General features: G+C 43.3%; 1 protein-coding gene across 1 annotated transcript; it reads right to left on the reverse strand.

Annotated features, from left to right (window-relative positions):
• Positions 1–9,979: 9,979 nt before the first annotated feature.
• On the reverse strand, positions 9,980–12,063 carry LOC147707381 (uncharacterized). The gene is made up of 2 exons (XM_086925207.1): positions 11,445–12,063; positions 9,980–11,169 (listed from the first exon to the last, which is right to left on the reverse strand). Exons 1-2 carry the CDS (start codon positions 11,863–11,865, stop codon positions 10,151–10,153), a joined length of 1,440 nt encoding a protein of 479 aa, XP_086781333.1. The 5' UTR covers positions 11,866–12,063; the 3' UTR covers positions 9,980–10,150.
• Positions 12,064–144,179: the final 132,116 nt, after the last annotated feature.

The raw sequence follows: 144,179 nt of genomic DNA on the forward strand, positions 1-144,179 counted from the left end.
TATGTTCAATACTTTATATTTAGGACTAACATTGATTTTACCGGTAATTTATAAGGTACAGCTTACACCTTGTCAAGTGCAATTTCTACATCATGTTACATTGCAGTTATGTGTTGCATATGTTTTTAATGTGACAATTTTCAAAATTTATCAAAACACACCTGCTTGGTGACTTTTTGATTTTTTATTTGATATCCTTTTTTGTGCAAGTGACCATTTTCTTTAAGGCAGCATGCATCAATTTTATACATGCAATGTGTTCATATAGATGTTTTTCTTTACATTTCATGAATGTCAACATTACAGACATATGCATTGCACATTGGTATGCTATTGCTTGTGAGACAGATTTAAAAATGCATAAGTCCAGTTCAAATGTTAACAGACAAGACAAAAGACTGTGTTAATTGTGTTCATCATCAAACAGCAGCAGCAGGAATTGGATTAAATTTCATGAATGTCAACATTACAGACATATGCATTGTACATTGGTATGCTATTGCGTGTAAGGCAGATTTAAAAATGCATAAGTCCAGTGCAAATGTTAACATACAAGACAAAAGATGTTGTTAATTGTGTTCATGATCAAGCAGCAGCAGCTGGATTGGGAAATTCTGGTCCATGGTGGAAAAGGAAGTGGGAAAAGGTGAGTTTATGCCATATATCAGTTCCAATCTGCCAATACAGGTGTGGAGGTTTTACTGCCACAGTCACATCAGTGGGAAGGCACATCGTGTGGCCCGACAGACAATCTGGCGGTCCTTCCTCTAACAGCTGCTTTTGCCCATTGCGTCATCAAAATGAGTGAACATACCTGGTAGAGTCGGCAGCACTCCGACGGTCTTCCGTCTCTTGGACCACCAGCATCTAAATAGAGCGGTAGATTGTCTAGTAGGCAGTTGGAACAACAGGCAAAAAAGTGTCAGCGGACCAGGTCCTACAAGATCTAAATCAGGCCCTTAGTTTCTTTCTTGGAGCTTGAATTCCTCCAACAGGGAAATGCTCAGAATGTATACAGCAAGGGCTCCATGAGGCTGGATTCCTTCTCAGGGAGGTCCCCCTGCATCAGATCTGCTGCTGCAGAAAAGCTCCAACTGGCGGAAACCTGTTCTTTCAACCCACTGGCAAGGTGTCTTGTATGAATCGGTTGGGCAGGGGTTTGTCACAGTCCTCAAGAGGTCTTCAATTTTACAAAGGGTCTAAATCCCAAGTTTCCAGGAATGTTGGGAGAAGTCCAGTTAGACACAGCCAAGGGGTCCACGATCTCAGATACAGCACTTTGGGGTCAAAAGCACTCCAGCAGAGTCTACCAGAATTTGCCAGGTCGGTCCAGGTAGTAGTGGTAATCTAGGTTCTTCAGTAAAATGCCTCTTGCAGCTTGTTGTGGCCCTTTACCTTAAATAGGAGGGAAAACAACTGAACCTTGGCGTCCACTTCTATCTCATGAGCACATGTCACAGTAGGTCTAGCCCTTCAGGTATGAGTACAGGTCTCCATCAGCAGTTGCAGTCATTCTGCTCTTCCTCATGGCCAATTGTGGTTTGAAAAAAGTATCTTGTGGTGGTACATTTATGATTTATACTAGCCTGTGGGTGGAGGTGACTGCTGACCTCTGACCAACCAATAGGTTAAAAGTTTCACCAGGTAACATTTCTCACTTTTGCAATAGTTCATGTGTGCTCTACGGCAAACAATCCCTCATTGCCTCTCATTCACTGAATTCAAGATGGAGAAACCTGTGTCTCCTTGTGCAGAGCCTGTGTGGCCACACATAAGTGTAGCCAGGGTAATGAGCAGTCCCCTTCTCCTTGGTCACTCAAAACCATTTCTGGACGCATTTTTCCCTCCACTGTGTTTGGTGCCTGCCCAATTGATAGAACAAAAATGAGGCCCTGTTCAAGAACTTCATTTGTGCATGATCGTTAAGGCTGCTTTAAAGTGAATTAAGAGCCAAATGTAAAAAGTTGTTTTGTGTTCATAAAAGGTCTGATCACAGAATCATGCCATTTCTTACCGCAAAAAGGCTTTTGGTATGCAATAAGAACACATTCTTATTCAGTAACATGGTACTAAATCGCAATTTGTATTTGAAATAAAACACGAATTTGGAAGGGGCATGTTTAGGGAGTTCCTATCAAATACTTACATCTGGTCACAAAACATCAATGCTTTACCTACTACATAAATATGGCAGTAAGTCATTTGCAAACCAGAAGTGGTTCTAATGGGATTCCTTTGCCTTTGAGAATGTTGAAAAAATATTTTCAAGAGTAGACAGCGGTCTGAGTCCACTGCTTACTTAAAAAAAATTGTAGTTACAATTATTATTTTCTTTACAAAATGCATCCAGTTTCATTTAAGGGAAACGAGTTATATCAGAAAAAAATGCTTTATTTAAAAGCAATCACAGACACAGTGGGCTATTGACCTTAGCAAGCAACAATCCCTGTGATGGCTGTGTTTCATACTAAGTTGCAATTTTTTACCTTCCTCGTTAATATTCATGAGGTAGGTCAAATTGCTACCCACTACAAATTGGAGTTTTGTGAACACACCTATTAGTAAATTGGTCATATAATGGATTCAGTAAAATTCAGTGCACAATTTGCAACCACAAATCCATTCTTAGCACTTCTGGTCCCTAAGTTCATGGTCACTGCCCAACTGGTGTTCCTGCCAGAAAAACAACTCACCTTTCATCACCTAGGCCATTGTCTTGGCTCTGGGAGCACTTTTGACACCTCATCAGGGCCGTTCTCCAGTTCGGTTCAGGCAGGGAAAAGGTAAGTTTCCAAAGTCCTTTTTCTTAGTGTATATTACCATATTATCACCACTCAGTTGGGCTTTTAATAAATATTAAGATAAAGTCCTTGAATTATTTTTTTAGCTTGCCCATAACAAAATTCATAAATATTATTGCTTCCCAGTGTTTCTCTGTGGGCCAGCTAGATCTCTCCTACAGTGGGAATAGCTATTGGGGGCTAGTCCCCTTGAGGACATGCTAACTTTACATTTCCACATCTCCTTCTGTAAAATACAATGTGCCCTGCCTTGTAGGCTACAAAGGGTGCCTTAATAATATTTAAAAGGGAGGTATTCTCTTGTCAAAAGGGCTTACTTTGACAAGCTCATTTGCAGCTTTCAAACTGCAGCAGCTATGCTACAACAGTAGCCTGGAGTCATGTTTGTCTTGTCCCACTAGTGGTTGAAACAGTAGTACTATAATTCATAGGTGATATTTAAGTTTGCATGGCATGACTGTATTTTGGGACATCATAAACTATGGATCTGTAAGAATTTAAATATGCCAATTATGGTTTAGTCAATTTTGACATGTTTAAGGGACCAGAGATTTGCTCTGTGGCCTGATTAACAGTGTTCCAGTGCCCAGAATCAAAACAACCAGCAGCTTTTGTCCACAAATAAATTGTGTCAATGGGGAAGGAGCTGTACTATTTGCTACAATGTGGCATTTAATAGCACGTTTCCCCGTGATTAAAGTTGTGTATTAGTGCATCGATGATCAGCAGTCTCATGGGTGTCATTTGTTGACTTGGGCCTGATTCACAGAGGTTAACTTTTGTATATGGCTATGATTGTTTGGTATTCACAAAGGTATTTTACTGGTAGTACATTTACGACTGTGGAGTCTACGCACATAAGAAGATAGGACTGTCCTATCTTTTTATGTGCAGAAACTCTGCAGTTGTAAAGATACTACTAATAAAATACCTTTGTGAATAGCAAAAAAGTGTAAACATACACAAAAGTAGGCCCTTTGTGTCTCAGACAGTGTAAACACTATTTGTTTTTACATGTTAGACTTATGCTGATGTCACAGGCTTTATTCATCCTCTATACCACTATTTTATCTCATCTGACCCCTAGGAAAAGACATCATCAACCACAATGAAGCAGAAAATGGCTAGTGTACTCTTGCCCTTAACCATAAGGATTATCTTAAACTCAAACCGCTGAACCCAATTCCACCCATATCACTGTGCTCTGCATTTAAACCATCAACCTGGCTGCAAAAGCTGTTTTATTGGTGGTTTCCTTATATATATAACCCAATCAATCAAACAGGATTTGTAAAGCACAGCCAATAAGGCTCTGTTAACCCAGCAGAGGAGAGGGATTCAGTTGAATAGCCAGGCCATTAATCCTTTTCTGTAATACAGCAGCGAGGATGAGGTTCAGAGGAGAAGGGGGAGGTAATTCCAGGACTTGAAAGTGAGGTCGGAGAAGGAGTGACCTCCAATTTTGCTTCTGCAGACACGAGGGTGTAAACGAGGAAGAGGGAGGTGGAGTGCATGTGTCTGGTAGGTTGATGGAAGTTCATGAGGTGGTTGATGTATGCTGGTCCTTAGTTGTGCTGGGCTTTTTGTGGATCAGCACCTCGAATTGCCATCTCTTCTGAATTGGCAGCCAGTATATCTTCCTGAGGTGGGTGGTGATGTGGGTTCATATGGGGAGGTCGAGGATGAGACTGGCAGCTTTCATTCTTAATGATCTGCAGTCTTTTCAGGAGGTGTGCTGTGATTAAAGAACTGATCTCATCATCTCATCTTGTGGTTAGAGTGACTTGGAAGATTTAAGTCTCCACTGCAGTAAAGAGGAAGCCAGCTTCATATCCTTCCACTAGCCATTCATTTCATATCTACTCCAAATTGTTTCTACGTATAAACATTAAGGGTTCTACCTCAAACCTGATTTTTATAAAAGAATATGACCTAGAATCGCTAATTCTTCCAAATGGGATTGGTCAGACCAATGTTTCACTCCTTTCTAAATCCTGATTTCAACACATTTTTCCGTTCTAAACTAAAGACAAAAACTGTTAAACCTATATCATTAAAGACATTAACATACAGTTGCTAGGCTCCTTGATCCACCTTGAAAAACTAAGGACAGACTCAAATGGTGAACCCCTCTAAAGTAGTAGAATGTTGTAAGATGAGATCTGAATGATCCAATGACACCTCTAATTAGTATATTGGAGACAGACAAGATGCAAAAAACTATCAACCTCTCGAAGGCCTTATAAAAGAAAATCGCACATTGGCACTTCTTAAACTCACAGACTCTCACTGCACCCTAATACGCAGACTCCGCGATGCAGGGATCCAAGACAAGGCCCTCGACAGGATCCGCTACTTCCTCTCGGGCAGAATGCAGCGGGCCAGACTCAACCCTTTCCTCTCTGACTCTACACCCACCACCTGCAGAATCCCCAGGGGTCCTCCCACAGCCCTACACTCTTCAACGTCTACATGTCTCCGCTCGCCCCCATCGCTAAAGCTACTAACTCAACATTGTGTCATATGCAGACAACACTCAACTCATCCTCTCCCTATCCAACGAACCCAACACCATCATACACAACTTTCGAGAAGGCATGAAAGCCGTTGCCAAATGGATGAAAAACAGCTGCTTACAACTACACACCAACAAAACGGAAGTAATAATCATGGGCCCAAACCCCGATGCCTGGAACAACACCTGGTGGCCCCCCACCTTCGGAAGCCCGCCCACCCCCACGGACCACGCACACAACCTGGAAATCATCCTGGAATCAGAGCTAAAAATGGACTGCCAGATCAACTCCGTCTCATCCTCCTGCTTCCACACCCTGGGCCTCCTACGTAAGACCTTCAAATGGATCCCCCTCAAACACAGAAAGACTGTCACTCACACCCTGGTCACCAGCAGGCTCGACTACAGCAACGCACTCTATGCCGGAATAAGTAAAAAGCTCGCCCACAGGCTACAGAACATCCTAAACACTGCCGCAAGACTGGTCCTTAACCTGCCAAGACACTGCCACATCTCCCAGCACCTGCGCACACTCCACTGGCTCCCCATCGAAGCTAGAGTCACCTTCAAGATGGAAACCAACACTCACAAGGCCCTCCATGAGACCGGACGAGCAGACCTGAACAGCCAACTCAAATTCCATGCACCCTAAAGGACCCTTCGATCAGCCTAGCTCTCCTACGCCGTGGTCCCCCACACCAGAAAGACCAGATTGTGATGGTGCTCCTTTCCTTCCACGGGGCCAGAGCCTAGAATGACCTTCTGCTCCACCTCAGACAGGTAAGATCGCTCCCCATCTTCGCAAGAAACCTCAAAACCTGGCCCTTCGACAGACCCCCTCCTTGATGGCCTGCAACCTGCGACCCCACCACCCCCCAGCACCTTGAGACCCTCACGGGTGAGTAGTCACACTTAACAAACACCTGATTGATTGATTAAACTTAAAATTCTCTGAAAACAAATCCAATTCTCCTTCGTAATACTTCCAATGTGAGCAAGTGAACTCTTCAAACAAAAAAAACAGAGTCCATATCAATCCCTAAAAGTAACATCTATCTCTTACTCTTCGCTATAAAAGGTATTGCTATCAGAGAGAACATAGCAAACCTCAAACCACTGTTTGACACAGCAAGTTGTAGTATATCTCAAGCAAATTCTCTGTAAACTGGATTGCCTTCAACCCAATTACCTAACATGCACAAATTCAAGTTACTGCTAACACTAACCCTTCAAATGTATCTTCAGATCCCATTACCCGTTTCTAGGTAAAGAGCACTCCAGTGATCTCCTTCCGACAAAGTTAACAATTATACACTTATTCTGGAGACATGATTGTCTCTCAGTGCCCTTATAATTAAATGCTTATTTTTAAACGAACCTGAAACACAAAAGCTAGACAACTATTGGACCATGAATAGCCTCCCCGCCAACCACAAGATAGTTAAAAGGTGTATAACCCACCAACTAAAGACTAGACTGGTAGCAATCACTTCACTGGATTCCACATCATCCGGCATAGCATCAAACAAATCCTCCCTAAAACTCTGGATGATACCCTTGGTGTCTTCAACAAAGAACATTTTCCCACCTAGTCCTCCTAACATATCAATACCCCTTTACATCACTTTCCATAAAATGTTCCAAGGCATTCCGATCAACAGAATGGACAATGAAGTAACTGTGATCAGTTTGTTTAGGTTCTATGTATCAGGCAGATCACAAAACATCAATATTGGCAATTTGTTCTCAAACACATTGAAAATCCCATGCAATGTCCCTCAAGGCTCCACTGTCACACCTTACCTTTTAATTTTTGGACCAACGATTGCAGATTTCAGCAGTGGTTAAAAACAAAACAACCCACCCCATGGGTATAGCCATTTACAAATGAAAATATTAGGTCGGTGCAAAAACAGATGGCACTCCCGTGGAACATGGAAATCACACTGTTATGACCAGATATAATGTGCTAAGCCAAACCAGAGCACACCACTATAAACAAATCCCCATCAGTGATTGTACAAAAGTAGTTAAAAGTTTGATAAAATAGAAAATATCAAGATTTATTCCATTGCTTTAGTACATACCGAATATTATCCTTATTAAAAGTTTGAAACACACAATTTCATAATTCAAAGCATTGAACAGAACAAGAGAATGCTACAATCAAGTAAGAATGAAAATATCCGGCAACATGTAGATAGGTCAAACAAAAGGAAAAATACACCAAAGGCTATATTAGATTGTTTCCTATATAACGACCGATGTATAATACAGCCAACACATGTTATGTCCATAAAAGACTTTCTGAGGGCTTATAGTCATAACTGTTATGCAACTTGGAAGAGGTGGCCAAGTAATAACGATGGTGCAATAAAGTTGCACATGTTAGTGTGAGTATTAATGTAACTCCTTATTTTAAAATAGCCTCTGGACACTTCAATCTTTATATTGGGCTAGTAGATGATGTCCTAACAAAGTAATCATTCTACCTTCTCTAACACACATATGGCACCTCCTGTTTTTAGAACTAGGTGACAAATATAAAACATATGCTAAACACCCAGTAGCAGCATTTTTCCACCTCTCCCTTAACAAATATCACATATTACATACAGCATTGACAAACCAATTTGAAGCTATGGGCGTTTGAGCAAAAATGCTCACTAAAGGAAAATTCCATAGCTATACACTTGAAAATGTATTAAGTGTACAGATTGAGTTGCTAGTTATCCTGGCATCCAGTGGAGGATTGATTACTTGGCAAAACAGTTTCTACTTACTCAAATCACTTTGCTCATTTGAAGTTTGCATAACACAGAGTTTATCTATGAATTAATTTCCCCTGAGTGTACTAGATTTTTTAAAGGGTTCTATGGTCAACACTATGGGCCCGATGTAGGTAGGGCTTTACCGATCGGTATCGGCCGAAAATACCGATTTTTGGCCCTTACCGATCGGTAAACAGCCATCGAGATGTAGGGAACCAAAAACAGAACGAATCGGATAGAAAACCGAATCGGAATGTGTACCGAACGTGAAAGGATCCGATACGTACATACCGAAAATCGGATATGTAACGAATCGGAAAAACACCGATTCGGTGACAAAGACCGAATCGGTCCATGTACCGAATCGTTAGTGACACCGAATCGGAAAATCACCGATTCGGTCCCACTACCGATTCGTTAGTGACACCGAATCGGGAATTCACCGATTCGGTCCCACTACCAATTCGTTAGTGACACCGAATCGGGAAATCACCGATTCGGTCCATGTACCGATTCGGTAGAAATACCGATTCGGACATGAACCGAATCGGAAAACATGCCGATTCGTATGAATCTCCGATCGGGAAATTCCCCGATTCCAACAGTTGGGGAGATGTAGGGAGGCACAGAAACACCGAAATCGGCTCAAAATCGGTAGAATTCACTCGGTATTTACCATGGATTGCAATCAGGTGGTAACCAACTCCAACCCATATAAACAGTCCCAAAATGCATTGCAACTTGCAGGATGGCAGCTTTCTATGTCATTGCGAGGCGGCTACGGCTACAGCAGGAAGGACAGAGGGAATGGCTAAGAAATGAACAGGTCTACAGACAGAGGATAACCCTGTTCATGCTCACTGAGGCTGAGATCCTACAGAGATACAGGCTGGACTCTGACACCATACTTGAGCTCATCAGGGACCTTAAGCCATACTTGGACCACCACACCCCAAGGGCACACGCCATCCCTGCGCACGTCCAGGTGCTATGCAGCCTACACCTGGTAGCGTCTGGCAGCTATCAAAGTGGAGTAGCAGCAGCAGGAGGGGTGAGCCAGAGCAGCCTGTCAAGGTTCTTCCACATATTCCTTGACGCCATGATAGACAGGATGGACCAATACATCTCATTCCCTGCAACCCACGCAGAACTGCTACAAACCAAAGCGGACTTCTACCAGATGGCACACTTTCCCCAAGTCATCGGTTGCATAGATGGCACGCATATTCCGATTTGCCCACCAGCGGACACCGAATACATATACCGCAATCGGAAATCGACACACACCATCAACGTGCAGGTGATCTGCAATGCCAAGTGCACCATCACAGACCTGGTAGCAAAATTTCCAGGGAGTACCCATGGCTCCTATATATTCCAACAGAGCGGCATATATGCACGGCTGATGGCTGGCGATTTTGGAGAAGGATACCTCCTAGGTGAGCCACATCATCAGACCCCCATAACACATGGTAGGTAGGTGTAATACATGTATGCATGTGTCTAATGTGACCCCTTTCTCTTCCAGGCGACAGTGCATATGCCCTCCGCTCATTCATACTCACCCCCTACCTCAACCCCTCCACACCCAGCCAAAGGAGGTATAACCGGGCCCACATACGCACCAGGAATGTTGTGGAACGGACCTTTGGCATCTGGAAAAGTAGATTCAGATGCCTGCACAAGAGTGGAGGTGCAAGGCAGTATACCCCCATCCCCTGCTGCAAGATCATAGCTGTATGTGCAATGTTACACAACCTTGCGGTCAAGAAGGGCACTGAGGTGGAGTTGTCTGACTACGAGGACTATGACGACGACGAAGCTGTGCCACTGACACAGCCAGCTGGGGTGTGTACGCCATGTGATGGCAGATACAGACGTGAGGAGATCACTGAGAACTATTTCTGACTGAGTACAGATGCAAAGACAGCTAAATGTTGCTTGGAAAATAAAATTTTTAATAGTGATGCACCACAGTTACATCACTGAAGTGCATTAAAAAATGGAGTCTGTCAAAACAAATAAAGTCCAGGGTCCTGGTATGATCATCCCCCCTTGCCAGCCTATTTTTTGGCCCGCTTTCCAGACCCACTGGGGTGTCCCCCGGCCCCCTCCGAATGGCCTGCAGCATCAGCGGATCGCCTGGTGCTCCTCCTTGGCTCTGATGCAGCGCTGGCCGGGCTGCTGCGGCTGCTGCTGTCTCCAGCATCACCCAGGTCCAGGGCAGGATTGGAGGCGGCGTTTGAAATTAACATGGCCTCCATGGCCGTGGTGATTCTGGCCATCCCCCTGGTCAGCTCAGCCGTTTGCTGACTCTGCACCGACTCCTGATTTGCGCTTCGGATGCACAGCTGGGCGGTCGCCGATGCAAGGCGGGCCATGGCCCGGTTGAGCACCCGGGCATCCCTCCTGCGCGCAACCTCATGCTCCTCCTGCCTGGCAGAGGAGTGGGTGATGGCAGTGGTCAGCCTGCCCAACCCTGCTGCCACCTCCTTGTTGCTGTCCACAACAGCCTGGAACCCCTTCACCAACTCCCCCATCTGCAGGTTGTGCTGCAGGAGCTGGCGTTGGCAGGCCATGGTGGATCTGGCCTGTTGGCGCTGGATTTTGACCATCTGGCCCTCCAGGCCCAGGAACACACTGCCCTCCCGTGCTGGTGCAGCAGTGGTGGTGGTGGTGGTGGTGGCACGGCGTCTGGCACTGCTGCCTCCGGCCTGCTGAGTGGGCTGGGGTGCCACTGGTGGTGGTGTGGTGCTGGCCGGTCCCGGTGCCCCTGCTCCCAGGACAGGTAGGACGGGTGGCAAGGCCACGGTTGTGGCAGGAGCTGTTGTCGGCGGAATGGTCTGCCTTGTTGGGGAGTTGCATGGTGAAAATTGCAAGGGGGGTGAGCTGGGCAGTACTGGGGAGTGCACTGCCTGGAAATCAATCACCAGGACTCCCTCCATTCCAAGCCCTGTGGTGTCTCCTTCCTCATCCTCATCCTCCTCCTCCTGGCCAGGCTGGCTGGTGCTGGGCCCTGCCACTGCAGTAGTAGATGTCGAGGCTCCCTCTGCTGCCACAGTGGTGCTGCCTGATGGTGCCCCTAGGTACAAAGAAGCATTTGTAAACTGAGTGCCGATGTATTACAGGCAGTACAATTATGGCATTCCACATGTCCTTGCATCTCCTTACACCGTGTCACACTGTTTCCTGTCTTGTGATTCTGCACTGACATATCTGGCTAACTTCTGCTGACTACATGTACCATGATGCTTGTCTCTTGTATGTTGGTGGCAGTACAGTGCTGGTGTTTGCCTATGCATTGTGTCTAATGGGGAGGTGTCTGGTAGGGTGTGTCATGATGCGCATGCTTCTTACCTGTAGCTGTGGCCATCGCAGTGCTGTCCAGGGTCCCGATCCCTACGATGCTCGCCCTCTCGATGGTGCTGGAGACAATTTCCTCCAGCTCGGTGAGGGGTGGCGCCGGGTTCTGGCCTCCTCCGGTGTGTCCAGCCTGCCTCTGGATTTCGGCCAGCTTCCTCTTCGTGAGGCTGCGGAGGTCGTAGAACCTTTTCTTTAGTTCCTCAATGGACCTGGGGGTGACTCCAGCAGCATTGACCTTCTGTGCGATGTCGGTCCACAATCTCCTCTTCGTGCTGTCTGGCACGTTGAGGGACAGCCTGCCAAAGAGCTGGCGGTGCACCCTCACCACCTCCTCAACCAGCACCTGCAGTTCTGTGGTGGTGAATTTGGGCTTCCTCTTTTGGGAGGACTTCTGGCTTCCTGCCTGATCTGCCATTCTGCTGTTGTTCAGTCTGCAACCTCCTTCTCCCACTGCTGCTAACTGTGTGTTGGGCTCAGGCAGGCTTTCCAGTAACTTCTAGAAACTTCTTAATTGTCTGCACCTGCCAGGGTTGCCACTCCCTGTTTGGGTGGGGGAGGGGGAGCCACCTCATTGGCTGAATCGCCTATTGCCGAATCGGCTTTTACCGATTCGGTATTAGCCGAATCGGTAAAATCCGATTCGGTATTATCCGATTCGGTAAAAGCCGAATCGGTTCATGCAATGCATTCCTATGGGCTTTTTCGCCATGGGTCTATGATTGCCGATTCGGTTTTTACCGAATCGGCTCTTACCGATTCGGTATTCGCCGATTCGGAACTATCCGATTCGATGAGAGCCGATTCGGTGTTTTCCGATTCGTTGTTGGCCAAATCGGTAATTTCCGATTCGGAACGAGCTGAATCGGAACGTACCGATTCTCATTACCGATGCCGACCGATTCGGTTTTCATTCGGTATTTTTTTCCTACATATCGTTTTCCGATTTCAGAATACCGATTCGGCCCGCCTCGGTATTTTGAAATCGGAAAATCGCGTTTACCTACATCGGGCCCTTAGTTCTGTGGATGGTCTTATGCACTTGTTTGATGTAAGAGAACAAAACATTGATGATAAATCCACTTCTAGTGTTTTACAATCTATCGCATTCGATGGACAACTGCTAATGGAAGAATTTTTCATTGGACTAAATCTGATTGTGTGAATCTCCCCATTGCCATTATTCACTGTTAGAATTGGAGTATCTAGTTGGCAGAGGTTAGCCCCCTGTCCAAGAACATCCACCACGCCCGTCAGGGTAAGTCAAATACACACCCTAAATTAACCTGTGCTCAGAGCACAGCACAGTCAGAGCAGTCAAGCTTAAGTTAATAGGCAATGTGCATTTGTGAAACACTTGAAATATAGTAACTCAATGAAAACACTACAAAAAGACTGCACACAGGTTTAGAAACATAGAGTATATTTATCACAGTAAAACAAGACCAAAGAGGTAAAAATCCAATCTGTAGAAGCTGAGATAATAATTTTTAAGGAATAAATGCAAAAACAGTGCGCAGAAGTAAATGCCAAGGGAAAGTGGCAGTAAACTGCACACACACGCCTTGCAATGGCAGGCCGGAGACAGTTTTGAAAGGCTAATCATATTGGTAGCACTGTACTGCAGGCCTATTAGCAGCATTTAGAGTACAGGCCCAGGGTATATAGTATGCCATTTTATAGGGGACTTTTAAGAAAACTAAATATGCCAATCAGGTATATAGAAATGTCAACATGTTTAGGGGAGAAGCACATGCACCTTAGCACCGGTTAGCAGTGTTAAAGTGCTCAAAGAGATACAGGACAAATGGGAGGTAAAATGTTGGGAGAAAGACCATCCTAAGGATGGCAGGTCCAACAGTCACTGTGCAATGAACCTTGATCAAAATATTCTGCGGCTGTCTGCAGGTGTGCAATTTTTGTTTGTGATCCTAAAATAAGATAAGATAAAAATTGAGGGATTCATATATGTGTATTAAAAATACTATATACCCTTCATAGCCCTATCAGAGAACACCTGATTATATTACATTTATATTAATGTGTATTACTTCAGAACCAATATCTTTCATAGCCTCTGTGTTTGGATTCCTGTGACCCCAGCCGACTTTTTGAGCTAAAAGTCTATGGAAATTACCCCTTCTGGAGTAATTTTTGTTTTGTGACATTAGTATACACCCTGTGTCCTGAGGGATTATGCGGTTGCCCTATTAAATATAGAGTGTTATAAAGTGAGGTCAGCAATTGAAAAGCTGGTGTAAGAAATCCTGAGCTGGTTATACATTAACATGTGTGCAATCATTTGTGCCCAGACTGAGTGGACGATTCACAGAAATAATCTGAGATAAAATCCTAAAGGTACTACTTTTGGTATTCACAGAAGGCAGTTAGTAGTAGTAAAGTTAGGATTCCTAACATTTCATGCAAGGATCTCAACGCGGATCAACTTGTCTGTATTCTTGTTTGAAGGGCATTTATTAATGCCTACTGTCTTTTGATTTAATAGTGATTCAGAGCCAAAATAAATTAGATGAATTCCTTAGGATTAATTACTTCGTCTGCAAACAATAAATTGGTAGACACAGAACACATATTGTATCACGGTGTAGCATGTCCTTAAGCACTGCTGCATGCTTACAAATATTGTGTTAAATGTAGGCCTTTTGCATTTATAAATGGGACAATACTGAGATATAAACACATTTCATACATATGTGGTGAAGTGATATGCATTGCAAACCGGACATAAAAACATTCAACTGCACCCTTGAAAGGTGTGGACAAACAATGTATAGTCAGGTATGTAGCCAAGTCAGGCTTCTACCATCATACCCATATACTACTACCTTATGCGGGCTGGAGGTGCATGCTATTTTTGTTACACTCTAACACACAGCAAGGTAAAACGTCAGTATAATGGTGCCCTCATCCTACTGATGCACTCTTAAGATATGCAAGTTTATTGTCTTTTACTACGCTGCAGCTTTGCCTACGTTCACCACTGCTCTACCAATGTTGGTATGGGATTGTCTCATTCACTCTGTATTAAAGATTGTGTGTTCTTTCAATCTGGAGAGTCCTGGACTTGGGCAGAAGCTTGACATCCATGATGTGGTTTTGTCATGTGACTTGTTAGGATGATGCAAAATTTAATTTGTTTCCTTAGTTTGCCATTTGTGAATGGCAATCTTTTTTGGCTTTCTCTTTGGATAGAAGGAAGACGTTTCTAACTGAGCCAAAATATTGGTGGGCTACCTTAGTGTTTAATGAGTTATACGGGGAGGCAATAGCCTGCATCTTCCCAAAAATACATGTATATAGAAAACCTCTCTTTCCTCTCCTCACATAAAGTTATGGGTGTAGCATAACTGTCCTTAAACCAAACCCCACAGGCAACTGCAATTGTACAAGATTGAGGCCTTGCACAATGGGGCTTGGCTGTCTTTAGTGGGTTGGGTGTAGGGCCAACCCACTGCTTCACTGAGGTCAAGGCTGTGTACAGCAGGGAGTCAGCTACCCACGGAGGGAGCGCTTTGCCCCCCACTGGACTTGGGCTGAAGGCCTTATGCAGCTGCAGGTTGGATGTCTGAGGGGAGTTAGCTGCTCAAGAGAAGTTGGCCGCCTGATCAGGGGACATGCCCTGCAGCCAACCCGGCTGCACACATCTAAAGACCAAGTGCAGACAGGTACTGGATAACTATATGCAACCTACGGCCAAGGGCCATGTGCAACCAGGGCTTGACCCCCTACTGGGTGCAGGAGGCAGGTTGTCTGAGTGGGTTGGACTCTGCTCAACTTTAAATATGATCACAAATTCTCAGAAATTCATGTACATCGTAGTTAGGTGTCGTAATAGGATATTTACTTATATTAAAAATAGAAATTTATTAAAAAACATAGCTTAAAGTGATGCTTTAGTGAGGTTTTCCAATGAGATAAGATAAAAGTTTAACAAATGAAAAGGCACTAAAATTCGCCAGTTATAGTTTAGTGAACTAATTATATGTTGTGTCCCTCCGTGCACTGCTTATGACCTTACATATTATATCAGCATAACATATTAAATGACATTTTATAACCCCATTCATGACATCTCAAAATTCTTCATTGATGACATCACTGATAGAATTACTGTGTGTACTTGTGTGCTTACATGGAATGGAAATAACGGGATACATAGAGGAAAGTGTGGCCATGCAAGGTGTGTGGTTTATCAACCAGTAATGTTTTGGGAACAAGAAGTACTACATGTTAAACAAAGTAAAGGCTGAGTGGGTTGCAGAGGGATGAGTCAAAGTGAGTTGTGTCTTAAAACCAAAGCCTGTTTCAAAAAAACTTGTGAGAAAAGCCAAAACCTCTGATCAAAATGGATTAGTCACCTATGGATATCTGGACACAAGCCCATGTTAAATAAGTGTTAGACAGTTCTGTAGAAAAATTCTATATAAAGAGGAAGTTCATAATTTGTGAATGTTTATTGACAGAACTTCATTGAAGATTTAGAGGTATTGCAGATTGTTTAATAATGTATAATGCAGTGGTGCACAACATAGAGATTGTTAAATTACAGTGTGTTAGAAGCATTAGCTAATGCATGCCTGTCAGCCTCTTGACTTAAAATTAGGGATTGTGTGAAGTCCTTAAAATGGTGATCTTATTAAGATGAGTAGAGCACAGATTATTTTTTGGAGAATGTTTAAGGTTTAAAATATGGGTGATCCCATTAAAGTCTTTGGACCAATTTTGATTGTTAGGTCGGTGAATGCCAGCAGAAAGAGGGTAACATTCACCAAATGTGGGCGAGTTGACAGATATGCTACGTATTTATGCTCATTATCACATGACCTGTGATTGAAAAATGGGCGAACGTTTAGTTTCGTGAATTAAATTCAGTTCCAAAAAGTCTGTCGGACACTGTCACACTCATTTGATGATGTCATCGATGATGTTATCACTGATGTAATTCGGGATGTCATCAATGGGGTCATCTAACATGTCAAAAGGGATGTAATACATAATGTCAGAAGCAGTGGATGACAAGTGCCCAAGTATACTAATCTAAAACTAGTGCATTTTTCAGTGTGTTTTGTTTTTTTAAAACCTTAGTTCTTATCTCATGTCAACACTTAACTCATGAACACAATTGATTACTGTAGGAAATTACCATCTTTCGCATGTGTGCCCCCACATTTTTGCCTTGACTGTGTTTGCTGGCTGTAGAAATCTGCACTTTTCCTCTACTTACTTGTAGTGAAGTGTTTGTCCTCCCCCTTTAAACATGGTTCAATTAGCATAACTCTAATTGGCAACTTTAACTTACCTCATAAAACAAAACACTCCAAACAAAAGCAATGAGGCAGCTTGGTGTACAATATCATATCATCTATTTATTACTTAACTCTTTTTCATGCTCATAAAGGTGAATGTAATAAAACCTATAAGTGAACCAAAATATCATGAAGGTGACCAACTAATTCTGCCTATGTGAAATATTGTGATTGGGAGACCATACTTCATGAATTCACCCATATCAATTGCAGTGTGCAATACTCAGTAATCTACCCATGCCATATCTGACCATACATGTGCAATCTTCCACAACATGTACCCCGCTCAAATGATTGTGACATAGCAAAAGTACACCAGTAGGTGCTTACCCAAAAACTCTACTTCCCTTCTTCTGTCAATCCATGTAGCCTACCTGTACAATTTCAAAAGGAAATTTGAGAAAATATCTGAAAAGTCAAAGGTGATAAGCCTAACAAGGAGGCTCCATCATGAAAAGGATATATACAAAATTCCACAACATATATCACAGTAGAATCAGTGTTATTACTTGATGGTTAACATATAGGAATAACTGATATAAAGGCTGTGCATTGGTGATTGCTTAACCCCTACAAAATTCTCTCATTCATGCAAACTATGTAAAAATGTCTTAATCATTTCAGATGAAATTTCAACCAAGTGATTTAGGGGGTCATATATGAGGGGAACAGCGTTTACAACGCCACTTTTACCACGCACTACCCTTACCACACAACTTTTACAACGCAAGTCGTTACAACGACAAGCGCTGGGGGGCGCTGTAGGATAGTGAATGGTTTAATTTACTATCCAAAACATTCCCTACTATCCACGGGGACTGGAGTTGGAATAGTAAATTAAACAATTCACTTTCCAGTGCCCCCTCAACGTAAGTCGTTGTAACGACTTGCGTTGTAAAACTTGCGTGGTAAAGGAATGCATTGTAAAAGCATGCGTAGTAACGACATACATCCCATATATGATCTGGTAACCAAGATGAAATGGGCAAATGAAAGAAAACAGGTGAAATCAAAAGTTGTTACTTACATAAATGGAAACATGATGCATATTTTGATTAAAAAATAGATCCAACCAAGTAGCAAAAAACATATGTGCCTGTATAGACTGTAAACGCCATTTCTAACCAACCATGATCCACCAAAGTTGCTTAACCTAGGAAAAGGTATTGTTTTTTTTCAGGAATTTGTGCACTACAATTCTGGACCCACAATTTAAATAAAAAACAAAATTCAGTTAAACTAACCATTGTCCTCAATCCCTCAGGTGCATGTGCAATCTACACATATGAACAACAGTTTGTAAAAACAACCAGAATACAGTATATTGCAAAAATATACAAAAACTGTACTTAAAGATAATTTCAAGCCTGTCATTTAGAAGTTGACAACAATAAGAAACTGCTCCAGAGAGAGATATTTTGGGTCAATTTCTCAGATGCTACAGTCTTTTCAACTGAATAGCAGGTTTAAAACGTCCACCTAAATAATAATAATTAACCCCTTAGTGGACCTCACTGCTTAAAAGGTAGGGTGTATGATATTTTAAAGTAGGACATGTAGAAATTTCCTGTTAAACATTGCTTTACAATGACTAGCACCTCAAAGATATTTGGACTTTAACAGTGAAAGCTGTTTCATAGAGGAACACTGGAGTACACAATTACATTTGACTGTGATGTATGTATATTTTATATTGCAATTTCCAGCTAAGAATCAGCTAAAATATTAATTCTTGAACTCTGAAATATTTATCAAAAGTCCAATTTACTGGGGGATTTGGATTTTTATTAAACATTAAGGAAAAGATACTTTTAGAAATTTACCTTTCCCTACTTAATACATTTAGAGGCTAATTTACTTTAGCCTCCTTGTGCAGGGCTCTGAGTTCTCAAGACCTAAAGGAGGCATAGAAACTGTTCCCAGAGCAGAAACAAAGGCCTGGTTTTGAGAAGGTATTTTCTGTTCCACTTGTAGGATGACCATTTGGGAAATGCCCTGGACCTTAATTTAATTTAAAGCAGCCTCCTTACACCTAGGCAGGCCCCTTTCTTTTTTCCCCCAATCCCAGTGGGAGGTCCTGCCAACAGAACTGGTTTGAAGTGATCAAAGAAGATATCAAGAAGGGGTTTACCATCTTGAATGTAGGCACGTCGGGTGCTGTAGGTTCTTTGGTAAAGAACCTGTCCACACAAAGACCTGTGTCAAACCTGTCCTGTATATGGCTGAAGATTTTGTGAAGTTGAGGTCTGATGCTTGCTTATGGCTGGATGCATGGTTTTGTCAGACGGAGCCTAGGCACTGAATCCAAACCCTGATGCAAATTGTATGCTTGGTCTACCCTGATGCTAAGGCTGCGATGTCATGAGTGAGGTCATCAATGATGTTATTTAAGATGTATGGGCAACAAAGAGTGGTTCATAGAGCGGTGCCAGCTGGCCACCTATAAAAGAGATATATATAAACCACAAGATTAATTTTAACTATTTGAAGATGTCTAGGGGTCTTTCATACATCTTCAGGGACTTTAATACTCTTTAGTGCTGAGGGTCCTTATTTGCCTCACCCACATCCGGACAATAGTCCAAGATAGTGGAACTGACCTTAGACTATACTAGGCACACCCAGGCAAGGGGGAAGAAAAGGTTAGTCTTAAGTGATAATCTCAACTGTACAACAATATTTCTAAATCGAACCCTTACTGGCATTGGGCTGCGGGGAAGGTGATCCTGTACTGTGTACACACATACAGGTGGATTCATCAAGCCGAAATCGGCTCGCAAAGGGCCAGATTCTGAGAATCTGGCCCTTTGCAAGCGCTATTTTTGCATTTGGGATTTATCATCCCAAATGCAAAAATCGCTAAATTGCGAATAATAGCATTTAAGGAATCTCAATTTGAGATTCCTTAAATGCAATTCATGAACCATTTCAAAATTGCGAATTCGCAATCTGGGGCCGCTATTTACCGCGAAGTTAAACTACGTGGTAAATAGCAAAAACTTTGAAAAATGCACAAAAATGCATTTTTCAAAGTTTCATGTTGCGCACACACATGCCCTAGGGACATGTGTGTGCGCAACATATGTGCACACATCAATTTCAGGGGTGCAACAGGGTGTCCTTTGGACACCCTTGCACCCTTGAAATCGCAATCTCAATTTGCAAATCGCTAATTGCGATTAGCAAATTGAGAATGTCTTGCCATTCATTCTTATGGGCCTCAAGGCCCATAGGAATGAATAGGGATATATTCCTTAATTGCGACTCGCAATTTCTGAAGTGATTTCTTGATGAATAGCATTTTGCTATTCCTTAATAGCAAATCGGTATTTTTCGCTATTAAGGAATCGCAAAATGTGTTCTTGATGAATCTGGGGTATAGTGAGCAAACCCCGCTTGTGGCAGTTTTAACTGACAATTTAATTGTGCTCACACCTTCTTATGTTGTTCTATTGTACTATGACACATATCACGAATCCTTGTCCACCAAATGAATGCTGGGTACATGATATTTATTTTCTGTATATTTGTTTATCAGCAATATTCTGTGAAGTAACTATCCTTGAATGTTGTGAGAACACTATAAAGAAATATTCCAAAAAATGGATGGGTAATGTAATATGTAAAGTCAGAGCAGTTCACGAAGGGGGCGTAAGTTATAGTTACTTAGTTTACTAAACTTTAACTGCCATAATTCCGTATTTGGCAATCAAAATGTTACTGTGTTAAAATAAGGGAGATCTTAAGTGACTGGAAGATAAGCAGGCTGATTAAACATGTGAAAGAGGGACACAGTGACTTATATTGTATTATATCACTTTATTTCCATTAAACATATATTATGTCTCAACTCACTAAAATTCCAACCTTCCCCCAAAATTTTAACCCACTAATTTAATACCTGCATTGATATCTCAATGTTCATTTATGTCATCATGCTCCTCAGGAAAGGCTTTAATTTCAACTGCTTGTATTCCAACCATATGGCATTCGGGAATGCCTCAATTTTCTCTTGAATACAAAAGATTTGTACTCCAGTTCTTCATTAGAACTCCGTGGTGACTAAGTAGTTTAGTACTAGAGAGTTAACTGAGAGACTCTGCTGATGTTGGAAGTATATTTTACTCCGCCTCTCAGAATGTGTGACTGAAATGGATGGAGATAACATCTGGGAAATTATAGACTACTTGTCCTCAATTTCAGCTTTCTAGACCACTAACCATTATTTCTTTGACACAATGAAGCCCCTCATTTTATTCATCTCTGCAAAAATGATGTTACAGCTTTGATTACATCAATATGGCTGTTGTGTAGTGTGCACCCTATGGTTTTGGAGACTTTCTGGCAACAATGAGTCACACTGGGTAGTGGTTCTATGTGATGAGGTTCTGGAATGTTGGGGCAGAACTGCCTGGTGTTGTACTGTTCAACTGATCTTATTTTATGTTTTCCAATAAATATTTACTTTTATAATAAACTCCCGAATGTAGACATAAAACTGGTGATGAAGATGGGATCCACATTATAATCGAAGTACTGGCAACAACCAATGGTTGCATAACCAGCAACAGGGAGTGGACAGAAGAAAGGTGTAAACTGTGGTGAGTGTTATACCCTGCAATGCATTACAGAGTCCAAAGACTCAGAGCATAGTGTGTGTGCAGACTGCTGTCCTGAGATACAGTGAAGACAGAGAATCTTTGGGGCCATCTTAGGCCCTTGATGAGTAGCCACAAATGATCAGCTACAAGCTGTTGAGTGGCTAACATGCGCCTCCATCCTTAGCAGCAATTAGATAGCTGTGCTACTGTGCATGCGGCAAAGAGCATTGCTGTGCGTGGCACTGAAACTACCGGCATGCTGTTTGAAGCTCAGTGGGGGGACCCACTCTTTGCATACTGATGCAGCAGTCAATTTAACGGGAAATAACTCACTGTATCTAGGAACAACCGATGGGTCTGATGTCAACAAAGGAATTTCACAGTGGGGAGGTGATGCAGTGAAAGTTTAATGCTGCACAGGAAATGGGCATGGCTGCATGTTGTGGATAGGCTGAGCTGTGCGAGACAGAGTTTTTTATATAACTGGTAGTTGGCACAAAGGAAGGACAAGTGGAAGGTTGTGAACTTGTGTTGTTGACAGAGAACTAGAACAAAAACTATATATATTAGCTAAACTCCATATTGCAGGAAGAGGGACAGAAGGTGGACGGTAGTGTGGTGACTGACTGGGCAAAGACTGTGCTGTATGACAATGGTGACTACTTTGATTATTTTACTTTGTTTATTTAGGTGTGAACTTATTTAATTGTTTTTTGTTGTGAAGGTTAGTTGAGTGAAAATGAAAATGCATGCGATTGTTGCACATCCCATGTTTTTCATGTTAAGGCATAACCTGAGAGTTGAGGGTAGGACGGTTTTAAAAGATTTACCTGAACCTGTTGCTAAAAATTATGAAAATGATGAGGAGTCAGCCACTGGTGAAGGGTCCGGGGATGAGTATCCTAGGGCTATGAGAGCTGTGGACGATAATTACTAGAAGAAAATAAGCATAGTGATTTAAAGACAGAAATGTTTCTCTCAAGTTCAGTTGCTGCGAGAAACCAGAGAGCAGTATGTGGCAATTCTTAGAAAGCTGGCGGCTTTGATGAAATTCAGGAATTTGCATGAAGAAATCATTGGGGATCAAATTATAAATAGAACTTGAAACATGAAGATACAGAAGAATTTAATGGGTATGAAAGATCATTCTCTAGAAAAGACCATCAGTATAGCAAAGCGTAGTGAAAATACATGTTGTTAGATAAAGGGTTAAATGATGGGCATGAAAATATTAGAAATTGTGTGTGTGCTCAAAAAAGAGATAAGGGCTATAAAAGTTTTGAAGACTCTCAAGCTAGCATAAAAACCAATGTTATAGATGAGACAGTATAAGACACTGAGCAGAGCCCAGTGTGTGTACAACTGCTAAAGCCATATGCTTCAAATGTAAAAAGTTCAGACATTTTTCCAGAGTATGCAAAGTGAGTGGAATACTTTTTGTTGATAAGTATAACGTAAATTGGGTTAAGGATGATCAAAGAAGTGGGAAAAAGAAAACTAGTGACACTGATAGTGATGAAGTGGAGGTGCTGGTAGTGGTGTTGACACTCAGGAAGAGTGTGTAATTCAATATTGTGAGGTGTAAATATCTAAATATATAATTGAGGTGAATGGATTTAGAATTTCTATATGAGTGGATTTATGTTCTCCATATACCTCGATTGACCGAGTTACTAAGGAAAAATGTAGGCAAATGTAAATTGACCACCACAGTTGTGAAGCTCAAGGGTATTGGGGGGAGGCAGCCTGTCAGTCATGGGCTATTTTGATGCAGTAGTACACAATGTTTCTTTGGTGTTTCCGTAATCAGTTGAAGGAAGAGTTGAACAGTTTGTGCAAAGAAGGAATTATAGAACCAAGAAAATCTTTTGAGTGGCTCAGTCCCATTGTTCTGGAAAGGGAGTCTGTACATGTGTGGGGATCTCAGAGATCTGAATGAGAATCTTTAGGTGGATAGACATCCCAAGCCCTGAATCAATGAGATGTTATTAAATGTGTGGGAGACTAAATATTTTTCGATGTTAGACTTATCCAGTGCATATCACCAGATGTGAATGCATCCTGATTCCAAACACATACATCCTTTATCACTCCAGAAGGGGAATTTCAACTTATACACTCGCCTTTTTGTTTGGCATCTGCAGTTTTCCAGATGATTATGCAAGGTGTTAAGTGGTCTGTCAAATGCATTCTTTCTCCAAGATGGGATTTTGGTTTGGGGTTTTGATACAGAACAACATTTTGGAAATGGTACTGAAGAAGTTGGAATAGGCCGGATTGACCATTGGGATAGACAAGTGTAGGCTTGAGGAAGAGGAGGTAGAGTACCTTGCAAGGGGTTACATCTAAGTTTAAATTAATAGAAGCCATTCAGAAAGCATCAGAATCAAAGGAAGAAGAATAGCTAAAACTCCTCTTAGGATTAGCAGAGTAAAACTCAAAATTTGTTGAGCACTTTTCTGAAAAGGTGCATGAGTAGCCACACTGATGAAGTAGGGAGTCAAGTATGAATGGTCTAATGAGTGTAAGGTGGCTTATGACAAGGTAAAGAAAGCAATTGTTAATGCTGGTGTTTTAAAACCATTCAATCCTAAATATATTTTCATTGTGGTAACAGATGCCAGTTCATAGAGCTAAGTGCAGTGTTAATACAGGTGGACAAGTGGCATGAGTGAGTTGTTGCGTTAGTATCACGTACACTGAAGAGGCAGAAAGTATGTATTCAACCCCAAATAAACAGCTTTAGCATGCTGGTGGGGATACAATATTTGAGATCATATTTGTGAGGCACTTGTTTCGAATTACGCACAGACTATGAATCGTTGGTTGGCTTGTTCACCACAAAAGGGGCTGGAAAGGCTACACCACGCATACCCAAATGCTTATATTGCTTACAAGAATTATCATTCTCTGTGAAGTATGTGCCTGGATTGAACAATATAAATGCTGACTGTTTGTCTTGAATGCCTTTCGGTGTCGATACTCAACTCGAGGAAGACGAGTAGATGGTTGCTGAAATTGGTGATGTATGTAATGGAGCAATCTGGGAAAATTAATGGAAAGACGTGTTGTTGAAAGATTAAACTATGCAATTATGGATCTCAAAATTATGCAATTTTGGGAGTTTATGTAAAAAGGAGAAATCTGTTTCAAGCAAACTTGTGTCATTGTGGAAGGAGTTATCTGTTGTAAAGGGGATAGTGGGAAGGTGTGACAGGATGGTGGTAGTCAGAAAGTTTGCACCAAGGATAATTGATGCTGTTTCATAAAGGACATGGCGTATATCCACCATGAAAAGGAGGGCACGGTATTATTTCTTGTGGCCTTGAATGGATGCTCCGGTAGAAATGGCTGGATGGGGACTCAATAATGGTGTTCATGTGAACATCTGTGGTGAAGCTGCAATTGATCACTAGGAAGTTAACAGACATGCTGCTGCTGGTGTTAAAAATAAATTTGAGTCGCATATCGGAATGCTTTATGTACAGGGATGAGTATGATATTTTAGAACTCTTAGAAAGTTTGTCCACATTTTAAGTCCCATGAACCATGATGTCTTTGACAAAAAGAAATCTAAAATTTCTTGCTTCATTTACTGCAGTATCCTCTATAGGAAAAAATTTCAGTTTAAAATATTTAATTCCATAAAGATGGCACTCAGGTGTGCCACACATTTTTCCTAAATACAGAACATTAGAGATCTAGTAGCTTTTTAGTACACTGTGGTGAAGTAATAGTTCAATCCTGTGAAATCAAATGACCTCTGCTGCTGCTATTGTGAGTAAACCTTGTATTCATAACATCAGAATTTATTCTCACATGTCTGAGGAAGATAGTGTGAATTTATAGTAAATTCAATCTTATTTTAGCTAGTGGAGCACTTCCATAACTCATTGAGAAAATTATGAGAAAAAACAGTTTTCTCTCAAACATTGTTTATCAAATCACAGCTGAAGATCATCAATTTTTACAGGGTAAAATCACTTGAGAATTCACTATAATTCTTAAAATGAATTTAACGCCATCAACAAAGGATTTATATCATGACCAAAATTTGTTGTCAACTTTCATTTGTGCTCCTTTTGTGATCCTCACAACCTGTTATTCACTTCAATGCATTTCCACTGGGACCATGTCTCTGAGTTCTGCAATGACTGGAGTGTGCAGTGCATGGTATTGTAGGCATGCTGCCACTTACATGTTTCATTTATTTCCTTTTCAAAATGCAGGGATCTTGTCCCGGGGACTTGTAATGGCTGCCACAACATAGTGTGAATATTGTGACTTGCCAATCAGTAGTCACTTTTCCCCTTTAACTTAGCCAATCTGAGCAAATGTTGACACCACTGGTTCAGGTAAACCTAATCTTAAACTTCAGACCCAACCTGAGTCCCTTTATTAATTCTAGTGTCTCAAAAGCGGCTGAACAGATTTACACCAAATTACAAACGCATACTTTCTTAGTGACGTTCTAATTCTTTACAAATTAGGTGTAATTCTAGTCAATCATTTTATCTTCATTAGCAAACAAAGGTTTCAGTGGGAATCAACATGTGAAATTGCTTGTTTAGGGCCCCCTTTTTCTTGTCCCTGCATGATGGATTAGTAAAAAAAAGTGTTCCTTAAAGTTGTGTGCAGATTCGACAAATGGCCCCAGAGGAATTAGCAAAACAAGAACTTCTCCTCTTATGGAAATTCTGACCTATCTCTACACAGTGGCAATCATTATGTATATATGTGTGTATATGTTTTTGTATAGAGGCAATATTTAAAAGATATGTTTAGAGCATCATGAGCTTACTTCTATTGAATACATCTGTATTTAACATCTAATTCAGATTCTGTGTAACCAATGAATGAATTATTAACCATTTCTAACTTACATTTTGAAAAACGTTCCTTACTTAATAATCAATGTATGTTTTTGAGCTAGAAGCATTAGGTTCAGAAGTAAAGAAAAATTATTATTGTGGAAAAAGATACCTAGGATGAAGCATATAGTGTCAAAGATTTGATAAAGAATCTTTAAAAAAGATGTTCATAAGAAATAGAAGGAAATTAGCCAATTAAAGTAAAATTGTAAAAGGGACTCTAGTAAAGGGCACACAACATGTTTCTCTATTCGAAAGATGGTTAGCTAACAATTACAGATTACAAATGGGAGACTCAATGAATTAAACAAGAGTATGCACCAATTGAATAAAATATATCCATACTAATATAACAAAGAGAGAGCCCAAACCTTTGAGGCGGGTAATCTCAGGAACCACAGCACCAATCACAACACCCAATACAGCGTTGGAAAGGGCAGTTGCAGCAGAAGGACATAGGCTATGCAGACGCCCACCATATACATTTAAAAGGCAAAAGAACTGTGCCAGCAAAGTAGTCCCTTGTGGGCATGTCTGCGTTGTGCTGTGGGCGCGTGCTGGGGGCGTGACGAACGCTTGGGGCGTGTGGTACGTTCCATCCTTCATGGCATGTCTCATATCGTGTGCTAATCTCACCCTGCTCCCTTTAAATACCCCGGCACCCCATAATCATAACACACCCTTACTCCTTAAAATACCCCAACACCCGTAAACACTAACCCATCGTAACCCTCTAAGTATACCCTGTACCCCAAAACCCAAACCTACCCCTAAACCCTAAAAATACCCCTGTACCCCAACACCCAAACCTAGCCCTGAACCCTATAAATACCCCTGTACCTCAAATCCCAAACCTACCCCATAACCCTAAAAATACCCCTGTACCCCAAAACCCAAAACCTAGCCCTGAATGCTAAAAAACCATTGTACCCCAAAACCCAAACCTACCCCTGAACCCTAACATTCCCCTGTACCCCAAAACCCAAACCTAGCCCTGAACCCGTAATATACCCCTGTACCCCAAAACCCAAACCTAGCCCTGAACCCTAAAAATAACCCTGTACCTTAAAACCCAAACCCACCCCTGAACCCTAAAATACCCCTGTACCCCAAAACCCAAACCTAGACCTGAACCCTTAAAATACCGCTGTACCCCAAAACCCAAACCTACCCCTGAACCCTGAACCCTGTACCCCAAAACCCAAACCTAGCCCTGAACCCTAAAATACCCCTGCACCCCAAAACCCAAACCTAGCCCTGAACCCTTAATATACCCCTGTACCCCAAAACCCAAACCTACCCCTGAACCCTAAACATACCCCTGTACCCCAAACCTAGCCCTGAATCCTAAAAATAACCCTGTACCTCAAAACCCAAACCTACCCCTGAACTCTAAAATACCCCTGTACCCCAAAACTCAAACCTAGCCCTGAGCCTTAAAAATACCCCTGTACCCCAAAACCCAGCCCTGAACCCTTAAAATACTGCTGTACCCCAAAACCAAAACCTACCCTTGAACCCTAAAACTACCCCTATACCCCAAAACCAGCCCTGAACCCTTTAAATACCCCTGTACCTCAAAACCCATACTTATCCCTAAACCCTAAAACTACTCCTGTACTCCATAACCCAAAACTGTATCTGAACCCTTAAAATACCCAAACACCCCAAAACATATACCTCAGTACCCCAAAACATATACCCCATACCCCTACTTACCTTATCCAAACATTAAAAAAAACATGTTTTTACCATTCATGCATTTACAACAAATTTCGTTGTAAATGTATGCGTGGTAAAAGCATATAAAATGTAATGCCATGCATTATAATGGCATTGCGGAATCACAGTACTTTCGTAATGAAAGTATGCGGAGGGATGGTATGTGGAAAGAAAGTTGCGGAATAATGGGTGTTTACCCTCTCCCGGTAAGTACATTGGTGGCACGGCGGCCCTCATCTCCAGCAACATACTCATATTTTTTCACCACCAATTTCAAAAATGCACAGGTCTCTCTCATTGATGGCCATCACCGACAAACACTTTTAGACACACCTCTCGCCACAAGTTCTAGAATTGCGAACTTTAGAGCTGGGGAGCTACGTTCAAATCTCGGTATCAGCTCAAAATCCTGTGATTCCAGGCAAATCGCTTTGTCTCCCCATGCCTACCACAAATGAATGTGTTCTTCTGTAATGTAAATTGTGCTCATGCCATGTTGTCGAGTTCGCGCTATATAATATTGCAAGGAAAAATAAAGTAGGGAAACTCGAGTTCACACACTAATGAATGCGCACTCTTAAGTGCATCAGCAGAGCACAGTGAATCAGAGCGTTTCACAGGCCTGTCACAGATAAGAAATGCTATCAAAACGAAATCCTACAAAACAATATACTACTGGCCAGCAGCAATTCATACCCGGACAACGTCGGGACGGGCTGTTAGTTGTGAATAAAATTGTTGTGCTCCATAAAAGTAGAAATTGAGATGTCCAGAAGTAAACAAATATGTTATGTTTCAGGTGACAAGAATGGTATGCCTCTGCCATGTGGGCTGAAGGAAAAAATAGACCACAAGTAAAATTCAACAGATAAGGCTTTGTATTTCAGATACTACAGAGCAACCAACTCAACTCAATAAAAATAAGTTCATGACTTCATCTATATATGTAGGAGGCTTACTTGGTGTATGGTGCACACTTATTCAAGTGTAGCACTCTGCACCAAACCAGACAACCCGTATGGTGTTTTTAGTGGTTTAGACAACCTTAAAAATATCTCTAAGTGGTAGCAGTGGAGAGAAGCCTTCATGCTTAGTATAGGAGGAGTGTAAAGTAGCTTGTTTCCCCAGTATTTAATTTTATAGTGCAGCTTAAGTGAAAAAGAACCACAAAGAGTAGTTATAAAAAATAGTTATTTATTACAGACCCTCACTACCTCAATGCAATATCTCCTGCCCATAGATATACTTACAATGCACACAATACTTTGATTCTATGACTGTTACTAGCACAAAACAACATGGGGCTCCCGGGGGAGACCAAACCATATACAAAAATAGTGGGTTGCGACCAACGGCCGAAGTCGAGAGTGGAACCAGAAGACTTAGAAGTGCTGGGGGACCAAGGTATCACCCATGGTAAGGAACCCCACAGAGGCCTTGTGCTACCTGAATACACCACTGCTTGCTCAAGGTAGGTCAACGGGGCTGGTCGCAGTTATAGTTCTTAAGAAAAAGAAACCTTAAGAAAAAGGCTTTGAAGACCCCCCCATTGAAGATGAACAGTTCAAGAGTCACCCCACCCGTGGATAACCAGGAAAACAGTTTACCTCCCCAGGGAAGCTAGGTGCATACGAAGTGACGTCAGGGACTTCTGTTAACCACAATGGAGGACTTTGAGTTGATACTGCTGTGAAGAAGCTGGAAGAGTCTCTTGGAATCCAAAGTTGGATTGGGAACAGAGTACCTCTAAACACAAGGGACAGAGTCTAGGTCACTCAGAGGTATCCAGGGACACAGGAGTCAAGTGCCCACTAATGTCAACTGTTACAGAAGAGTTGACGGTGCCCTTGTCTCTGCAGTTACGTTTACCAGATGACATTGAGGATATTGAGGATGACCAGGAATAGTGTACAAGCTCCCCCACATCAGATGTTGAGTCGGTATTCAGCAAGAACACCCACAGACCATGGCAACGGAAACATGGTGAAATGGACGAAAAGGTATCGTGTCAGGACAACCAAGGTCAAGAGACTCCCCATGATCAAGTAAGAAAGGACTGGTACCATGCAAGCAGGGGAGCCTACTTAAATTAAAAGAAAATCCTCAACAGAGTCCGGAGATCACTGGAGAAGAGATTTGTCCAACCTTAGCCAACCGACCGGAGATCACTGGAGAAGAGATTTGTCCAACCTTAGCCAACCGACGCGATGCACAGAGACTCAGTTCCGGCAGTGTCAATGAGGGATCCTGGCCTCAGACTCGGTCTGAAGACACTGTGGGCCTCGAAGATGTTGCAGAACCATCTCGTATTGTACTGAACCTGTTGGAGTCAGAAAGAGCCCAGGATCAGTGATGCCGTCAGCTGTGTTGTAGTAACAACCATATAGAAGGAGCACAATTATAATTACAAAAATTACAAAAATTAACAATCCAATATTGAAGTCCATAAATAATCCAATTCCACTGCTAACTTCCTTTTATTTGATCCAGTCTTTTATTGGTATATGTATTTTTCATCTCCTTTTAATTCACAATTAGTTCTTCAAGAAGACATTCACAGATTGTGTTATTAAAAGTACACTCCACAACCTATGTGTTTGTTCCCTCATGGAACATCATCAGGGCTTGAAAGAAAAGAACATGATAAGAAATTCCGCACTCCGATGCTTTAATTCTGCAAACTTAATTAGTATTGACATCCTTCATCTATACTATAACTATGAATACAACTATCTATAAAGAGCAACCATGCCTCTTTTCATTGATGTTCTTGCCTATATAACAATCTACTTCACCTATCTCCCTTGATATACCCCGAATGGCTAGAAAATACAAATTTTAGTCTGCTTTCAAACATAAATTCTCAAAACAAAATCATCAAAAACATTTGAGGCTTTGTCCAACGGTGAATGGCAGTATTATACATTCCTTTATATAAAATAATAAACATCTTTAAATTAGTACTGATACTTCATACCGTCAATAATTGACTAGTCCTCAGATGGAAGAAAAAAAGTATTTTAGTGTCTCTGTTAGCGTATCCTCCCATTCCTAATTCCTATTCCTGGGCTTGTACTAAAGGTAACTCTATCTGTGAATATAAAGCTTGTATGAGGTTGGTAGGAAAAGGACTGCCTGTATTTACCTCCAACAAAAAACACATTATCTTGCTTTATCTTACCCCGTGGAAGATTTCATCTTGAGTCCTTAATGTGATACATTTTTTTAAACTTCCTCCCTTCTTATTCTGCGTTGCCCAACCTAATACATTTTTCACTGCTACCTATACTTCAATTAACCCATATTAATATAATGGGATTTCACTGATCCTTGATAACCTCCTAAGTTCACTCAACTCAAAAAGCTTACGTTGATACTCCACCATTCATAATTATGGTCTTATACAGGACGCACCTCTATCTATAAATATAAAGCTATTATAAATGAGCTATAAACTGCCTATGTCTACCTCCCTTGTTCCCTACCACTTTGTACTCCACCACCTGAGACAACCCTATCACCATTCATCAAAAATAAAATATCCTTTGTGCGTGTCCTCGATTAGTGTTCAATATTCTTCCATCAATAACATTAGGTCCAAATATCCTAAAAGGTGTATGGAGACTGTCGGGTTCTAATCTAGGACCCTGATCAATATTGTGACCTTATGCCCTTATACGGCTATAATCCCTTTGTACCCCTATATTGGCATAAACGATCAAGAGTAATATTTCAGAAACTCGTCTCTGGCCTAAAACGAACAGAGCCACATTTCAGAATCACTTCCTCTGCAGCTTCCTCTGCAGCTCATTAGAGCAAATGACACAGCAGAAGCCACTATCTAAGATTCCTAGATTACACTCCGAGTTCTTCAACAAGATAAAACTCAGCAACCTGGGAAAACCCCGCTTGCTATGTTTTGATTAGTAATAGAACTCTAATGAGCACTAAGAGACGATCACTTCCTGTCATGTTTATGCGGCTGTTGGAAAACTGAATCCCTTCTTGTCTGTACCAGGGAAGCTGATCACTTCCTATTCAGTCAAGAAAGTTTCCAGTGACCTCTGAGCTAGTTGGTAACACACCCAATTAAGTTTAGCATAGTCAGTGGAGACCTGGAAGATCCGCACTTCTACGTCCATACTACTGTTTATGTTATTCCAATGCGCAGGGCCTATTGGGAAAATAGGAACTACACTACAAGGCAACCCTTTAAGCACAGACCTGCCCATACTAAGCAGGCTGTATTGATTAATATCTACACCCTCAACTGACTCACCTCCATATGTCCAATTTGATTGACCTATGGTCCAAACACATCCAGTCTCTTGGTTCAAGGTACCTATTTTAGTCAATAGCGTCCAATCTGCATATAAAATATAAACAAATAGCCCATTTTTTAATGCTGTTCTTTTGCCCCCATATCTGTCAATCAACAATCCATTATCCTGGAAAGCTCTCCACATCTCACCTTCTGAAAGCTCTACTCGATATGCATCCTCCTCTCTCGACAGCCTGGCTCGATAAATCCTGCTGCGATTAGAACCTGTGATGTTACTGTTTTCAAACCTCTATTGGCCAATCATAGCCCCGCAATTCCGGCCCCAGTTTAAGCTTCATCCATTCTCATGGGGCTCATTCTGGTCCGCCACCCACCACATCCTCTATCTTCCTCATTAGGTTCCGGAAAAATGCAGTGATTTTTCCAGGCTAACATCTTGTCCAATCACCGTGAGTTCTCTCGAACCTACAACCGGTTTCCTCTGAGGTCTGCTACCACTTCTGTATAACTAGACCGTCTCTTGCCCTCCTTTTCTAATGCCTGTAAAGCCAATTCTGCTACTCCTTGACACTTCCACCTCGTCCAATCACCTTGCAATATAGTTAAGCCTGCCTCCTCATGTCTTGACCGGACCAGTGCTTTTTATCGCTCTGTTCATGTCCTGATTATAATTATTGCTCACACCGCTTTTTCTTTTCTCCAAGGCTTAAAACCATCCACCATCACTTCAAGTCCCTGGTAAATGATCATGGAACTCCTGCCAGTTTATGCCTCTTCCACCCTCCTCCTGCCATCCCTGGTGAATGATATATAAACAAACCAAAGCAGGTTGCCTCTATTATCTCAAGCATTATATGATGTCCCAACGGATGTCTATGTAATACATTTTTGTTAATGTAACCAACTAATCTATCAGAACATGAAAGTCATCCTACAGTCCACAACTCCCATCTATACTGCCATTCACATGTGTGTGCCGGTTTAACTTCAAAACAACGTGTATACTTCTAGTATAATGCATCATGTTACCTATCATTACATCATTACATCAATATCTAACCCTTATGTCTATGCATGCTTCCCAGCAAACAAAAAATCCATTTAGTCAGTTCTTACTTCTTCATTCATGCAAAATAAAAAAATAAACATACCTAGACACTCTATACCATAATAAAGGACAATCCAAATACTTATTTACCAATCAATGAGTACCATTATCATCACCTCACTACTCTGCATTGTGCTTGAAGTCCATTATACCATTAATACCGTAAATTCCTTACTACTGTACATTGGACTAGAGGTAACATATATTATTCCCACCGTAAATGAAAATTCCAAACAAATTATTAATTCATTCATTCATTTCTAACCATTCATAGATTTTAAAAAAAGAGTGATAAACACCACTCTACCATGCACAAAGAGTACCCGGGTTCAGACTTACAACAAAGCAAAATTCCCTTTACGATCTCTTGGCAACCGAATATTACTCCAAAAAATAGTGCAGTTCAGTGTCGCTATTCAATCCCAAAGTAACTGCTCTACATCGATTGATCCACCTTGCTCCCTGTTTTCTAATCTTGAGTTCCCAATCACGTCCCCTAGTCATAAGGACTATTTTTTGTATACCATGAAACTTAAACTCTTTTTGTGTAATATGATGCTCCATTATGTGCTGGTAAATAGGTGATTTAAGATCTTAATTTACTTAAGCAAGTTTGTGTTCCTGAATCCTGATTTTCAAATTGTATTTGGTACTGCCAATGTAGATATTACTGCATGAACATTGTATTAAATAAACAACACCCGTACTGTTACAGTTGATGAATTCATTAATTTGATAGCATCTATTTATTTATTTATTTATTTACAAGTTTGTACCGCGCTGGCTTCACTCCCGGAGGAGTATCTCCGCGCCTTTGGCTTCTACAGAGAATTAAGAAGAAGGGCTTTTGCAGATGTTCTAGTCTACTATTTAAGCAGGAAGGACTTCAACATTTTCCTGAAAGGAAGGTGGTCTACACACAACCTGAGGGATATTGGGAGACTGTTCCATATTCATATTGTAACAGAACACTTTGATTCGATTTATGCCCAAGTTGCAAACACTACACAAACCACAAATATAAAAACCTGCGGTAACCAATTGGTGTTTATTCCTACTGTGGGTTCAATGTAATTCATCATAATCAAACTCCCTATAGTGGGGCTCCTTCTGTGAATTATTCCCGGTTTATCTTCAATTACATTCACTAAGCCAGGAACTCCTTTGAGTAAGTGCCAATTTTTTCCCTATCCTCTAAAATGTTATCTTTTTGTGCACAAAACGTAGTCACAAAAGCCAATCGTTGATTGGATTGTGACCTGTCCTTCTGCACCAACGTGGTCTCTCTCTTGATCGACATAAATCTATTTCTAGCTCTTTCAAGGTTTATTTTAGCATAACCTCTGTTTAGTAGTCTGTGATTTAATTTGCCCAGGTCTTTTCTGAAATCACTTTCCGAACTACAGTTCCTACGAGTTTTCACCATCTCCCCAAACGGTATTCCATTAGTTACTGACACTGGATAGGCACTGTCTGCTCCTAATATAGAATTGATAGCTGTAATTTTTCTGAATAACCTACTCTTGATAGCATCACCCTCCACAAATAATTCTACGTCTAAAAACTCTATTCTTTCATGATGGTGATTCATCGTAAAGGTTACATTGAAATCATTCAAAGTATTCAGTCAATTCATTCTTCGATCCTCTCCATAACAGTAAAATGTCGTCTATCAAACGACCCCAAAAAAGAAAAAAATCAGTGCATTTAGCTGCCCTTCTGCTCCAGGCATGCTCCTTCTCAAAACAGCCCATGAAAAGGTTGGCGTAAGAATGAGCCAACCTGGAGCCCATCCCTGTCCCCCTAATCTGGTGGAACCATTCATCTTCAAACAGAAAAAACATTTTTTCAAGATGATCGAGCTCATCTCTACAAGCATTTTGGAGTGATCATGTAAACTTGCACTACGACTACCTAGAAAATGGTTCAGAGCTTGTTCCCCCTTGTCATTGTGTTTGCAGGTATATAATCCAACCACATCTAATGTAACAAGACTCATGCCCAATTCCCCTTTACATCCTGTAATTTGTTTAAAAAATCCATCGTGTCTCTTATATAAGAAGGCAAGTTTACCACCAAAGGTTTTAAAAACGGATCACTGAATTCTGATAAGTGTTCTGTTAAACTTCCAATGCTGGAGACTATGGGTCTGCCTGGGGGATTTAATCTAGATTTCTGCACTTTTGGTAAAGTGTATATGAAAGGGTATGCGGGGTTGGTTACTCTCAAATATTTAAACTCAGCCTCATCCAACAATCCTGATTCCTTCCAAGACAATAATAGTTCTGAAATATGTCTGATGGTTTCCTTAGTGGGGCTTGATCCTAATTTCACAGAACAGTTGCTGTCACTCAACTGTCTCTTGATTTCATTACAATAGTCCACTCTGTTTTGAACCACAATATTTCCACCTTTGTTTGCCTCCCTAATAACTATACTTTCGTCCATTTTAAAAATCTTCAGAGCCTGTCGTTCTTCCTGAGCCAGATTATCAACCATCCTCCATTCCCCCTTCCCTTTTGTTTCTAAATCCTACAATCTATGGCACTCCTCTAATGTTTTTTATACAAAAAGATCAATTTCTGCAAATTGCGCTCCCTGAGTTATGAACTTCGATTTAGGTCGTAGCCCACTCGTACAACTATTATCAGTTTCAATATTCAACATCGTGGCAATATCCTCAGCCCCAAACCGTTCACCCCCAGTCAAAGACATAAGGAATCGTACTTTACGTAATTGGGAGATAGTCATATCGGAACTTTTAATTCCAGATTTAACAGTGGTATTTTTATCCATAACAGAAAAAAACTCTTCAGTTTCAATTTTCTTGAAGATCTGAATAAATCAATGTCTAAATCAGTATAATCGCATCCATATTTAGGACAAAAAGATAAAACTTTTTTGAGAACAGACAATTCATCTTTGTTTAAAACCATATGCGAAAGATTAATTGCTTCCAACTCTTGGTCATTATGCCCTCAGTTTGCCCATCATTCTCCAGTCCTCCCTCTATTTTCTGAATTTGTCCTGGCTCCTTGTCCCCATTCTGATATTTCCAGTGTTTCCTCCTCCCCTTCTTGTTCTCCTAACACCTTTTTCTTGCCTCTCTTTATTCTCGAAATTTCCTCGAAAAAAGACAAGCTTGTCACAGGTTGAGCTCCTGATGTCCCTGTTCCTGGCTCATCACTAGATGAAATGCTGGAACTGCTGTAATTAACTGAACTTAATTCACCCTGTCCATCTGTAGATGCAACTTGTTTGGGATTCAATACTTCATCAAAACGTCTGCCGAAGGTGAAAATCCTGCCCTGGCTATAGTCTCTCTCGTCGAGTCTAATTTTACTCAATTTGTTATCTTTTATTTGTAATTGATGTTGATTTATTACTTCTTTAATAATTCCATTATTCTTTTCTGTTAGGTCTTTCAAATGCATGTCCTGAATATCTTTCTCTAGTTCTGCAATTTGACTTTTCAATATTTCCACTTTCCTTTCCAAAATATTTATTAAGATATGCATCATTTTGAAGGACGGGGCATATAAATTCTCTTTCCACTCTTTGAGAAGGTCCTCGTCAAGATCATCAAAAGTCAGAAAAATTAAAATTCTAAATCCCCTCTGTACTCTTTTCTGATCTATGTATTTTTTATTGTCATTCCGTTCAACCATTTTGATAATTCAGATTATACTAGTAGTATAGACGTTGTTTTGTAGTTAAACAGGCACACACATGTGAATGGCAGTATAGATGGGAGTTGTGGACTGTACACTGACTTTCATGTTCTCATAGATTAGTTGGTTACACTAACGAGAATGTATTACATACACTTCAGTTGCAGTTGGAGGAGGATGCATGACGAGTAGAGCTTTCAAAAGGTGAGACGTGGAGAGCTTTCTAGGATAATGGATTGTCGATTGACAGATATGGGGGCAAGTGAATAGCATAGTAAAATGGGCTATTTGTTTATATTTAATATACACATTGGACGCTATTGACTAAAATAGGTACCTTGAACCAAGAGATTGGATGTGTTTGGACCATAGGTAAATAGAATTTGACATATGGAGGTGAGTCAGTTGAGGGTGTAGATATAATCAATACAACATACTTAGTACGGGCAGGTCTGTGCTTAAAGGGTTGTCCCCTTGCGCCTTTTAGGTTATTTGGAGCTAATGCTATTGATGGAAGAATATTGAACACTAATCGAGGACACCCACAAAGGATATTTTATGTTTAATGAAAGGTGAGTGGGTTGTCTCAGGTGGTGGAGTATAACGTGGTAGGGAATAAGGAAGGTAGACATAGGTAGCTTATAGCTCATTTATAATAGCTTTGTATTTACAGATAGAGGTGTGTCGTGTATAAGAACATGAATATGAATGGTGGAGTATCAAGATAAGCTTTTTGAGGTGAGTGAACTTAGGAGGTTATCGAGGATCAGTGAAATCCCATTATTAATATGGGTTAATTGAAGTATAGTTCATTTTTGCATAATAGGTAGCAGTGATAAATTAATTAGGTTGGGCAACGCGGAAGAAGAAGGGAGGAAGTTTATAAAAATGTATCACATATAGGACTCGAGGTGAGGTATCCTACGGGGTAAGATAAAGCAATATAATGTGTTTGTTGTTGGAGGTGAATAAAGGCAGTCCTTTTCCTATCAACCTCATACAAACTTTATATTCACAGATAGAGGTACCTTTGGATACAAGACCAGGAACAGGAATTAGGAACTGAAGGATACACTAACAGAGACCCTAAAATAAATTTTTTCTTCCATCTTAGGACTAGTCAATTATTGAAGGTGCGAAGTATCCGTACTGATTTAAAGGGGAGGATGTTTATTATTTTATATAAATGAATGTTACAATACTGCCATTCACCATTGGAAAAAGTTTCAAATGTTTTTGATGATGTTGTTTTGATAATTTGTTTCAAAGCAGACTAAATGTTGTATTTTCTAACCATTCGGAGTATATCAAGGGACATAGGTGAAGTAGATTGTTAAATAGGCTGGTACATCAATGAAAAGAACTGTTGTTAGACTGGCAAATAGGTAGGCTTCCGCCTTATAGATACTTGTATTTATAGTTATAGTATAGATGAAGGAAGTCAATACTAATTAAGTTTTTGCAGAATTAAGGTATTAGAGTCCGGGATTTCTTATCATGTTCTTTTCTTTACAGCCCTGATAATGTCCCATGAGGGACGAAATTCGTAGGCTGTGGAGTGTACATTTAATAACACATTCTGTGAATGTCTTCTTGAAGAACTAATTGTGAATTAAAAGGAGATGAAAAATATAAACAACCGATACCAATAAAAGACTGTATCAAATCAAAGAAAGCTTGCAGTGGAACTGGATTATTTATGGACTTCAATAGTGGATTGTTAATTTTTGTAATTATATTGCGCTCTTTCTGTATGTTTGTTAGTTTTGCATTTTCACTGGTTTAACGGTGGGCCACGAGGAGTTGAGCGCAGTAAGGTGAAAGTGCAGTTATAATTAGAAAATAACTCACCAGTGCGCACGTTTTTTTCCGTCATAGTTAGAGAAGCTGTGTTGTAGGGCCTGCAGATGCAGGGGAGTGACTTCTTCCCTCCAAGGGAGATTCCCCTGGATGTCTTTAGAGGTCCACAGGCCCAGGATGGAACCTGTATAGAACAAGGAAACTGATGGTGCAGCGACTTGCAGAACGAAGAAATCTGGAGCAGACAGAGTCTTCTGGGTTACCGTCTCGGTTCCTGTAACAAAGTTCGATGTGGTCAGTCCGACTCGGTCGGGGATGTCCAGACAGTTTGAAGAGGTTGCATAGTTAGATCTGAATCAAATACCACAACAAATCTAGGGACCCACTCACAGGTAAGCCCTTAAGTAAGGGTTAGGATGATTCAGGGGTCCCTCCCAGATGAGGGGCTGGACTTTGGGGAGAATAAGCCCCTGTCCTTTTTCCAGTTTTGCACCAGAGCGGGAGCCAGCAGGTCCCCGAGCTGGTTTCAAATGGAGTATGCAAGGAGGGCACCAAATCTGCCCTTCAAGCAGACTATGTGGTGCTAGCCTTTGTCCCAACCCCGGCCTAATACACTAAATCATGTCTGTGACAGGAAACCTATTGTCCTACATTTCCCTGCTCTGGATTGGCACAGCAGCAGGAGGGCAGACTTGTGTTTGTCATCTGCAGCAGCCCTAAGTTGCTGTCAGGCTCTGTAAGATTGGTCCTGGGGGAATGGAGGGCTTCCCAGAGGGGTCCTACCTTGGATGGAATCATACCTTCAGAATACGGTGTTGGGGTATGATTCCAACATGTTTGATACCAAACATGCCCAGGTTCGTTCCAGCCAGTTTAGAGATGATCATCGGATAATGACGCATGGCCTCTCTATATCGTAATGGCTGATTCACTTACAAAACCTGGAGCATGGACTCCGGGGTTTGAAGGGGTGGTCTGCTCATGCAGGGCCACCCTCACACTTGGAACTGTCGCGTTCTAATCTAGGACCCTGATCAATACTGTGACCTTATGCCCCTATATGGCTATAATCCATTTGTACCCCTATAATGGCATAAACGATCAAGAGTAATATTTCAGAAACTCGTCTCTGGCCTAACACGATCAGAGCCACATTTCAGAATCACTTCCTCTGCAGCTCATTAGAGCAAATGACACAGCAGAAGCCACTATCTAAGATTCCTAGATTACACTCCGAGTTCTTCAACAAGATAAAAACTCAGCAACCTGGGAAAGCCCCGCTTGCTATGTTTTGATTAGTAATAGAACTCTTATGAGCACTGAGAGACGATCGCTTCCTAGTGACATCTTTATTGACGTCTTATGTCCAAAAACTTATGTCAAATAAGGCACCTTTCAGGTATAAATATTACCAACGTTGCCTTAAGCAAACGCTGCCTCAACGACATCGATGATAGCGATGGTGTGGTGAACATAGGAGCAGAACAGCTGTCCCTTACAGAGCCCAGCAGATACAAGCTGCCCACGGACGCTGCCCCTCCTCCTCCTCGATGCGCTGAGAGGGACGCTGTCTTTTCTCCTGCCGAGAAAATCCAGCTCCGGCGTTTCCAGCCTACTCTTGCGAGTGACTGGGATATCGAGTCCTGGAAGGAGATACAAGACCTCCAACATTCTATTCCAGAGGTATGGTGTTGACTAAACCCTTAGAGAGAATTCTTGAAGCAAACCTTGGCAAAACCAACTTAACTAAAACTGCTACTTACTTACTCCCTCCCAAGTATTAGCTTAGGTCAGTTACACTGGGGTAGGCGTAGTTAGAAGCACCAGTTGAGTACGTTAGCTAAATGTATATATGAATGTATATATTTTATTCATTTTAAACCATTGTATGGCTAAGAAACCATATCAATGCTTTTACAGTATTATTTCGCAATACTCATTTTACTGTACGCACTTTTTATAATAACTAGTCTTGGAATTGTGGCAATTCATTTCTCTTGCAGGAGAAGAAAGACTGTTCAATAAATAATACCTTTTTATTGAAAACGCCCGTCTCTCTATTTCTCTGCATCTTGGTGAAAGTAATCTGCACAACTGACTGAGTAAAATAACTGTCTATTGTTTAACACAACTCTAGAGATTGACTCTTATTCTAAGGAGCAAAGTTGTCATGTTTATGCGGTTGTTGGAAAACTGAATCCCATCTTGTCTGTACCAGGGAAGCTGATCACTTCCTATTCAGTCAAGAAAGTTTCCAGTGACCTCTGAGCTAGTTGGTAACAAACCCAATTAAGTTTAGCATAGTCAGTAGAGACCTGGAAAATCCGCACTTCTACGTCCATACTACTGTTTATGTTATTCCAATGCGCAGGGCCTATTGGGAAAATAGGAACTACACTACAGAACCAAGCACCCAGACTTTGGGACTGAAAGGCCTGCTAGAGGGGTGACTTATATGTTTCTAGTGCAGTGATGTAAGATAGAGGTAGGATCTCTTGTGTGTGGCATACTACATGCCACATGCTGCAGCCCATGGGGGACCCCTTGTGTGTCTAGGCCTTAGGTGCCTTACTACCATATAGTAGGATGTCATGATTTCATCATCCCACTCGACTGGATCCTTAGCTCCTTTCTTGGTCATTTTTATTAATGGTTTGGCTAGGACTGTAAATCCCACAATCCACTGTCTACAGTATCCTACTACTCCCAGGAACATTCTGATGTCTTTCTGAGTACGGGGTAATTCCATGTCGCAAATTATCCTTATCCTTTCTGAAGTAACTTTCCGGTTACCTTTTTCTATCTGGTGCCCCAGATATTTCACTGAATTTTTGCAGAACTGTAATTTGTCTGGCGATACCTTATGCCCTCCTTTACCTAGATGATTCAACAATGCAATGGTATCAGTAACACAGTCGTTCCGACTTTTAGACGCCACCAGGAGGTCGTCTATGTACTGGACCAAAACTGATTCTCCAGGTAGGACTAATGATTCAAGCCATCTTTTCAAAATCTGGTTGAAAATAGAAGGCCCCGTCACTAAGGTTTATCACAGAGGAATGTATCATTCAACAGGAATTGCGAGGTTGCTGCATTTCTATTCTCTCTTCCTTCCCATACCTCGACCCCCTCATTCTGCTGAGCTTGGTTCTTATAGTTAGGTCTAGGAGGCAACTGATTCTGTTTTACCTGTTGCTGGGTCTTTCGTGGTCCCTCTTTCTGCACCTGTGGATTTAAACCATTATTTTGGACATTACTATTCTGTAGCATTGGACACTCGTCTCACCAGTGCCCTATCTGACCGCACCCGTGGCAGGGAAACTTCTTCATGGCCTTCTCTCGACTCATTTTAACTCGGGGTTTCCCTCCTCCCCCAGAGCTTGTGTTCGGGGTAATATTATTCAATTTACCTAATTGTTTTTCTTGCTGTTCTGCCAATTTTACTTGAGCCCACATGACCTTTTCCTTTAAGGCCTTTCGTTTATTCTCCATCTCATCTTCGCAGTACTTGGCGTACTTCAGGACGTCATCTATGGGTTTTCCCTGCCAACAGATTTTGTTATCTCTAATCCACTGGGAGATTTCAGGTCTCAATCCCAACATGAATCGATAAATGAAATGAGTCATATCCTTCATTTCCATGTTATCGATTCCACTGTAGGTCTTGAATACCTGTAAAAGTCATTCATAATAGGAGTTAACAGTTTCATCACGATTTTGGGTAGTTCTATATATACGGGTCCAGTCAGTTTCTTTGGCTGGCACCTTCCCTTTCAAATATAGAGTTACTTTGTCATACTGTCTCATCACCTCCGGAGAGGGAGCTCCGGTTCTTGAGTCTCTTTCATACTCCTCACTGGGCCAATCAACTGCAATTTTACATTCTGTTCATAAATCTACAGGAGCTACAATGTCGAAGAACCCATCTAGGTCCTTCAGGAGACACTTTTGAACTTTGACGAATCTCTCAACCTGCCTATACCACTCTACAGGCTTCTCTCGTAATTTCGGGAAATCATTGGTAAAGGACACAATATCCTGTCGGGACCATGGTACATGTACATATTTTCCACCTGGCCCTTCTTTCATGGGATACAAGGTTTCTGCCTTATCGACTTCTTTTAGCACATATTCAGAAGTCCTCGGTCTAGCCTTACTGTCTTCCTTTTTCTTTGCACAAAAGAAGAGGGACTATACAGCCCTGTATCCAAATGCACAGCTTCGTGCCGCTAGATTTGCGTGCACTTAATATTCACACTCCTTAGTTCATTTTAAATTTTGTCAACCTTTTTTATCCATAACTTGACTCTTTTTTATGACATTTTGAATCATTTTTTCAATCCACGAATCGGGTAGGGTGCCAATTTTCAATCTTTAACATTCAAACCGTGCCAAGCCAGGCCTTCAAGAAAGAATGCGATGAATGCAAGAAGTCCTTCACAAGTGGTCGTTTATTTATGTAGTTAAAAAACCCAATGCATTTCGGGCCTCCAGATGCCCTTCTTCGGGGGTCACTACAAATCAATGATATTACAAACAAAATTAATCACATTCTGTAAAGATACTCCTGGTTACAACGCACTTTCAACACTACAAACAACTTACAATAATTGTGACATTTTACCCTAATGCGCTGCGTTCCTGTGTTTACCCTCCTTATATCTGAATCCTCATGTACTTAATCATCAATATGCGGGGTATGGAAACCAAATGTATATCTTGACAGTGCTCTTACTAATTATGCCAATACTCGTCTCAAATAGCTTGCGCACAAACAGAAACCCTCCTGTGCCTCTCCGTTTGCAAAAACGATACCTCCGCTAATAAAACTTTACGCGCTGCTGTATACCGAGGTTTTCACTGTTCCACAGGAGCTGTGCTTCACTCTCAACTATATACTATAGGTTGTGGAGTCGATTATTAACAGATGCATGTTTGCATAGATTGCCACATAAACCAATACTCTTGCTCCCTGACACTTACTTGTAGCAACGGACCGCTAACGTCTCCCGGCCTCATCTTGGTTATTCAAACCGGTATGACTGATCCTTTCCCACCCACGCTATTTGAAGTGCTCCCCCCACGTGTTCCCTCTCCCAATTCCCCATGGTCCTAAAACCTGCCATTACATGAAGACCATTCCTTTTTCTTTGCCCATCTGGCTTTCCATTTTTCTAAGTCTCCCCATTTCTGCAATAGATTCAACAATTCTCTTATCTGTACCTTTTTCCCTGACACATTCATGTTTTCTAGGTCCTTATCCAAAAATTCGGTTCTGTATGGTTTTTGTAAGACTTTGGATTTGCTAACATCTATCCCCATATTAGCTGCAGTGTCCATTAGTTTCTCATGGAACACTCCGGTGTTTCGGGTAAGGCTCTTGCTTATAAACAGTAACTCCTCCTCACTAAAAGTGTTCAATCTGTCTAATCCCACATTTCCAGCTATTAGTTCTTCCATCTCTATTCTTAGTTTGTAAATATCTAAGGGTTTTGGTTGAGGAGTTTCCTTTTCCAATTCTCGGGTCCATCGGTCTAATTCTTCCGGAGTCACTACTGTGGCGCTTCGGGTACCTGAAGCTGTCTCTATCAGGACTTCCTTTGCCCTAGTCTGGGTTCCTCTCCGTGGTACACTGATTTCCGGCTCCCTTATGGGCAGATCCATCAGGGAGATTACAGATTCGCATTCGCTTGCCTGATCATCAACTATGAGAGGCTCTTTTCTGGGCTGAGCTACAGGTGGTGTAATAACTGGTGTTTTTGGACTAGCCTGTCTATCCCCATAGAGAGGAACAACGGGACCAATAGTCACTGGAATTGTCAGAGTTTCAGGACTGGGATTTATCTGAGCTATGGTCTGGATGAGTTAATTTCGCTGTTTGATTAAGGCTTCCTTTTCTCGTTCATGTAAAGCCCTGTCGATTGATGCGTCATGTAATACTTGTGGAACTAAAGGAGGATACAGACTCAGAGCAGTTGGGGCTGTCACACCTGATCTCTCATCACCAAATGGTGTATAATTTGGGAAAGTAGGGTCAGGTCTACAAAATCTGTCTCTATTAGTTTGCCTGTTGCCTATACCTGCTGTATCTGTTTCACTAGCACTTCTCCTTCTAGGATGTCTGAAGAATGGTTTTTTCGAGCTCAAAGACCCTGACTCCTCATCATAAGGGGGTGGATTTTTCATAATTAAATCCTCCAAGTATTCATCTTCCGAATCACCCATAGCCATTAAGTGTCGGGTTTTCTCTGTTCTTTTTTCTCCTACATGCTCGTCTATAGGAAGTACTGGAAATAGTCCCTCGACCATCATATTCTGTCTCCACTGTTTCATATTTTTCTCTTTGGTCTCTCTCTGCATCTTCGGGTACCATTTACTCACTCCTGTATCCATTCTGGGTATGTCTCGCTCTAGGGCCTCAATCTCCCATTCTTCTAAAGCCTCATATTGCGAAAAACCTTGGTCTGGGATGAAAATCATTCATTCGGGTCCTCAAATTAAACAGAATTCTACTATTAAAAGTACCATCTAAGGGAAATCCTAAGATTCCATATTCTTGGGTATATTTTGCCCAATTTTCCAACCATACACAAGTATAATAACCTTTATCAAACATTATAAATGATGCCGGAGTATTAGGTGGTGGAATGATTACACCTTCTCTAGTTCTAATGGGCTTGTCTTTCTTGAAATAATTTTTGACCTTCTCAGCAAATGACATTTTCCTCTTGCTTCCATACATATTGTAAGGTCTGCCTCTTATCATCTGATCCTTGCGAAAACCTAAAAGTTGTGGATCAGGTAAGAATTCGGGATACCACATATTCTGCGTTACCAAAAGTTCTGTGGTCAACTACGTCTTTGTTTACAAATCCTCTTCCAATACTAGCACGTCTCTTAACAGTTACAACAACCAATCAACACTGTGATGGCAAATAATTTCGACCAATGGGTGCGCGGCCTTTTCGCGAGACGCGGTCTCATGCTCCGGCACTCACCCCTCCTTTACAATACTAGCTTCGTTACATGCCCGCTGTTTCAACCAATACCAGCGCGGCACTGAGTGATGTCAGCGCAGCTTCGCGACCGACTCCCTCCTTCACAAGGTAACGGAAACTTTGAATTTTTCTTAAAGTGCAAGTGCTTAATTTAGTTTACAACGTATAACATTCGCTGTCTAAAAGAACGTTTTGTTTCACTGCAAGTAAACCTCTTCTGTCTACTTTTCATACACTACGGATAGACCCTTCTGCCTACCCTTTCACACACACATTAGAGAACCTGTTACTTCTTTGACTCATCCACTCTTTCCGGGATATATACTAAGTCTAAAGTTTCACCAATGTACTCCTTTGCTATCATTCAAGCTCCGATGAACCTACTACTCCTTCCTCTTGTGACCCTTATAGGTAATATCACAACCGAAGTTTCATTAGCGGACTCGTTGCTACCATTTATTCAATTGCTTCATTAAAAAAAACCCTAATTAGTGCTTCCAGTTCTACCTAACCATGCACTAATTTTCCTCGAGCCGATGACCTCACTGCAAGTGGATTCTCCTTACCACCCGCTATTCTACCCCCACGGGGATTTTTCAAGAGAACATATAACAATCACTAACAATTTGTTAATACATAAACGTCATATAGCAGCATCTCATAATAAAAACATTTAAAACATTTCATAACATTTTAAGCCAATATTTTTGCAGTCGATCGATCTTAAGGGGAAAAATTATTTTTAGCAGCACATTTTAAATTTTCACAGTTTGTCAAAAATTAGCCTATCTACCTGTCTCAATTAGTCCTAACCATCATCTCGCTACCAGAAAATTACTGATAGAGCGCGCAGGTCACCCGATCCTTATTTACCAAATATACACTACTGGGCCCATAACATGTTTATCACTATTTTCCATAAATCAGGTAACCTACACATCGCTATCAGTAATTCGGGGATTTTCCTTTCTATATATTTCCGTGTACCTGACTTACCAATCCTCGAGAACAGGTACCTAGGATTACAATGGATCAGGAGCTAATATTGAGATTTAAGCAGATAACACCAATACCATATACATTTATATTTGTTTATACCCTGTAATAACCACAAACGCAAGAAATTTTAAAAGCTTTATCTAAATCATCATAAAGTCTTCGTATGCCATGAGAATGAAATTTACAGAGATCAAAACATCCATGACCAAGATTAGAAAAATAGTATAACTATGAATTAACGTGAGGATCATCTAACACTCAGAAAATATAAAGGAGAGGGGAAAAGGGAACATGCTAATTTGATCTAACAGATTTGTATTACGTCACTAAAGGTTGGGTAAGAACAAGGGAACATTCTACTAACTGCTAATTGAAAATATACTGAAAGATTTAGAAAACGATACTTAAAAATGCATTCAATTTCATTAGGGAGGGTAACAGTGGAACATACTAAATATGCACAACAGTTCAGAGTTTGTGAAAGGGTAAGGAGAAGATAAGGAACATGCTAGAAAAATACTTTCATAAGAGTTCAAATGTCAGAAATAAATCACATAGGCAAGATTGCTTTATTAGGAAAAATAGGAGAGAAAGATATAGATAAACAAACACCCACATATATTTATATTTACCTAGGACAGAATGAGGACTAACCCTGGCCAAGGGTCAGTTGGGAAAGGCAGGAAAGGACCCTCAAGGATTTGGACTGCCAGTAGGCGAGCAGGTACAGCTCATGGATAGTCAGGACATGATCACCCCGGGATATGGACCAGGACTGGGCTCATCTAAGGGTACGACCAACACCTGCAGCTTCGGATGCAACGCCTACACTACTCCGTCTCTGCAAAGAATCTGCCAATAACCCCGATTGGGTTCTCGAATCTCCCAGCAAAGTGCTTCGCCAGCACTTAAAAGGTTTCTCCACCCCAGGCTAAGTTTGTGGAAATTACGGACAGAGTGCTCCGCAGCTCTCTGTATCAATCACCTATAGAGTTCGTAGGGTCAGTGACAGGTCAGCTACTCGGACAAGTCGGACAATTTCTTTAGCTAAACCTAGGCCAGTTATACTATTTTCGGGTCGATGTACCACCCACAAATGTTGCAAGTGTAAGGATCCCCAACTTTGGATTAGACAAGAGAGGCGATTAGGTCATGACACCACCTATAATTTGCACTTTCCCCGAATTAATATTCAGTTTTCGAACCCACCCCTTACATTTCATTTCCCATGGCATAAAATTCGGAGCACAATAGCATACAGAGTACAACAATTACAATGTTTCAAAAGCAGGTATGACTTCGAGCCTTCTCGCTGGGGCACAGGTCATCTTCCCAGGAGCATCTTAGCTTCGACAGCCAGCTGGCTAAGTTTCACTACTGCGTGATTCGTTTCTCCTTCATCACGTGGTTAGTACTACACGGGCTTCAAAGATGGAGTGGCTCACCGCTCCCAGGCCCACAACAGTCGATACATGAAAAGTAAGTGAAAACAATTTAGAAACACAGAAAAATTAAAGTCCCTGTACACCATGATTGGCTTCACTGCACCCCTTACTTTATAATATCTATAGCATTAGGAGTTAAGCAGAATAAAACAGCTGAGCAAAAGCAGCAGAGGCAAGCGAAGAGCATGTTAGAACAAAGCGGCCATGTTTAGCAGAACTGCGCATGAGCGAAAAATTCCCTTCAGAACTACGAGTGCGTCACATCACATGGGTATGACCGACGCATGCGCAGACTGGAATCCCGCATAGCAGCGACCATATTAGCTGCAAGCGTAGTTAGGATTAGTAAACACATAGGCAAGCGTCTCTGGGACACCCGTGTGTAGTGTAAAAGTGCAAGATTAATAAACGAAACAAGCTGATTATTACGTTAACATTATGCGAGGTTCTTGAATTCAAGCAAGTCACGTAACGTGCGAATCCTTGCTCCATCAAAATCATATCAGTTCATTGACAAATGCTTTTTTTAATGGGATATTTTCAAACATGAATTTAAGAAACATCCATGCTTCCTTCCACCCACACTGACAACAATCGCAATAGTGAACTAAGTCAAGTCAATTGTTATGTGCACTCTTTGGATGGGCTGGGTTGTTATTATGCATGTGCAACATTATAGTTTATTGAATCATGCACAGGAGAAGGTTTCATATAACGCATATTCCCAAAGTCATGTATTTCAAAGTCTTCATCTTGTATGTGATAATAAAGAAAAAGGTGGGAAAATTAAATAAAACAATTGCCTAGAATCACACAATTTGGTCAAGTAGGGAGGCCGGGATTGATCCCAGGTTTTATGGTTTCACATTGAGCAATTCAGTCACTAAATTGTCATGCTTCACTTGAATTAATAAAAACAGGGTGACTGTTTTGAATAACCTTATATTGCAATAAAACAAACCTTTGCACTACTCGTTACCCGTTTTAAAAAAAAGAAAACAGTATTTCTGAATTTTGTAAAATATTCGTTCGAAAAGTTGAATTGCATTATAATGTTTTCTCGTGCACGAGCTTTCAATATCTGGCAGGCACTGTCCGTGTACATTCTTTATCTTATGTTGTCTAACTTCACTCGTTTAAATATTTATTGGTTAACCCAAAAAGTAATAATGAAAGCAGCCTTACTTTTCCCGGGCCGTGTTCATTCTCTAGGGTAATTACTTGTGATGACTGCTCGAGGATACGCGTTTCCCTGGGTAAGACTGTCTGGCTGGAGTTCAAAGAAATATGATACTTTTTCAGAGCTGCAGTCAGAGACCTTGAATAAAAAAATGATAAGTCGATATTGAAGGGCACGCAGGCAGTGACAAAGGAGAGTATAAATCACAGCATGGTCATATTAACAGTTTAAGATTCAGCCAAATGTAACCAGTCTTTACAAACCTGAAATTAAGTTATTTAAATCGGACGGAGGACCTTTCTGCTTTACAAACCCAAAGCCTGTCTATGAATGACGCCCAAAACGGTTACGACAGAATGAACTTATCTCTTGGCCTGTGACTATGCATAAGAACCACTCGTCACACCTCTTCCCCCAATTAAAATGTACTTTTAAATCACTTTCCTTCTTCACAGTTTTATGAATGACACATCTCTTGTTGACAATTTAGTATTCTTGAAACATGTGTCCTAAATTGAGTGGCAGGTTATCAAACTCACGCCATGCTTAGATTGGAAACATCAAGATGAAGATAATTTCTGTGGTGCCCAGTAAATTTGAAGAATGACCTTCAAAAGTTGCATAAGCTTTTTTAAAGCTGCGACATGCCATCCTACAAGCACAACCCTCACGAACAGGAAGACCTGGGGACTCATTTATTAAAAGTGACGCATCGCTGCATGAAAACAGCGATGCGTCACTTTTTATTGCGCCCTCTTGCGACATGCTGGATGCGTCATATTTATAATATGACACATCATGTCGCAAGGAGTTTCAGATACGTCAGTATTTATGACGTATCTGTATGGCGCAAAAGTGACACATTGCTGGAGTGTCTCACAAATGTGACGCAACTCTGGCAAGGTGTCCTTTCACATGGGACAAGCCCCATGTGAAAGGGCCTGAGTCAGTCTTACGCCTGCTGTGAGGCAGGCGAAAGAAGTTGACGCATTTGTGTCCTAGAAGTAGCGCGGTGAAATCTCATAGATTTCACTGCTTCACTTCTACGACCCTTTCTTGCGTCAATACGCCCCGCTAGCATACATTATACCTTGTGCAGGTATAATGTGGCGCAGGGGTTTACAAAGTGACACATCTACTTAGATGCGTCACTTTGTAAATATGGCACAACAAGGCGCATTTTTTACGCCACTGGTGCGTCACAAAAAGTGATGCACCTGCGGCGTAAAAGTGACTCACAGCCTCATAAGTGAAGCCCCTGGTATTCATTGTAAAGCTTCTCTAAGTCCTAGTGCAGTATCATATAAATACTTTAGTACGAACGATTGTTCCCATTGACACTGAATGTGAAAACCCTTTGATCCATCAGGTCCAAAGTGAACACTAATAGTTCTAATTTAACCGCATCGCTGCGGCGGTTATTTTTCCGCTACGCTGCTTTTTTCAAAAAGCCGCGTTAGATGACGAGCTCAGCTCGTCATCCGCACACGGCCACCGTGGCTGAAGACGAGCTGAGCTCGTCATCAGCATCGAAGGGGTTAAGGCAAGGTCTGTGCCACTGCCTTGGACTGATTGGTGTCTTAGCACTGGTGTTACATAAACCGCCACAGTGTGAGGGACCCGAGCTCCATGGGCCCCCCTCAGCAAAAGTGCTAGGTGGTGGGCCGGGGAGGGAGGTCCCCTCAGTGTACTTCGCAGGCCCACACCCACAAGTTTGGTTATGCCACTGCACCTTAGGCCAGTGATACTCAAAGTACTGCCCACGCGCCATATGCACCCTCCTGAACTTTAGATGCGGCCTTGTGGTGAACAGCAGCACTGGCTGCTGTTTACTTGAATCATCCCTGACATTAAAATTATGTTAAATAAAAATTGAAGTATTGAAGTATTTGTTTTCAGGTTAGTTGAAGTTATAGAAATGAAGTAAATAAGGTTTCCTGCACCAATTAACTTTAGGAAAACTTTAGTTTTTTAAGATATCTTGCAACAAACATGAAAATATTATAAAGATTCTTCAAAATTCAAAAAGTGTATTTAATAAACATGCAGCTTACCTTAGTACAACAGATTATCTCAGTCCATTGGAAGTGTTTTTATTTTCTTTTATAGTGATATTTTTGAAACATAAATTTAAGAAACATTCATGCTTCCTTTCACCCACACTGACAACAATTGTAATAGTGAACTAAGAGGCAAGTTAGTTATTATGTGCACTCTTTGTGTGGCCTGGGTTCCAATTATACATGGAAAATATAGTTTATGAATCAAAGACAGGAGAAGGTTTCATACAGCATACACCCTGAAGTCACAAAGTAATGTAATACAAGGTCCTAATGCATGTGACAATGAAGTAAAAGGAGGGAAATTAAAAAAAAATTGCCTAGAATCACACAAAGTGGGAAAGCCGGGATTGACCTCAGGTTTTCTGGTTTTACGTCAGGCAATTCTGTCACTAGATGTGCATGCTTCACTTCCCCAAAACCCACCATACAAACCCCAGCACCTTAACCGCCTCTCCCCACTTGCTCACCGCCACCCTGCTAGCATCAATGCGTCTTAGGTCACACCACAGACCAAACCTTTTAGCCCTTGGGAATATTTTGGTGAGTACCCCTGCCTTAGGCAGTGTCAGTGAGAAGTGAAAGGCATATGCTGCTTTAAGTTGGACATGTAGCATGATGTATTGACATCTGTAATGCAACTACAGAGCACCACAGAAAACAGCACAAATGACAGTACACAAAGCTCAATAACAGCACGAAAACATAACAGGGCACAGCACAGAAAAACAATCCAAATGGAATGCAATTCAACAACCATACTACACTACAACAGAGCAATAACACAATGCAATATTTCAGTACAATAACACAACTGCACAAAAAACAACACAAGATATCACCATTACAACAAAATGCAGCACAATAAATATTCACATATATTCTTGCAACACTAGGACTCAATTTATTTTAGAAGGCCACCTACAATCACTGCTGCTAGGGCCACTGATTTCCAAAACTGCCCATTAACTGCATGGGCACCATCCTCTGATTTCAGTGCTGCTTCCCCTCCTGACCTAAATGTGATATGGGTTTACGAGAGGGCAACGGTAAAGAAAAAAACTGGACACCTGTAGTCAGCTAATGTGTTGTCAGTCAAATGGGAATATCTAATTTGTTAATTGAGAGTAGTGATGTAACATGATGTTTGCCATGTGCACCTACGTATTGTTCTAGTTTGCATGGCCTTCCTGTTGATATATTTTTATGTTCAGTGATGGATGCTTCCAGTTGATGCTGGAGCTGGCGGTGGCTGTACCGTTGGAGTACAGCATTAATCTCATGCTGCCTCAGATCTGCTTTTCATTGGTGATGATCACACAATGCTTTGCAAAAAGAACAGTAGACTAGCCCAGCCATAAGCAAATCAGTCTTGACCCTGCTCCATGTGGGAACAGTCCAGCCCAAACTGCCAGGCCAGGTCCTCCCTGGACTGGAAACAAGCATCCTGGGACTGATTTTGGGGGTTCACCCTTCAGCCACGGTAGCTTGACTCCAGTGGCATGGAGAGCATGGGACACCCATCTGGGCATACCCGTCCCACTTGGGTGACAAATGCAAAAAGACTGATAGGTGGACAGAATGCAAAACAATCTCATACATTCACCCCAGTACAGAGATCTGGGCACAAATCCAACGTTGTTTTGCTCCCCATGCCAATCCAGTTTGAACCCAGCCATATACAAATCAGTCTTGACCCTGCTCCCTGTGGGGCCAGTCCAGCCCTAACTGCAAGGCCATGTACTCACTTGACTGGAAACAAGCATCCTAGGACCGGTTTCAGGGTTTCGCCCCTCAGCAGCCAGGCTAGCTCGACTCCAGTAGCATGGAGAGCACGGACACACATCTGTGCATACCCATCCCACTCGGGGTGACAAATGCAAAAAGAACAATAGATGATTAGAATGCTAGGGCGGTCGACCTTTAATCCGGGGAACCAGGTTCCAGTCTCTGCAAAGACACTGAACATCCTGTGATTCTCGGCAAGTCACTTAATCTCCCTGTGCCTAATAATAATGAATGTGTCCTTCGTTAACGCAACTGGTGCTATGTAAAGAGCTCTGATAACCGGTCAAGATTGCGCTATATGAAACTTCGAAATTAAAACAAAAAAATCATACACTCACCCCAATAACAGAGATCTGGGCCTAAATCCAGTGTTTTGTTTGCTCCCCATGCCATTCCATTTTAAACCCAGCCATATGCAAATCAGTCTTGACCCTGCTCCCTATGGGAACAGTACAGCTCGAACTGCCAGGCCAGGTCGATCCCTGGACTGGGAACAAGCATCCTAGGACTGGTTTCGGGGTGGCACCCCTCATCAGCCAGGATAGCTTAACTCCTGTAGAATGGAGTGCACAGGACCCACATCTGGGCATACCCGTCCCACTCGGGGTGACAAATGCAAAAAGAACAATGAATGCACAGAATGCATTAACCCCAGTACAGCGATTTGGGCCTAAATCCATCCTTTTGTGCTTCCCATGCCATTCCAAGATTGAACCCAGCCATATGCAAATCAGTCTTGGCCCTGCTCCCTATGGGAAAAGTCCAGCCCAAACTGCCAGTCCAGGTACTCCCTGATCACTTCTTAAAAAATCATCCTCACCAACAGACTTTTTCGTTTGAAGGCCTGAAAAAGTTAAAACCACACAAACATGGTGGCAATCAAGAACTACACCTACGAAGAGAAGAAAGCTCTCTGATCATTAGAATGGACACAGTAGAAAGAGGATAGAATCAAGAATATGAGTGACACCATTGGCTTTAAGAACTGATATACCTTCTGAACAAATGTACTATGACACTTAGCATCTTAAATTAGATCATTGGTGCCCCTGGAACAAATAGACTATTACCTAGAATGTGTTAACAAAAACCACACTAATAGCTAAACATTTTGATTCATACTGGGTTAACCAAAACAGTTATTCCATAAACTCTTGAGGTTAATTGAACTGTCACAAAATTCATCATTTTTGGGAATAAGAAGTATTTGCTAACTATATACTAATCCCTAAATCTTACTTGAATGCCCACAAACTACACTCTAGAGAGGGGCGTATAAGAAACCACAATGAGATTCTTGTCGTCCTTGATATACGTTACAAAACGGGGCTCTCTTTGGCCTGTTCTAAATATCCAGTCATCCCTCTCTTACTAGATCGGACCAACCAATTATAATATTATTTTAAATAGATCCAAATTGCGGTTTCTTTCATTAAACTTGCCCTAGTGATATTAAGAGAGTACTAATCTGGTATACAAAACCCTTCCAATATGGCCGAACAGCAAGCTGCCTGTCAATGTACAACCATTTGTCTGTTTTCAGTGTCGACTATATTAACACATGAACCGATCTTCCGACAAACATCCTGTTTGTCCCCCTGAATCAAAGGCTATCTCCAGAGATGTATTATTTTCGCATTGTCTGATAATTACATCACTCTTAAACCAAACATATCACACTCTAGTAATCTCCTTTAAACAACCGTGTTTCTTTTCTTCACGTTTAAGTTCCGGTTCATTTGATGGAAGTAAACGTGCTTTGACGTAACTGCCATATAATGGGATTTGCCTGCTGCGCTCGGCATCATCGTGATAACGTGTTGACCTGGCGGGAGATTTAACTCCAAGTAAGTGATGCTCCTGAATCCAGCCCTTTATTTTTCACGCATTTTTTTTTGCTAAAAAAGACGGTCATAGAGTAGCCTCAAATCATTTTCTATTCATGTGGTCGCACTCCTCCTTTGCAGGAATGCAAAGAGCATCTGCGCTCTGAAGCGATCTGCTTATGGTGACTCCTTTTTGATCCTGGTTTTCTGAGGTATAATATAATAGAGCCTTCTTCTTTGGCAAACACCCAGAACATTTAGCTTGTAACATACCCAAATAATACTAGGCTCTGTAATTTTTCTAACGGAAAATATGGCAGGGTGTTAGGACCTTTCGATAAATCAAACCTGAACGGGCCATATACACCTGCTTTGGGCCGTATCTCATCTGGCTTCTCAGCAAAGCCTCCCTTTTTTATAAACGTGCTCACCATTTGACTCAATAACTCCTAAATCCTTTGCGTCATTCTGCCTCTTTGTGTTGTTCCATGTACCAACCCGCCACCCTAAAACGAGCGTTCTGAAGTTATCGCGCTCCTGACAAACAGTAACATTCGACTGTTAAAGTAGCGTGCGACACTACTTTTACCTTCTAAATAATATATAACCTGATTGTAATAAATAAATATGTGTCTCCTCAAGACACCCAAGCCTGAAACGCGGTCCATACGAAACAGTTCCATTTTAATAAAATCAAAAGGGAACACAGTGCCCACTCCCTCCTAAATAACACAGGAGAAAAAATCTCGACAAAATTATAAAAATAAGGATATTTAATGACAATCGCTCTTACTGACTATAAGACGAGTGTAACCAATGCTATGTACCATGTTAAAAATTATTATGGAAAAGAATGTTTAACAAAAGTATGCCAAATTTTGTCAAATAATGAACCATCTGAAACACTTGCTTACATTGATATACCTAGCAATGCTTGACATTGGTCCTTCCATACATACCTAGTAATGTTTTGAAACTGTTTTATAATTTTTTATAATATGGTTATTATGAAGCTTTTACAATTGGAAATGCAAAAAATGCTCATTCTTTTAGAATATTGTATTGAAAAAATTCAATTTTCCTTACAGATTAAAACATTTAAGGAATTTACCTTTGTATATACCCACTACGATGTATTTTTGAGAATCCAACTGAATGTTATTAAGAAACTGAACTTAGGTATTATATTTTCCTTCATGTATTTCCTTCTCCGTTGAAGAACACACACGGTGCACCTTACACACTGTAGGTTTTGGGTGTCTTTTCCTTCTCCCTTTCTGATTCTTTTCGGTAACTCCTTTTCCGATTTATTCAAAGATCAACAAACACTTCACCCTTGTATGATCAATGCATCTTCCACAAAATATGGATGTCTAGCTATATCTGACTTCCTTAGTCAAAAGCTTGCAATTTGTTCTTGAATTTCTCGTATGATTAACATCAAGACTAAAGGAGTACATTCTTTCTCTTTCTTCACATTGTTCTCACTCCCTATTAATCCGCTCTCTTTTTGCACTTTTCGGAATTCTCAAGACTTAACCTCCTTGGTTTTGGGGTCTCTTCCTCTTATTCTTTGCTTCGTTTTCTTCTTTTTTCTTTTCTTGATTATTATTATTCAACTAAGCACATCACTTCTTATCTTTACAGCCTTCAGAAAGCCCTGGCGCAATTCGCCATAGAGGGCGAAACACGTGTCGGCTGTTTACGTTCAATTCTGCACTAATAAAATTGTGTACTCTTTCTAAACTTTGGATCGACCCTATTTGTTGAATGAAAATCTGAATCAACGATTACAGGATTTAACCTAAAAAATATTAGGCACAAAAACCTGGAAAACATACTCTCCTTTCCAAAAAACTGTTCTTTTCCAAAACTCTAAAAGGTCCAGAATTTTTTGAGTATGTTTCCTCTACCTCCACAAAAATCTCAGTGAAAACAGATATAGTTCTGGAATCCTTGGACCTTCAATGCTCAGTCGTTATGAGTCCCTGGACTGGAAACAAGCATCTTACGACCGGTTTCAGGATTTCACCCCTTATCAACCAGGGTAGCTGGATTCCAGTGGATTGCACTATATAAAACTTCGTAATTAAAAATAAATAAATTTGGAGGAGCTTCGCGCGCAACCAAGATGGCTGCGTGAGCACAGGGCTCCCAAGACCCTCGCTACCTCCCGCATCTATCCTGTAATATGTCCGGTTCTTCATCGACGACTTTGTATAGACGAACCACGGGTGAGGCGAAACCTGTAATCGGATTTTGAATCGGACACCGGGAACCGAAGTTACGGTGCTCTGAGGGTCGCGTCCTGCTCTGGAGTGATGCCCGGGGCTTGAGTTGGCATGATACCCGAGCTGTAATTGATCAACATCGGCCTGAGTGGAGACGGACTGGCAATCCGATTGACTTTCACTTTCATTTCTCGTGATCTCATCAGATGACTTTCCCCTTGGCTGGAGGCTACTGCTATACGTGGCATGTTAGAATGCTTTTTTGACTGCAGTATCGGAAATAAGCCTGCCTGTCCCCTCTGACTGCCACTGCTCCTTTGTCTTACTGATCTGGTGCCGCCATATTTCACCACGATACACCCGTCTCGACTACCTGGTCATTTGCAATGGCAAGCAAAACTGACAGAGACAAGTCAAAAAGTAAGACAACTCGGCGAGGTGGATATACCCAATCCAACAATATGGATCGATACGCTCAAGCTAAGGGATCCCCCAGCAGATCGGGTAAATCGATGGAAGACACGAGGGGCACTCCTCCCTCGTCAACGGAGCTAACTTTGCAGGACGTTATGGCCGCCATCGATGGCAGTAAAGCCTCCCTTGGACAACAAATGGAGAACCTCGCTCTCAAGTTGGACACAGTGGCTATAGAAGTCAACCTGATTCGAAATGACTTGTCCAAAACAAACTGCTAGCTTGACGGGGGATGCCACCGACTTGCAGACTGAGGTCTGCAATTTATGAACCTCCAATGATCTCTCTGCTCGTCGTCTGGAGGATTTTGAGGGAAGAGCTAGGCGTAATAATGTACGCATTATTGGGGTCCCAGAAAAAGCGGAGGATCCTGCAGCTGCTCTTTTTGTGGAAAATCTTATAGACTCCCATCTCGCACCTAAAGGACTGAGTACGTTTTTCACAGTCGAGCGGGCCCACAGAGTTCCGGGTGGTAAACCAAAGCCGGGGACCCCACCGTGGCCTATTATTGCCAGGATTTTTAACTTCAGAGATCGAGATGCAATACTGCTGGCTTCGCGGATGGGTGGGCCCACGAAGTTTGAAAATACTACTGTGAGCTTCTACCCAGACTTCACACAAGCAGTCCAGAAACAGAGATTACGTTTTATGGGTGTCAAATGGAGACTGAGAGACATGGGCCTAAAGTACGCAATGCTCTTCCCTGCCAAATTGAGAATTGAATCCGACAAGCGGACATACTTTTTTGATCGACATGAAGTGGTGGCAAACTGGCTGGACAATTTGCCCAATCAGAGTGGCCGGGATGGACAGTCTGGAGGAGCAGAGGGCAGATCGGAGGAACAGGAGTAGGCGCTTGGCCTTCAATTTCTGGATCATGTTGGCCTCGGACACTGGTTCGCTAAACGAGCTGAGTGAGCTAAAGTGACAATTTGGGGGGTTGCGGGGCTATTGGTGGGTCTTCTCCTCCTCTGTTTCACTTTTTGTAGTGTAGTTTGATGCTAGGGCGACAGGCACACTGCAAGTTGGGTGGCTTTTTAGGCTTATGAAGGGGTGCAGGGTGGGGAGGTTAGTAACGGGTCATGGTTGGGGGTGGGGGAGTCTTGGTTTGGGTGTTTGGGTTTTTTGCAAGGCAACGTATTGTTTTATCATATGATGTGCCGAGTTCTGGAGAGGGATGGATCGATCTACATTTTCGGAATGGGGAGTAGAGGATTGAAACAAATTAGTTGGAATGTGAATGGGCTGGGGGATAGGATAAAGCATGGGGTGGTGTTGCAATTGTTGAAACATCTTTCCCCTGATGTGATACTCCTCCAAGAAACACACTTGATAGGCAACAGTTGTCATGCCATGAATAGGAGGGGTTATCGTTTGGTCGCCCATGACGGGTTTACCTCTGGGTCTAGGGGGGTCGGCATCCTAATGAAGAATTCCCTCCCATTAGAGATTGATGCAACGGTTCTAGACGATAGAGGGCGCTATGTCGCTATCACTGGTAGGTGGGAGGGTCATACCCTTTCCTTGGTTTCTGTGTATGTTCCCCCGGGCTTGCAATCGACTACCTTTGCTGACCTTGAGCGAGACATCCTTTCACTCCCGGAGAGGACTTTGGTAGTGGTTGGCGATATTAATTCAGTAGTCTGGTAGAGAGGATCGTCATCCGCCTAGGGACCTCACAGGTGCCCAGACTTGGCTCCGCGGCTTTATAGACACGCTGGGCTTAGTGGACTGTTGGCTGCTGTTACATCCCGCCCGGCAACAATACACCTTTCATTCGGGAGCGCATGGTAGCCTCTACAGGATCGATTATGTGCTGATGCCCACTGCACAGGCCCTCTCTTTCACCGAGGTTAGGCATCTGGCACGGGGTGTATCCGACCACTCCCCAGTGTGGCTTCAGATGGAGTTACGCGCGGGTGTTGAGGGCCGGGTGGCCCAGATCAACCCCTGGTATCTTCGGAATCCTACAACCCGTTCTGCCCTGGTTAAGTCCCTTGACCAGTATTTTATGGAAAATGAGGGGTCTGTATCGTCCGCTGTGTCGCTTTGGGAGGCTTTCAATACTGTCATTAGAGGCCAGTCGTTGTCTTTGATTGCGGGGGCGAAAAAATGAAGAAATGAAGAAGTCGTAAAGATTGAGTCTGAGATTGTGGAACTGGAGTGTGACCTCGAGCAGGGGATTACTCGTGTGAAGCTGCATGTTTTGCATCTTACGCAACTAGAATACAAGGCATTAGTTACGGATGCGGCTAGGATTATGAATAGGGAGCAGCAGGGTCGTTTGTATGATGTTGGAGACAAGGTGGTTAAACTGATAGCATGGCTGGATAAGAGAGACAGGGCGAGACGTGTTGTGCCGGTGATTGAGAGAGTGAGTGGTGAACGGGTGACCGACCCTGAGGAGATTGCCCAATGTTTTGCGGAGCACTTCCAGACTGTCTATTCCCCTGTGTCAGAGCGGCCCAAGTAGGATTTGCATTTGTTATTACGCAATATCGCATTGCCGTGACTGTCTGGCGCAGATAGGAAACAAATGGAGTCGGTGATAACTGTGGATGAAGTGGCTCTTGCTATTCGCTCTTTGCGATCGGGGAAGGCTATGGGACCCAATTGTCTCCCTATTGAACTTTATAAATTGCGTCCTGACAAGATGGCTCCCTACATACGGGATATGTTTGTGGAATCGCGCGAGAGAGGCTCCCTTCCCAGGGATCAGCGTTTAGCTACCATTGTGGTAATCCACAAGGAAGGGAAACCGAGGGATCAGTGCTATTCCTATAGGCCGATATCTCTTTTAAATGCTGAACCTAAGGTTCTCGCGAAAGTATTGGCTAATCGATTAGTAACTGTGATTAGCAAGCTGATTCATCCAGACCAATCCGGTTTCATCCCGCACAGAAACACAGCTCTTAGGCGGTTGCATGGTGTTCTCACGAGGGCAGCTACGTTACGTGAGCCGGCCATCTTGGCTTCCTTGGATGCCACGATGGCATTTGATACCGTGGAAAGGCCGTATTTGTGGGCTGCCCTCGCTAAGTTCGGATTTGGACCAGGTTTTATTGGCTGGGTGCGACTCCTTTATGAGGACCCCCTGGCGCAAATTGTTGTTAACGGGAGGGTTTCCAAACCGTTCGGTCTGGGGAGAGGCACGAGACAGGGTTGTCCCTTGTCGCTGCTACTGTTTGCTCTGGCCCTCGAGCCTCTTGCTGCATGGATCAGGTAGGAGCCCTCGATTAGGGGTATTCGGTGGTCCCCTGACTTCGAGCATCGTATCTCGCTCTATGCGCATGATATCCTGCTGTATCTAACGTCGCCCCGGAAATCACTGATAGTGCTGTTCGATGTCCTGACCTCCTTTGGTAGGATATCTAGTCTTGTCATAAATTGGACTAAGTCTTGTCTATATGTGCTCTCGGGTGAGGCCCCCCTCTTCCACGTGACTGTCCCATCCAAGTGAAGCTTTCAGGGTTTAGGTATCTCGGATATTATATTTCGCTAGACCCTGTGGCTCGTTATGAGCAGAATTTGATCCCACCGTTAAAGAGGTTGAAATTGGACGTGACAGGTTGGCGTAAGCTCTCGCTTTCGCCGCTCGGCCAGGCAGCTCTCTTTAAAATGATGTCTCTACAACGTTTCCTCTATGCACTCCAAAACACCCTTGACATAATTCCGGCTAGCTATTTTCGTGCTGTGGAGGGTCTCCAGAGGAAGTTGATTTGGGACGGTAGATCCTGTATCGCGCTCGCTAAGCTAACACTCCCTTGGTATGATGGAGGTATCGCGCTCCCTGACCTATTAATCATAGCATGTATGGTCCTAAATCTAACCCCGCGTTTACTATGGACAGGTGGTTGTTGCCCGGGGGTGATTATTATAGAGCTCTGTACTCTAGATCAGCTGGTAGGGATCTGTCGGGACCTACGAGGACTGCTGTGCGTCTGTTATATAATGCGAATAATGCGATGGGATGGAAAGATCGCCTGACTCTGGCGACCCCTCTTTTCGCATCTGAGAGACTGGGAAACCTGTGGAAGACCAAGGGCTTTGAGAAGTGGGACCTGATTGGTGTTAATAAGGTGGGTGACCTCTGGGTCAAGGATAGTATTAAATCATTTGAGGCGCTAAAGATAGAGTTCCAATTAAATGATAGGGAATATTTTGGATATCTTCATATCTGCCATGCCTTGAAGTCTAATTTCTCAGAAGGTGAGAAGATCCCGGAATCGTCCCCGCTTGGGGATAGGGTGCTGGATGGTCATGTGCCGGACAGTACTATCTCCTTGATCTACAAAAAACTAATAAACGATAGGGCTGACCTACTGGTTCAGCTCCGGGACTCATGGACCCGAGATGGCCTAGAGTTGGACGACGAGGACTGGCAGTCGGCGGTCTCCTCTCCCAAGGAGGTTGCGATTCCGGCTCGTCTCTGGTTAGTGCAGCTCAAGATACTCCATAGGATCTATGTTACTGGCCCCATCTGGTTAGAATGGGATTCTCAGAAGACGGATTGTGTAAGCGGGGATGCGGGCTGGTTGGGAAGTTTCTCCACATTCTCTGGGAGTGTCGTGATGTGACTGTCTTCTGGAATGAGGTGCATAAAATGATGGAGGAAGTTACGGGTGTTGCTCTTTTGCCCAAAGCTAGGCACTGTTTGTTGAATTTGTGGGAGCCAACGGATCACAATGTAGCACAGACTCAGTGGGTGACCCTTGGAAACATGATCACCAAGAGAGACATTGCACAGTTATGGGGGTCCCAGAGGCCACCTACAGTTGAAGCATGGAGGTAGAATATGGACTGGGCAATGTTTAGGGAGGAAACTGTATACGTCGCTCGGGGGCGACCCCGGAAGTGGAACAAGATATGGGGTCCCTGGAACAGCTACCGTGGTGACATTTGCACTCCTCCCATGACAACTAATGCTGAGGCTTCATTTTCCTCCTCACCTCACGTTCCCACCGCAGTATTATCTTAATGTCGCACTGACTTCTTTCTCCCCTCCTCCCCCTTCCCATCACCGATTGCAAATTATTCTGTACTGCTTTGTTCCTCCCTCGTCTGAACTGGTATTTTGTAAATTGTACTTTATTGCCTTGTTTGTTTATAACTTTCAATAAAAAGAAATAAAAATAATAATAATGAATAAATTCATACACTCACCCCAATGCAGAGATCTGGCCTAAATCCAGTGTTTTTTTGCTCCCCATGCCATTCCAGTTTAAACCCAGCCATATGCAAATCAGTCTTGACCCTGCTCCCTATGGGAACAGTACAGCCCGAACGGCCAGGCCAGGTCCTCCCTGGACTGGAAACAAGCATCCTACGGCTGGTTTTGGGGTGGCACCCCTCATCAGCCAGGATAGCTTGACTCCAGTGGCATGGAGAGCACAGGACCCACGTCTGGGCATACCCGTCCCACTCGGGGTGACAAATTCAAAAGGAACAATAGATGGACAGAATGCATTAACCCCAGTGCAGAGATTTGGGCCTAAATCCAACTTTTTGTGCTTCCTATGCCATTCCAAGTTTGAACCCAGCCATATGCAAATCAGTCTTGGCCCTGCTCTCTATGTGAACAGTCCAGCCCGAACTGCCAGTCCAGGTACTCCCTGGACTGGAAACAAGCATCTTACGATCGGTTTCGGGATTTCACCCCTCACCAGAGTAGCTTGACTCCAGTGGCATGGAGAGCACAGGACACATGTCTGGGCATACCAGTCCCACTCGGGTGACAAATGCAAAAAGAACAATAGGTGGACAGACTGCAGAACAATGTCATGAATTCACCCCAGTACAGAGAACAAATTTAATAATGGTGCCCACATCATACCCATCGTTCATGATACTTGATCACCCACATAGAAAATGATTCAGCAGCACTATCATGATTTTTATTTTTATTTTGTTCCTGCTGTGCAGCATCAGCTTCTTTTGCCTATACTATTGATCTAGCGGTAATTTAATGGTAATTTCTCAATGCAAAATGTAATTTACCTTTATTTTACCGCTGTATAGGTGAATGTACATTTGCCAGTGTGTATCACCTTCAGGAGACTTTACATAAACATGAAAACTTTAAATGCAATTAATATTTAAGTTAATACAGAGAGTATTTGAAAGGATTTTATTTTATTTATGTATTTATTTTTTTCCAATTTTTTTTATTATTGCAAGATACGACATAAAAAGTAATGAAACAGATGCATAAATCATGTAACAATAAACTGACATAATATTAGCTTTGTATTAGATTTTGAAGTAATAAAGAAGGTCAGCAGAGAGGAAAGGAAAACAAATGTAAAGATGTAAAAATAGTGAAGTACTTATGACCTAGCTATAAAAGGTTTTCAGAGAAATTAGATAGTCCAAAATAGATAAAAATTCACACTTTTATAATTCAAAAAATTGTTTCTAAATCTTTTCTTTTTTCATAAAGGCTTTTGGGCCTCTATGTTTAGCTAATGTAAGTTCCATAATTCTTATTTCGCTAACCAAAGCGCACCATTCAGCAACATTTGGAGGGTCCTTAGATATCCATGTCCAAGCTATAACTAATCTTGCACATGCAAACAGAATGGTTATGAGATCTTTGTTAAGACAGTTAATTTCTTGAATATCTAGTAAAACTAAGTGTGCAGAGAGTACCGGAGTTGCTATCTCTTTAGTTCTTAAGATTTCCATTATTCCGTTCCAGTATATAGATAATGCGGGACAGGAGAATAACATATGCTCAATTCCGGCAGCATATAAATTACATTTTGAGCATTTAGTTGTATCTGTTGTAGAGTTCCCCTGTGTCCAGGTAGAGATTCTTTGTGGTGTATAATAAAGTTCAGTAATTGTTCTATAAGATTGCAATCTAAGATTAGAAGAGTGTACTATATTGTTTAAATGCGATAGTGCATTTGCAATTTGTGTAGAATTTATGTCCAGATTAAGTCTACCAGACCATTTTGATGCAATTTTGATCGTGTTATCACACCTGCCCTTAATTAAGTGTTGATAACCCAATTTTATTAGTGATTTTTTTTTATCGGAATATATACACTCTAATATATCCGATTGAGTAACTTCCGTTATTTTCATTTTGCTATAAAAGAAATCTCTTATTTGTCTATATTTAAAGTGCATATCATTAGTTATGCTATTTGTTATTTTCAGGTTTTCAAAATCTAACATACCGTTTGGTCCATAAAGATCCCCCAATGTGATTATTCCATGTCTAACCCAGCGATTTCCTGTCCCGTCTGAAAAAATATCGGGAAGACCAGGATTATTCCAGAGTCTAAGTTCGGCTTTAAAAAATTAACTTTTACCAATAAGCAAGATTTTATCCCAAATTTTTATGATGTTCTTCGCAGTCTTAAATTTGACCCGTTTAAAATAGTTCGGGTCGTGTGCGCGAAGTAAGAATTGTTTACAGTCAGAACCTAACATATATTGGTGAAAAAATAAGGGAGTTTCATTCTTTCTTAAGCTCCTTATTCGACAAAGAAAAGTAGCTAGGAAATAGAGATAAAAATCCGGAAAAACAAGTCCCCCTTTAGATGATGACAATTTCAAAAATTTAATAGCCCTTCGTGCTTTTTTGTACCCCCATAGAAAACTGCTACATATACCATCTAGTTTTTTAAAGAAAAGTTTATTTGGTTGAAGTGGTATAGCCCTAAATAAGTAAAGTAATTTGGGTAATATTTTCATTTTGATCAAATTAAGTCGTCCTAGTAGACTAAGAGGTATTTTATGCCATTTTTTAAGACTTATAGTGGTTTCCTTTAGAAAAGCTTCATAGTTCATTTCCAATATTTTTCCCACATTAGCAGCTAATTTGACTCCTAAATAGATAGCAGTTTGGCAGATATCATAGATAGGTTCATCAGGGGTGTAATTGACAATAATTTGTGTTTTACTCACATTGAGTTTGTACCCAGATACTTTTCCATAATTTTCTGCTTCGTTGATGATCCCTGGCATGTCTTTATTTATATCCGTTGTGTATATTGCGATATCATCCGCAAAGGCAGTTAGTTTGAGGGATTTTCCCCCATGGTTAGCTGGGATAATATTAACCTGATCATTTAATGCATTTAGAAAGGGTTCAAGAGAGAGAGCAAAAAGTAATGGGGAAAGGGGGCAACCTTGCCTTGTTCCTCTTCCTATCTTAAAACTAACTGAATCTTTGCCTCCGTAGCTTATCTTGGCCAATGGTTCATCATATAGGGAGCTTGCCCATTCCAAATAAGAACCAGATATTCCCATTTTCTTTAATACTTCCCACAGGTATTCCCATCCCACTCGGTCAAATGCCTTTTCCGCATCTAACATAATCATACCGAGTGGGGTGTCAGTTGTTTCCGCCACATCAAAGGCTGTGATAGACGTATTTACATGAGTGGTGGTGTCTCTACCCATTACAAAGCCATGCTGTTGTAGGTTAACCATATCTGCCATAATAGGGGCTAAGCGGTTGGCGAGGATTTTGGAAAAGATTTTAGCATCTGAATTGAGCAAAGAAATTGGGCGGTATGATCCACACTCTTTTTCAGGTTTTCCCTTTTTGAGGAAAAAGATTATTTTAGCAATTTTCCAAGAAGCTGGTGTTTGTTTGGATAAAAGGATTGAGTTTATCACATTTACTAATAATGGTAGTAGTTCTTGAGCACAAGATTTATATATTTCCAAAGGCAAACAATCCTCTCCAACCGCCTTACCTAAAGGTAAATTATCGATTGCACGTTCTATTTCAGCTAATGTTATTTCTGAATTTAGTTGTTGGAGGACTTCTATATTTGGCACCCTATGTGTTGTTAAATGTTTATTAAGATATTGTAATATTGAGGTTTTAGAGGGTGTAGTTTCGGGGGTATAGAGTTTTTGATAGTATTTAACAAATTGGTTCAATATTTGATCAGTTTGTTCATAAGTGTCTAAATCTGCTCCTATTATCACCTTGATTTTAGTTTTGGCTTTTTTATCCGCAGTTTTATAAGCAAGTATTTTACCTATGCGATCACCGCCTTCGTATTGAGCAAACTTATATTTGTGTATTTTAGCACTATATCTTTCTCTTAGAGTTTTTTTTAATCCTGCTTGTAACTCGGCTAATTTTAGTCTGATCTTATCGATATCATTTTTTGAATATCGTGTTGCGTCAGCAAGTTGTAATTCAGTATCTAATATAGTAGAAGTGATTCTCTTGTTGGCTCTACGACTCTCTGCGTTAGACCTAAGTATATATTGTTGAGCAAACCCCCTAATGCTACATTTACAAGTATCCCATACGATGTTAATGCTAGCAGAATTAATATTTAACAAAATGAACTCTTGTATATGTTTCTTTAGTATTGTTATAAATCTTGTATCAGCCAATAGGTATCTTGTGAATGTAAAATTTCGTGGTTCTTTTTTTTGGTCTTTTATAACAAATTCGAGACGCAGAGGATTATGGTCTGAGGTGATTTTTGGGCAGATTTTGATTTCACAATTATTTAATATTTGGTCCGATGCCCATATCATTTCCTATTACTGTCATTCTTTTTCTTTTGAGCGTGGGCTTATATATTTCTTTCCTTCTTTAGGTGTGGTCAAATATAGATATACATATGATGTGGTAGGGGCAGCTTCTCATGTAAGCTTCTTCACTACGCTGCCCTTACAGCGGCAGCAGAAGATAGAGGGGTGCTTCCCCCTAAGGGACGTGAGGGTGCGAGGGTGGGGGGGGTTCTTGCAAGGGAGGGGGTGGCAAAAGGTGGGGGGGGGAAATGTGGGAAAAATTGATTGCAAGATTCGACTATGTCTTAAAGAATACTCGCTAATACATAGCTAAAAAAAAGAAGGTAGCGACAGAGGGGAACCAACTACACAGGAGAAACATTTCGCTATCTAAATGCTTAAGTTAAGACTATTGAGTTGGAATGTAGATGGTCTAAATAGTAAAAGTAAAAGGAACTTAGTACAAGAAGAGATTAAAATGTACAATCCTAATTTTGTACTCATTTCAGAAACTCACATTAAATATCAGGATTGAAAACTGCTCGCTCAGATAGGATATCAACTGGTTGTATGCTCCACGCAAAACGAAACCATTAGAGGGGTAGCTATTTTAAAACAAAGTGGAACTCGATTTGATACAATCAAAACTGCTTCAGATGCTCGGGGCAGGTGGGCAATAGCACAGATGCAAAGTGACAACAAAAAATGTGTTTTATGTGTAGTATATTGACCAAACATTGACGTTCCTAAAATGTTCGAAGAATTGAGTTTAGAGCTACTTGAATGGGAGGGAGAAATTATAATTGCTGGGGACTTTAATTGTGTGATTGATTATAAAGTAGACTCTACTGGGCAAAGCACTCTAAAAGAATGTATAAAGTTTGATCAGCAATGTTAGAATTAGCAAGATTAAACAATCTGAGAGATTTATGGCGGTCCAAACATCCTCTGATAGCAGGTTATACCCACTATTCTGCGCCACATAGATCTTGCTCTAGGATTTTATTTTCTAGTTAAAAGTTAGAGTTCTCTGACCCTTTACTCATTAGTCAAATATCAATCAGGTTACAGAATTGAAAATAGGAAAAATAGAAGTAATACTTAACATATTACAGACTGGATACAAGGCATTCCATAAAGGAAGGGAATGAGGCATCAAATGTCAGTCAGAATTCTTTAAAGAGTTCAGGAAAATATAATTCCTTTTTTATTCTTTTTTTTAATTTTTTTTTTATTGAACTCAATCCAAACAGGTACATAACAAAATAGTATTACAAAAGGATCATAGGAGCAAGAAAACATGTTAAATGGAATACATGTTAAAATCCAAATCATAAGGCAATATACTCATAATCAAAAGAGTTTTTCATATTCAGAAATTTTCGCACTCAATAAGAAGGAGGAAAACAAACTAAAACAATACTTAATACATAATTAAACTGTTTACTGACTTCCAACCTATCAGAGAAAATCTAAATGGGTGGGTTTAATCCTGATTTCCACCTCAAGACTGGAGAACAAATTGATTCACCCAACTTTTTCCATTTACTTCCTCTTGTTGAGTATATGGCTCTTTCGAAGCTGAAAACAGCTAAAAAACGAGCTAGCCACATCTGGAAGCTTGGTGGTTCAACTTCTTTCCATCGGGCCGACAAAATAATTCTAAGCACCGCAGTGCCTATAAATAATAAATTTTGCTCACTCTTTGATAGGGCGATTGAAGAATCATAACCTAAAATAAACAATGAATCTGTCTCTGGAAGATTATGACCAAACAGCACCCCCCAGTAATCAGCAATCATATGTTTAATTTGATTGAGCTTGGGGTAGCTGCTTAGCATATGTATTAAATTAGCTGGTCCTTGTGGGCATCTTGGACAAACATCATTCTCCCTTTTACCCCAGAAGTATAGTTTAGCAGGTGTATAATAGAGGCCAAAAATAGTTTTATATGTTTGAGCTTTAAGGTTACTGGCCCTGAACAGTCGTTGGCTCAGCTCAAGACTCTTATAGATGTCAACATTCGGATTGCTAAGTTTAGTTGCCCAGCTAGATTCAATTTTTTCCAAATCATCTTGTACGTTTACAAGAAGAAGATTATAAATAACCCCAATTCGTGTGTTAGACCTATTAATGGCCTCCAACAAATCTATTTTTCCTAGCCCAAGAGTAGATCTTTTTGCCTTAAGGTTTGTATATAATTGAACATATTTAATGTAATCCCTGTTGGAAAGATGATATTTATCCTTTACATCTGAAAAAGTGGTTTCTAAGCCATGTATCAGAAAATCTTTAACGCGCAAGATTCCAAGTCTCTGCCACTTTCTTGCTATGGTATCGTTTGAAAATGGTATGAACGCTCTCATATGCCATAAGGAAGTATACCTATTCACTTTACTAATATGCGCATGTTTAGTAACTTTGCCCCAAACCTTAAATGCGCCGTTTATGATTTCGTATTTCCGTTCATGGCAGTAGTCTCGTGCCTCCTTCTGTTGTAAGAGCAATCCATTGGCCATGTCTCCTAATAGTAACTCATAAATTGAAGGTGGAATATTATTATTATTGAGGGGTAATGCTTGTAGATTATAGCTAATCAGTGGAGTCATTTGTTTAAGACGTGCAGCCCAGTGATACATGCTAATATTGGGTATTGCCATCCCACCTCTTTCACTAGGGAGAGACATTAATTTATGAGACCTTCGAATTTTGCCATGTTGCCAGATAAACTTAATCATAAGGGATTCAAGAGTTTTTAGGATCTTAGGGTCAATAGCCAATGGAATTGCTCTAAACAAGTAGAGACATTTAGGAAGTATATTCATTTTAAGAAAATTAGCTCATCCTATAATGGTCAGATGAAGTCCATTTACTCTATCCAAATCTTTTTTTAATCTTTGAATTAAAGGGTTATAATTATAGTTAATTACGGATTTAATGGCGGGAGTAATAACAATTCCTAAGTATGTAGCACTTGCAGCTTTTCTTTGATCATTGTAGTCAGTGTTGTCCATACATAATACAATTGTATTTATTTTGTTCAGAGAATACCCAGAATAGGTGCCAAATTCTGTGGTTATGGCTTCAATTTCCCCCATAGCTTCAACCGGGTTTGATGTTACAACCGCGATATCATCAGCATATGCTAGTACCTTAGTGGAAAACGGGCCAAGAACAATTGGAGTGATAGAGGGGCTCTCAATAATTTTCAAAATCAGGGGATTAATATATACAGCAAATAATAAGGGGGAACATGGACAACCTTGCCTCGTACCTCTAGTTATATTAATATCGTCCGATTCAGATCCCATCAATTGTATTTTAGCTTTAGGAGATAGGTAGATTGATCGTATCGCTTTGATAAATTTAGGGCCGAAATTGTTAAGCTTCATAATTGCTCACTGGAATTTCCACGAGACGCGATCAAACGCTTTTTCAGCATCTAATAGTATCATTGACATTCGGCCCCCCGTGACAGTCATGGCATCGAACAAAGCTATTACCCTAGAAGTATGATCTGTTTTTCCTTTACCAGGTACAAAGCCATGCTGCCACGGGGAGACGATTTGCTCAATGACCCTGCTAAGTCTCGTGGCTAACACCTTGGCATACAATTTGGAGTCCGCATTGATTAACGATATGGGTCGATATGACGTTAACTGTTCAGGTGATTTTCCTTTTTTTGGAAAGACAATTATATTAGTATAATTCCAGGAATCCGGGGTTATCCCATTCCATTGGATACCCAAAAAAAGATCATGCAGTATTGGACCCAATTGAGAGCTTAGAATTTTATATAAATCTATAGGTAATTTGTCAGGTCCCGCTGCTTTACCTGAAGCAAGTGTGGTTAGTGATAATAAGACTTCATCTAAAGTGATTTCACCTTCCAGATCCTGACGTGTAATATCATCTAATTTTTTTAGACCTTCGGTATTATTTATAAAGTTGTTCAAAAACTCAACTTCTGTACTTGCTGGAGGGATAGAGTCCTCCGTATAGAGATCTTGATAATACTGATGGAATAAAGCAATGATCTCGTCTGGTTGTGTATGCGACTTACCATTCTCAGTTATTGATTTTATCTGATTAGACACATTCCTTTGTCGGGTGTATAACGCCAACTGTCTCCCCACTTTTTCTCCATTCTCATAAATATCTCTCCTATGAGCACTATAAGTTTGAGCTGCTTTTTGGCTAAGATTGTTGTTTAGCTCATTTCTTAATAGAGTAACTAAGTACATTAGTTGGGTAGCATCTATCCCCTGAGAAATAGCTGTGGTATGTTCCTCCTCTGCCTTAGCCAAGGCTAATATTCTAGTCTTAAACTCATTTTTATTTAACTCTCTTGCTCTAACTTGATAGCTAATAGTCTCACCCCTAAGAGCTGATTTATAAGAATCCCATACAGTATTTCTGGAGGCACTAAAGTGATTGATATCAAAAAATTCCTCTGTCCATTTTTTAATGTGACTAATATATTCATTATCAACCAATAATTTTCGATCGAATGACCATTGTCTATGTTGCTTTCGATCACCAGCTATTACTGTAAGAACCAGAGGATTATGATCAGACATGATCTTGGGATATTTAGTTATTACTGCATTAGCCACTAAGTCCCTAGTGGAGAAAAAGTAGTCTATCCGGACATGTTTTTGGTGTGGGTGGGAGAAATATGTACATCCCGAATCTTGCTGATTTTTTACACCCCATATATCCACTAGTCCATGACTGTCTGTTAATCTCTTGATAGCCTTATATACTTTAGGTTTGCGTCCCACATAATTCTGCAAATTATAATTATTTTGACCATTAAATAGATGTGTTTTTAGAGAGATATTAAAATCCCCACAAATTACTAGCGAACCTTGCCAGGTTGCCAGCTCAGCTTCCAGTAGTGAGAATATGGTAGGGTCGACCTGATTAGAGCCATAAATTGTGGAGATAACCAAACCATTTGCTAGTTTCGCTATTGCCCATCTGCCATGTGGATCCGAAGCAACACGTATAGGTTGGCCAAGATAAGTTTTTGCGAGTATTGCTACCCCTCTTATATTTGATGTTTGGGTAGAAGCGGTTATCAAGTTATATCCTCTAATCCTCAGTTGTGACCTTTTTGTCCATGGTATGTGTGTCTCTTGTAGACATAAAACATCTACTGGATTAAGTTTGATTAATTCACATAAGCGGCGTTGCTTTTCCCTATTTAATAAACCCCCAATATTCCATTTTTGAATTTTCAGTCTAGCCATTGGCTAATGTATCAACATAAATAAGAAACTCTCTAATTCTCTCGTTATACTTGTCAGTGATCTTCGATTTCTTCATCGTACAGCTACTTCCTTTATTTATACAGTATTTAAACTTTACAAAAAAAATGCTACCTTTTGGATCGAGTTTTTTTCCTTTTTGTTTTTTTACCCCCCCCAGCCCCTCCCCCCAAGCCCCACCCACCCCTACAGGCCCCTCCCCCTCTAGGGACCCCCCCCCCACCACCATTAGTGGGCAATCGGACTCTACCAGAGTCCTGGTGATGCTAGCAGTGTAGCACCTGAGCTACCGTGTCCATTAAACAATATATTCTAGGTTTAGATCTCAAGAAACAGAGAGTTACACAATATATCCTAAAGAATACCTACTTGAAAATGAGAAAAGAGAATAAAACAGAGAAAACATAAGTGTCAGACGTTGTCAAATACTAATACTAATAATAATCAATCAATGATATCTGTTAAACAAGAAGCTCTGAGTTCCATCTCACAGTACGGCATTATAGGGCCCTATTTGTTAATCTCCTCAAGGTAAGGAAAATATAATTCCAGAGTGATTTATGCAAGGCTAATCAATAAACACTAATTGGCAACAATCTCCCATGAAGAGAAATAAATGAATTACATAAATGAATCTTTTCAAAACTAGTTATTTAGCCAAAGCATAAACTTGGAGTTTTAGCATCTAATTCTAAACCTGTTCCATCAGCTGCACTCTCTGTCCTGCTCTGTTCATCTGATAGAGGCCGCCCTCCTTTCACAAGACCATAGAGGAATGTGATCTGCCTTGCCAAAAATATGACGTGCAATGCTAGCCTATGCTTTTCTGCCCCCTCCTCCCTCTATCTCTACTCGGACGTAATCGCCTCCCGGGGCTGCACCTGCGACGTTCACATACCTAACCCATATGATGTCTGGTCTCACATCTGCTTCTTTTCCTCTCCTCCCTCTAAGACTTCTAAGGCTCTAAGGCTTAAGGCTTAAGGCTGACATGCCCCCTATGGGGTCATTTTTTATACTCTATTTCCTGGCTGACTATACTAATAATGTAGCAGTTTCAGTAGAAACTCGCACTGTGATTGGTTAGCATAGATGACATGAGGGTCTCACCATCCTGATCTCATTGCAAATCCAACCCATACCAGTTCTGACAATAGGGGCTTAATGCTAATAACAATATACATAACATGTATCAGTAAGAACATTTCTTGCACCAAAATGTATCACTGAATTTCCTGTTGCTCTTTCACATAACACACAGGGATGACACTTGCCCACAAATACTGGTACATTGGCACGATGACAGGAGTGTACAGTTCACAGTGGCCTTGACCCATGTGTCTTCACTTGAGGCAGCTGGCATAATCTTCTGCACATATGTCTCTCATTAAGCACAATTCTCAGCCATGCTGGATTCCCAGCCAGTCGTTTTAGGTGGGCCCAAAAACAAAACAAATTCAAAAGAGTATACATTCATGAAATAAACCCATTATGTTTACCTCCCCCATACTAGTACCCTGTATTAGTTATTACCTAGCAAAAGCTATTAGTTTAAAGCAGCTTTTCTATTATGTGTGCACATCATGCAAAAATGTGTAATGTACAACATAGTATAAACATGCACCAGTACAAATGTTCAAAGTGCAATAATTAATACATACTCATTTCATTTCATTTCAAAATCTTTTATTCGATTAATCGTTTTGATAATCATAAAAAGTACATCATAAATTTAAATACATCATCATAAAATCACATTATTACTGTCAGTCAGTCAGTCATAAGCTTTTATTCGATATGCAGAGATATCTTATAAGCACATTTACAATACAGTCATTACAGTATACAAAAATAACGTAGCTATAAGAAGTCAGTATAAGAACTCATTAAAAAAGATAAAAGGACATGAAATGCCTGTGAATAATTTAGCTAAAAAGGGAATTAAACCGCTACTGACAATCTCTTACAACGAATAAGCCAGAACTGTTTGAAAAATGTTGCTGTTCCACACACAATAGAGGGAGAAGTGTCCGTAGTTAGAATACGCAAGGCTTCTAGGTGGCTACGTGTACCCATATTACGGCAAAGAGGTTTCAACCAAAAACTCCTAGGCCTTGCATAATCCGGGCATTCAAATAGAACATGCGCGATGGACTCAACCCTACTGGGGCAACATGCACAATTGGGGGAAGTACGGGCCGCTGATGTCCATTTTGATGCCACAGCACCCAGCGGGAGGGATCCAACTCTAAATTTAAAATAAAGGGCTTGGTCAAAGAGGAGGGTAATCAGGTCTAGGTAGGGTTCAAAGGCCACAGAATCTTTGATTTGTAAGAAGGTGACAGTGGACTTGCAGTGATTCGAGTTTGTAATTAGGCGCTCCGCAGTCCATTTCCAGAAAAGCGCCTTGACCACTTCTTTTGGAGGGGCTGAGCGTGATGACCAACAGTCCCCTAGTCCGATCTTTTCCAGAAGCTTTTTAGTTTCTCTTAACCACCTTATCTTAGCCCAACCCCCCAGACTCATTATTTCCCCCAGGCCGTCTGCGTAGGATTTTAGCTCTTCGCCCCTCCAGATTCGTGTCCATAGCAGGAGCGGGCGAAGCTGGGCTTGATCTTTGATGTTTTTACAGCCCGTGTCCAACAGCACTGGTACAGATGGTGTGCTCAGTGGAATAGAGATAAAGGATTTTAGCAGCTTACTCTCCGCTGTCGCTAGGGCATCCAAACGGCAGTGGCCCCACAGTTCTGCCCCATACAAGGCTGATGTCACTACTTTGGCCTTGTAGATGTCGATTACTGGGGTAAGTGATCTCCTAGGTGAGGCCCGGAACTCCCTCATGAGAGCTCCTCCTACTCTCCTGTGGTTGAGGACCATTTTATCGATGTGATTTGCCCAAGACATCCTATCCGTAATCCGAATGCCGAGGTAATCGAATTCGGCCACTTTCTCTAGGGGAATCGAGTTTAGGGTGGGTGGGCGTCCCAGTTTCCTAGGAGGGTTTAGGACTAGGTATTTTGTTTTGTCCACATTTATTATTAAACCTTTGGCAGCACAAAAGTCCTGGAATCGCGTTAGCAGTTTCTGTAGGCCTTGGGGGGTCTTCGAGATCAGAAGCGTGTCGTCCGCAAAAAGCAAGGTGGGAATACGGACTCCTCCGAGACAGGGGGCGTCAGCTGGTTCTTGTTGTAGATGTTTTACCACCCCATTCACATATAGTGAAAATAGGGTGGGCGCCAAGACGCAGCCCTGTCTTACGCCCCTGGACACAGGTATCTTTTCAGTGAGCTCTCCGTTTTTACCCCATCGGACCTGTGCAAAGGTATGGGCATGGAGGCTAATGAGGAGGGACAAGATGTAGGGGGGTAGTCCCAACTCATAAAGCACCCTCCAAAGCTCTTCCCGGGGGACTAGGTCAAAGGCAGTCTTCAGGTCTATAAAGGCCAAGTAAAGACTACCCTTGCCCAGTTCCACCACCTTCCACCCCAGTAGTGACAACCTAAACACCTGCTCTATTGTCCCCATTCCCGCCCGAAAACCTGCCTGAAAGTCTGATAGGATTTTATTCTCCTCCACCCAGTGGAGAATCCTACCAAGGATAGCTTTACCAGCTATCTTTTGGGAGGAGTCTATCAGTCTTATGGGGCGGTAGTTCCCTGGGGTTTCCCTACACCCTTTTTTGTAGATCGGGACCACCGCCGCCCCTTTCCAGGATTCTGGCACTGCCCCTCCTCTCATGATATCGTTTAGGAGAGCGGCAATGACCCTTCCCCATTCCGCTGGGTATGCCCTCATAAGGTCCCCCGGAAGGCCGTCTGGGCCTGCCGCCTTGCGGGGCGCTACCCACCCTATAACCCCCTCAATCTCTGCGGGAGTGAAGAGATCATAGGTGTGAGGTTCAATTACAAGCGTAAGGTCCATCCCAACATTCAGTTCCCCATCTGGAGGGAGATATAAGGTCCTGAAATGTTTTACCCAGTTTTGAGGCGGGATATTGCAGGGTCTCATAGATGCGTCGGGTTTATTCCGTGTGCCTATGAGGTTCCAAAAGGCTCTTGAGTCCCTACTTTTACTAGCCTGGAGCAGGTCTTCCCAGAATTTGTCTTCCCACTCCCTCCTAGCAACTTGGAGGGACTTATTGTAGGCCTTCCTTGCTTCCTGCATCACACTTCGGGATTTGTGCTTAACTGCCTCAACTAACTTTGCCTTGAGAACCCTACATGTTTGGGTATACCAACCAGCAACTGTTTTTTTTAATTCTTTATTACCCGACTTGTTAGGGTGTGAGGTAAACACGTTGGTTAAGGCTTCTACCAAGGAGACAAATAGCCCACTGACACTACCCGCCCCTTCTAAGGATGTTCCCAGGGTTGTTACCGCATGATTTAAAAGGGTTTGAATTTCCCCTACCTTTGCCTCGGAGAGTACCAATTTCGCCCATTTTAAACGTCTACCACAGGGGGAGACTTCAGACTCATCCGGGCGTGCGGCTACCGGGTTAGTGTTGTCCTTCCTTGAAGGGCGCCACCACTGGTCCATACTTAAAGAGAGTGAGTTGTGGTCACTTTCAGTCGTGGGGACCACCTGCATGTCCCTTACATAAGACCATAGGTTTACATCTATTAGGAAATAATCTAACCTAGAGGTATGTCCTGGTCTATTGAACGTGTGGGCACCCCCCCTATCCGAAGGTGTCCTCCCATTAGCTGCCCTTAAATTAAATTTGAGGGTCAGGGAATATATCTGGAGCGCCACTTCTGTCCACCTTCTGATCGGTGGGATTTCCAGTACCGGGATCCCCAACCTGGTGTCCTCCTCATCCTGGTCGAGGGAGACGTCCGAGCCCAAGGGCTCGAACATACAGTTCAAGTCGCCCGCAACCAAAGTACGCTTCTTATATGGGGTGTTATTTAGCAGGGTCTCGAGGAGATATATTACAGGAGACTTTCTCCCGCCCTTGGTTCCCCGGGCATAGACATTATAGACATTTAGGACAATTCTTCCCCTTTGGTCTATTAGGGTGATGTTTTGTATGTCCGGGCAATCTGTGGGAGTCTCCACTACTCTGCAGTCTAAAGAGGCTGCGTCCCAAATGAGGAGGCCACCCGAAGGGCGTCCCCTCCCTGTTTCCGAGACTTGCGCAGGGGAGGAATAGGAGGAAAATCCCACCCTATGAGCTCCATGTCTCTTGGAAGAGGCACAAGGAGTGCTCATCGACATAAGCAGCGAAATCCGGTAGAGCCAATTTTCTTGCAATCCCTGCGACATTCCAGCTGAAAACCTTAAAAGCTAGGTCCGTCACAGCTGGAGTGTCGCTGGGCGCCAGAGTGCCCGTATCTTTGGTCCTGCTCGAGGGTATCTGAGGGGAGCAGGGATCTTGGGGGGTGTCTATAGAGGCTACTATCCCACTTGCAGGATTTGCTTGGGTGGGTGGCACTCCTACTGGTTCTACTCTACTCCCGAATTCCAGTCAGCAAGGCCCTAGTGCCCACAATTGGTTCTCCCTTGTAATCCCCGTAACCCCGGCCCAGTTTTGGCTGAAAACAGGGGAACTTAAACTTCCTCTGGTTGGGCTAGCAATTTGCCTGGGGTAGAAATAAGAAAGATCAACCACTTTAACCCCCGGAGCCCCCATATTTTTACTAGGAGTACAAATCGAGGGCACTACTCTAGGGTCTTGAAAATTTATAATTATACAATCCCCCTCCTGAGTTTTTTTCCCCTGCCCTGCCCACCCCACTCTACGGACACTTAGAATGATACCATCCACACCCAACGGGATTGGCTTGTTTGCCTTCAGCCAGTGGATACACTTATTCTTGAGTGACTGGTGGTTTTCCATCTGGCCTTCCTTTAAAGGGGGCACGTTAACCATAACAGCCACAAAAGGCTGACAGTCTGGTGGAAGGTTTACAGGAGGAATCCTTCGTGCTGGATTACTAAGGACCGGTAAGGTGGTAGATGGGGCAGTAGGTTGGGATACAGATCTAGGGGCTTTCCCTATCGCTAACCCATTGGGTTTATTGCGTGTGCCTAAATTTTGGGAGTCTTCCGTTTTGCCACTAGCTATCTGTGGCTGCTTTTGTGGGAGAGACTTAGGCTTATTTTTGTCAGGCTCTAATTGTGTTGGTAGCACCTTATGTTTTGACCCTGCTTTGGGACGGGGAGGAGATTTTGAAGCTGGGATTGATGGACTATTAGTAACAACTTTATTTAGACATATTGGGGGTTTAGGGTCTCTCTGGGATGGTGGTTTTTTCCCATTTGTGCCCAGGTCCTTGTTTTCACTCACTCTAGTTATTTGTTTAATTGTGGTTTTGAGTGAGTGGAACCCATCAAGGGTTGATTGCTCTAGTTTGTCTATCCTCTCGCCTAGACCCTTGACCTGTGTTAGTAGCGGTTTCAAGAGACTATATACCTTCTCGAAGATATTTTCAACTGTTGCTGAATCAGTTGGCTTAGAGTCCTTGGCGGTGTTGGCTTCTGAGTGTAACCCATTGGGAGAGATCAGCACATCCCCTACTATGTCAGCTTCATTCACTATAGACCTACCCCTTGTATTTCTCATACCAGGTCCAGAGGGCTTTCTTACTCTTTGGTAAAGGGCGGCCTGTCTCACTAGCCTACCCTTTTTACGTTTTCTTGGCTTTTTACTTAGGGGCCTATTCTCCTGCCTAGATTCGGGAGTTTGGGTGTTGGGGGAAACCCTATCTGGCTCCCCTTCTGATATAACTAAGGAGGGGGTATGCGGTTTTGAAGGCAGAGGATCACTGGTAACTACATTTGGGAGATTAGGTGATAGTGGTGAAGACAGGTTAGTAAGGCCACCATCTTCTACAGTAACTATAGGGAGGAGTGCGGCCAGATTTTCCAGCCTATCTATATTTTGCTCTATACCAACCAATTGGGGGGGGTCTGTGGAAACACCAGGGACATTAGGTGGGGTAACAGAGTGGACCCGGACACTCGCCAGTGTAAGCGACTGGGCAGCAGCCCCTAAGGATGAGCATCTTGAGGGGAGGTAAACCTCGGAAAGACGCCGTTCAGACATAGCAATCTCCTTTTCAATCACCGCCGCCACCCTGGTGATAAAACGGTCCATAGTTCCTATTACAGGGCTCGCGGCATTGGGCCCCCTTTCGCCTTCACTCCTAAGAAGCTTTCCAGAGCGGGTAGACATGATTGTGGGAAGCAGCACGGGAACTCACACCGGGCGTATGTACTCACTGCTGATGGAAAGGAAAGGGACGTGGCCCAGCCCAGCCTTGACAGCCCCTGACTACCACCGACTGCCCGCCCTTTGCCCGGGCTTCGCTCGGCGTCCCGCTCGCGTCCCGCTGAGCGTCAGGCAGTTTGTTAAGTAGTGGGCGTTGCAGGCGGGGGCGTGTCTGAAGGTGGGCGCGTCCGCTCTCAGGCCTGGGGAAGCAGGGACTCCTGGTCTTCTGAGTCCCTGCTTAGCGCCGGCGAGTTGGATCTTCCAGGCGCCTCCCAGGTACAGCGCGCAGCCTTCACCTCTCCCTCCTCCAGCCGCGAAGCGGCACCCGCGGAGCGGGTGCTGCGAGGAGCAGCGGCAAAAGCAGAACCCAGCAAGAGGTCAGTTCGTAAACGCGGGTCCAACAGCAACCACCAACCACTTCCAGGTGGGTCCCAGCGGCTAGTGCAAACACACGCCTTTTACTCCTGGACAGGCGGGGGCATGTCTGAAGGTGGGCGCGTCCGCTCTCAGGCCTGGGGAAGCAGGGACTCCTGGTCTTCTGAATCCCTGCTTAGCGCCGGCGAGTTGGACCTTCCAGGCGCCTCCCAGGTACAGCGCGCAGCCTTCACCTCTCCCTCCTCCAGCCGCGAAGCGGCACCCGCGGAGCGGGTGCTGCGAGGAGCAGCGGCAAAAGCAGAACCCAGCAAGAGGTCAGTTCGTAAACGCGGGTCCAACAGCAACCACCAACCACTTCCAGGTGGGTCCCAGCGGCTAGTGCAAACACGCGCCTTTTACTCCTGGACAGGCGGGGGCGTGTCTGAAGGTGGGCGCGTCCGCTCTCAGGCCTGGGGAAGCAGGGACTCCTGGTCTTCTGAGTCCCTGCTTAGCGCCGGCGAGTTGGACCTTCCAGGCGCCTCCCAGGTACAGCGCGCAGCCTTCAACTCTCCCTCCTCCTGCCGCGAAGCGGCACCCGCGGAGCGGGTGCTGCGAGGAGCAGCGGCAAAAGCAGAACCCAGCAAGAGGTCAGTTCGTAAACGCGGGTCCAACAGCAACCACCAACCACTTCCAGGTGGGTCCCAGCGACTAGTGCAAACACGCGCCTTTTACTCCTGGACAGGCGGGGGCGTGTCTGAAGGTGGGCGCGTCCGCTCTCAGGCCTGGGGAAGCAGGGACTCCTGGTCTTCTGAGTCCCTGCTTAGCGCCGGCGAGTTGGACCTTCCAGGCGCCTCCCAGGTACAGCGCGCAGCCTTCAACTCTCCCTCCTCCTGCCGCGAAGCGGCACCCGCGGAGCGGGTGCTGCGAGGAGCAGCGGCAAAAGCAGAACCCAGCAAGAGGTCAGTTCGTAAACGCGGGTCCAACAGCAACCACCAACCACTTCCAGGTGGGTCCCAGCGACTAGTGCAAACACGCGCCTTTTACTCCTGGACAGGCGGGGGCGTGTCTGAAGGTGGGCGCGTCCGCTCTCAGGCCTGGGGAAGCAGGGACTCCTGGTCTTCTGAGTCCCTGCTTAGCGCCGGCGAGTTGGACCTTCCAGGCGCCTCCCAGGTACAGCGCGCAGCCTTCACCTCTCCCTCCTCCAGCCGCGAAGCGGCACCCGCGGAGCGGGTGCTGCGAGGAGCAGCGGCAAAAGCAGAACCCAGCAAGAGGTCAGTTCATAAACGCGGGTCCAACAGCAACCACCAACCACTTCCTTTCGCACTGTGATTGGTTAGCATAGATGACATGAGGGTCTCACCATCCTGATCTCATTGCAAATCCAACCCATACCAGTTCTGACAATAGGGGCTTAATGCTAATAACAATATACATAACATGTATCAGTAAGAACATTTCTTGCACCAAAATGTATCACTGAATTTCCTGTTGCTCTTTCACATAACACACAGTGATGACACTTGCCCACAAATACTGGTACATTGGCACGATGACAGGAGTGTACAGTTCACAGTGGCCTTGACCCATGTGTCTTCACTTGAGGCAGCTGGCATAATCTTCTGCACATATGTCTCTCATTAAGCACAATTCTCAGCCATGCTGGATTCCCAGCCAGTCGTTTTAGGTGGGCCCAAAAACAAAACAAATTCAAAAGAGTATACATTCATGAAATAAACCCATTATGTTTACCTCCCCCATACTAGTACCCTGTATTAGTTATTACCTAGCAAAAGCTATTAGTTTAAAGCAGCTTTTCTATTATGTGTGCACATCATGCAAAAATGTGTAATGTACAACATAGTATAAACATGCACCAGTACAAATGTTCAAAGTGCAATAATTAATACATACTCATTTCATTTCATTTCAAAATCTTTTATTTGATTAATCGTTTTGATAATCATAAAAAGTACATCATAAATTTAAATACATCATCATAAAATCACATTATTACATTACAAGTTTAAAAAATATGTAAAAGGATTACTCTTTAAGTCATATACAAAATTGGAGCAGATAATCAAAAATGCAGCTAGGCGTCATTTCTATGGTTTTGCGAATTGTTAAACATGATTTCAGGAACATTGCTACATTCTTTGCCCCATATTGTGTTTCTAGCTGTTGCAATGCTAGAAATGCCGGGCGACAGGTCCTCAACCCCATCTGGCGTAACAATGGTACAATCCAACGTTTACGCGTTTCAACATAATAACGACAAAACAACACTACATGTATAGTCGTTTGAGGGGAGACCTGATCACATGGACATTTTACTAATTCGTTTGACCAATTTAGCATTGTTGGGAAGGTGACCAGTCGAAAAAACAGATTGAAACGGAACCTAGTTAATAGGTATTTTTCGTGGTTCGATATATAGAATGTCAGGTAAGGCTGTATACCTAGGGTCACTTGAACCATCAATATATGAGCATTTGATTGCTTAACTATTTCCCCAGACAGACGCAATTCTCTTAAATGATTGAGACATTGGTGCTTCAATGCTTTTCTACTTATCTCAATAATAGATGATGGCTCAATAACATACTGAATGAGGTCCAGGTCTTTCAGGAAGTTGACAACATACACCAACCATGGGATATTTTTCCAAGATGTCAATTCTAAACATTCAGAGATCAGGGCACGTGTTAGTTGGCATTGTGGCTTAGTCCAAATACGGTGCCATAGGAGTATTGGTTGACATTTGATGTAATCTGCTAGGTAGTCAATTCCAAGCTCAATATGACAACTGTATGTAGGGGCACTCTGCGGGAGTGCCAACAGATATTTGGTAAAGCCATTTTGGATTTTTTGCAGGTCTACTGTATTTACGTAGCCCCATACACCAGCTCCATATGTTGCGATGCTCTGACATTTTGCTTGATGGATTTTGAGTAATACAGATGGAGTGGGTTTACCCAGTTTTCTGGAAAATGAGACAAGGGCAGAGGTCGCTTGCTGATAAAGCGGTTTTCTTGTTACCAACGCCCTTTTCCAGGTTAACTGGTCATCTAACTCGTTCCAGTTTGGATTGGTCAATACAAAGATGTTTAGAACTTTTTACCTTGGGCCCAGTTTGCATGACGAAGGTCTTACTCTTATTCACTTTTAACCCAAGTGAATGCATGAAATTACAATATTTATCCATCTGATTTTGAAGCTGTACTAAGGTCCTAGCAAAAATTACGGAGTCGTCAGCATAGAGTAATGCTGGGATAGGGCGGTGGTTGATGGTAGGTAAATCCTGGCTCCCTTCTAACATGGCTGCTTCCAGACCGTTAGTGTATAGGTTAAACAAGAAGGGAGCCAGGACACAGCCCTGTCTGACTCCTCGGGTTTTTGGAAAAGAGGATGTTAATTCTCCACCCATGCCATATCTCATGCAAGCCGAGGCATCGGAGTAAAGCTCGCGTAGAAATTTAATAAGAGGAGGATCAACACCCAACTCCTCCAAAATGGACCACAGCTTGGCGTGGATCACACAATCAAACGCCGCGCTGAGGTCGACGTAGACCATAAATAAGTTACCCCGTTTTGCTCCCACATACTTTCCTATTAAAAGGGTTAGATTTAAGGCCTGCTCAACGGTACCCAGTCCCTCCCGGAATCCATACTGGAGATCGGTGATGATGTTCTTCTCTGCCGCCCTGTCCTGGAGACGATCCAGGACTAGGCGACCCGCAACTTTCCCCAATGAATCCAGGAGGGAGATGGGCCTGTAGCAGGCGGGGTTGTTTCTTTCACCCTTTTTAAAAATTTGGAGAAGTATGGAGGAGGACCAAGAGTCCAGAAGGCCGATATTTAAAACTGCCGCCATTAGCTGAGTGACAATTGGGGACCATAAATCAATGTTGGTGACAAATATATCGAGTGGGGCACCATCTGGGCCGGGAGCCTTTCCGGTTTTAGAGGAGGATAAAGCGCGTATGACCTCACCGAGTGTAAAGTGAAGATCTATTGGATATACCCCCTTTTTGGAGGACGCAGTTGATGGATCGGGCCGTGCGACGCAGACCGAGCGGGGGTCACTAAAGATCTTTGAGAAGTGAGTCACCCACTCATCCGCGGTCACAGCTACGTCCAAATGCTGATGTGCGTTCGCCTCGAGCAGGAAAGGAGATTTGACTACCTGCCAAAACTGGGAGCTATCCTTATTATAGCAGCTCTCATGTAGTTGGGCCCACAGTTTGTTCTTGTGGTCCTTTTTGCAGTTAATTTGGGCCTGTTTGTACTCAGATCTTAGTTTGGCTACTTTATTTTTGTCTCTAGTTGGATTGTGTAATTCCTTTTTTAAAGTGGTTAGAGCTTTTCGACATGCCGTATTAAACCATCTTGGCGCAGACTGGTTACCTGGTTTATGGATACGATGTAGTTCAGTCTGAATAACTTTCAGGATCTCCCCAAAACTGGAGATAGTTTGCTCGGGGGGGGGAATCTTCCTCCAGACAGATGTTTATCCATGGGAGTGCATTAGATATGACCTTGGTTGTTGTTATTAGTGGATCAATCCTTGACCATTTCACGGAGAAACCGTTGGTTCTATCCATACTCAATGTTTTTTGGGTCAGTAGGCTCTTCCTAGTTGAATGGGAATCGTTCATGGTCAACTTAAGAACAATACTGTTAGGGAAATGATCATCTGAGATTTCTGATCCTGTAATGAACTGAAAGAGTGTACCCTTTAAAGAATAAGAACACAATATAAAATCTATGGTGCTAAAACAACCCCTACCGTGGAAGGTAGGTTTAAATTCCACGGGAGGGTCTGCAAGTTCGTTAGCATACGTCAATTCTAGAGACATTAAGCTAAAAGAGTCTCCAACGAGGGAGTGGGTGAAGTGTGTCATTGGGCAATCATTTTCATCTAGAAGGCCACAGTTGGTTTTCTTGTAATTAGGACACAATGAAACGTTAAAATCCCCTCCCCATATTACATTACATACAGATGGTGATTGCTTAGTGCGTTGATCGTTTACAAGCAGAGAAATTGCAGACACAGTTTTCGCACATTCTACTGGAGATAAGTTGTTATAAAAATTGATGAGACAATATGACGTACCATTTTTAAAAGTAACCAGAAGTATTTGATAATTCAAAGTGATATTGAGGATGGAAATCTTCCTTACTGCAAGGGTATTTGAAATGTATACCGCAAGGCCCCCCATAGGTCTACCGTGAGTGGTTGGACAGGCTGGAGAGTGGTATGTTTTGTAGCCTTGTAAGTGCAGTGGGTCAATTGTCCAGGTCTCTTGTAAACAAATTATCTGGTGTGTAGTTACAAATTCCAGCCAGGATTTAAGTAAGATCTTTGATCGAAGACCTGCTACATTCCAGAATAGTATAGGTACTAGCAGGGTCGACGAGGTATTAATGTTTGGTGCTGGACCTCCTTTTTGGGATGGAATATTAGGGGGTACATGATAATCAGCATTAAGAGAACAGGGCAAAATATCACCTCGACAGTCACATGTGGTGGAAAGACAGAGCTGAATATCAGCACATTGTTGAGGGTGTACATCTACTGCACCAATTGAGACTAATGTAGTTGGTAATGGCATCTCTTTAGTCAATATGATTGGAGATTGAGAGAAATTAGATGGCTTCGGAGTTAATAGACCAAGTGGGGGTGAGTTCCTATCGTCCAGAATGTTGGCCGATGATGGTCAATCCAACATCTCCAAACAATCAAACCTGTTATATGTGGGAACACCCCTCCAGTCAAGGAATGGCGTGGTGTCTCTACCTCCTTGACCCGTCCAGTTTGACCAATCCGGGTTTCTATTCCAGCTTCCTACCTGGGTCCAGTTCCACTCAGGGCCTGGAGCCCGGGATTTAGCTGGAGGATAGAAAAAGGCTAGTCTTTTCGTGCCAATTCCTTCTGGAGATGTTTGAGAACCCCAAGAGGAAATATGTTCAACTGTTTGGGGATCTTCAAAGTTTATTATGACACAATCTCCTGGGATCGTTTTTGGCTCCTTCCCTACCCAGGGGACTCTACGAACTGAGACAACTCTATTGTTGGCGTAGGGAGGAAGTGGCCTGTTCATCGATAACCAGTGATGTACCTTATTTTTTAAGGACCAACCAGGTTCTTCAGAGTTAATGTGCAGCGCTGGAACCCCGGTCATAATAATGACGAATTGGGTTGCTTCTGGGGGAAGGTGAGCAGGGCGAGCTCCATTGCGTCTTGTGTTGTAAGCTGCGTTTTTAGTTACTGGTGTTTTTGCTGTGATCGATGTAGTAGGTAGGATGGTGGGTTGACCCGTGGGTACGGGAGGAACTGGAAGGGAGGAAGTGGCAGGCTTTTTTGCAGCGGTGTTAGTTGCTGTTTGCTGCACACTTGTGCTTATTGGTTTTTGGTGGACTACCCCTGTGGTAGTCACCAATTTGTGGGCCTGGGGTGTTTGATGGGGAATTGTTCCCCCCACATTTTTTGGTTTTGGATTGTGTGATTGGGCCACGGAGAGAGAAGGAGTAGGGATCGAACTTTTCTTGGTTTTTAAATCAGATGTTAATGTTGCTAATGATTTTTCAATTTTTGACAACGATATCTCAATAGGTTTCAGGTGTAGTTTAATTAATGCCTCTATAGAGGCCAGTATGTGAGTATCGTGAGTGGTAGGATCCCGCCCACTACCTGTATTACCACTAGAGGTAGGGTTAAATATGTCAGATGAAAGATTTATTATGTCTGACGTTGTGGCGATAGTCTGCTGTTGTGGGATCGATGGTTGGGATATATGTTGGACTGAGATAGGAAATTGAACAGTGGATTGTGTCAGGGAATCCTGGCGAGTTTCAGGATTGTTTTGGGGAGATTTCTTATTTCCTTTTTTCCCCTTCCTTTTTTTCGGAATAGCACCTTCCCTCTGACCCCTAGTGTTAGGAGAAGGAAGATCCTCCTGTGTTGGATTCATAAAGAGAGTTGGGGTTCTCTCAATTGATGGGGAAAGATGGGATGTTGGGGAGTGTGAAATTTGTGTTGCTGAAAGATCAATGGACACTGATAAGTCCACGGTGCCTGGGACCGTGTGGGTCTCTAGATGTAAGCCAGGGTCTGAGTTGCGTTGTGGAGTTTTAGCTGCTGCCAATAGTCCCAATGAGGAGCGCTTGGCTGCAGCTAGGTCTAGAGAGACCCTCTTTTCTAGCAGGAGGACACCTTGATTTATAGCGTTGTTTGCTTTTGCAATAAATTGGTCTATTGGGCCTATGACCTGGGCAGCATGCGAAGGTTTGCTGTTTCTGGTGATTCTAGGTGACATATTAACAAATACAATAAACACACTTTCAGGGTGAAATACAGGCCGCCAAAAGAGGCGACAGTAATATATCGCTTAGAGAGAGGGTCAAATAGAGAAGAATGTCAATAGGGTGGCCCAGTCCAGTCTTACCCGGTCTTGAACGGGCTTAAACGGGCCCGCCCTTGGCCCGGGCTTTGCCCCGCGCTTCGTCCCGCGCGCGTCCCGCGTTGCGGGAGGGACTGTTCAAGTTATTATGTTCGTGCAGGGGGGGGTGGCCGCCGGGGGAAGAGGCACCAGCTGTGAGGTGTAGAGGCTGCTGGTCCTCGCAGTCCCCCGGTGTAGGCAGCAGGTAGTTTAAAGGTCAAGCGCACGCTGGGAGCGTGCAGGCTGTCCGCTGAATGCGGAGAAGCTCACACCAGCGGCGCGACCTTCCAAATGAGCCCCCAGATGTCAAATGCACCCTCCGTGTGCAGCTGAAAACTCTCCTCAAAAATGGCAAGAGCAGCTGAGAACAAGTGAGCGGCACCCGCGGACCGGGTGTTGCGAAAAGTAAGTAGCAGCTGATGGGGGGCGTGGCCGGCGGGGGAAGAGGCACCAGCTGTGAGGTGTAGAGGCTGCTGGTCCTCGCAGTCCCCCGGTGTAGGCAGCAGGTAGTTTAAAGGTCAAGCGCACGCTGGGAGCGTGCAGGCTGTCCGCCGAATGCGGAGAAGCTCCCACCAGTAGCGCGACCTTCCAAATGAGCCCCCAGATGTCAAATGCACCCTCCGTGTGCAGCGGAAAACTCTCCTCGAAAATGGCAAGAGCAGCTGAGAACAAGTGAGCGGCACCCGCGGAGCGGGTGTCGCGAAAAGTAAGTAGCAGCTGATGGGGGGCGTGGCCGCCGGGGGAAGAGGCACCAGCTGTGAGGTGTAGAGGCTGCTGGTCCTCGCAGTCCCCCGGTGTAGGCAGCAGGTAGTTTAAAGGTCAAGCGCATGCTGGGAGCGTGCAGGCTGTCCGCCGAATGCGGAGAAGCTCCCACCAGCGGCGCGACCTTCCAAATGAGCCCCCAGATGTCAAATGCACCCTCTGTGTGCAGCGGAAAACTCTCCTCGAAAATGGCAAGAGCAGCTGAGAACAAGTGAGCGGCACCCGCGGAGCGGGTGTCGCGAAAAGTAAGTAGCAGCTGATGGGGGGCGTGGCCGCCGGGGGAAGAGGCACCAGCTGTGAGGTGTAGAGGCTGCTGGTCCTCGCAGTCCCCCGGTGTAGGCAGCAGGTAGTTTAAAGGTCAAGCGCACGCTGGGAGCGTGCAGGCTGTCCGCCGAATGCGGAGAAGCTCCCACCAGCGGCGCGACCTTCCAAATGAGCCCCCAGATGTCAAATGCACCCTCCGTGTGCAGTGGAAAACTGTCCTCGAAAATGGCAAGAGCAACTGAGAACACATACTCATAGCAACATGCTCTAATGTTTTAAATCAATACCAACGGGGATAATGGACGGAGTGTTTGAGCAAATCAAACACTCACCCCTAGTCAACTGATCTGGGTTTAATCCATCACCATTCTTTAGCTCACTCCACTACCCCAGTTCAGACATGGCAATATATTCAAATCAGTCTGAACCTGTGCCTCATGGGAACAGTCCAGCCCGAACGGCCAAGCCATGTCTTCCCTGGACCGGGAACAAGCATCCTGGGACCGGTTTCAGATTCATAATCCTCATCAGCCAGGCTATCTTGAATTCAGTGGTAGATTGAGCAAGGGACCCACGTATGGGCATACCCTGTCAACTTAGGGGGAACAAAGCGATGTCAAAGGGGATGATGGACATGGCGTTTAAGCAAATCAAACACTTACCCCCAGTCAACTGATCTGGGTTTAATCCATCACCATTCTTTAGCTCACTCCACCACCCCAGTTCAGACATCGCCATATGCAAATCAGTCTGACCCTGTGCCTCATGGGAACAGTCCAGCCCGAACTGCCAAGCCATATCTTCCCTGGACCGTAATCAAGCATCCTAGGACCGGTTTCTGGCTAGCAGTCGTCTTCAGCCACAATAGCTTGACTCCAGTGGCTTAGTGAGCATGGGATCCACGTCTGGGCATTCCCTTACCACATAGGGTGAACAGCAAAACACACTAGATGATGGACAGAATGTTGCACAATGGCAAAACATTTATCCCCAGTCACAGATCTGGGTTTAATCCATCGTTATTTTGCTCACCAAGCCACCCCAGTTCAGACATGGCCATATGCAAATCAGTCTTGACCCTGTGCCTCATGGGAACAGTCCAGCACAAACTGCCAAGCCATGTCTACCCATACACTCATGGGACTTCCCTTTGCTTTTTTCATTTGGAATAACTCAATAGTATTCCCCGCCACTCCTTTTGAATGAAGTGGATCTACACTGTAATGTTCATAGATTTCTTCACTTCTGGACAAGTCCACTTTTTCAATTTGTCCAATTGGCGTTTCAGTATCTTCTGCTGAAAGTATTTATTCTTCTCCCATATACACATTTTTATAGTACTCATTATTTTGTATCAGATACAAAGTTGCCTTATGCACGTGTCTAACATCCACTAATTTCTGCCAGATTTTCTTACACTTAGTAGGCACGGCATTAACTACAATAATTAGTGGTTCATTTTCTACACACTCTACATCAATAGTCTTAACATTTTTCTGTAAATCTAGCGGTAAACATACAACTCTTCTTTTTAATCCTCTCTGTAAATCTGAAGGAGGCAATTTACCTGTTTTAAGCTCCATACGAACAATAGCCTGAAATAGGTGCACACATTGGTGAGAATAGTGTCATAGGTATTTAAATCTATCAGTTCAGGAGGAATAGTTACCAACTCAAGTTTATTATGGACAGCTCTAGCAGGCATTTTGTTCTCATCTAATTTATTGTAACAATATTTACAAATACACTGATCAGAACCCAAATCAAAATAATTCTCTACCAACAAATAAGTTGCAAATTCCTACAACTTATCATTATTTTCTCTTTCACTTTTTAAATACAGATCAACAGTCCTAGTCTGATTTTTATAGGTAGTTCGTCGACAAAAAATACAAGAATAATTTGGCCTTTTACCTGAAATTACCTTAAACATTGTAATTTCTTCCTCAAAATGTTTCATAGTACAATGTTGCACATTCTCTTCAACATTTTCTTTTATTAATATCTCAGTGTCTGCATTCCCTTGTTCTGGACCAAAGTAACAAAACTCAATGTCATCACAAATCTTCTTCACATAATAATAATAATAATAAGGAAGCTTAAAAAGTACCTGGTTATGCCCACCGGCGTGTTCCCGCGCTGTAGTAAGTGAGAGATCATAGAGCCCCATGCCCAGACTAGAGACGCCCAGGCCTATCAATAAAGGAACAAGCATGTTTTAAGCTCTCTTCTAAACCTGGTCTCGGAGGGTTCCAACCGAAGCTCGAGAGGGAGTTTTTCCAGCTCCTGGCCGCCAAGAGCCGGAAAGATCTGCCACCCATCCTGGCCCTCCTAACTTTAGGGACAACCAACAAGCCGGTCCCACTAAATCTAAGGGACTGTGGGCCAGTAGACAGTAATGAGACTCTGCATGTACCTAGGACCAATACCTTGGGTGATGCAGTGACATGTACAAAGGGCCTTAAACACAATTCTCTTCCTGACAGGGAGCCAGTAAAGAGCGTCCAAGACTCTTTTAGAAGGAGCCCTTCTCGGTTGCCTAAGGTTGTCATCTGAAACTGACCCATGCAAAAGAGCACTGTTCAACTCATTTAATTTTAGAGCTGGACTTTTTGCATAATATAATCTTCTGACTAACTTCAACATTTGAGAATGATGTACTGCTAACATCCTGAAATAGTGAAAAACCCTTTTACATACTTTTCTAGAAAGACAAGCCAGAGAATGACCTTGCAAACCAGTATATTTTCTCACTCTACAAGGGTCTAGTCCTTGCAATATCTTAATCTTTTCTTTAGCACTTTTTTTAGTATACGCTCGTAAGAAATTGTGTGAAATATAAATAGATTCTTGTTGTACATTACAAATACTACTGCAATCCCAAGTGTACACTGGGGCTTTAGGACGTCTCCCTAGAACTTCATCAGCTAACACTTCTTCTGCATTTCTGGGAACCATTTTCTCAATTGGACAACCATTTCTAACCTCATAAGCTCGACCACTGGTATCAACTGCATTCAATAAATCATTGGTCTGAAAATAACTCTGGGGCAAATTATCAAGGGTGGCGATAGGGAATTATCGCCGCTTTAGTGCCCGTTTTCGGCCGCTAAGCGGCGATAATTCTATCGCCCTATTAGCAAGTTGTCGCCAACTGCTGTTAGCGACAGCTTGTAGGTGATAGACAGCGGTTTGGGGCCCGCTTTGCATGTCAGCGATATTTATTGCTAATGACATGCAAAGTGGGCATTCCCAACCTGTTAGCGACTGAAAGCAGTTGCTAACCTCGCTATCGCCTATTACCAACACTGGCGTAGCGTTGGAAATATTCGCGCTTAGCACGAATATCTCCAAAAACTAACACCTGCTCAGACCAGTTCTTAGCCATTATATCCAATGGGAGGTGGATATAATGGCTACGACCCTGTTAGCCATAATGCGTGAAAATCCCTGTATTCTCAGCGATATTCACAGATTTTTACGCAATCGCCTGGAATTTTATTGCTTTTGAGATAAACGTTGCTAATAGCACGTTATCTCAGCAATGAATTCCAGTGATGCGCGGCGATAAAAAAATAGCCGGCACCCAAGATAGCGATAAATATCGCTATTTGTTGATAAAATGCCCCTCTCTTCATTAAAAAAAGGCTCTGAACTTGTACTGTGTTTCCATTCACCCCCAAAAAATCACAAAAATTAGTTCTGTTAATTAATCTTTTACTCTTACTTTTGGCCTTCATAACATGTATTGGTTTATCTAGTGATCGAATTTTGTTTAAAACCAAAATAAATAATTTTATTTTTATTTCTAAAGCCTTTTGAATAATGGATTCAATATGCGTCTTCTTTTTATATAATACGGCTCTTTTTCTATATTGTTTCAACTCTTTGAGCAAGTTAAGAACCACTCTATTATAAAATAAAATTTTTTAATTTCTTTATATTGATTTTGTCTTCTTTTACCATACATCGAATCTTTTGACTTCAAAATTACTTTTTTTCCTTTGCTATTATTCAAATCATTTTTTCTGGTTGAATCTTTGTCACTAGTTTCCACATTCTGCACACTATTTGTAGGCTTTGAACGTTTTTTAATAAAATCTTTTGTTATCTTACCAGAATGTTGGTCATCCAATACTTGTGGAATTTTCTTTAAAATAGTTGTCCTTTAGGTGTCCTTTTCTCTTTTTTGATGTTTCAGGCATGATAACTTTATTTCAATGATGATAAACAATATCTGTGAAACATTAACATAAATAAATGTATTTAAATATATTTATAAATTATACTTATCTATTACAATACAAACAGTGTATGGATACTGACAGAGGAATTGTAGGCCTGAAACACAAGTGTATAGGTGTTTAGATTATGACATGCATAGTGCATATGACTTTAAAGCAGTCCATGTGGTAAAGCCTGGATCGCTATATGAGTACTTAGATACTAACTGAAGGATTAGAGTAATATAAGGAGAGAGAGACACTGCATAAATGTATAATTATTTGTATTTTACTGCACTAAATGGATTAGTACATGGTACTGAATAAGTCAGTATAGGATTGCAAGAGCAGTGACAGAGTGCTTGGTGGAGTGTATGGATATTGACTGGGGCATTGTAGGCATGAAACACATGTGTATAGGTTGTTACAGGAATACATGCATAGTGCATATGAAGTTGGACCAGTCCTAGTGCTAACGCCCGGGATCACTGCATGAGTACTTATGTACTGATTTTAAAGCACTTATCTGTCAGCAAACACATGAAGGGGCATATTTACAAGAATTTGCGATAATGCCCACAAAGCGCACCTAACGCTGTTTATCCTATCACCAGCTATCCCTAGATTCATCACTGAGCCAGCTCGGTATTACCAACGCGCTTTCCCAAACCGATAAAAAAATCCAGCTATATCAGTGACAAGCACCAATATCGTGGAAAATACAGCGTAAAGCGATAATTCATGTTCGCAAGTGAAAACCTTGTTAATATGAGAATGTGGACTTAACATGTCAATCCATCTCACATATTAAGCATACTTAAGTTAATTTCAGAGTAGACAATAAAATCCGGCATAAACCGCGGTTAGCGTGAGTTTTGCCATTGCTCCTCAAGTCCAAAGACCCCTTGTAAATACAACGCTGTTGTTGTAATGCCCTCTTTCATGTTCTATTGTTATAGGAACACCTACCTTGCCTCTGGGAATTCCTACATTGCATCTCAGTGGAGATGTGAGGCGGAGCATAAGCAAAGAGGCTGCTAACATGCATTAATGCATCTTAGCGCTGCATAGTAAATAGGGCGATGTAATTTTCACCCCATTTTTCGCTTTCAAAACAAAAAATGCTGCAAAATGGCCCTTGTTAATATGCCCTAATGTGATTCTAGACAAACAAGACTACTCCCTGCACTTTAGTAGGAGAAACACATTACTCTTATTAAAAACAAAGGAAACACATACACCCCCTCTCAAATTAATAACTCACTTTTCAAATTCATTTGTAGATAAAGAATTATGTCAGTCACACAAGCGTTTCTTATTCAAAATCTCTGTACTGCACTGATCTTAGGAAAACCAAAAAATGACAAACTTTCCCTCTCATTCTGAGCACATATACATGTAAATATCAAATCACTTTGCTTCCCACATTAATTCAACACTTTCAAATTGACATAATGTTGAACCCTACCCCCCCTACCCTACCCCCAATCTGTTTACTGCCTGTTACCATAGTAACAGTTCATGGAACACTCAACTGAGCACACAGGTCACAAGTTCAGCACACAATGTTGCTAGTCCAAATAGGAAGTGTACTTGACTTTTCAAAATATCAGCTTATCATATGTAATGTTTCTTTCAAACTGTTTTTGTTAACCAATGAGAAACATGCTTTTAAAAAACAGAAACATGCACCCTACTTTTCAGTGTACAATGTTCTCAAACAGCCAATCATTTCTCTTCTTTCTTCAAAACTGCATCATATCCACTATTTTAGAAAAATCTTACTTTTCAAACTGTCATTTCACATTCAGACACCTTCTGAGCACATCCAGATCTTCCTTCAAGATGCTTAGAGTGTGGACTGTGGGACGCAGCTATATTTTCTGGAGCCACAGATATCCAGAAAATAGAGGCATTGACAAAGACCTAGCTTTGCCAAATGTAGACATTAAATGGATTGGGCAGAGAGGGTTAAAGTGGCACCAATTGATGCCATTGGTGAAATCCTTTTTGCATCTCTAACACCCTGAACTCATAATTGTGCACTGTGGTGGCAACGACTAGGCACTTTGACTGGGGTAGGTCTGGAATTGCTTATGAAGGACTCCTTTGGAGAAATTATGTCACTTTTCCCCCAAACTGCCTTTGTCTATTCTAACATATGCCAAAGGCAGAAATGGAACTGCAGAAATTGAACTGGTCCAATCAATTTAGTCCACAAATTGAGAAAGCTAAGAAACATGTCAAAAAATTAGTTTCTGCTTTTCTCCGAGATTTTAGGACGGGGTCCATTTACCACAACAATCTGCGTTTCAATATGGATGGCATCTATAGGAGAGATGGTGTACATTTTACAGATGAGGGTCTTACTCATCAACGTTAGACTCTGCATCGGTACTTACTTGTAGGTACCAAATCTCTCAATAAACACAAGGGCCGTTTTAGAACCACCTAAGATCTAAACACATTAGGTTGATATATATCTGAGAAATATAACTTGTTTTCCTTGGAGACGCATACCCTGCGCGTTCACATCATGAGGCTGCGCTGAACGCCGCGCTCGGTATGCAACTCCTAATTTCCCAGTAAAAAAAAAATACCACCTATCACTAATTTCTATTCTCCCCGGGGACCTTGAGAGGAGCCTCAATGCACCACATGGTCCCAGCTGACTCCCCGTGTCCTTCAGGAGCCGGCATTGCTTTTCCACACGGAGAGCTGATAACATACTGCTCCCCATGTGGAAAACTAATCTAGTTTGCATATTGAAACAGAAAATCCAAACAAAGATTGTTATGACAGGACAGGAGCTTCAGCTCCGCCCTGCCATAGCAAACAGAAGTATCCCAGGGTGGGCACCCTGAGACCTGCAGGAGTCCCCCTGGGGGGATGCGCTCATCAGGGCCCTCAACGGCTCCAAGAGGAGGGCCATGCGACCCCCCTCCCAAAATATAAAAACCCCTGAGGGACGGTGATCCCCGGGGCTAGGATGCCCCATCTGAGCCCCCCATTAAACAACATGTTTTTTTGCCCCCAGGGGCTAATTTTTAAACAAGCGAGGGAGACCGCACTTCACTTTTAAGCTTTTTTTACGGCGGATCCGCGCACACCGCACATATTTCGGTTAAAAAAAATAATATTCATTTTTGGGACCTTGTGGGACCCCCTAAGCAGGTCTAGAGGGTCAGGTTATTTCTACCCTGCCGAGGAAAAGCTGGTTCCCTTGAGAACTATACGGAATAAGCTAAAACGTAGCCTTAAGACAAAAGAATAAAATCATGAACTAATTCAATCTATAACATATAGTAAAACAGAATTTTTATTTAAAGGAACAGAGATAAAAACAATTCACATTTCTACAACATAAGGTTCATACACAAGACAATAAAATGCTAACAATTAATACTATCTATTGTGACCTGCACAATATAAAAGACAGACAGAAATTTGTAAAACATAAAAATTGTAAATTACAATTGGTACATTCAACGTTGCAGTTTGATCACAACCTTGTTGTATAACCACAAATTTCATATAAACAAGGGAGGAAAGAACTTGAATTGTACAGTAGTTCTGCGTCGACGCGTTTCGGTGGTACTGGACAGGAATTTGCTCCACCTTTATCAAGACTATAATTTGTTGTCTGTCTGGTTACTGGGTCTGAGAAATTACCCTCTGTAAATCCCTGATTGGACCATTTGGAATGGGGGCCTGAACTCAATCCTGTTTCTTGTTTGCCGTGTAGGTCAAGCAGTCTTCTGTTTAAAACAAGGATTATTCAGAACATCTGTGTAGTCTGATGACTAGATTGAATAGAGGTGCTTTTCGGGATATTTCGTGGATGTTTCCTGTGGGGTTAGGCTCTTGTTCTGGCTCCAAAGTCATAAAATACGTTCTCTCCAGATTACAGGAGGAGAAGGATACTGCACGATATCTGCAGTCTTGTGTGGAAAGAGCGAGTTTGGTGCCTGTAGCTGCTGTAAATTGCAGGTTGTTTAAGGGCTGAGCGCTCTGGTATTGAAGATAGAACTCTCTCCAAACAGGATTGACAGGCTCTAGTTCTGCGTATGAATCTCGCCGTCTCGGGGGTTCTGAAGGAAATGATCTCTACCCTGCCCCCATTATAGGTTTTGTACACCTATTCCACGGATTTCTTGAGCCTCACTTCTACTGAAGTACAAAAGTAGCATGCAGCTCGTGATGGTAAAGGTGCGCTCAGGGTGCGCTCAGGATGTGCGGATCCACCGCGGCCATAGATTTATCTATGATTTTACTTTTAATTTTCGGAGCAAATACTGAACAAATTACACCATTTAACCAAAGGGCACAAGTCTGAATCAAAGTCTACCTCTTTTTTGGGGTAATTCCGTATAGCAGTTCGGGCTGTAGCCGCGATTAACGGTTCCTATAGAAATTTGCTTGGGAAAAATACAGTTTGGGACCCCCCTTTTTTCTCAGCCCCCGCTTGACAAATAACCCCAAGACTTTTAGGGAATGACCGGACCGAAGCGGGCCACCAGTTTTGAAAATTTCACGAAGAACCGTCATTCAGTGCCAAAGTTATTCTAAATAGAATGTTGTGGATTTCCTATAGATAATAGGTCCTAACTATAAATATTTATTGGAAACCGCCAGTAGGATATATATATATATAGTTAGGACCTAGTTTCCATAGGAAATCTGCAACATTCTATTGAGAATAACTTTGGCGCCAGTGGACGAATCTTTGCGAATTTCTCAGAGAAGATGGCCTGCTCCCCTCCGCTCCTTCCCTGAAAGTTTGGGGGGATTCGTCAAGTGGGGGCTGAGATAAAAGGGGGGTCCCAAAACGTGTTTTCCCCATGTTATTTTCCATAGGACGTTTAGACACGGCTACAGCTCGAACGGCTGAATGGATTTATAAGAAATTTGGTAGAAAGGTAGAGTCCGGCTTGCAGATTATGCTTTTCTTTGAATGGTGTAAATCTGTTCAGTAGTTGCTGAGAAAATTAACTTTGAAAAAATATATATTGGGCTACATTGGGCTATATATATCTAGAGCCCAAATGTAGCCCAATGTAGCCCAAAGATGGCCACCAGAGACAAAAAAAACAAATGTAGCCCAAATATCATCCAGATGTAGCCCAACTACAGCCCAATGACAGAATGCGCCAGAGTGTTCTAAAGAACAACTAGAGTGCTAACAGTCTTACTTATGACAAAAGTATGGCACACATGAAGTCATCTTGATTGGAATAAAGTGTTAACACTTAAAACATTTAATTTGCAAAGGAACAAAATGAGGGGGTTAATTTTGCCATAGAAATTATGATTAGTGCTGAAGAAAGAAAAATTAGGGCACATTTTGAGTGACTTCTCAAATCCTCTTATATTTCATATAAAAAATTCTGATATGCAGTCTCCCAAGATGGCCACCAGAGACAAAAGAGCCCAAATGTAGCCCAAATATCAGCCATAAGTAGCCCAACTATAGCCCAATGACAGAATGTCCAAGAGTGTTCTAGAACGCTAAGAGTCTTACTTATGACAAAAGTATGGCACACCTGAAGACATCTTGATTGGAATAAAGTGGTAACACTTAATACATTTAATTTGAAAAGGAACAAAATGAGGGGTTTCATTTTGCCATAGAAATTTTATATATATATATATATATATTCACTGAAAAAACCATAGGTTTTGAACCCGTTATAGTTAGGAAGTAGCATTCAAAAAACCTATGAAATTCACTGAAAAAACCAAAGGTTTTACACACGTTATAGTTAGGAAGTAGCATTACAAAACCTATGAAATTCACTGAAAAAACCATAGGTTTGACACATGTTATAGTTAACTGGACATTTTACTCATATAAAACCAATGAAATTCCCCCGTTATAGTTACTTCAGCTAACTATAACTCGCTCGCCCGTAATGCACTGCTAATGACGTCACATATTACATCACTCATGACATCACTGATGATATCTGGAATAACATCACTGATGAAATCACTGATGACATCATCCTTGTAAAAGAGTGGTAGACCTCCTCTCAGCGTAATATAACCTTTGATACACACATAGAAACTGAAATGTTCAAAGCATGAGTGATGTAATATGTGACGTCATCAGCAGTGCATTGAGGGCGCGCGAGTTATAGTTAGCTGAAGTAACTATAACGGGGGAATATATATATATATATGTATATATATATATATAATATTTACCAAAGACTCCAAGCTTGAGGCAGCACTCCACGAAGGTGAGTTTCACAAAACCTTTTATTTCAAAAAGCGGCATGATTGCACAGGTGTTTTTTTCCTTCCCGACGCGTTTCAGTGCTAACAAGCATCTTAGTTATGGGGCGGCTTGTGGCAAGACCTGGACCGGACCTCTGCATTCAGTCCCTTTATTGGCGTTCATTCTCCAGTAAACAAAACGCCAGGAGTAGAAGTCCCAATTGTTCCATTTCAGTATGGCCAGTATTTTGCCAAGCTCGAGCCGATTTTCTGCATACCAGCATGCTTCTGCTCTGGAGAGGGAGAGCGCGAGGATAATACACCTTTAAATGAAGGAGGGGTGTAACATCATTTAACCAAGGACGGCTTCCACATCACCTGTACCCTGTCAGACACCCTGAAGGAGCGAGCAGCCCGTGAAATCTGGCACTGATGAAAGCCAAAGGAGGCTGAAACGCGTCTGCCAACATGATTAATGGACTGCCAGCACTGTGCAAATATCATCATTAAAGTCTCTAAAGATTCCGGAGGAGTCTTGTGCCTTTTTTCTTCAAAATGGAAGCAGGCGCTGTTTCTATGTTATGTCAGCATGCTGGGCGCTGACTGACGACACCCCCTCTTGATCAGGAGCACCGTGTACAAAACCAGCACCTTTTGGTAATCGGCATTTCCTGCATCACACGGAGCCCCCCCAGCAGCTACTCTCACCACATGGTTGCAATTGCTGCAAGGGGAAAGAGGAGGCAATACATATTGCCTGTTACAAGGAATCCACGAGAGACTTTTCAAAAACTCTTCGGGGCACTGGAGCTGGCGTGTGGCCCATGTCCATATTGTTTGGAGCATCACTGGATGTTCGGATTGAATCTATCACTGTATAGATCTCCGACTGGACTCCATATACCAGCATGCTTCTGCTCTGGAGAGGGAGAGCGCGAGGATAATACTCCTTTAAATGAAGGAGGGGTGTAACATCATTTAACCAGGGACGGCTTCCACATCACCTGTACCCTGTCAGACACCCTGAAGGAGCGAGCAGCCCATGAAATCTGGCACTGATGAAAGCCAAAGGAGGCTGAAATGCGTCTGCCAACATGATTAATGGACTGCCAGCACTGCGCAAATATCATCATTAAAGTCTCTAAAGATTCCGGAGGAGTGTCGTGCCTTTTTTCTTCAAAATGGAAGCAGGCGCTGTTTCTATGTTATGTCAGCATGCTGGGCGCTGACTGACGACACCCCCTCTTGATCAGGAGCACCGTGTACAAAACCAGCACCTTTTGGTAATCGGCATTTCCTGCATCACACGGAGCCCCCCCAGCAGCTACTCTCACCACATGGTTGCAATTGCTGCAAGGGGAAAGAGGAGGCAATACATATTGCCTGTTACAATGAATCCACAAGAGACTTTTCAAAAACTCTTTGGGGCACTGGAGCTGGCGTGTGGCCCATGTCCATATTGTTTGGAGCATCACTGGATGTTCAGATTGAATCTATCACTGTATAGATCTCCGACTGGACTCCATATACCAGCATGCTTCTGCTCTGGAGAGGGAGAGCGCGAGGATAATACACCTTTAAATGAAGGAGGGGTGTAACATCACTTAACCAGGGACGGCTTCCACATCACCTGTACCCTGTCAGACACCCTGAAGGAGCGAGCAGCCCGTGAAATCTGGCACTGATGAAAGCCAAAGGAGGCTGAAACGCGTCTGCCAACATGATTAATGGACTGCCAGCACTGCGCAAATATCATCATTAAAGTCTCTAAAGATTCCGGAGGAGTGTCGTGCCTTTTTTCTTCAAAATGGAAGCAGGCGCTGTTTCTATGTTATGTCAGCATGCTGGGCGCTGACTGACGACACCCCCTCTTGATCAGGAGCACCGTGTACAAAACCAGCACCTTTTGGTAATCGGCATTTCCTGCATCACACGGAGCCCCCCAGCAGCTACTCTCACCACATGGTTGCAATTGCTGCAAGGGGAAAGAGGAGGCAATACATATTGCCTGTTACAAGGAATCCACAAGAGACTTTTCAAAAACTCTTCGGGGCACTGGAGCTGGCGTGTGGCCCATGTCCATATTGTTTGGAGCATCACTGGATGTTCGGATTGAATCTATCACTGTATAGATCTCCGACTGGACTCCATATACCAGCATGCTTCTGCTCTGGAGAGGGAGAGCGCGAGGATAATACACCTCTAAATAAGGAGGGGTGTAACATCATTTAACCAGGGACGGCTTCCACATCACCTGTACCCTGTCAGACACCCTGAAGGAGCGAGCAGCCCGTGAAATCTGGCACTGATGAAAGCCAAAGGAGGCTGAAACGCGTCTGCCAACATGATTAATGGACTGCCAGCACTGCGCAAATATCATCATTAAAGTCTCTAAAGATTCCGGAGGAGTGTCGTGCCTTTTTTCTTCAAAATGGAAGCAGGCGCTGTTTATATATATATATATATATATATATATATATATATATATATATATATATATATATATATATATATATATATATATATATATATATATATATATATATATATATATATATATATATATATATATTCACTGAAAAAACCATAGGTTTCACACCAGTTATAGTTAGGTGGAAATTTTACTGATATAAAACCATTGAAATTCCCACGTTATAGTTAGTCGGACTCACTATAACTTGCGCGTGCAATGCACTGCTGATGACATCACATATTACATCACTCATGACATGGTCAGTGACATCACTCATGACATCACTGATGACACCATCCAGTGAATATGTGTCTTTCTGAAAAATAAATATTAGTGAGTTATGTTTTAATATTTAAATTCATATATTAGTGTTTCACTTTGTGTATAAGTGGCTACATGTGTTGATAAGTAGCTACATGCGTATGTATATGGGTTATTTGATATTTTTAGTAGTATCAGTATGAGTGTCTATATGGTTTGGTGGAGGTATTACTTAGCACATAGATGCATGAGTGACTGACTCTTTGTTTGTATGTGTTTTGAAGACAGCATATGTACAGGACTGTATGGGTGGATGAGTGTCTATATGTGTTTGTTAGTGAGTGAATGACTGTCTCACTAGTGTCTTTATCAGTAACTACATATCTTTTAATCTAGTATATATGAATATTGATGTATATAAGTGAGTATATGTGAGAGTAAGAGATTGTAAGATTTCCTATTTAAATAAGTATGTGTTTCTATAAGTGATTGTTTAAGAGAATAAATATGTGTAATTTTCAATAGAAGTAAGGTGGAAGTGTGTGTATAACTCTATATTCAAATAAATGGTTGTTCAATAGTTTATTTGCACGTGTGAATATGTGTGTGAGTAACTTTTGGATGAATGTCGGTGTGTAACAGGATGTATAGGTGTATCTCTTCATATGATGAGTGAGTATATGTATGAGTGACTATATAGAACTGTTGGTGAATGAATGGATGTGTACATAGATAGTGGAAGTACAGAATTGCTTGTTGTAACTGATATAGGTATGTCCATTTTTTAAAAATTTCAGTTTCTATTTTTGAATATGTGTCTCAAGGGTTACTTTACACTGAGAGGAGGTCTGTGACTGTGTCACAAGGATGGTGTCATCAGTGATGTCATGAGTGATGTCACTGACCATGTCATGAGTGATGTAATATGTGATGTCATCAGCAGTGCATTGCACGCGCAAGTTATAGTGAGTCCGACTAACTATAACGTGGGAATTTCAATGGTTTTATATCAGTAAAATTTCCACCTAACTATAACTGGTGTGAAACCTATGGTTTTTTCAGTGAATTTAATAGGTTTTTTAAATGCTAATTCCTAACTATAACTGGTGTGAAACCTATGTTTTTTTTCAGTGAATTTCAAAGGTTTTTTTAATGCTAATTCCTAACTATAAGTTTCACTTTATAAATAAGACTGTTAGCACTCTAGTTGTTCTTTTTAACACTCTGGTACATTCTGTCATTGGGCTACAGTTGGGCTACATCTAGTTGAATTTTGGGCTACATTTACAATTTTTGATCTCTGGTGGCCATCTTTGGGCTACATTGGGCTACTTTGGGCTACATTTGGGCTACATTTTGGCTCTAACATATATTAAGCCCAATGTAGCACAATACATATTTTTATAAAGTTAATTTTTTTACAAACCACTTCAGAATAGGGCTACCTGTCTCTACAATTATCCCATTTTTTTTTTTTTAATTTTTGGGGGGAGCGCTCCCGGAGCGCGCCCCGGAGTGCGCCCCGAAAAGCGTATTTCTGAAAAGCGCCCCCGGGCGCGCTCCAGGGAGCGTCTCGTAAGCGTCAATATCGCAAACGAAAACATGATCGTGACGTATCGCGTAGCCGCGACCGCGTGATACGCACGGCGTAAGCGCACCCGGAAGTACTCGAGCGAATACGATCGCACAACGTAAACTTCCGGCGCGCTTACGCTGCGCGACCCGGGGCGCGCCCCCGGGCGCGTAGCGTAAGCGCGTCGGGTCATGTGAGCAGAAAATAACACTTTTCATTGGTTCATAACAGTTTTAGTTTCATAATGATGAAGCCCCTGGTCTTGTGACCTGAAAATAACACTTCTCATTGGTTCAGGACAGTTTTTTTTTCTAAATGATGAAAGACCCCACCTTTTTTCCTTATTCTGACTTTGTCCTTTGACTGAGGAAGACCTGTTTGTTGCTCTCTCTACTTTTTTGCTCTAAATATTGGCTTCATTAGTAGCATCAGCTGGTGCATCTGCCCCACCACCACCACCACCACCACCAAGAGGACCAGCTCCAAATTATATTGGTGGTCAAGAACAGGAGGAGGAGGAAGAGGAAGAGGAGGAGGGGAGAAGAAGATGGCTGCCAGAAGAAAATACACCTTACAAACCCAAACCACACATTGTTTGGCAGTTTTTTTCAATTCCAGAGGGGAAAAAAAAGGTGAATGCTCCCAAGGTGACTTGCCTCATCTGCAATGATGAACTTTCACGGGGCAACCCAAACAAGAAATATTCTTTTGGTAACTATACCATGATTCGGCACATGACAAGAAAGCATCCAAACAACTACTCTCGAGCAGAGTTCCGGGAACTGGCCAGTAACCTCCCCCAGTCATCAAGTACCCCCTCCCAAAGAAACCAACCCACTTCCTCGCAACCAGAAACATCTGAGGTGATGCCTTGCATTCAGCCGAGATTTGCTGATTTTAAAATTACTTGTACTGCTTGTGGCAAGCTTATCTCCTATGGGGAACAAAGTATTAAGCTCATCGTCCTTGCAGGTGATAATCACAAGTGCCCCAAAAAGAAATAATTTTTTGGGTTTTTTGTTTTTTTGCTCCAGTTGAGCCAGTTTCAATTCCCTTTTTTTGTTTCTCCCCCTAAAAAATACCAAAAAAAATATAAAACTGTTTTGAAAAGCCAAAAAAAGTTCAAAAAGTTCCAAAAACACAAAAAAAATATAAAACAACAAAAAGAAGAAAAAAAAAAGTTCTTTTTAGAACTACCTCCAATTTCTAAATAAAAACTTCATTTTTTTGAAAACTCTGTCATCTTTTTCCCTCATTTTACGCTCCCCGGTGCGCTACCTGGTGCGCGCACCGTGCGCTTCCCCCGCGCAAAACGAAAAAAAAAAAATATTTTAAATGCCCCGCGGGGCCCTTTTATAGCCCCCACATCAAACCTAGGGGGTCAAAGGGGTCTATCCCTGACGCCTTATGGTCAGTTCCCACTTTGTTTTAGCCACCTCTTATGTCTCGATTTTACCGAGACACAAGATGGCGACCGCTCTGGACTGTTTGGAATGTTTACAGACACCCGAGAGCCAATCAGCTTTTCATGCGCACCTCGCGTGTCGCGCCTGGAGCGCTCTCCGGTGCGCGCACCGGTGCGCTGCTATAGATATATATATTTTTTTGAACCTAAATTACTCAAAATCCACTGGAGCACATATCTTGAGACATAGCAAAGGCACATCGGGCTACCAGTCCCTACAATTTTGCCAAGTTTGGTGTAAATCCATTCAGCCGTTCGGGCTAAAAGTGAAATCGACCGCCCTATGGAAATTAACATGGGGAAAACGCGTTTTGGGACCCCCCTCTTATCTCGGCCCCCGCTTGACGAATCCCCCCCAAACTTTCAAGGAAGGACCGGAGCTCGACGAGGCCATTTTCAGGAAATTTTCAGGCAGATTCGTCAACCGGTGCCAAAGTTATTCCAAATAGAATTTTGAGATTTAACATTGAAAAAAATCCTAACTATAACTACCTACTGGCGACCGCCAGTAGGTAATATATATATATATATATATATATATATATATATATATATATATATATATATATATTGCAACAGCAATTTTCTTTTAACAAAAGACACCGCACTCTTCTTGAAGTTGCTGTTTCAGTTTATTTTGACCTGTTTCCTTCTTCCACCTATGCGTTTCGAACCAACAGGTTCCTGATCACAGTAGCAAACAGAAGTCCATTGTTTATTTTACTCTTTTATACAGAGTCACCATTTTGCATTTAATGATGCATTATGGGCTTTGTAGTTACTTCAACATAGATGCCGGCTGTCAATTGGTTGCCAGTATGGTTCATTGGGGCTATAAATAGAGAGCATATATGTGGGATAATCATTGGTAAGGTTACCCTTAGTACATGATATTACCTTTGGTAATAGATGTTGCTCACTGTATAGTATTGGCCTAAGTGTTCATTACGTGATAATGGTTGTTGCTCACTGTATGATATTGAACTGAGTGTCCATTATCTAAATTTTCCGCTGAGTGCCCAAAAATGCAATCCCTCTCACATTAGGGTGTTTCATTACTGACTCCTTCAAAGGTAAATGCAAAAATAGCAATTGATGGACAGAATGCAGAACAATGTCATACATTCACCTCAGTACAGAGATCTGGGCCTAAATCCATCGTTTTTTTGCACTCCACACCACCCCAGTTCAGACATAGCCATATGCAAATCAGCCTTGACCCTGTGCCTCATGGGAACAGTCCAGCCCGAACTGCTAAACCATGTCTTTCCTGGACCGGAATCAAGCATCCTAGGAACGTTTTCTGGCTATCAGCCGTCTTCAACCAGGATAGCTTGACTCCAGTGGTGTGGAGAGCATGGGACTCACGTCTGAGCATACCCATCTCACTCGGGGTGACAAATGCAAAAACAACAATTGATGGACAGAATGCAGAACAATGTCATAAATTCACCCCAGTACAGAGATCTGGTCCTAAACCCATCGTTTTTTTGCACTCCACACCACCCCAGTTCAGACATGGCCATATGCAAATCAGCCTTGACCCAGTGCCTCATGGGAACAGTCCAGCCCGAACTGCCAAGCCATGTCTTTCCTGGACCGGAATCAAGCATCCTAGGACCGGTTTCTGGCTATCAGCCGTCTTCAGCCAGGAAAGCTTGACTCCAGTGGTGTGGAGAGCAAGGTAAGGCACAATGGATACCAGTAGTTAAAAAAATATATAGATGTATAATTTAAGCATTATACTTCTCAAATTGTAATCCATTTGCCTATACGTGTGATATTTACATATATCCAGTGGTCTGTAATGCAGTAGAACGGGCGATAATGTGTTAAAGAGACAAAGAAAGAGAGAAAGAAAGTGAATAAACAAGTAGGAAAGGAATGGAGTCTAGAGAAGTAGCTATTTATGAATGGGGCAAAATAAGATTTATCGTATTTGTCACAATTGAGGCAAAAACAGATCGTAGTTTTAAATATTTTGATGGTTCATTTTGAGGTGCCGGGTTTTTAGGAACCCGGTGGTGCCAGGAGATAACACCCGAAGACCTCTGAGTTCTCCCTGTTCCAGACCACAGAAACAAAGAGTCTTCTAGGTGAAGTCAAAGATTCAGTTTTATTGGCTGCAACCAAGTAACAAGCGTCCTAGAAGTACAACAGCACGGGTCATAAGTTCTAAGGAGACTGTTCGTTTTTACAGAACCAGCCTTCTCCGTTTCTACAAAATATTACACTTCAGGAAAGAATTCTTTGTTTTATGATGCAACCATAGACATATTTGTTAAACAAAAGAAAGAGCAAAGTCATGACGACCAGCCTACAATTTCGTGTGTACAGTTAATGATAGATTACCCAGCTCGGCCCAGGGCTACCATCAGATATCGATGAAACCCCAATAAACTCGGGCACCTCCTCATCGTAAAACTAGTCATAAACAAGAAACAGGGACAGGTGTGTGTATGTGGATAACATGGTTTGTATGTAGTGAATGGTTTATGGCATTTCGTGCCTTGATGCTATCTTACTCGGCCGCTGGGCGAGGGACTGCCTGAACAGGTTCAGCTGGAGGCAGTGGAGTCAGCTTTGGCCAGGTCATGGGGAAGTCAGCTAAGGTGGACGTGTCCTTTCAGATCAACTTCGGCCTTAATCAATTGACTATATGAGGGCAAGCCACAAGATGGATGCCGTTCACAAAATGGAGTCTGAGAGTTCGGGACGGAAACCACGATTTAAGGGTGATAGCATTACTCAATCAAGACGTAAATGCATGGGGATAATGTCCTAATCATTACCGGTCTGCCAATACCAAATTCGTCATGGTATGATGATATTTTGTGACACGAGTGTCGGACCTTGGTACCATATTACAGCGAGGTCCAGAATTTCAGAACCACAGACCCTCCTTTTGCCCTCATATTAGGCAATAACTCATGCTAATCTGAGTCCAAATCTGTATTCACAAAGTCAGGGAGATGCTGCTGTAGCATCATTCTGTTGCTCAATTCGTCCCTTGACACAGGCTTCCTTACACATGAGGTAGCACAGAGGCCACATATTGCAGGAGCGCACTGCACAAACAGGCAGAACATAAACAGAATGGCTAAGATCATCCAAATGAATATCAGAGTTTTCCATCCCCAGGCAGATATCAGTTCCCAGAACCACCCTAGCAAGGACCAGTCCCCTTTTTCCACATGAATGGAGTCAGAGATTTTGTGCAGTTTGGAGATGGCCTGGTACACTGTTGGAGCATTATCAGGGATGAAAATGCAGCAACTGGATTGGATCACTCTACATACACCACCACGGTCTGCAAGTATGACATCTAGGGCAACCCTGTTCTGAAGAGTCATAAGTCGGTCCGGCTGGAGCTCTGCAGTCAAGTTTCTAAGGGCACCAGCCGTTTCAATCACGGCGGATTCAACTACCCTCGTCAATTGGCGGATGTTCCTGCTGTTCACCATAGGCCCCCAAAATGGCAGAAAACCCTTTGCGAAGTCTCCAAACTCTTGACCCGCAGTGTCGTCTTGACTCACAACACCCCTAACTGTCCTTGTCCGATGGTAATCTGCCTCGGCCGTGTAGGTGGGCGGCAGCAGAAACAAGATAAAACATGTGCCCAAAAAGTCAGGGGGCAACCATGTATACGCTCTATCGAGGCAGACAAAGTAAGTACCCTTAGCCGCTAGCAATGAAGGGGAGATCTGAGATGAGAAAACGTAAGTCTCAGTGTAGACACTCTTTCCCAACTGAGCTCTAGGGTTTTTGCCATTTCCCTGCAGACATAAGTGACCTTGGTGGGGTACTATCCAGACTGGGGAGGATTTCTTTACTTTCAGACTCTCAGCCAAGGAAATTCCATATTGAGTTATATTCCATCTGCTGTAAGGCATCAATTCATCTCTGTGGATCGTTTTGTATGTGTCGACATCCCTACTCATATTAATAATTCCCGCCACTAGTGCCTTGTTGCTTGAGTTTTTCCCTGGAACATATGGTTCGAGGGCAAACAGGAACATTGCTCGAAATGCCCACAGAGAACCATGGTAACTGAATGGCAGGACAAAATACGGGATACCCCTATCTGTCATGTGTGGCATAAGTCCACATACCCAACAGTTTGTGGTGTTAATTACAGATTGGTGCTGGTGTAGGAGTTGGACGAATGAATTATTTATAAATTCTAATCTTCTGGCAGACTTGTGTTCGGGTAGGGGGTGAAAAGAATGCGGGGAGACAGTAGGCGGAGGTGTGGGCTGAGTGTTATGTACAAAGGTAACTCGAAAGATGAACAGAGCATAGCCAATAAAAAACATTATTATGCTACACAACATTAAAATGCATACAACTAAGAATTGTTTTCTTGCCATTATAGCGCATAGTCTCTTTTCAAAGTTCGTAGATCTAACAGGTCTCTCTACCCTTGGAAACTCCATCCTCTAGTTGCTGCCCGCGGTGGGAGATTGATTCTGCCAAGGAGTGCTTTCTGTTCAGCCCAGGGTAATTCCTTTGGACCAACCAGAACCGTTGACCTAAACGTCTCCAGCTGCACTCCCCAGACTGTCAACCGCGACCCTAGCAGCAGAACCGGATGGCGGTTCGAAAATCAAAAATGAGCAAGTTCCCGGGGCGAGAGAGCTGTGTAATCAAAAGGAAAAAATGTTTTTATTTGTCCATAGTCATAGGTCTTGGCCTCAAGTTATAGCGGTTTCGGCCAGGTGCTGTGTGATCTGCAAACAGTAGTTCAGGCTCAGTAGTGTCCAATTGCATTGACGGTGGCACAGATCCTTGCAGAATGTGATCACTCTCTTTTTCTGTACCAGTTCCTTTCAATCGCACATCACTGAAGGGTACAAAGCGTGGCACAGACTCAGTCTCCGAGTCAGCAATCCCCTCCTGGACCCACTGGTCATATGGAAGGGGCAGCGGGACCCGTTTACAATGGGCGCCGTGCACCCAATGTTTCTTGCCGTGGACACGTACTGCAGAGCGGGTAGTTAGCAGGACTTGAAAAGGTCCAGTCCAGCGAGGCTCCTCGTTCTTTGTTCGCCTGAAATTCCGCACCAGGACCCAGGAGCCAGGTTCGATGGCGTGGCCTGGATCGTCAGACGCTGGCGGAGAGGAGCTGTGGACCTGTTGGTGTAAAACACGCAATTTAGCTGTCAAATCGTGCAAATAGTCAAGCAATACAGGGTGCTCTATCTCACTTAGTTTCTTGGGCCTTGGCACTCCCCATATGTTTGCTGGGATTCCTTTCATACTGATGTGAGCCATCCCATGAGCCATCGTTACCACTACAAGTACATATGCGTTTGGTAACAGCCATCTTTGATGCTCTGACAATTCGACCCAACAACCATTCACATCCAATCTACCCTTGCTTTTTCTCCATTCATTCACCTCTTTCTCAGTGGCCTCAGACTGTATGGATTTCACACTTTCGATAGTGTCCTCACACATACCTACATCGGCAATCCATCTAGCAGGACCTACAACATACATTCGACTCATTGTGTTCCTTGCAGTCTCTTTCGCGACTTCATCTGCAAATGCATTCCCACGACCAACATCATCTTGAATCTTTCTGTGTGCACTGCATTTCACGATCGCAACTTGTAGTGGCAAGGTCAGTGACTCGAGAAGCTCGTTAACTAACTGACCGTGCTGTATCTTTGCACCATGCGACGTCAGGAACCCACGTTCACGCCACAATCGTCCAAAACTGTGAGCCATGCCAAAGGTGTATTGGCTATCAGTATACACATTCACTCGCTTTCCTTTTGCCAACACACACGCTCTTGTAAGTGCAATTAACTCTGCTGCTTGCGCAGAATTATGGGGTATACGTGAGTTTCTACAATTGTGTGCAATGTTGTCACAGCGTATGCTGCAGTCGTATCACCATTTGGCAACTTGAAGCATGAATCATCAACCCATAAAGCATCATTACATTCAGGAAGGGGAGTGTCCAATAAGTCTACTCTCCCTTTTGTCTCTTCTTCTGTACTAAAACAGCAATCATGCATTTCGACCTCATCTGTCTCTGTTGGAATGGGCAATAACGTGGCGGGGTTGAGTGTAGCGCACCTCTTTATGTGAATGTGACTCGCTAATAGTGTCAGTTCATAACTTGACAGTCGAGCACTAGTTAAGTGCTGTGTCTTCGTTCTGTTTAGTAAAATGTCAACTGCATGTGGGACCTCAACGATCAGAGTGTTATTCATTACTAACCCAGCAGACTGTCGAATACAGACAGCTGCTGCAGTGGTGGCCCTCAAGCAACTTGGTAATGCCTTAGCTACAGGATCTAGAGTCGCTGAGAAATACGCGCATGGACGCTGTTTGTCCCCAAAGGATTGTGTCAGGACTGATAATGCGCAACCTTCACTCTCATGGACATATAATGTAAAAGGCTTACTGTAGTCAGGGTTACCCAACACAGGAGCCGAACACAATGCATCACGCAACTCGTGAAAACTCTTCTGACAATCTTCAGACCAGGGCATGGGATTGGGTGTATCCTTACAGATTAGGGCTAGCAAAGGTTTAGCCAACAGTGAGAAGTTTGGTATCCATTGTCTGCAATACGATGTAATGCCCAAGAAAGCACGCACTTCTCTCTGTGTCCTCGGGACACCTAATTTCGTAATTGCCTGTATTCTCTCGGGGGTCAGTCTCCTTCCCTCCTTCGATAAGATGTGACCTAAGTAGGTCACTTCTTGTTGACAAAATTGTAATTTCGAAAGGGAGACTTTGTGCTTCATGTCACATAAATGACGCAGCAACAACAATGTGGCTTCCTTGCAAATCTCTTCAGCATCTGCAGCGATCAGCAGATCGTCTACATACTGAATCAGAGTCGCACCATCATGTATAACAATCGTGTCAAGTTGTGATTTCAGAGCTTGACTGAATATAGATGGACTTTCACAGTAGCCCTGAGGAGCGCGTTTGAAGCGGAAGCTTCGTCCTCCTAAATTGAAGCCAAAAATATCCCTGCTCTCCTCAGCAATCGGGATGCTGAAGAAAGCGTTCTTCAGATCAATCACCGAGAACCAAGTGGCTGAAGCTGGAACCATTGTCAATAGGGCAGTAATGTCGGGCACAACTGGAAACTGTGGCACAACAATTTTGTTCACTTCTCTGAGATCAATTACAAATCTGTACACAGGTGGCTGAGACGGATCAGTACGCTTTAAAACTGGCAAAATAGGACTGTTACAAATGTTTCCCGTCGTCTCTTCAATGACATCTTTCTCAATCAGATCGTAAACGATCGCTAACAAAGCTTTTTCACATTCGCTAGAGATCTTGTATTGGGGAATACGTGGCAACCTAACGTTAGCTCTCAGTGTTATGACATATGGTGCTATCTCCAAAAGACCCACATCATTAGAACCAGTAGCCCAAAGTATATCTGGAAGAGATGACAGTTCAGTTGGAATATTTTCCTTTGACAAATACATTGGGGAAATCACTTTCTTACCTAGAGTAAGTTGTACTCCCGAAGGAGAACAGTACAAAGTCGCATATAATCTCTTTAACAAATCCAAACCTAACAAATTTTCACCACAACCTGCTGTAAGAATGAGGGGTGCTTCTAATTCACATGGGCCAACAGAAAGGGGCATAGGACTAGAAATCGGGTTTCTAACCAGGGCGCCAGAAAAACCTACGGAAACGTTCATTTCGCCAGACAAAGGTGCACCAGGAAGTTTTGAGTGCATAATCGAACTTTTTGTAGCACCAGTATCCAGCAGAAAAGGTTCTGACACTCCTGATGTAATCACCTCAACATAAGGTCCATTCTGATCTACTGGAACTGAAACAACTCCCTCTCTTTGTCCATGGCTGTCCTAACAATTATTACCCTCATTCTCATTTTCTGCGTAATAGTCATCAGCATAGTACTGAGTTGTCCTAGAAGACGCATTATTCTGTTGGTCAAAGCTGTTCATAGAATTCTGAGGCGGTAAAGAAGTAGTATTCTGGGAGAAATTTCCACGGCCCCTACCCCTAGGAGCCTGTTGAACACCTCTACCTCTTGCACCAGAGACACCATTCAAAAGTCGCGATAGATCTGGACAACTGTTCTTGAAATGACCCTCTTCTTTGCAATACGCACACTGATTCGGACCATAAGGCAAATGCTGTTGAGAAGACTCATACCTTTGTGAGTTTCTCGAATACTGCTGAGGTTGCTGATAACCGGGCTGACTAGTAGTGCGAGGCGGATAGGCTTGCTGGAGAAGGGCTTTAGTTTTCAAATCTTGAGTCTTTTTGTCTGCCTTATCTAGCTCATCTTTGCGCCTATTTTCGTAGTACTGGGCTGTGGCTAAAATCTGCGCTGACGTGGAAACAGCCCAAGCGCTCTCTGAATCTTTCAATTTATTACACAGTTCAGGAAGTAGATTATGTACGAACTTATCTACAAACAATCTTTGGCCACCCTCGGTAGCCATATCCTGACCACTATGATCGACGAAAGTCTCTTCAAATCTCGTGAAAAAGTCAGACACATTCTCATCTTTCTTCTGCTTGCACGCAGACAACTTATCCCAATTTACACGCAATTCAGGCATTAAAGTCTTCATATATGCGATAATTCTACCAGGAAGTTCAGCTACCAAAGGCTCAGGTTTAGAACCACCAACTTGTCTAGCATCAGCAGCGGCAATATTAACCCATGTGTCACCTAATTCTTGATCGTGATCTGCATGACGAATCTTACTCCATAAAGGCTGTGGGACAACATTTCCGAACAACATGTCTACATCTGCTAAATTCATTATACATGAGCTTGCAGTCTGTGAGAACTCCTTATAATACCCTGCAGGATTTTTACGGGGATCAGGCAATGTCTGCTTTAGAGCTAACACTTCGGATCTTTTCCAGGGGACATGCACCCATACACGCTGGAAATGTGGTGGAATTGGTGGATTTGCGTTCGCATCACCTTCCCTCCAAACCGGAAGAACCTCTCTCATGGAGTACTGTTGCGCCTTTTTCCTACATGACATGTCATCCTCATACAGTGATCTGGAAACATTTCCCTTACTCCTATAAGATAACAACAAATCTATTGCTCGTTCAACATCGGCACCTACAATCATGCCTTCATAGAACTTGAATCGCATACGGAATAATTCCTTCATTTTGCGTTTTGGATAATTTGTCTCCAAATCTTCGCAAAGATATACACACATCTCTTCGAATACATATCTCTGAGTGGGTGCATCCCACTGACGGAAGACTTCCATAATAGACTGAACATCATATTTTAGAGTGTCTGTAACCCATTTGCGTGCTAACTCATTCAGCATTTCTCTTTCCTCGTAATCAGGCAGTTGACTACGCAATTGTCTAAGTCCTGTTTTGGGGGTCGTCTTAGGTGACCCAAAGAAAGGTGAGAACAGACCAGTGACAGTACTTGCCACTCTCTGTCGACCAGAAGGAGAAGCTTGCGGAGAGGCAGATGTGCCAGAAAAGACGGGCTGATGCAAAGAGGAAGTCGAGGCAATAGCAGAAGAAGTCGAGGCAGTGGCAGAAGTAGTATCAGGATAAACAGTTGGAGCAGTAGGCAAAGTTGTAGAGGAAGTAGATGGAGTATGTAGCAAAGGCGGCGGCCCTAGAGAGGGCTGCACCGGAGAAGTAGGAACCAGCTGAAGAGGAGCTGGTGTTTGTGCAAGAGCTGCATTTCGCGCACCGGGCGCGGTATAACAAAGCGCTTCGGGGGTGCAGTAGCATCTAGCGCATATGGAGGTGGTGAACTCAGTAAATGGGACATTAATGGATCTTTCTTGGATGTCCTTTTTGAACCTTGTCCTTAATGCGTCAACATTGGGTAGCGTTTATCTACTGCTAATTTCTTGCTTCTGAGCATTTGTTCACTCTCTTGCTCTTCCTCATTATCCCTGTATGCAACGGCAGCTTGTACCATTGACATACCTCGTTTATTTTTCATTGCTAATTTTATTTCTTTCTGTTTGGCTTCTTTGCGCCACAAGCGAAAAGAGTCAAACATCGCCGGCCGGGCTTTCTTCTTAAACAGTTTAACCTCTAAATTATCTAGTATTTCTGCGTCAAAGCTACCATATTGGGGCCATTTTTAAAACACCATCCTTTCCGGTGTATTTTATCCATACTTCATTATATGTGTTAGGGCCTACTCCGTGCTTCACATAGAGCTCATATGTTGGAGTTCCAATCGGAGGAACCGGACATGAATCCTCTAGTCGGGAGTCCTTACTACAACCAAGACAAAACAAGTTTCCAAGTCTGCTAAGACCAGGCATCTTGCTCACTAGTCTAGCTTCAAACTTCAAAGGATTATCGAATACGATATTTTCGTGAATACACGAATCCCTTGGTTTTGGCGCTTGCAAGTTCCAAACAAGGTGTATCTCAAGGATACCAAAACTAAGAATCAAACTAAGGACTGGGAGACGCTCCACTTATACTTAACTGAAGTATTGATGATCGATGACGTCACTAGAAGACTCGTCTATCGTTTCGCTCTACCAAGGATCACTGGGTCCAAAACAGGGCGATAGTCAGGGCAGCAGTCCTTCGTAGCCGTCGGGACGCGGGGAACCTCGCAGCAAAGACCTTCGGAACCACGTCGACATACAGGGGTCGCTGAAGTGGCTGGCCGTCCTCTGGAATTTTCACACGAAGCTCCTCACGAACATCTGGCTTGGACCGATACCGCTTGATACCGCCCCGAGTTGGGCGCCAACTGAGGTGCCGGGTTTTTAGGAACCCAGTGGTGCCAGGGGATAACACCCGAAGACCTCTGAGTTCTCCCTGTTCCGGACCACAGAAACAAAGAGTCTTCTAGGTGAAGTCAAAGATTCAGTTTTATTGGCTGCAACCAAGTAACAAGCCTCCTAGAAGTACAACAGCACGGGTCGTAAGTTCTAAGGAAACTGTTCGTTTTTACAGAACCAGCCTTCTCCTTTTATACAAAATATTACACTTCAGGCAAGAATTCTTTGTTTTATGATGCAACCATAGACATATTTGTTAAACAAAAGAAAGAGCAAAGTCATGACGACCAGCCTACAATTTCGTGTGTACAGTTAATGATAGATTACACAGCTCGGCCCAGGGCTACCATCAGATATCGATGAAACCCCAATAAACTCGGGCACCTCCTCATCGTAAAACTAGTCATAAACAAGAAACAGGGACAGGTGTGTGTATGTGGATAACATGGTTTGTATGTAGTGAATGGTTTATGGCATGTCGTGCCTTGATGCTATCTTACTCGGGCACTGGGCGAGGGACTGCCTGAACAGGTTCAGCTGGAGGCAGAGGAGTCAGCTTTGGCCAGGTCATGGGGAAGTCAGCTAAGGTGGACGTGTCCTTTCAGATCAACCTCAGCCTTAATCAATTGACTATATGAGGGCAAGCCACAAGATGGATGCCGTTCACAAAATGGAGTCTGAGAGTTCGGGACGGAAACCACGATTTAAGGGTGATAGCATTACTCAATCAAGACGCAAATGCATGGGGATAATGTCATAATCATTACCGGTCTGCCAATACCAAATTCGTCATGGTATGATGATATTTTGTGACACGAGTGTCGGACCTCTGTACCATAATACAGCAGGGTCCAGAATTTCAGAACCACAATTTCTGATTTATGTATCATGTTTACAAGTGGACATGCAGTTCTTCATCCTCGTTTAGTCCCCACAGTGTTCTAGTCTTGAAGCGTATTATTAATTTGGACTCCAGACATCTCAATTTTTGAATGCGGCTACCTCCTCTTTCACATTCATTGATGACTTGAAGTCCATAATATTTGATATCTTGCCAGGTTTTGTTGGTATGATTTTGTAAATGTTTGGCTATGGCATAACTGTGATCGTTGTTTTGGATCGCTCGTATATGTTCCAATATCCTCTTTTTTAGTGGGCATATGGTCGAGCCGATGTATCGTTTGCCACAGTGACATTCAATCAAACAGACCACAGACTGAGATTTGCATGTAATTTTGTCTTAAACTTCAAAAGTTCTTCCTGTTTGGTCTTTAATGGTCTTAAGATTTTTGCCTATCTTACAGACTTTGAAGACCATACATTTAGTGAAGCCCTTCTGTCTTTTTTAAGTTTCAGGTTTTTCATTCTTAAAATGACTATTGACCAGTGTATCTTGGAGGGGTGGCGCCTTTCTATAGGAGATTAGCGGTCTCTCTCCAATCGGACATCCGATGTCAGGATCTTTCTTCAGCACACTCCAGTACTTCATCAGGGTTTTTATGAATTTTGAGGCTTTCTTTGGAGTATGTTAAGATTAGTCAAGGTTTATCATCATCCTCATATAGTGAGCAACAACCATTATCACGTAATGGACACTTAGTCCAATACTATACAGTGAGCAACATCTATTACCAAAGGTAATATCATGTACTAAGTGTAACCTTACCAATGATTGACCCACATATATGCTCTCTATTTCTAGCGCCAATTAACCATACTGGCAGCCAATTGACAACCCCACTGGAGGTAAAGTAGTCCCTGACTCCTAATATTGGTTTGACACATGGATAGGCTATAAAATAGCCGACATCAATGTTGAAGTAACTACAAAGCCCATAATGCATCATTAAAGGCAAAATGGTGACTCTGTATAAAAAAGTAAAATAAACAAATGACTTATGTTTGCTACCGTGATCAGGAACCTATTGGTTCGAAACGCGTAGGCGGAAGAAGGAAACAGATCAAAATAAACTGAAATAACAACTTCATGAAGAGTGCGGTTCCTTTTGTTAAAAGAAAATTGCTGTTGCAAGATTTTGCGAGTTTGTCCTGACTCACCAGCTTCAAGACGCTCCCCCCGTAAAGGACGCTTTGCTCAGAGCACATTGTGGTATCGGGGTGAGCCCAACATCCTCATTTCATGATTAAACACAGCCTGGATGCATAAAGAGACTTTCTGTTTTTCACTGTCTGCCCCCCCTACGTCAGAAGGGCAGAGAGCGGCCGCGGGGTCCTTGTGCCAACATTGTTCAGAGCCTCGAGCCGCCAGCAGCCCTAGGCGGTGTACGAGGCTGGAACACTTCAAAATTCATTTTAATTAATGCCAATTTAATCACCATCTATCTGATGGAGATTTGATTACAGAAGAAAAGGGAGAGGGGTCTGAGAAGAAGTCCGAGTGAGGCCGATCAGATGGACATAGCAAGGAAAGGCTAAAGAATTGAGGACACTTACTGGGGATACGCTGAGAGCTGTCAGAAATGTTTTGTCTTTAACATGTACATTTTTAATAAATATGTACCAGCTTTAATGCGGGGCAATACCGGCCTGCAGGTGGGGTGTACGGAGACGGGCTGTGTATAGTGGTCGGCACAAGGACCCCGCGGGCGCTTTCTGCCCGAGACGCGAGCCATGTTGGAATAGAGAATGCGCAATGGTGATGTGACGGAATGATGGTGGGCGTGGTACCACGTCATCAGCCGTAATATGCGCATGCGTAAAACAGGGGGGGGGCAGCGGATTATGGAACACCTGTGAAATCGAAACTGCGCCAGTGAAATAATGCCGGGAAAGTGAAAGCTTCAGAAAAGCCTCAGTGACACGGGTCTGAAAAAAAACCCATCACAATTGCAAAAGGATTCTTGGCATTCCCCGGTCGACCGTCGACGTGGAGTGCTGGAGGGCACTAACAGGTTTGGGAGCCTCCCGGGTGAGTAAGCGCTATGCCAGCATTTAAACTGCTTTTTGTTTCTGGATGTTGCAGCGAGTGTAATATGACCCGTTTTGATTCACAAAAGCTGGAGGTCAGTCCAAAACGTAATAAGTTGTGAAAGTGCATTCTTCCACATTGGAGATATAAGTCTATACATATAGACAAAAACTATAAAAAAGACCTATTTGAAACACATAATCTGCGTGCTGGAACCAGTGGGAACAAGCAATAAACAACAAATTATAAAATGGAACAAAGAGCGTCAAAACGCTCAGAAAAAGTGGAAAAGATGTTTACTAAATCACTGCCTGGCCCCTCGTCATCTGGCACAAATCCAGCAACAACTAAAACTGTAATTTCAAGAGCCAAACAATTATTTCAACAACTGGAAAAGCTTCTTCGCAAAGACATCTCACGCAGATGGGAAATAATTACACTAGAAAAATACATTGAACTGGGTTTGGTACCTCGGGGTCTGCGTATATTTACTCTGCCAAACCATCCAGACACTAGCCCCGAAATGCTGGAAGAATAGGGCAAAATAGCATGGAATGCTCTCACCGAATGATATTAATCATCATTAAATATGCTAGGAAAAATGTCGAAGAGTTGCATGTCAAATTTCAGGAAACTGAACAGTTAATTAAAGTAGCAGGACAAGATGATGAGACACTAAACAATCTGCGTCAGGCAATGGAGAAAAATTTAGACAAACATGAAAATTAAGTCCAGGAGAGAAAACAACGAACATTTAAGAGAGATGAAGCTGACCATGAGAATGGAACAATCTTTACGTTTACTAAAAGATTCGATATTCTTAACCAACAAGAAGAATCGAAGCAGCCAAATCTGCGAGAAAGCACACATACCTCGCAAAGTCAAACAGAATCAGATGTAAGTGAAAATGAATCAAAACCAACGGGAACAAAAAAGTTCTCTTTTTTAGACGAAATGCAACTGTTGTACAAGGATCCAAAAACAAAAGGAAGATGGCACGGAAAGATACGAGGAAGGGGTCGAGGAAGAGGACAAGCTGGGAGCCGAGATCCAGGCGAAAAACAAGAAGAAGCAGAAAAACAAAGATATCAGCTTCGAAACAGAACAGTAATGAGAAAGTGAAAACAATTGTTAAAAACAAAATGGATTCCAATCTGATAATCAATCTATCCCATTATAATCTATCACAAACTGAACGGACTCTGTTGAATAAAGGATTAAGTTTCTGTCCTGACAAACATCAAGACGAAGTAGAGATCAGGATAGACATGTACAAATACATCCGCAAACTAAAACTAAAAAAGTTTTTTGCCAAATTATCACCAAGGCCAATGCCTGGTGCAACAGGTGAAGTCCCCAATCAGGCAGAAGGCCAGGAAGACTACATCATCGCTGAAACAACTAGTCTCAGAACTGCATATGAACTGATTTATCAATTAGAGGAGACAGAAAATATAGACACACAAATTCTGACAGAAATGGGGATACCTACAGATATACATCAACGAACTAAGTTTAAAAACAAATCTAAGTTCTGTCCAGCCTTACATCCCGGGAACCTGATTGATACCTTTCACGACCTAGTTGTGGCAGAACTAGAAGTCATGCAAAACACAAAAACAAATAAAGAAGAAAACTTGTCAATCAAAGAACGCCAAGCATTGTTACCTCTCAAGAACAACAACGCAATAGAAATAAAGCCAGCTGATAAAGGCGGTAACATTATCATTACAAATAAAAATGACTATGTAGAAGAGGCAAACCGACAGCTAAGTGATGAAACCAACTATACTTTGCTAAGAACCAACCCTATTGCTGAAATGACAAGAGATGCACACAAGTGAATATCTGAATGGCATCACAAAGGATTATTGAGTCAAGATGAGAAAAACTTCTTAACCATATCCCATCCAATAACACCGACAATATACTTTTTTTTCCTTTTTTTTAAACTGAATTTTTCATATTTTTGAAACAGAACCATTGACATGCATCTCGTGGCTCATGCATTTGGCATATTACATCACAGTCTGATACATCTACACGTTATCTGCAATCCATAGAATTCAAACAGTCATCAATTGTTATTAGTCCCATGTAAATAGTGCAATCTCATTTCTTGACTTAGTAGACAGACATTGCATGCATCAATATAAGGCATCAATAGACATCTCATCACAATATACATTGAGAAATATGTAACCTGTTGTCAGTAACATTGCTAAAGGACAAAGGCAGTTATCAATCAGAAACTAGATGGAAGTGGCCGGCCCCACCCCTTCTCCTGTTCTTAAGCAGTAGCCTGGGACCCCCCCACAGAGTCTTTATCACTCGTACGTACAAGATAATCCTGTAATGGCCCCCACATATCTCTAGGCCTCGAGGCCAGTGGTTGAGTTTCAGCATATATCACATTCTGTTCTTGACAATAGATAACATCCTGTAGCCATTCCTTAACCTTCAGGCCCGTCCCCGTCCCCATCGACATGCCAGCCGCCTCTTAGACAAAAGCATTGTAATGTCTAAAAACTTTCTACAGCTTCTGGATATGTTGGCTGTATATCCAACAACATAATCAGTGGGTCTTTGTCAAATGTGATTCCCAGCATGTCCCCTACGGCAACATGTACCTGTGTCCAGTACTCCCATACAGCCGGGCATTCCCACGCGAGGTGCAGGAAGCCAGCTCCAGGGCTCCTGCATCTTTCGCACCTATCATTATCAGATAATTGAAACCTATATTTCCTAGCAGGTGTATAGTATATCCGCTGCAGATATTTATAATGAATAACTTTGAACCTGCAGCTAGCAGATATATTCCCGTGAGTCCACAACAGTATATCCACTGCTCATCAGTAATTCCTTTACCAAGATCCTCGCTCCAATGTAACTGAGTCAACCCTTCTATTTCCTGTCGCTCTGTTCTAAAACTGTTGTATATACCAGACACCAGATGCCTCCCATCTGCAGAACTTAGCATGAGATGTAGTGGGGCCAAGCTAACAGGCACCTGGGGGAAATCTACCAAGACCTCTCTCATTCCCTGTCTCAGTCGCACATAATGGAATACCTCCAGCGGTGTGGGATCTACATCCTTAAAAAAATGGGACATAGTGCGAATAGCTCCTCACAGGAACAGGTCCCCCAGGTAACTATCTTTAAGCGCCTGCACAAGGCTCTAAAACCAGCCTCCGGTAATAGTACCATTTTTGGGTCATAAGTAAGGGGCAAACACAGTGAATATAGCAGTGTGATTTGCAATGTTTATGCCATGCGCCGCCAGGCATCTATCGTGCATGTTAGAGTCGTTGGTGGCGTTTCTAATATATCCAGAGGTCCATGTATTATGCCATTTTGGGGGAATGGACACGCCAACCAGTTCTCCCCTGCCAACTGTGGCATAAACGGTGTAGGTGCCATCCATTGGTATGCGTAGTGAGCTTGCGCGCTAATATAGTACGCTTCAAAATCCGGGATATCGAACCCACCCTTATCATAAGGTTGTGCCATGACTGACCATTTAAGTCTCAGTTGCCGTCCGCCCTATACCAGTCGTATCAATTCAGTACACAATGTTTTTTTTAAAAAAGGCTCCTGGATAGTACGGAACATTTGTAAAAAGATATAAAAAACGAGGCAGTATCACCATCTTGATGAGCGAAACTCTGCCTGCCATCGATAAAGGGAGGGAAATCCATCTGGTAATGCTCGAAGTCAATTTAGTAAATGCAGTTCCATAGTTTAGCCTAAGTGTTTCCTCTCAATCTCTGGAAATCTGAATACCCAAATAGCGAAGATCAGAGTGGCACCATTCCAGTGGATAATCCATTGGGAATTCAGTGATCGCCGAAGTGAGTGGGAAGAATTGCGATTTTGTCCAATTTATATGTACTCATGAAATCCCACCAAATACTAAGAACTCCTGTAACAATGGATTTAGATTATGCTGAGGGTCCACAACATATAGTGTTACATCATCAGCATAAAGTGAGATTGAAATTTGGCACTGAAAGCACTTAAACCCAGTATCTACATGAAGCTGCCGCAGTCGACATGCTAACGGCTCGATCGCTTTAGCAAAGAGGAGTGGAGATAGGGGACATCCCTGTCTAGTGCCTCTCGTTACCGAAATGGATGTGGAGAGATGACCATTTATGAGTATTCTAGCAGTCGGTGTATTATACAGTAACTGCAACCAGGAAATAAAGAGCCTAGGGAATCCCATGGTCCTTAGGACAGCAAATAGCTATCGCCATTCGACAGAATCGAACACCTTGGAGGCGTCTAGAAATACGGCGGCTACCGGAAACCGGAAACCTAGGCCCCACAGTATGTATTAAGGAGAAAAGAGTACGCAAATTGTGGGTAGTGGCCCTACCTGGTACAAAGCCCGATTGGTCCGGGAGTATTATCTTTGTCATTAATAGCGATAATCTAGTCGCCAGCACTTTGGCCAATATTTTCTTGTCACAGTTTATCAATGGTAGTGGGCGATCTGAATCCCAGACCCTGGGATCCTTACCAGGTTTTAATAGGGAGTGATGACAACCTCACACATTGATTGTGGGAGTATTCCTACCTCTAGAGACTCCTCAAACACCCCCACAACACTGGGGCCATAATGTCTATATAACACTTCTAGAATTCTGCAGGCAGTCCATCTAATCCCGGCTCTTTACCGTTTTTTAGGGACATTATCGCCTCTATAACCTCATCAAGCTCAAGTGGCGAACTCAGAAACGTCCTGTGTACATCACTAAACCAACACAAGGCAATATCTCCCAAGAAGCCATCCAGGTCCAACTTACCAATGCTTTGTGCTGTATATAGTTGAGTGTAATGCGAGGTAAAGGCCCCCAGAATACTAGCATTGTCACGATATGTCCCTCCTTCCGGCCCAGCAATTTCCAATATACTACTACCAACGCGTGGGTTTCGAGTGATCTCAGAAAGAGCCTTCCCCGGATTTTCTCCCTCCCCGTATGCATGCGCCACCCAATGCCGGCCTCGGACATCAAGAGCAGCCTCCTCCTCATACTCAGACAATTTAGCCCTGAAGTCTTTATGTGCTTGCCCTGCATCACTATTTAACATGTCACGCTTCAACCCCTTCAGTTCCCGTTCTAGTGTACGTAATGTCCGCTGAATGTCCCGTAACATTCTGAAGCTCTTAGCTATGCAATATCCTCGTACTGTAACCTTGAATGCCTCCCATACGACTTCAACACTGTCCACTGACCCACTATTGCGCGAGAAAAACTCCATGATCTCTTCCTCTAATTCCGCCTTAAATACAGTATCTAATAGGGCGTTAGTCTGAAGACGCCACACCGGCCTAGGTCGAACAGGACAGTGATCTGAATACGTTCTGGCTAATTGTGTAGCACCGGTAAGCCCCGCAGCCAGTCCCCTAGATATCAAACAATAATCTAGACATGCCCAAGTGCAAATGTATGAGGTAAAATGAGTTCCCTCCTTCCGCCCAGGATGTAAGCTTCTCCAGCTATCCACTAAACCTTCCTCCTCAACAATGCCCTTAAGCACCTCCCTAGCCCCATTGTTGTAAGGAACCACCCCATCAGCCCTAGCCAGAGCAGGTATCAATGCAACGTTGAAGTCTCCCCCACAAATGAGGTGTGAGGAGCCAATATTCACTATTTTACCCCATACTTTTACCACATCCTACGTGTGTGGCCAGTTCTGTCCCTTCATCGCAGGCTCTCTGTGATTCTATTGCTGAGGCCTTTGAGGAGAAAATCCGCAGAATCCTGGAGGGTCTGCAGGACCCAGTCAATTCTCCTACTGGATCGGGAGCTCCGGAGGCGATGGCCAGTCGACCCCTGCAGGGGATTTCTTACCCCTGTTTAGAAGCTCCGGCCTCACCTACCAGTCGACCCCGACCAGAGGATCAGGCTCACAACTTGGGAGCTCCGGCAACTGAGGCCAGTCGACCCCTGTTGAGTAGCCTTTCCCCTCTCTCCGTGGATCAGGCACTTAGTCTGGGAGCTCCGGCGATGGAGGCCAGTCGACCCCTGCTGAGTAGCCTCTCCTTGCCCTTCTCGGACCAGGCCCTCAGTTTGGGAGCTCCGGCAAGTGAGGCCAGTCGACCCCAGCTGAGTAGCTCTCCCCCGCCCCCCTTGGTCCGGGTCCTCAGTCTGGGAGCTCCGGCGACTAAGGCCAGTCGACCCCAGCTGAGTGGTTCTTCTCTGCCTCCTGCGGACCAGATTCTCAGTCTGGGAGCTCCGGCTAGTGAGGCCAGTCGACCCCAGCTGAGTAGCTTTCTTCCGTCTTCCTTGGTCCGGGCCCTCAGTCCGGGAGCTCCGGCGTTTGAGGCCAGTCGACCCCGGCTGAGTAGTCTTCCCCTGCCCCCCTTGGACCAGGCTCTCAGCTTGGGAGCTCCGGTGACTGAGGCCAGTCGACCCCTACTGAGTAGCTTTCCCCTGCCTTCCTTGGAGGAGTTTAGCAGCCTGGCCCTTACGATCTCATCCGGTTCGCCTCTTGACCCTCTTCCGCCAAAACTCTGGAGGCTGTTTCAGGAGGAACTTTTCCAGCCTTTACATTCCATCTGCTGCCAGTCATTTGAAACAGGGATTGTACCGGGTTGTTGGAAGAAGGCAGTGGTATCTCCGCTTTTAAAAAAACCTACGCTGGACCCTGCCTGTCTCTCCAACTACCGGCCAATCTCTCTGCTTCCTTTTCCAGTTAAAATCATGGAAAAGTTGGTTACCCGCACTCTATCCGACTTCTTGGAAGGAAACACCTGGCTGGATGAGACGCAATTTGGCTTCCGCCCAGCTCATGGGACGGAATCCGCGTTAGTGACCATGCTTGACAATCTGCGGGCGCGAGTCGACAGTGGTCGGGCAGCCTTCTTGGTGCTGCTCGACATGTCGGCCGCGTTCGACACGGTCAGCCATCCAACCTTGATAGCGAGGCTGGAAGAGTGTGGAGTTAAAAGACAAGGCTAGGGACTGGCTAATTTCCTACTTGGATAATCGTCAACAACGTGTGTCGCTCCCTCCCTTCAGCTCAGAGGAGCGGAGAGTGGGACAAGGAGTACCGCAGGGCTCAGCCATCAGCCCTATACTCTTCAATATTTACCTCCGCCCACTAGTCCAGCTTATTAAATCTTTTGGGATCTCTGCATTTAATTATGCAGATGATACCCAGCTGGTCTTTTCTCTGGAGGGACAGGATGCGGTCCCATTGGAGACTTTTCACCGATGTATGCAGGCCACAGCGGACTGGCTCCGTTTGAACTCGCTACAGTTCAACGGTACTAAAACCGAGGTTCTGCATTGTTCCGGTGACCGAATCCCCAGGGACCTCCCAGACGATTTCTGGCCCCCGTCCTTCTCTGAGACGGTGTCAGCCACACATTCGGCGCGTAATCTGGGGGTCACTTTTGGGCCTAATTTACAGCTGGATCTGCACGTCAACAAGACCACGTCCACGTGCATGATGCTTATCCGGATGCTGCGTAAGGTTCTACCTCTCCTTCCTGAGCAAGCCAGATCCGAAGTAGTGCGGAGCACTATCTTAAGTCGACTCGACTACTGCAACGCACTACTATTGGATGCCCCTGTAACACTACTGGGCAAGCTCCAAAGGGTACAGAATCTGGCTGCCAAACTCGCTCTGTCCCGCCCCTACTACAGCTCGTCTACAGCAGCACTACAGGAACTCCATTGGCTGCCGATTCATCTTCGCGTCCGCTACAAAGCCGCATGCATAGTGTTCAGAGCTATTCATGGCTTGGGACCTATCACGCTGCGGAGAATGTTTGCTTGGTATCTTCCAGCCCGAGCCTTACGCTCCTCGTCATCCAAGCTGTTAGTAGTCCCGCGCTTCCAGAGAGTGAGGATGGGTGGCCGATCGTTCAGAGTAGCGGCGGCCAAACTCTGGAGCTCTCTGCCACTATCCCTTAGGAGCCTTGAGGCTCTTCCAGCCTTTAGAAAGGCGTTGAAAACCCACCTCTTTCCGAGGATAGGCTAGTTGCTGAAGTTGTTGTTAGATCAGGGTTCAAAGCGCCAGGATGCCCTTGGTGGTGACAGGCTGCGCTCTATGTATACCACAATACAATACCAATAGTGTTGTAAAGAATTCTGGCGTATCCACATTGGGGGCATAACAGTTTGCAATGGTTACAGATTCATTACCTAATCTCCCCCATATGAGAACATACCTGCCCATTGGGTCCAAGATCTGGCCAAGGAGTGTAAATGAAACATTCTTTTTAATCAATATAGCAGTACCTCTAGCGTATGAGGAGAAGGAGGAAAAAAGCCTTCTACGCGCCCATCTACTGGCGAAGGTAGAATTAGAGTGAGGGTGTATATGGTTTCTTGCAAAAGCGCTACATGCACTTGATGTCCATCTAAATACGCCAGTATCTGCCTGCATTTTCGCACATTCTTCAGCCCTCTTATATTCCAAGACATTATCGTTAAATTCAGATCATTTCCTTTTACAGCCACGTCTTATCATCAAGTCCAAATTACAGTTCTGCCGATCAGTAAGATGCATCATCTCTCTCCACAAACTGTATTGCATCTGAGCCACAATATCTGTACCAACGATTTGCATGTCATAAACTTCCCTGTACCCTCCCACCCACTGAAACATCCCAATCATGTCAGCCATTAACCTTCCCACCCTCCACCCTCCACAAAAAACAACTATTCCACAACATAGAAGGGGTATTCCCATTTGGGGTGTGTCTTGTAGATGGAGCACTAAAACCTCGCACCTATATAGGAAACTTCAGATAATCGTCAGTTCCCGGCAAGTGACAAGAGTGCCCGGTGAAATTCAGTTAACATATTGCATCAACCATTACCATAACTCGCGATCAGAGAAAGAGTGCCTTGCAATGCAGCCTGGATTAATAAAGAAGAATATACATTACATTTGTCCATTGTCATAATGCATCCAACACCATGCAGACCGCAGTTGAGTACCCCCACAGTAACAATTTACTTAGCACCATAACGTGTCCTATTATTCCACATCTGAAAGTGGCGCCTCTTCTACATCCTCTTGCTCGACAGGCACAGCCTTTCGTTGTCGGAGTGTCTTCAAGAATTTTTGCACTGACTGTGGCGTAGTATGTATGACCTGCTTTCCCTGATGAGTCACTTGAAGCCTTGCCGGATAAAGCAATGCGTAATCCACCTGTTCTTGATAAAGTCGTTGTTTCACAATGTTGAATTTGTATCTCTCCTCCTGTACCCGCATTGTGAAATCCGGGAAGATAGTGAATGTGAGTTGTCTTTTTTCCCTAGCCACTTTCAAGACCGTATCTCGATCTCGATAATTAAATAGCTGTGCTATAATGGGTCTAGGAGTGCCTCCTGGAGGTGGGCGCGGGTCCAGCAATTTGTGCGCCCTCTCATCAATTAGCTGAGGTGAAAGCACTCCTTCGTCTGTGATTGCGGTCAACATTTTTTCAACATATTGCTCCATCCTGCCCGTGTTGGCACTCTCTGGCACACCTAGTTTGGCTCCTCACACATGCACACAAGTCTCTCCACGACCTGGGCCCCAAGTACCTCAACGACCGCCTTACCTTCTACACGCCCACCCGCCAGCTACGTTCTACAAGCCTCGCCCTCGCTGCCATACCACGCATCTGAAGAGCCACCGCCGGAGGAAGATCCATCTCCTACCTGGCGGCCAAGACATGGAACTCCCTCCCCATCCACCTTCGGCTGACCCAGGAGAATCTCGCCTTCAGGAGACAACTCAAGACCTGGCTGTTCGAGCAATAGCGGACCTCTTCCCCCAAGCACCTTGAGACCCTTCCGGGTGAGTAGTGCGCTATACAAATGTTATGATTGATGATTGATTGATTGATGCATCCTGGTTCCCTGGCCTCTCCACCTCTGTAGACATGCTCTTGCTTCCGCTCGATACCGCCAGTCAATCGGTGTGAGGGTGCCTTAGGCCCTGTATGTTTATTGTGCCATTCTGGAGCACTTTATGGCGTCCAACGCTGCCGCCCTACCTGCCAAGGCTCAAAGGGTAGGATTTGGTGTTGTTTACCCCTTCAGAGGAGCCCCTCTCCCACTCGACACCAGCACGCATTTCGGGACAGCATCGCCACCCCTACAATATCTAACCTGGAGGACCCACCACAGGTACTACTGTCTGGGCTCAGGGGATTCAAATCAAAGTTCTGGTTCTCTCTGGCCATGCAGGCCTGCCAACGGTCCCAACCAAGACCCCGCCCTTCTTCCCTGTGCCACTTATCAGCCCCGCACCATCGCCAGTGACATTCTGCCCCTTCTGTCATCCACCAGCACAGCCCATGTGGTCACTCCAATGCAGCAGGATGTAAGAGTGTAGGCGCCAGGGATATCTTCAGATGCTCGCGATGCCCTTCCCGACAATGTTTCACCGCGCCATCTTTAGTGTTCGAACTTTCCCGCTCCTCACTGCGCTGCAGCATTAGGGTTATCCATGCCAATCACCTCCGCTGCCTCAGCCGAGGGTTCAATCACAAGGCAGCCACACACAGTTCTATGTCCGTCACACAGCTGGCTGCTATCTAACTATGCAGTCTGGTAATTATAAGCATTTATCATGGCTGCCGCCATTTTGTCTGGAGCGCCATGTAAGGGGCAACGCTCACTGTCGGCTTCTACGTGGTCCTATCAGTCCTCCCTTCCAAGTGCCGATCTGCCCAAGTGCCAGGGGAGGTTACCACGTCGCGTCCCGCAGTTTGCTGCAGCGCTCTGTGCCCGGGTACAATGAGGCGCACAGCCGTGCGACCCGGTCCCCACTCATCAGCGGGGCTTGCGTTGCTGCTGTATCCGGCTCTGGCCTCCACACCTCCACACCGGTTCACCCGGAGCAGCCCCAACTGCAGCCAGTTAGCTCCATTCTCGAGCGGGACACCAGATTTAGGCACTCTGCATGCCGTCCCCACACATCACCAGTCTTTGGCTGCAATTTAATTCGTAGTAGGTTGTGGCAATTGTAGGATTAATTAAGGATAAATCTCCGGGCAGCGGGAGTCTCACGTCGCTCCGGCCATTCCACTCGTGCGCCACCTAGCGCCCCCAACACCGACAATATACTTCTTGCCAAAAATCCAGAAGACTCTGCACAAACCACCTGCCCGTCCGATAATTTCCAGCTGTGGTTCAATCTATGAAAACATGGCCTCATACGTTGACTACTTTCTGGCACCTATAGTTCCAACTCTGAGTTCGTTTATCAAAGACACTGGAGATTTCCTGAGAATTATAATGGAAACTGAGTGGCAACCTGAATACCTACTAGCTACAATCGACGTTGTGTCCTTATACATGTCCATCAATCATGACGTAAGATTAAAAGCCATAACATACTTTTTGAAACATCGCACTATTGGTGAACTACAGCATACCAATATGCTATTGGACATGATGAAACTTTTTTTGACAAATAACATTTTTCTTTTCAACAAGCATATGTACTCTCAAAAATGTGGATGTGCTATGGGCATTTTCTTCTCTCCAAGCTATGCTAATCTCACCATGGGTTGGTGGGAGTAACATATAGCTTGGAGAGAAGAAAATGAACAATACACGACCAGAAGGGTCCGAAGCAAAAGCTCATAGAGTACATAGCAATTTTGAATCTGAATGAAGTTGGTCTTTAATTCACCTACAACATACAAAAGAAAGAAATTGACTTTTTGGACACCAAAGTATACATCAGGAACAACAAAGTAGAAACAACAGTTTTTCTGAAGAAAACCTCGACAAATAGCGTTCCTTATGGCACAAGATTTCATCCTCAGTCACTCAAACGAAGCATTCCGTATGGTGAATTTCTGCACATGAAAAGAAATTGCTCTGAGCAAAGTGAAATGGAGAAAAAATTTGCAAAAACAAAAAACTCGTTTCACTAAACGTGGATACAAGGACAACAACATCATACAGGGTGAATCAAGAGCTATATCAAGAACCAGAAATGACACTCTAATCGTGAGAAATAAAGATGAAAGTAAAATAGAGGATGATGATAAACCTCGCCCAATCTTAACATACTTCAAAGAAAGCTTCAAATTTCACAAAACCCTGATGAAGTACTGGAGTGTGCTGATGAAAGATCCTGACATTGGATGTCTGATTGGAGAGAGACCGTTAATCTCCTATAGAAAGGCACCATCCCTCCAAGATACACTGGTCAATAGTCATTTTAAGAATGAAAAACCTGATACTTGGCTGGAAAAAAGACAGAAGGGTTTCACTAAATGTATGGTCTGCAAAGCCTGCAAGATAGGCAAAAATCTTAAGACCATTAAAGACCAAAAAGGAAGAACGTTTGAAGTTCAAGACAAAATTACATGTGAATCTCAGTTTGTGGTCTATTTGATTGAATGTCACTGTGGCAAATGATATATCGACTCAACCATATGTCCACTAAAAAGGAGGATATTGGAACATATACAAGTGATCCAAAACAACGATCACAGTTATGCCATAGCCAAATATTTACAAAATCATACCAACAAATCCTGGCAAAATATCAAATATTCTGGACTTGCAATCATCAACGAATGCGAAAGAGGAGGTAACCGCATTCAGAAATTGAGACGTCTGGAGTCCAAATTAATAATACGCTTCAAGACTAGAACACCACAGGGACTAAACGGGGATGAAGAAATGCATGTCCACTTGTAAACATGATACATAAATCAGAAATGTACCGTCACAATATTTAAAACTACAATCTGTAATTGCATCAATTGTGACAAATAAGATAATCTTATTTTGCCCCATTTATAAATAGCTCCTTCTCTAGACTCCCTTCCTATCCTACTTGTTTATTCGCTTCCTTTCTCCCTTTCTTTGTCTCTTTAAAACATTATCGCCTGTTCTGCTGCATTATAGACCACTGCATATATGTATATATCACATGTATAGGCAAATTGATTAAAATTTGAGAAGTATAATGCTTAAATTATACATCTATATATTTTTTTAACTACTGGTATCCATTGTGCCTTACCTTTGAAGGAGTCAGTAATGAAACACCTTTATGTGAGAGGGTTTGCATTTTTGGGCACTCAGCCGAAAACTTAGATAATGGACACTCAGTCCAATATCATATAGTGAGCAACAACCACTACCACGTAATAGACACTTAGTCCAATTCTATACAATGAGCAACATCTATTACCAAAGGTAATATCATGTACTAAGGGTAACCTTATCAATGATTATCCCACATATATGCTCTCTATTTCCAGCGCCAATGACCATACTGGCAGCCAATTGACAACCCCACTGGAGGTAAAGTAATCCCTGACTCCTAAAATTGGTTTGACACATGGATAGGCTATAAAATAGCCGGCATCTATGTTGAAGTAACTACAAAGCCCATAATGCATTATTAAAGGCAAAATGGTGAAACTGTATAAAAAAGTAAAATAAACAATGGACTTATGTTTGCTACCGTGATCAGGAACCTGTTGGTTCGAAACGCGTAGTTGGAAGAAGGAAGCAGGTCAAAATAAACTGAAACAACAACTTCAAGAAGAGTGCGGTGTCTTTTGGTAAAAGAAAATTGCTGTTGCAAGATTTTGCGAGTTTGTCCTGACTCGCCACTGGCACCAGCTTCAAGACGCTCCCCCGTAAAGAACGCTTTGCTCAGAGCATATATATATTCACCACAAACTGCCTCTGGTTCAAGGACACAACTCCATCGGAAGGTGAGTTTTTCAAAAATCTTTATTTTCCGAAGCTGCAAATTACGGCTGCTTTTCTCAGTTCCCCAATGCGTTTCATAGCCAAAAGCTCCTTCCTCATGGGGCAGCAATTGGCAAGAACCAGAAACACCACACCTATAAATTACCAAAACTGCTTGAATTCTCCAGAAATGCATTGGGAACTGAGAAAAGTAGCCGTAATTTGCAGCTTCAGAAAATAAAGGTTTCACTTTTCATGTGATAAAAAGTGATGCACTGGCGGTGTAAGTGGCTTGTAAATAAACCCCTATACATCTTTAAGTGTCAGTAATGTCTGCAAAACACTTTCACTCACTGGATAATGATATCAGTGATGTAATTTGAGATATCATGAGTGATGTCACTGACCATGTCATGAGTGATGTAATATGTGAGGTCATAAATAGTGGAATGTGAAATGAATTTCTATGGTTTTGTACGAATGAAGTGTGAGCCTAACTACATTGTCCCTGTACTCTTCGGATTTTTCAGTGACTATATACATGTACCCACTGAAACAAAAACAAAGGTTAAATAATTACTAAATTCCTCCATTTCCACCACCAGCGGAGTTACAAATTCCGCCCACCCATAATCCACTAGCACTCATTCTGGTGCTTCTGGATCAATTGAAGACATTTTTCATCTGTATTAAATTGGGTCTTAAGAGAGCATATCATCTGGTTCGTATGAGAACAGGGGACAAGTGGAAGACCGCTTTCAAGTCTGGATATGGACTTTTTGAGTACACTGTAATGCCGTTTGGTCTTCGCAATGCACCAGCGGCTTTTTTGTTTTCTTAAACAATTCCCTGAAAACTTTGAGGGCCACTTCAACATTTCTGAGGACAAGGCTAGCCACAGGCAACATGTGAAAACAATCCTGTTGGCATTACGTGAACATCACCTCTACTGCAATTTCAAGGTAGAATTGTTGGGGGTCATGCTTTCTCCTTCTGAAATGCAAATGGCAGAATGCAAGATTCAAGCAGTCAATGACTAGCCAACACACAAAATAATCAATGCTTTCTGGGCTTCTCAAATTTTTATTGCAGGTTTATTGACCACTTTTCACAAACTGTGGCACACATCACCAAGCTGTTGCAAGAAACACGCCTTTCATAAGGACACTGAACACAGAAAAAGCATTCAAAAATCTTAAAACAGCACTCATAATAGCACCCATCTTGGTTTATTCCTACACAGAGCATCCTTTTCTCATTGAAGCAGATGCTTAAGAAATCTTCCTTGGTGCTATACTGTTGCAACGACATCCAGGTGCCAGCCAACTCCATCCAGTGGCATTTATGTTCAAGAAACTCAGTGAAACTGAACAAAACTACACCATCGTAGAAAAATAGCTCCTAGTCATTTGAGATGCTTTTAAAGAATGGATGCATTATCTTTTTGGAGCCAATCACACTGTCACCATCTTTACAGCCCATAGAAAACTCCAGTGCATGAGTGCTGCCATCTTCTGACACCTCGTCAATTGTGCTGGAAGTTACTTTTTGACAGATTTTGACTTAATTGAAATCTACAGACCTGGTGTAGAATATCAAAAAGTTGATGCCTTGACCTGGCAAGATTTAATGGGATTACACGGTTGCACCATTCTTTGCCGATCCTCGGTCCATAAATAATCCATCTTAAGTAATTAGCCTAATTTCCACAGAGAGGATAAAAAAGAACCATTTCAGTAGGACTCCCCCAACACGACTCTCATTTGTCTTTACCTACCACTGAGTTGAGACAAACAGTTCTTCAGTGATTTGACAACAATCAGTTTGCTGGACACCCTGGTTTTCCCCAAACAGCACAGTTATTAGAAAGAAATATTTGGTGGCTTGATTGGCAAAAAGACATACCCCTCATGATCCAAGAATGTGAGACCTTTGGTTGACCCCAACCACTCATTGGGAACACATATCCATAGATTTTATCATCAGCCTTCCAAAAGAACCGGAACACTCTGTAATTTTAGTGGTGGTCAATATGTCTATTTTATTGCCTGCAAAGGGCTTCCAATTGCTAATCAACTAGTGGTAGATGTATCAAGAATGCCTTTTGCGATTCTTTATTTGTGATGTTTTGCGATTCGCAAATATAGATTTGTAAAACACGATGTATGTAGGTTTTTGCGATTAATCTGCGATTTCTTAAAAATCGCAAATTATTCTGCGAATATTTTGCGATTTCTTAAATTGCGAAATTCGCAAATTAAGAAATCGCAAAAACGGGAATCAGCCAATGCATGAACAGGGTGATGACATCACAGTCAGGAAGTGTGGGTGATTACTTTATTATTATTAAGGGGCATTTATAGAGCGCCTGGTTACGCAGAATGCGTGTCCCCGCGCTGAACTGAAGCACTCTGAAAGAGAAGTAGTGGAGGAGCCCACTTATTTTGAAAAGAGGTAAGTTTTTAATTTACTCCGGAAACTAGATTCGGAGGGGTCCAGACGGAGATTGAGAGGTAAATTATTCCAGCTTTTTGCCGCCAGGTATCGGAAGGATCTTCCTCCCATACGGGCCTTTTTCACCCTAGGGACCTTAAGTAAGCCTCCATGCGAGGAGCGCAATGCACGAGTTGGTGCATACCTTGTAATAAGGTTCTGGAGTGGTGCTGGCGCCTTCTTAGCGAGGATACGGTGGCAGGTGCAGAGGGACTTGAATTCAACTCTGCTCCTCACTGGCAGCCAATGGAGTGACTGGAGGGCGGCCTTGGAGTTCGATCTTTTTGGGAGGTTTAAGATGAGGCGAGCTGCAGCATTCTGTAGCACCTGAAGTCGATTTATCGCTTTGCAGGTAGCTCCCAAATAGAGTAGGTTGCCAAAGTCCAAGCGTGAGGTGACTAGGGCGTGCACCAGCGTTCTGCGGGCGGCCGTAGGAAGGAGAATTAGGACTTTCCGCAGAGTTTTTAGAATGCTGAAGCAAATGCCCGTCACCCTGTTAATCTGTGGTCCGAAAGACAGGTCAGTATCTAGCCAGACCCCGAGATTTCTGACTTCTTTCCGAGGTGTGGGGGCCTCGCCTAGGCATGGTGGCCACCATGCCGACGTCCAGACAGATGGGCTGCCTCCCACTACGAGCACCTCGGTCTTGTTGCCATTTAATTTCAGGCAATTAGTGGACATCCAGGTTGCAAGATCTTGCATGCAAGCCCTGAAACTGTCCATAGCAAGACCGGGTGCACGCGAGAGGGAGACAACCAGCTGTGTGTCGTCGGCATAGGTAACAATTTGTAGTCCGTGTCCCACTACAATTGGAGCCACTGGGGAGACATAGAGATTGAAAAGAGTTGGGCTCAGGGACGATCCCTGAGGAACGCCCTGACCCAATTCTATGTCTCGGGAATAGTGGTGCCCTTGACGGACCTGGAAACTTCTCCCCGTTAGGAAGGATTGGATCCATTGGAGTGCGGCTCCAGTTATACCTCCATCATTCAGACACTGTAGCAAGGTGGAGTGAGCTACAGTGTCGAATGCCGCACTCAGGTCCAATAGGATAAGGGCCATAGTGTGACCTTCATCCACCCCCTGCCGTAGGGATTCCACAGCCGTCAGTAGTGCCGATTCCGTAGAATGGCGGGGGCGGAAGCCAAATTGGGTGTCATGGAGTAAGGCAGCTTTGTCTATGAAATCCATTAGTTGGAGATTGACCGTTTTTTCTGCTACCTTGGCCAGATATGGTAAAAGAGAGATGGGCCGCAAATTGTCTAATTTATCAAAGCTGATGGTAGGTTTTTTCTGAGAGGAAGGACCACCGCTTTTTTCCATTCTTTAGGCACAGTCTTTGTCATAAAAGACACGTCCAATAGATGCCTAATGTAGGGCTCCAAGGCCCCCAGGCTGTCTTTTAGGCGTTTGGGAGTGGTAGGATCCCGTGGGGAACCTGATTTTACAGATCTGCAGATTTTTAGGAGAGTTTCTGTGGGTGGGGTGACAAAGTTGGTAAGGGTGGGTGAATTTCCCCTATCCCAAGGTTTTTCCACAAACTCTATCCCATTCGTGGGTTGAGTTGGGAAAGCCGAGTAAATTCTTGATATTTTCTCGGCAAAGAAATCTGCGATTCTGTCACAAGACTCAGGCGAGCAGTCATCAGGGACAGTGACGGATTTTCCACTAGAGAGAGTTTTGTAAAGCAGAAATAACTCCTTCGTAGAGTTACCAGCTTCGTTGATCTTAGTCTCATAGTGTATGGTTTTCGCCTTTCTAATCAGTCCGTGGTAGACTCGCCTCTCTGACAGGTAGACCTCTCTAGTGTCTTTAGAGAAAGCCCGACGCCATTGCCTTTCTGCTCTCTTCAATAAGGTTTTAGCATTTCGCAGTTCAGTACTGAACCAGGGTGCGGTTTTTTGAGCACGATCACTGGGTTTAATTTTGGCTAGCGGGGCAGTAAGATCTAGTGCATTGTTAATGTGTTTGCAGAGATTGGAGTTAGCCGTGTCTGCATCATCCCCCCCTGGATCGCCTCCTTTTGTTAGTTCCTCACAGAACTTAGACTGGGAGAAGGAGGCCCATTTTCGCCTTAGATGGTACAGTGCAGTCGGATGACGGACTCTGCCTTCAGGAATTTGAATGGTAAACGGTACCAGGTGATGATCCGACCAGGGGATAGGGATGGGAGTCTTCGCTTCTACTTCCCCCCAGTTAACAAAAATGGGATCTAGTAAGTTCCCTAACTGGTGGGTGGGCCCGCTTACAATTTGAATTAATTGTAAAGCTTCTAATGCTTGGCAGAGGTTTTTACTAGCGTTGTCGGACGGGTTATTGAAATGAAGGTTAAGGTCACCAAGTACCACGTAATTATTTTTGCATATCGAGGTCTCTATAATGCATTCAACCAGACTCTCCTCGAACCTAGCTGAGGGGCCGGGGGGTCTGTAGATTAACATTCCTTCCAGTTTATAGTTGTTATTCACTTTTATCGTGAAGCTCCCTGCCTCGCTGTCCAAGATAGGCACATGATTAAGCTGGCAGCGTAGACTTTCCTGTGCAACTATTGCAATGCCCCCTCCTCTGCCTATGGGTCTGTCCTGTCTGTATATTGTATATCCCTCTGGGAGTGCCTCTAGGGCGTCAGGCGTGGATTCCTCATCCAGCCATGTTTCGGTTAGAAATGCCAGGTCCCAATGTGTTTCAGTGAGTAGATCGTATAGATCTAACTTGTGTTTGCGCAAAGAGCGGACATTAATCAGCCCGCATTGTAAGGTATTGTCCGTAGTGACCATACTCCTACCAGGATCATAGGAGAAGTGACAATGTTCGCAGCCTATGTTATCCTCTACTTTTAGTTTGTGCTTGCACAGCTCTGTAATGCTAGGGCAAAGCGCTAGCAGTTCTAACTTACTCCACCGTGTATGGTTCACACGAGGGACATGGGGTATAGCCCTAGACCGCGTACGATCGCGGACGGGCGCAGACGGGCTTGCCTTAGGCGCGCCTTCGGCGCGCAAACGGCGCTCCCGCTGCGCTCGTCCGCTGCGCTTGCGTGGGACACACATTTATGGAGAAAGAGGGTGGGCGTGGCCTATCGTGTGGGCGTGGCCTCGCGTTTCGTAGCGATGGCGTCCGTGTGCCGATTCCCTTCCCAACAGCGCTAAAATCCGCACCTGTTTGCCTGAGCCACACCCAGTGGCAGTTGGAAGACTGTTTGGGAGCTGAGCAGAACTGTTTTGCTTGTCATGGAGCCTGAAAACACACAGGAGAGGTTGTCAGGAGAGAAGAGGAAGAGAAAGCACAAGTTCTCTGAAAAAGAACAGGAGACTTTAATTGAGGAGACGGCTTGCAACCATGAGTTGCTGTTGGGAAAACAAGCACTGAAAGTGCCAGAGGCACGTAAGTGGAAAATTTGGTTGGACATACAGCAGAAGGTAAATTCAGTTGGAGTGACAAGACGTACCATTGAGGAGTTGCGCAAAAGATGGTATGATATGCGCCTCCGGTCCAAGGAAAAACTAGCAGCAAGATTGGAGGAGTCCAGCAAGACAGGAGGTGGAACATCTACTGCTGAGCATCCAACTCCACATGAGGAGCTTGTTGAGGCCACTCTCTTGCCTGAGAGTGTGAGTGGTGTTGCACAGATTGACAGCTCTGAGAACATTCACAAACAGCAGAAGGTAAGATGCATGTTTGTTTGTAAGCGAAGTTGTGGGACATGCATGTGCTTTAAGTTAGTACAAGTACACAGTGAGTGGGATTTTCTTAAGACCAGGTACACTGAGTCACAGACAGTGAGCAATGCAATATGGGAGTTGTAGTTACATTTCAACATGTTATTTTTAACATAATTGAAAAAAAGAATGACATTGAGCTTATTAAATGTAGATTGAAATACAGTACAAAATGTTTTATCAAAGTAGGAACACTTTCTTAAGCTCAGAAAGTAATCCAGACAACAAACTCATATGTCTCTATCTACTTCCACAGCACAGGCAGGACATTTCAGGGAGGAAAGTAATGGCAATCAATCGCCTCTTCAAGATGTTTGTGCTGTTGAAGACAGTATAAGTGATGACATTAAGTCCACTCCCATTGTCAGGAAAAAAAAGTACACATGTGGCCCCCCTGCCTCCTTTTCAAGATGATGACATTGAAGCTGGTGGTGCGAGTGAGAATGTACAGGGAACAGTTGTTCCTCCAGTAACTGTAGAGCAATCACAGGCACAGAGAAGGTCATGTGCATATACTATGGAAAGGTCAAGGAGCAGCAGAGGTGGACAAGAGGACAATCCTACTGTATTTGCAGGATTAGCACAGGACATGTTACATGTGCAGCGCCAACAGCACAAGGCCCTACGCTCTATAAACAGGCAGCTGGACATTCTTCATCCAATAGAAGCATGGAATCGATTTGGGCGCTGAGACAGCCGAGCCTCGGCCAGGCAGAATCGACTTTGGCGGCCATCTTTGTTTGGGGCAGCGTTTCCACGCTCTCTATTGGCCACTATAAAAGGATATCTCTGACCAAGCACTCCAATTCGCTGTGCATCTAATCCCCTCCTGAGGCGGAAGCTGGGAGAATGTTGTTTCATTTGTCTGATTGTTATTTCTTTCTGCACCTTTTAAAAACCTCGCTGTATTCCAAGCTTTTAACTTCACTGCACTCAGCTTGACCACGAAGCTTAGCTGCACTGTTCGAAACACATCGTATTTGTTTTTACCCTGCTTGACTTAAGAAGTGGTGGGTAATTATCCCCCCTGCCCCCCGCTTGACTTAATAAGCGCTATCGACTCACCCTGATACTCGGATCACCCTCAGCCGATTTGAGCGCTCAGACAGCCGAGCCTCTGCCAGGTAGAATCGGCTTTGGCGGCCATCTTTGTTTGGGGCAGCGTTTTCACGCTCTCTATTGGCCACTATAAAAGGATATCTCTGACCAAGTACTCCAATTCGCTGTGCATCTAATCCCCTCCTGAGGCGGAAGCCGGGAGGTTGTTGTTTTATTTGTCTGATTGTTATTTCTTTCTGCACCTTTTAAAAACTTCGCTGTATTCCCAGCTTTTAACTTCACTGCACTCAGCTTGACCACGAAGCTTAGCTGCACTGTTCGAAACAAATCGTATTTGTTTTTACCCTGCTTGACTTAAGAAGTGGTGGTAATTATCCCCCCTGCCCCCCACTTGACTTAATAAGCGCTATCGACTTACCCTGATACTCGGATCACCCTCAGCCGATTTGGGCGCTGAGACAGCCGAGCCTCGGCCAGGTAGAATCGACTTTGGCGGCCATCTTTGTTTGGGGCAGCATTTCCACGCTCTCTATTGGCCACTATAAAAATGGAAGTTAATGCCTCCGCGCAGCTGACGCGATCAGCGGACGCGCCGGACCTGCGCCGGAGTCGTGCCAGAGTCCTGCCCATCTGCGCCCGTCCGCGACCAGGATGCGGCCGCAGACGCAGGTACTGTTACATTCTGCGACTCCCGATTTCCCATCTCCTATGACAGTGCCACGCTTAAGACACTGAAGCCCAAATATAGCATATAGCCATGTCTGAACTGGGGTGGCAGAGTGGGCTAAAGAACGGTGATGGATTAAATCCAGATCTTTTGACTGGGTGTGAGTGTTTGATTGATTCAGATGCTCCGTCCATCACCACACCCTTTTGTACCACTTTTGACCGCCATAAGTGTGGCAGGGTATGCTCAGACGTGAGTCCCTTGCTCACTTTGCCACTGGATTCAAGCAAGCCGGGCTGAAGACGGCTGGAATGCCAGAAACCGGTCCTCGGAAGCTTGTTTACGGTCCAGAGAAGACATGGCTTAGCAGTTCGGGGTGGACTGTTCCCATGAGGCACAGGGTCAGACTGATTTGCATATAGCCATGTCTGAACTGGGGTGGCGGAGCGGGCTAAAGAACGGTGATGGATTAAACCCAGATCTTTTGACTGGGTGTGAGTGTTTGATTGATTCAGATGCTCCGTCCATCACCACCCCCTTTTGTACCGCTTTTGACCGCCATAAGTGTGGCAGGGTATGCTCAGACGTGAGTCCCTTGCTCACTTTGCCACTGGATTCAAGCAAGCCGGGCTGAAGACGGCTGGAATGCCAGAAACCGGTCCTCGGAAGCTTGTTTCCGGTCCAGAGAAGACATGGCTTTGCAGTTCGGGCTGGACAGTTCCCATGAGGCACAGGGTCAGACTGATTTGCATATTGCCATGTCTGAACTGGGGTGGCAGAGTGGGCTAAAGAACGGTGATGGATTAAATCCAGATCTTTTGACTGGGTGTGAGTGTTTGATTGATTCAGATGCTCCGTCCATCACCACCCCCTTTTGTACCGCTTTTGACCGCCATAAGTGTGGCAGGGTATGCTCAGACGTGAGTCCCTTGCTCACTTTGCCACTAGATTCAAGCAAGCTGGGCTGAACACGGCTGGAATGCCGGAAACCGGTCCTCGGAAGCTTGTTTCCGGTCCAGAGAAGACATGGCTTGGCAGTTCGGGCTGGACTGTTCCCATGAGGCACAGGGTCAGACTGATTTGCATATATCCATGTCTGAACTGGGGTGGCAAATTGGGCTAAAGAACGGTGATGGATTAAATCCAGATCTTTTGACTGGGTGTGAGCGTTTGATTGATTCAGATACTCCGTCCATCACCACCCCCTTTTGTACCGCTTTTGACTGCCATAAGTGTGGCAGGGTATGCTCAGACGTGAGTCCCTTGCTCACTATGCCACTGGATTCAAGCAAGCCGGGCTGAAGACGGCTGGAATGCCAGAAACCGGTCCTCGGAATCTTGTTTCCGGTCCAGAGAAGACATGGCTTGGCAGTTCGGGCTGGACTGTTCCCATGAGGCACAGGGTCAGACTGATTTGCATATAGCCATGTCTGAACTGGGGTGGCAGAGTGGGCTAAAGAACGGTGATGGATTAAATCCAGATCTTTTGACTGGGTGTGAGTGTTTGATTGATTCAGATGCTCCGTCCATCACCACCCCCTTTTGTAACACTGCAACCCAGCACCTATCCCACCTCAGGCTTTCAGCCCCCACCTACCTTTCATATCATGAAACCAGGGACAGCCTGACGACTCAAGGCATAAATGCCTTTTTTCTCAGACCACTACTAACCCTTCATTAATAAAATCTGGTATGATTAACTGCCGCTCCCTAGTAAAATACACCCTCGACATTGCCCAAACTCTGGAAGAGGATAAGTGGGACCTCCTATTCCTAACCGAGACTTGGTTAGGGGACGAAAGCAACCCCGCTATACACTTAGCCATACCCTCCGGCTACAGTATACTATGCGCTAATAGACGGAGCTCTCACCCTGGAGGCGGAGTTGCCATAATATATAGATCTCACTGGACTATAACCTCCTTCCCTTACAAACAACTGGAAAGTATTGAAGCACTCCCCTTCTGTATTAAAATAGCCGCCAATTTTACCTTCTCTGGCCTTCTGGTCTATCGTCCCCCAAACTCTAAAACATCCCATCTTCCCACATTCCTAGATTATGTTCTGCAAGCAACATCGCGTTATGCAAACTTTACCCTCCTCGGGGATTTTAATCTCCATGTGGACAATCCCTCGGATTCCATCTCTTCCAATTTCCTATCCACCTTATCAGACGGAGGGCTAAATCAACTTATTAGCAGCCCAACACATAAGGCTGGTCACACCCTTGACCTGATCTGCCCCAACCTGGATGGGCTAGCCATAAGTGATCCCCTCCCGGTTATCTGGTCTGACCACCTCTTTATTCCATTTTCATTTCCCCTGCAATGCCGAGACCGACACATACGCCCGGCCAAACTGCAGGGCAGACACTGGAGTAAGATCTCCCCTGACAGCCTCGCCGCCCATCTTTCCCCCATCGATTCCCCAGACACGATTTCTGACTTAGACACTAGACTGACTAACTTTAATGGCTGGATTTCTTCCACCATTGACCTCCTTGCCCCTATAAGGCCCATCAAAACCTACCGCTCTGCTCCATCTACCCCATGGTACTCCGACGAACTCCGAAAATGCAAATCGGAATGTAAACGCCTCGAGAGACGTTTGAGAATAACCTACTCTCCCGACCGTAAATCCCTCTACAAATCTGCTCTAAATCGATCACAAAAGAACTTTCCTGGAAAAAAAAAATTCAACCGCTCACAGGGATCATCCAGGGAAATATTTGACACAGTCAGAACTTTCACCAACCCCCTAGCTCTCAAACGACCCCATTGGTGTCTCAGACACTATGCAACAGCCTCTCTGATTTTTTCGAAAATAAAATTGCCACCATATACAACTCCTTTTCTAGCAATACTAATCTAGGCAAAAGTACAACCAACACCACCATCACTGGATCTGACCGTACGTTCTCCAACTTCAAAGAGATTACCTTTGATCAATCCCTTAAAGAACTCCAAAAAAGCAAATCCGGATCCCCCCTTGACCCCTGGCGCGCCAAGCAATATAAATCCCTAGCACCCATTCTCAACCCCATTCTCAATAGGATTTGGAACGACTCGCTGCATACGGGAGTCTTTCCTGACTCTTGGAAGCCTGCTTGGTTAGTCCCCATAATTAAGAAAGCCAATGCCGACCCCAGTGAACCCTCCAACTACAGGCCTATCTCTCTCTTACCAGCTCCCGCCAAATTGCTCTAAAAACTCGTTTAGCAACAACTAGCGGGTTTTTTAGAAACATCTGGTGCGTACCACGACTCTCAGCGCGGCTTCAGACCAGGATATAGCACTGAGTCAGCACTAATCGAGATGGCAGATGCCGTACGCTGGAGGATGGACGAGGGATCAAGAGCGGTGTTGGTGCTGCTTGACTTGTCAGCAGCATTCGACACCGTCGGCCACCCCCTCCTCCTAGACCGCCTACGATCCAAAGGCATCCAGGGCACGGCCTTAAAATGGATTGCATCCTTCTTGTCCAACCGGACGCAGGCAGTGTTTACCCCCCCATATACCTCGGACAGCCGCCCACTTCGGTGGGGAGTCCCCCAAGGCTCCTCACTGAGCCCCCTCCTATTTAATGTTTATTTCTCACCCCTTGCTGATATCATCGCTCAAAATGGAATAAAGGCTACCTCCTATGCTGATGATATTCAATTCTTGTTTTCGTTCAACAGTATTACCCAAACCACCTTTGACCCACTAAAAAACTGCCTACGTACAATCGCCCAGTGGATTGACAATAACTTCCTCAGGGTAAACGCAGGAAAAAAGGAGGTATTATTATTTCACCAGCCGTCCCCACTAGATCCTAATATCTGGTGGCCTCTTGATTTGAGTGCTCCACCCCAGCCTAAAGACTCAGTGAAAAACTTAGGGGTTAGATGGGACTCTAACCTCTCATTTCAACAACAGGTACACACAGTCTCTGCAGCATGCTTTGCCAAGATCAGGATGGTGAAAAAGTTCATACATTTCTTACCTAACAACACCAGGAAGACTATAGTCC

Source organism: Lissotriton vulgaris, chromosome 6, assembly GCF_964263255.1.
Source record: "Lissotriton vulgaris chromosome 6, aLisVul1.2, whole genome shotgun sequence".
In the NCBI taxonomy this organism is placed as follows: Eukaryota; Metazoa; Chordata; class Amphibia; order Caudata; family Salamandridae; genus Lissotriton; species Lissotriton vulgaris.

Excerpts from the sequence above, each read along its gene's own strand:
- LOC147707381 (XM_086925207.1), bottom strand. The coding sequence starts at position 11,865 with ATGGCAGATCAGGCAGGAAGCCAGAAGTCCTCCCAAAAGAGGAAGCCC. Across the intron at positions 11,170-11,444 it reads TGCGATGGCCACAGCTACAG|GGGCACCATCAGGCAGCACC; the intron begins GTAAGAAGCATG and ends CTTTGTACCTAG.